Source organism: Battus philenor, unplaced genomic scaffold, assembly GCF_028537555.1.
Source record: "Battus philenor isolate CCGP_79_NKW_IND1 unplaced genomic scaffold, ilBatPhil1.0.hap1 SCAF_28, whole genome shotgun sequence".
Lineage (NCBI taxonomy): Eukaryota > Metazoa > Arthropoda > Insecta > Lepidoptera > Papilionidae > Battus > Battus philenor.
The window spans coordinates 5,113,455-5,257,633 of record NW_027181691.1 but is presented as its reverse complement, the minus strand read 5'-3'; the positions used below and the strand labels follow the sequence as shown (position 1 = coordinate 5,257,633).

Genomic DNA, 144,179 nt, shown 5'->3' with positions numbered 1-144,179 from the left:
ATTGATTGAACCGCTATATTCGACCTGAATTATCTTTGTTTCCAAAATAACTTAACAATCCTTATGCTTATAGTTTTAAAGGCTAAAATCTCGTAACTACTTGATCAATTATTTAAAGTAATATTGTTACAGTAAAAAATCGAAGTCGAAACATAATTGGACGTCGGTCACAGAACATTAAGTTATTTAGTTCAATATGGGTAGCTTTGTAATTACGTTTCACATCAAATATTGAAGTAATGCACTGGTCGTACGGGCGATTAAAGGTTCATATTGCTATTTATGTGTTTTATAAGACATGTGATATTTCTCCCACCAATACGTTAACAATAACGTAAATTATTTATTGTAAATGTGAATTAATATAGTAAAAATAAATGTTAATTTTATAAAATTCAATAAAGATTTAAATTTAAAATAATTAATATATTTTTAATTTGTATATTGTAGTAACTGGCTTCTAGGAAATCGAATTAGGAATGATATTTTTACACGAACAAAAGTAAACGTCATAGACCAGCCGATTTACAATTTGAAGTGGCAGGGGTAGGCCACATATGGCACAGAACTGATAGCTGCTAGGGCCTTAAGGTTTTGTAATTGAGACATCGGACCGCTAAATGCAGCGAAGGATGTCCACGCACAAGGTAAACAGACAACGTTGTTAAAATAATTGAAAGATGCCGGACGCAGGTCGCCTCCAATTGGTTCTATTTGGGATATATAGGGAAATACTATGTCCAGCATTGGGTATCCTACAACTGAAATGATGACGGAACTAACTGTGCCAGCATATTATGTACTGTCAGAAATTACAGGCCAGCCTCATTTCAATTTAAATAATAAATAAACGTAACGTATTTCACAAGTTTTTACTTTATTTATTAATTAAATGTGAAATAAATAAATAATTTTTTTAACGGATAAATACTGACCTATGCTTTTGATACTGATCGATGCATGTTAAACGACAATATATTGGTATTGTTTTTGATAGTGTTATAATTTGCAGAGCGAAATATCAAACGCGCGAAGTTCATAGCGAACTGTCAAATGCGCAAGATTCAATAGTAATTATATATAGAACATAAGAACCTTAACCGTGAATAAAATCGGTAGTCTCATGTTATACCTTGAGCAAGCGATAATAGCGATTAATTTTTACCATGTATACAGACTTCAATGTTACGGAAGAAATTTATACCTACTTAGATATAACAAACCTTTTTGTATGTTTTTAAAATAAATAGCTGAGCTGTCAGAGACCGCTAAAATTCCGGTGGGTTTTTGTAATTGTTATTTATTTATTTACTGTTAAATATATAATATGGATGTATGGCGCACAACTGTGGGGAAGTGCTGGCATTTCCGAACTTAACATTATCCAAAGGCTGTAAAATGGTATCATGGGAACCAAAACAAATGCGCATTAGTTTATTACGATCACAAAAATCCATTAAGCACTAAACACAACATTCACGCCTGAAGAAAAGAAAACAAGGTAATTAATTAATGTAATTCCAACGCACACTCTATTTCTTTCACAACCTTTGAAAATATATTATTAATTTCTTTTAATTGAATTACTTTCCTAAAGTATTTTAATTAAAAAATTTCGTTCGCGTTTTTTAGTAACCATTGTCCATCAGTTAAAAGATCATTTATTGATTTCTTTTTTAATAAAATTTCATTGCTGACATTTTATCATTACGTTTGACAAATTGCAAATATTTTTGAATTTTGTAGTTTAGTTGTATTTTATTATCGTATTTTGTTATCGTTACATGATATGCAATAATGGAGTGTACCATAACTTAATGGTAAGGTATTCTCAGTTGTATCTCGTATGCGCATTTGTTTGAATTCTAAATAAATAGTAATATGTAAACATTATGTGCAACCTACGTCGATGTATTCTGTTAAAAAAATACTTAAAAATTATTTTAACTATTTTATTGCGGGCAACACAAGACTGGTCGTTATGACAATTTTAAAGAGGACCATGCAATGGGCGTCTATCAGCTGCCATGATAATGATAATGATAAAATTTTTTCGTCACTTTTTAGTTTCTTATAATTAACGAATTATTTTTTGATTGAGTCTCTCCCATTGCATTCGAGTAATGAAAGTATAAATGTAATTACCCATTTAAACAACCGTAACTAATAATAATATACAAAAACATCTTAAATAATAACAAAAAACTTCCAAAATTGTAATTTTACCTATGACCGATTTTATTATATTGTTATAAAAAAATCGCCGCCCAAATACATTATTTTAAGTGTGTGTTCTTGCGAAAATTGTATGTGAAATGTAATATAATAATGTTCAAAAAGAAAGTTTCAAAATCGTACAAACTATTATTTAAGGCATGCGATAATTATTCAAAATGTTTAAAACTGTTATCATGTTTTTTATAAATTGTTTTTTTTTTTGTCGCCTAGATACATATCCCCTATAATTTCATATAAGTTATCATTCCGTATTCACGGTTTCTGTATTCGCAGCATGTTTATGGGACATATACTCCCTTGCTACTTTATAGCAATTTATGATATGTATGTTATAATATAAATTATGCGAATGAGTCAACAAACCAAGCTACATACTTTTCGGTCAAATAAAAAGTTTTGGATGCTATAATAAGATTTATTTACTTTTAATTTTAGATTTAAAACTATGAAAACAACACAAACTTTCACATGTAATTTAATGTATTATATTTATGAAATATAATGATAATTAGATGAACTAATACAATGTTTACAAGGAATGTCTGCCATGGTTGTAGAAACTTGGCGGGAATTGAGAATGCGGCCATAACGCGTGTGGTCGGTTCGTACAATTAGTGGGCGGGAAATTCATAGAGGCGCCATGATAGAGCTGTAGGAATCACGATTTTTTTATTCAAATTTCGAACGTGTGAACTGGACATTTACTAATTTGTAATCAATGTAATAAATAATTAAAATATTTTTATAAATCCATTTCTATATTTTATGATTTTTTATTGATACTTTTGATATCTAATCTATTAAAAATAACGACGTATCAATACATTATTTGTAATAACATTTGTATATGTAAAGCTCGTTGTATAAAAACCTAAGAGAGCGTCGGATGATTCAATCGAAAGCCCATTAACATAATCAAAGCGCACTCTTCGACGGCTTCGTGTACGTAGTAGGTACTCTGTAATACCTCTATGATATCACGATTTCGAAAGCAACCTTCGCGGTGGTCTGAACTGTGTATCACTTCATCTCGTATAACAGCGAAATGGCGTAGCATGGACCACAGGGAGTATTACTTTTATTTATTTATTATTATTATTCACTCTAGATCATTTATAGTTATCACGTACCTTAGTATCAATTTTGGGAAAAATTCTTGAAGAGCCTAAATTTAAAGAAAATAAAATTAAACAGTGATACCTTTATAAGACATCCTTCACATTAAAATACACGCCTTCCAGAGAGTTCCAATCCCTAATCTAAGAGCGACAACAAACTCGAGCGGTTTTTTTGTGCTTCCTTTATATGTATTCTTAATTTAACAGTAAGAGCAATATAAATATGAAACGTTTTTATTACTTAAAAGTCCTAAATACTGTAGTTAAATCTTTGTGCATGTTTTTGTTCAATTAATTTTTAAATTTTTTTAATGATTTATTAAGCCTAGGGTAAAGATATAACTAGCCTGGATTATTTATAGCTAATGTATAACCTGTATGTACATCGTCCTTTTTCTAAAATTTATACTATTCTTATATCTTATATATTTATTTTTTATGGAAAAATTACAGAAAATACATATTACCTATACAGTAAAAACAATTAAACATTATATTATCTAAAACAATCTCTACAGTTATATAATATCGGACAAACAAAAACAAAGTTGGCGATTTAATACGTACGACACTAGATACCTACAACCAAAAAATATTAAATAAAAATTCAATAAAACTATGTTTTCTTATAAAAGAAGTATAAACTGGGATAGAAAAAGTGAAACATTTCGATGATACTTTTAAATTGTTTAATTACAGTCAATGTAATAATTTAAACGAATTTAAACGAAAAAATTTAGAGCTCGAGATTTATTCGCGAATCCTAGGAGTTGAATGTATCATTTTAATCTTTTTACGCAATGGCCAGAAATCGAATTTTCGGATACATATTTACTTAAACAAGAAATGTTGGATTATAATAGAAAGATCTTTTATATACAAGACTTTCCAGAATTTTAATAATAATAGTTTTGTTCTAATTATGAAACCCGACTTGTATTTAATAGTAGTTTAATTTTCTTGGACGTTTATTTTACTTAAGGTTACGCCCTTCCTGGAAAGCCTTGGCCTAGGATTTGTCGAGCAGTCTCCACAGGACTCTGTGACATTTTCTCAGTGCTTCCGTTATTGTTAGTCACATCATCGCCCACACGGACTACGCCCAACGTGTTAGTGATCGCCTTCTTGGTCTTCATCCCTCTACTTTTCCTACGACAGCCAGCATATCGAGAGAGGTTTTTAGAATCCGCTGGTAGCCTAGAGCCTGGTATTTATTCCGTACAAAGGACGAGAACAGATCTATTATAGGTTCTCTTGGCAGTCTACAAGTAACATCCTTTGCATCACATTTCAATGCGGATTGCAAATGCGTATAAGAAAATTGAGAATATTAGAATTACTACTAGTCCCATTTTTGTGGTGTTGGAGGCACTTTTATTATTCCGTGTTCTGGTCAACTAACTTATGGAGTTTTTTGTCATTTGACTTCATTTTAATAGTAGTTTCTGTTGACTATTACAACATCATTTTTCTTTATATTATTGAGTTTTTTTTAAATTATTGAAGTACAAGTTTCTTGTGGATTGTTGAAAAACCTTTTGAACAAATGAGATGGATTCAAAAAGCCATTTCCATAATTCCTGAGATAATAAACAAAATAAACTTGAGTACGTATGCATTCAAATATTTAATCTCTGGTTATGATATTTATATGTTAGAAAGAAAAGCAAAATACACATATGCAGGGTGTCCAGTGGCAGGTTTATGTTTTAATGTATGTATTTTTGTTGCAGAGGTCGAATGAGCATCGCTCGTTAGCCGTCGTTGCGTTTTTAAGTGTAATTCTTACGACGACAATTTCGTTCACACTTCGGTATTCGACGGAAAAATTATAAACCCAACGTGAATTTAATTCATTTCTGGAATATATTTGCACCCACGGCCAGGTCTCAGTCGATCTTCAAGGACTCCCGAAAACTTTAAACTGGTTGCAAGCAGCTTACGTGAAAATTTACGACTCTCAATACGAAATGATAAAGCTTCAGTGGGACTTCGAAAAGCGATTGTTAATGAAATTTCAAGAATGTGTCTGAGTTTCCATCGTTTTAAAATTTGATTTATTCAGGAACTGAAAGAAAGTAAGTTTGTTTTTAAAAAAGTTTTAGTCAAACGATATTCGATGACATACACCTTTGTAAATGTTTACTGATCATATAATAACCTTAATGTAGGTTGAAGGTATTTAAAAAAAAGCAATGATAACCAAAAATCAAAAACAGAGTTATGGCTGTAAAATTAGTACAATGCCCTAAAACCCGATGATAAACCCTGGCCGCTAACAGAAAGGCTATTAAGACCACCTTTCAACCTGCATGGTGAGCAATAAATGAATAAAAACAATTAGAGCGCTGCAAACGCTACGTGCGGTCACACGCCGCCACCGTCAAAGGCACCGCGCCCTAAACACCTGCAATTAGAGTGGAAATTTGAATACAATTGAACGTCAAAAAATTTCTAAGCCGCATAACGAATACTGTTACAGTGTGGCTAGAGTAATGAAAGAACAGCGTTTTAGACTTAAGTTTATCTGTAAATGTTTTTCATTTGATTTTTTTTTTGGATCGAAATAAATAAAAGAATGAAACGAACGAAAAATTTCATAGTTGTTTTTTAATACATTGAAAACTATTTAATAACTATGAGTTATTATTATTACAGTAAGTATTTTTTGACAACTAAATATTATCCTAGGGTTGCTTTTTTTTATTTCTTCTATACTTTTAAACTGTCGTCATTGTTACAGCCCGTAGACGTCCATTGCGAAGCTTAGGCTTTTTCCAAAGATATCTATGGGAGAGATACAATAATAGACTCGCTTGGCTGCTCGGTTGAAGTTCGCATTGTGGTATTATGGTACGCAGAGGGCGCATGCAGCCCAACCTCAGGAAACTTTTGTGATCAGTGGCAAGTAATGCACAAAGTATGAACTGTATAAGATTTTGTTACGGGAATAGAACCCCCGATCTACGATTGCAGTCTTAGTCCTCTACCAATAGCCCATCACTACCCTTTGAAACCGTATTTATGATACACATTTTTTATGTAATATTTGCCTTTTACCGTTTTCTGTATAAGGTATTACCGAATAAGTTACCAAACAGTTTTGGGTTTCATAATATTGTGCTCTTTGTAACTATTTACTTCTCTCATTAATACTGTTTACTTAAAAAATATAATTTCTTCTCGATTTAAGGAACCGGCAGACTGATTTTCACTACTATAATTATCGTGTAACATGTATCGTAAATACTCTCTGTTAAATACACATAGAATGTATGCATAATCCTGCTTTTGCTTCCTGTCGAAAAATAAATAATTGCATAGGTAATTTCATGGACATTTTAAAAACGTATTATATAATTGTTACATACAACTATGTATCTTATGTAAACATAATTTGCAAAAGATATAAAAGTACTCATATACTTTTCTTTCTTTCTTTTCAGCCGATGGATGCTAGCGCACTGCAAGACGTAGGCATTTCTCAAAGATCGCCACGACCAGTCTTGTGCTGTTCGCATATAGCGTCTTCTCGCGACCTTAACTATGTCGACAGTCCACATATGGGGCTTAACTAAGCCGCATCTACCAGCTCCTGGCCACTCGAAAACCTTTCAACCCAGAGACCATTGGCTGCTCACTTCCACTTCAGTCGTATCCGCTTCGAGCTACGTCAGTGAATTAATTCTTTTGCGGGTCTGATTTGTGATCCGATCGCACAGCGAAACTGCGACTATACTTATTTTCAACAAATTTAACATTTAAACATTCTCTAAGATCGATTAATAATTATTCTTTAAGAAAACAGTTAGGTCATTTGTAATCTTGTCATACTGGCATAGTATCACAAAATTAAAAATTATGAAAATCAATTGCCTTTAATGACAAAAAAATATATACAAGTACAGATTTCTTGTAGCTATCTTTAAAACTCCTAAAGTTAGATTCCTCATCCCGTTTCCCGCTTCCGCCTTACAATGTGTCCTCTGCCCGCTGAGAGCGGCGAGATGAAAGCCGGGCGGTACGTTTGAGAAGCGTATTGCGGCGCAATTAGGGCCCGCCGTAATGAGAGAAGCGACACAGCCACCGCTAATCGCCCGTTAAAGCCGCTAAAACTGCGATTTGCCGCCATTACGTTTATTTATTTATTTATTTACTATAAATTATACAAAAATGTAACACATGAATTAATTATTACTGATACTAACATAAGCAAGCGGCCCGTCGGTCGGACTGGGACTTGCGATCGTAGGCTTTGGATTAGATTATCGGGATACAATTTTATATAATTGACGCTAAGGCTTACAATACCGAACTAAAATTTGAATACCCGTATTTGATATTTGAAATATTGGGACACCGGTATTATTAATAAAAATATTATTACTTATATTTTTATTTACCTCAGCTGTTATATTGACTTGGTAACAAATAATATATGAAATCCAATAAATATGGTTCTGAAATGAGTAGACATTATTTATTTTATTACATAAAGAGTATAGATACAAAAAAACGTGCAAGTAAAAAAAGTACATATTTAATTCTATGTTACATTTTACATATAATAAGCTCGAATAGCATTATATAATTAAAGATGCAAAAAATATAATAAAATTGAAGGTATTTATGAAATAATATTAATAACGCGTTTTGTTTATTAAAGTATGCTCTTAAAAACAAGCAATCAATCGTTTTATCATCAAGCGAGGACTGTATTTTCATACAAATATAACCTACCGTCGAAAAAGCTCTTTCTGATTCTACACTTGTCGGCACTATTGCCATTGCCACAAGACACAACGGAATGATAAATAAAATTGAAAATACGAAATATAATTTTTACTTGTAAACACTACATGATTTGCAAAATGAAACAAACTAATCTTATCTATTTAATAATTTTTGTGTTACATACAATATTAAAATGGTATTAATGAAGATATATTTTTTCTGCGAATATGGCGGCCAGTTCATTGTACCCATGCGCTGTTCTATCGGTTTATCGTTAGTTCTTATTTTAAATCTGATTTTGATAGCCGTGTTAAAATTATAGAAACGTGAACTCGTTTAAATGTTAGTTAAGTTAGTTTTTTAAAAAACTTTGATTGATGATTATGACTTTTTTGTGTTTACTTTTAAATAAATTTGTTACGATTTTCGTAGTCACATGCTTCTAAAGCCTGGCAACCGGATTTTATCACCAGTACTAAAAAATAATAATGCTGATGCTGATGGTCACTGGGGCCTGTAGTTTCGGATGTAGAAATCACCGGCCGGCCAGAGTTTCTCTCAAGTTGGACAGGAAATGGGGGAGGCCTGAGGCCCGTGTGTATCAATGGACGTTATACGGTACAAATGATGAAGATAATGATTTTTTATAATGATAGTTTGTATTATTAATACAATACAAAAGTATTGTACAGTAAGCCAATGATAAAAAATAAATAAACATTTATACATTAAATATATCGCTATGATCTGATAATGACATCAAAACGATAATAATAATAGACATTTTAAAATTAATAGTATTAATTGCGTGAAAAAAGACGAATGTACAAGGAAAATAATAGTTCTAGAATTTTTAATCATTTTAAAACTAATCATTCTTAACTATTTATTCTGAAATTTAGTTTTGTCTTTCATGGTCGTCTATAAGAAATTGCCGAGAATGAAAAGATGACCTATTGTTATTTTTATGTTATTTTTACAGATTAAATGAATTAAATTAAATAATTATTTTATAAAGTCAAATTTCATTTATTTGCCAAATTATAGCAGGTATATAACATTTGGTTATTTCCTCTTCAATAAATAACATTATTTATAATTTCAAGCGTCATTTTAGCGCCCTTAAGGCCCGATATTTAACCCTAAAATGACTTGAGCATTAGCGGAATGTATACGCACTCAATCGGGTTGTACTTAAACGGCTTACACACGTCTTAGGCGCCCTGTGATGTTGTAGAGTTACTATTAGGCTTTTTCTCGGCTCGCTATTAAATCCAACCTTCCTATGCGAGGTTCTTTGCAACTTCTTCTTACTCTTATGAGGTCAGCGAGCGACACACGACGGTTAGATAAAGCTAGCCTTATAGAAGCCACTATATACGAATGACGATGTTGCCTATATGAACAGTAGAAGCTCTTTCTCTCTTCTTTCACTACTTTATTATATATAGAGCGATTAGAAGTAGGGTTTAAAGCTGTATAGGGGTACAGTATCCAGCGATGAATATTGCACATCGACTTTTGCTAATTTCGGCTTCGTCGAGCACCATCTCTATCCCATACTACCTATGTGACATTTTGTCAGTCATTGTATTTCTTGCGACAGCCGATTGTCCATGCGGGAAACATTGCAAATTACACAACTACCACCTTTAAATCACTCAACACGTGTTTCACCCCTCCACGGGGCATCCTCAGGAGTACGGTGTAACATTACATTTATCAGCGGGCTGGCGGGCGGTGCACTTTATTGCACGATTGCTGCTACATAGCGGAAGTAGCTATATATTAGTCCTTTTCTTACTCAAAAATTAGGATTACTACATATCAAATTTGTACTGTCAGAAATTATTGGCCTGTTGCATTCGAATCGAAAAAAATGAAACATAATTTAGAATGAAATAGGAGTAGAAACTTTAAATATATAGCCCAGGGGTGGCCATGATCCTTGATAGTTCGAAATATGAAAATTTTCGCGAGCTGCAATTTACTACGCAATTAAAACACGCAAACGAATAGTTTTTTTTACTCAAATCATATTTATTAAAATTTATTTTGATAAAAGTACAAAATATATGTATTAAAGTTGTATAAAATGGCACACTTATATGACAGCACTCTCAATAAAACTTAAGCTGCCGGTTAGTTAATTATGATCGGTGTTTGGATTTCGTTAACTTTAGAGTGGAATAATAATAATGATTATTTACACCAGTAATTTGTTTCGATTTCTCAAGACAAAGGTTATATAAATTTAAATATTGAAATAATTTTGACAATCAATTGGAGTCAAAAATAATCGTTCAAAGAGCCCCGTGTGGCTCGGGTGCCGCAGTTTGGCCACCCGTGATGTAGCCTATTTCTCGGCAAATACCTTAAAATACATGCACCCCTTTAAAACTTTTACTACCTATTTCCCAACACTCTGTTAATAAAAAAATACTTTTAGTAAACTGTCTCAATCTATAACAGCTTGTCAATAGAAAAACAGTCTCATTTAAGAAGCATTCTTCGATTAGAATCCATTTTAATGTCAATTTACACCTCTAAAACGGTGTAACTATTATTGATTGACTCTTAAATTATCCCGCTGTCGTCTAACATCACGAATTATTATATTTTTTTAAAATCCATTGCGCGCTAAAAGCGTTTATAACATTTAACTATCTTTGTAAAATCATCAATGGACAGTGTGTGTTAAAATATGTGCATTTACAATGATCGCATAATACAGTATTTTTTTTACAAAGGAATCAAAAATCCTTTGTAAGCCTCAACACATAATGTGACAACCATCGATGACAGATGACCGTCTTTAAAAGTGAAATTGTTAATATTTTGCGCTAAAATGAACCTTATTCATTAACAATTCGCCCTTTAGTGAGTAAACGAAATATTTATTTAATTTGAAATGGGTTTGAAAGGCCGACCAAACACAGAGGTGCTAAAACTTGGCCCGTTAGTTATACATTTATTTGGAATCTTCGAGATGAGTGTTGACTTTACGATAAACACGAGGAGGCAGGTTTCTTTTCGTATTGTTTGCGTGTTTTCGGATAGCTGTCTAAAATATTGTGTTCAATACTTTAATGTGCTTTAATTTAAATATTGACATTTAAGAATTTTGTCATTTATTGTCTTCGCTGTTTCTTGGGAATAAAATGGCAAACCGCTATTACAATAACTTCCAAGTTATCACATTTTTAACTCCTGTTATGACTATTATGTATAATAAATTAATTTTAGTTATTTATGAAGTTACAAAAAATGCTTATATTTATGCCCTCTATTATGTAGGCTACCGACGTCATAGTCAAGGTGTCTTTCGGGAAACCTATCGGCTTACATTATTTTTTCATTACACATTTTTTCCTTTCAAAACATTACGAATTAAAAAATTCAATCTCCACGAGTATGTCTAAGTATATTACTTTTAAAATAATGCCAAAGAGGCAGACCTTGCTTATCTCTTTAATATTAAAATTGAGCTTTTGTCATTTTATTTTCCGGAAACTAACTCCACTTTTCTAACATTTAGGGCCTAAGACGCGACCACCGCGTGAACAGAGTCCTAAGCGACTATCAGTTCCTTGTTCTTGCTTGTTAAACTCGAAAAAAAATAGAAGTTTGTATACATAATCCTCACCTAAGAAGGACCTCCTAAAATAGAAACAAGGCTCGGCATTAACCATTAGCATTTTTTTTAATAATTATTAGTGTTTATTATGTATATTTTTTTTGGTAATTGTGATGTAATCGTGTGTTATTGTAGCGTTATTGTAGTTGAAATTAATGATTATTTTTGTTATTTTATCTCATTACACGTAGTTACCTAAAGCGTAATACACTAATTTATTATTGCTATTTTTAGTACGTTTAATATTTAATTTTTTTAAACTTAGAATTGTTTGTGATTTATTCTACTACACATGCCTATCCTGTGGTGTTATCCAACCTTACGTTCCTTTTCCATCTTCTGCCTAACGATAAGCTATGAACAAAAACTAAAAATATAATGTATGAAAATAAAGTAATCCTATTTTTTCAAATTTCTGTAGATATGTTTCAAGTACAAATAGAAACCAGCAGAAAGAATCGCTTCAGATTAAAAAAAATGATTGTGGAGACGCACGCGAGGTGACAGCGACATCACTCGGCAAGTTCATGTACTATCTATCACTCCCGGCTTTTGAATGCTGACACTAAATAATCCCCAGTACATCGGTCACACTTAATTATGGCGACCCATATTGTTACTTTAGGGTGACCATACGGTGTAGCGTACAAGTCCTTTGTTTTTTTTTATGCCACCAAATGACAGAGACCGTTTATATAGGATAAATATTTTTTTTTCAATTAAATTATTTATGTTTATCTGTGTGACCAACGTGAGCTTTTACATTTATATCTGCTTTATAATTATTTTTTCATAGATTAATTACAATCAATTACCATTTATAATTTGTTAATTAACTGCTTTTACTTTTCGTCATTTACATTTTGGGATATTCTATTCAATTTTTTACATGTAACTTACTAATTCTGTCTATAAACTTTATTACATTTTGTGTGCTTATTATCTAGTATTGAAATAGATGGCATTGAGACACACAGTTCCTCAAAATATTTTTTAATGTTTATTTTCTGTTTACAATATTTGCCAATTGTTTTTTAGCTTAATATAAATAGATTACATTTTGCACAGTTTTTAGATCGATATAATAATTAATTTACCTCTACTATTTACAATTCGTACCAAGGTAATTTCTTACTTCTTTTTAAACTTGACTGTTACCTTAATATTATTACTATCTGGTCCGATCGCTGTCGGCACTTGGTATCACCTGAATGTACCACCGTGCTACCTTGCCTGAATAGAACCTCTATACTGTTTCGTAAAAGTCCTAAAACACACCCTATTTGCAAAACTATTAAAGGGAATAAAACAAACTGAGCTATGGCCTTTATTGATCTAGATCCAGAGAAAAAGATGAAGATTATAAAATACTAATGTGACATAAAAGTCCAAATTTGCTTTATTTCATTTCACTTAACTTTGACATGCCAGGAAAACGACGTAAGGGTAGACAACTGTGTGCGGACAACCTCTCTCGCAGGCGTAGACGCTTAAAATAGAGAGAGAAGGAAGAAAATTAATAAGTAAACCTTGTCATTATTATATAGTATAATTTCCGTTAAAAATTAACATAAATAATATATTTACATAGCCAATTAAAGTCTCAGGGAGTAAATGAGTATTTATGAAACATAAATAAATATTACGAAATATTGATCGACCGGTTAGAGCATCAATGGAGGTACCACTAGGTGAATAGATGGCCTTAGGGTGATTTAAAACGCTACATGCAGACCGCATACAGTCTTGTTGGGAATCTATGGTGGAGGCCTATATCTAGCCCATATCTTACTATGACAGAAAAAAATGACGATGATGACGAAATATTTCTAAGAATTAATTTCGTTCACAGTCTCACGAAAGCTATGGTCACCCTACACTACAGAGCATCTGCGACAGTACAATACAAATGATTAGCCGCGTCCAACACGTCTATGGCGGTCGCCAGTCGCCTGTCACCACGGCTCTGTCACACTCGCCTGTCGACAGATTCGGACGTCGATACGAACTGATGACATTAGGTATGGTAACATCTTTATTTGGCTGTGAAAGACATGAAAAGAAATATTTTCTATGGGATGTTATACAATATTTAAATATAGAATCATCATACATTTTTATATTCGTTCTATAACTATTAGCTATAATAAAGAGAACAGACTGCATCGTTATAAATTTATACAACAAATTTTTGAGTTAAAGTTTACTTTATATTACTTTGGGGAAATTAGTATATTCACAATCATCATAATGCTTATCATGTCAGCCGATAAACACAGGACACAGTCACAGGACTCCCTCAAATATCGCCACGATCGCCAGTTCATGTGCCGCTCGCGCTCAGCGACTTCCTGCAATCTTGGCTATGTATGTATTATTCGATTCAACAATAATAACACTTTATTTTAAATCAAGAATATTTTTGCCTTTAAATTAAATACATTATGTGTCTTTCTTTTTGTAACCTCGCACTAGGTAAAAGCCTAATTTACTTTACTATTTCTATATCTTTCCTTCTATTATTCCTATTATCGCTTAAATTCTACTAATGTATTAGTAAGTATAGTATTTTTTTTTTCAGATCTCAAGAACCTAACATTAATCTTCCAATTTTGTGATATTTTTTCTTTGACTAAGGATGCTGCTGTAGGAAGAAATCAAAATAGTGAACAGCAATTGGTTGTCCATGTTATTATTGAGATAAATCTACTAGTTGTTTCGTGATAAAATTAAGGCATTTGTATAACACAATTTATGCCCCGTTCTTTTAATAATAATTTCGGACCTAAGACTGGTTTAAGATCGATAATAGTGGGTTCGATTATCAGGACACAATGTTATTTGTATGAATAATGCATTTCTTCTTTCTCAAATCGAAACACATTTCAGGCGCCTGCCGACACTAAGTTCCAACCGAGCGCCCGACATTACCCCGCTTCTCGCCGAGCCTACCTATCCGTGGTCACTCCTCCAGAACCTTGACGCTTGCCCACTGCCATTTCAATTTACAAATCCATTGGGCAGTTGCGATTGGCGAGAAATCAAGATCTTGGAGGATCTTGGAGGCTCCGGAAGAATGCCGAAATTGAAACTTTAGTAGCACAGCCAAATATCATTGGCGAATATAAAGCTCAACGAATACGCGGGCTTGGTCACTTGGAGCGAATGGGATCAGATCGGAGCGTGAAGGTAGCGTACCTGGAAAAACCGAGGGGTCGAAGACCAGTGGGTAGACCCAGGTATCGCTGGATCGATCGCGTTAAGGCAGACTTGCGCGAATTGAATGTCAACCAATGGCAGACGATGGCGCAAGATAGAGGAAAGTCTCTGGCTTCGGAGGCCAAGACCTACTTTGGGTCACTGAGTCAGCGGATTAAGTAAGTAAGTAAGTATTGGGCAGTTACTTTTGTTACTCTATAGATCCTCTCATCCCTGATTCGATCTCGTTAAGAAATCAATTGAGCACAACCAACTCCATCACACGAAGAGTGACTGTGAACTTGTTAATAAAGCCTTGAGTGAAAAATTATCTTTCATTGCCGTAAACAAATACTGGCAAGACATATTCGCCATAGACTTCCGTCTCAAGGCATTGAGAGATATTGAACGAGAAATTGTTGTTAAAAGTATATATATATATATATAACTATTTTTGTTTCTTTTTAGTAAAAAAATAAAATGGAAGATGTGCTGTAAATTTTTTTTTATTTAAACAAATAATTTATTTTGTTTCGAATTTTCCAGAAGAGTTTTATCAAAGCGCGTCCATGGGAAAACTTTATGATTTAAAGCAAATGCACATTAGGTTCACGCCAAGTTAGATTATCAACGCAATAGTACGCTAGAGGTTTACAGTAGTTTCAAAATGGCGGCACAAAAGTGATTCAACGCAGTGGTGGAAGTCGATTTACCTGGAATTGCATTACATTAAGTGGACGGGCTTGCATTCGGGACGCCTTTATAATGTGCGGCAGTGCCTACAAAATGAATGTTCTCTGCGATATTGGGCTGACTATTAATAATTAATAGAATTATTACGAATAAATGATGTTATTACACATATTTTCTTATATCTTGGTAACATTTGTATAGTTTTTTACTGCCATCTACTGTTCTAATTTTAAAACTATTGAAACTCAAGTCTTCTTTAAAGTTATGACTGATGACCACAAATTTTATATTTGGATGCATATTAACCCAAAGTTAAAGCGTTACCTTAATATGGAAAGTTGTTTCAAAATCGATCGAATTTAAATCGGATGCAAGGGCGAGTGAGACGGACAAATATATAGTAACCGGCATTTGATTATTATTCTTTTCTAAAGACAAATTTTTCTTATATGTACAAAGCTGTTGGAGTATTGTGCGATAATAACAATGCTTTTAAAAATCGAATTCAGTCGACCTATACTGTAGCGTTTACTCTTCTATTACGGCATTTTATTTGGCACTACTCACTAGTTGTGCCATATCAAATGCCGGGTACTATACTATTCTTGACATTCATGATTAAAAAAGTTATCATTGATGAAGTAATCTCTGCTTCTAGTAACATTTATGCCAAATTCATAGCAAGGTAAGGGCGAAAAAAAAATCAATTTGACAAATCGCATTGACACAAATTACTCAGGAGCCCGACCCTGCGGTTAGGCTGCGATCTATTTGGTGTAAACCATTAGCGGAAGTGAACCCCTCTACCGCATTATGATGCATGTGTGCTTCGCCCATTATATTTCTATAACACCCGAACACACGGAATATATGCAGTGCCGCTATTGACGTCGTATTCGATACTCTTGCTTATACGACGAAGTCAAATCGAGGTTTCTGAGAGAGTCCTCGAACCTTTCTACTATAAAATGCTGAATATCTACAAGCAAATAGCTCTAATCTATTTAAAAAAATATAATTTCACGAACTCGTACTCTGATAGCCGTCATCTCTTCTCAGTCCGCTGTCGAATAGGCTATCAATGTATATCCTTCAGAATGTACTACATAATACCCGATATTATGATGTAAACTATGTTTTTTACACGATATAAAAGTTTGATTAAGTCGACCGCAACGCGAATGCGTCTGCGGACCATAGTCGTAATTTCGGGTGCGGTCATTATAACACATCTCAATTTAGTTTTAACACATAAATTGTAATAAGGAGGAGCGGCGGATGCGGGTGGCCTTTGGGATCGCATCGCATTAACGGCACACGTGGCCCACCGGTGGACACTGACAAACTGTGCCCACCTTTTATCATATTTTTGGAGAGTAAACTCACCTGCATTTATTATACATATCTTAATATTGTTACACAATATACGTATACGTTGGCGGTTGTTTTCGTGTGATCTAGTAAAGAGATTTACATATTTTTTTTTGTAAATTACCTATGAATACAATATGAAAGAAAAATTATTTATTGGGTACATTAGGGTTCGTATACGCCGAAAATGACATTACACGAAAACAACTTTTATGGCTATTGTGGTAGTCTTCAGATTTATATTTATTAAACATTGGAATATTCAACCGGACTCGTATTTATCGTCAACTTTTTATAAAGCATTTTATTTTTGACTCTACTCTCCTTCGTTGGGTGTTGAACTAAAGCAGGAAGAAACGCCTCAAAAACACATCTTTTAATCTAAAATTTACCAATACGAATTTATGCACGTACTCTTTGACAAGTATAGCATAAATGAAAACAAAATAATCAATGTATTCATTAGCTTTGTTATTAAAGAAATTAATATATTTTTAGTATATTTTATGTCAATCTTCGTGTAACGCGATACAATATTTTGTAGTTAAAGAACAAAATAATGTGTAATTCCAAAATGACATTCTTAGCACAAAACAATTCAGGTTTATGCGGTGTTTATTACTGAATGTACGTATAAATTTAAACAATAAAGGAATAAAGAAAGACTTGTACTACTTTTGGATCAAAGATGAACGACAAAATGTGCATGATATCGTATCAACTATGTACAATAGGATGCAAAGAAAATATTAAAATCATATATTTTTACAAATGTATTGCAAGGAAACAATCGTGTAAATAATAAATGTTAAATGTCGTTTCTGTGGTTTTCATTTTTTTACCTTAGTAAGAAATTATCGTTTACTTTACAAGTAAAGAGAAGTTGTCTTACTATGTATTTTTAAATTTAAGTGCGCATTTTAAATTTTACTATATTAGTGAAATCTCAAATACACAGTTTCACCATAGTAAGTATTTTTTTCCCAAAAATTTCACAAATTTCTGTGTAATTTTAAATTGTTTTTTTTTTTGTCAACAAGAACCTTCATCGTAGAAGTGACTAATAAAATAAATGAAATTGCTAAGTTCGCTCTCAAGTTATGGCGTGACTAAGGTAAACAGGGATTGACTTTAATATACATAGAAGATATATGAATATAATAAGAGAGGTAAACCAGCAACATAGATTGAGACTTATAATCATCGGTCGCGGGATACAATTTATGCGTTATTATATACTGTCACAGCTCACAAACAAATTTCCAGATGGTTGGCAGCAGCATCCGCTGCGTACCAATATACCAAGCTGCGATCGCCAAACCGCCTGCCAAGCGTGGCGATTATAGTATATAGATTATATAAGCCAAAGCCTTGTAATCGGTGTACATGGGCTGTAACGATGACGACAATATTTGTATTTACGAGATTCTAATACACCTTGTCAATTTTTTTCCATAATTTTCTGGCTAAAAATGGCGGAGATAGGAAAAGTAATTTTTTTCTCTAAAAGATTACATGCAAAACGTTCTTTCAAATATAAATATTCAAAGATTGTTGAAATAAAATTAGCTTTCAAACTAAAGGAAGATTTTAATTTTTGTGATATAACTAATATTAAGTTAATTTCGTCTCTCCTGAAAAATTACATATTCTTATTTATCATTTTATTCAGTGGAGGCGGCGGTTTGTATTACATAATAATTATATGGAATGTAAAGGTTGAAAAACATAAATTTTCTTTTCTTAAATTGATATAAAGTTCGTTAAAAGAATTTTCAAAACGTCAAATATTATTATTAACACTTTTGTACATCATAGACAATAAATAAAGAAAAAAAAGAATTTATTTGGTGCAAGACGCGTGGATTATCGCTCGAGGTGATCTCTACCAGGCAACCTTTGAGACATGAAGGAGACGGCAGTTTAGGGTCAACTATACTAATATTGTTATAAAAAAAATTGTACTTAACATATCTATGCACTAATTTTTTCGCAGCAAGTTTTAAAATTGTTTTAGGGATTTTATTACAGAAGGGTAAGCAAATCTTGTTCCAAAAAAGATAATTCAAGTTTATTTAATGGAAAACATGGTGTTGTTTTTCCTTTTTCTATTAAAAGAATAGTGATCGCACATTTTTTAACCTTATCTAAATTATTGTAAATATAGAGAATATTATAAATACGAGTACACAGTGATGCGACTGTTAGTTTATCTATTTAATTAAATACGTCCCTGAAGGTATCTCGCGCACTCTGAGATTGTAAAACGTTCACACAGCTTATTATATGCCTTCATTGGTATTAAATAAGAAATTATGTTACGCAAAAAGAATCAGCAGATGTCAACACTGCGATTTAATAGTTTTTTTTATTTAATTTCCATCTAAGAGCGGATACAAACATCCCGTGGGCGTATTACGTCATTTGCAGGGCTGCGGGCTCGCTCCAATTTCCTACTCGGTCATTACTACACGTCTCTATTTGTGTTTGACACGTAACTTTATGTGTGGCCGGTAATCGGCTGTCATTATTTGACGTCGCTTTTTTTTTAATTTTGTTTGTGGCCAAGGTCATTAGTGCAGTTTTGCCTTTTGACCACCTTTAAAGTTTAATAATCCGACGTGGGTTGGCCTGATGGTATATAGCGAGCTAAGTTGTCGCTGCTTCGATTCTCTACGTGCTGGTGACGTTTCTGTGATCGTTTAGATGAAGTAAATCTTCGTAAAGATACCTACATACCATTGCTCTAAACAACACGTGTGATATGTTATTGAAAAGATCGATTAACTTTCAGATCAACCACTGGAACGTATTCCGCTCTGCGTGCCTAAAATGAATGTGTTATTTAAATGTAAATCATTCTTTAAAATGTATAACAATCGTATTAATGTCACATCCTCAGCCATGGCGAAGCTTTGCATAACGAATTCTTTTAAGCAATCTAATTTAGATCTCTGGAGCTAATCCTGGTTGTGATAATTGGAATAAAAGATTTAATAAATCATTTGGTTGAAGTGTTTATTTACGCAAATACAATCAGTTTACATTGTTGTCGTTATTACCAAATTGTTAAGCATAAACCATAGTAAAGTCTCTGGAAATAATTATTCAAATTTGTGTAGCTAATGCAAGTAAAATAGCTAGTTGGTCAAAAGCTTCAGTTTTTTCTATAATATTTGCAACTTTCCAGTTCCGTGATAATCTTCGAAATCTTCCGCTTATTAATACTGTTTTATTATAATATTACTTTTTACTTAATAATGAACATTTTTATAAATATAAGCAGTTTCGTTAAAATGTGGAGGATAAAGTTTTCAATAATTCATAACCTTACTTTTTTATATCGTCGTCGAATTGTTAATGTCTAAAAAGATGAACAAACATTTATATAAGTTGTTTCAGAAAGTAATTTAGATATAATAATAATATACGCTTTTATGGCCCATAACAATTATTTTTACATATATATAGAAACTAAATTGTCAATATTGGCGGGTAAGCGACGCCGGAAATAGAGGATGATTGGCCGATCAAGGCCCGGGAAAGCGCGCAATATGGCGTCAGTTCCGGTCGTAATGCTTAATGGGAAATAGCACCGGCGCTAATAACTGAGTATTCGATTGCTAACGGCCGATCGTAATTGATTTTTCGGTTGTGTTTACTTAAATTGTTTTATGAAACCTATGATAATAAATAATGACAATTATTGAAATGGTAGATGTACATTTGTACAGCTGACAATAATGTTTTTTTGTAATCAACATTATTATAAGTGTAATTTGTATAGTGTATTTGTAACATTGGAGTATGGCGCAAAGCTATGTGAAGTTTTTTTTTAAATATGTGTATTAGCTATGGCGCAAGTACGTAATACGGTTCTGTGGATATTGAGCTATTTAGCAGTTTTAACTTTCTTATAAGCTATTAAGATTAAGTAAGTTACTTCGAGCAAAATAGCTTTTAAGTTAACGAAGACAAATCAATAAATGATGATATTAAAATTATGTTCAATAATTTAAACTCATGATTCTAGCAGCAAACCATCCAACGCCAGATATAGATATCTCCTATAAATTTAAAATAGGGTCGATTTAATGCGACTTGCTTTCAGCGGCTTCCGACAATAACAAAGTCGCCTGTCCACTTTGTACACATCCTATGCTACACTTGATAGTCCGTGATATCGACTCCAGAACATTAAGGCCTCAGCAGCTATGTATTAGGCTCAGGCGGTCTTTGATATTATCGAAAACCGTATATTTCGCACGATATTATTTATTTATTTATATAAATGCTTACTGTATATCAATAAACATCAAAAGAAATCGCATGTTAAAAGCCAAATTTTAATAGAATGGGCAGTATAACCGATAATTTTTTCGTCTATTTTTTTCGGTATTAATTCAACCGTTATCTTAGTGCTCAAATATTATTATATCCCGGCTTCAAGATCTTCGCATCGTATCAAATTGCTATAGACATACTATGTACGCTTTTAAAGATCAAAATTGGAAATACGAGGTTTATCGTCCAAGATACACTGAATATGGTTCAGAGGTTAACAAATAATAATTCAGGTGACGTCCAGCCTGTCCGTGCAATGCCAGTCCGTGCAATGCACGGATTAGATGTGCGTCTTCACGTGTCTTTCATGGGTAATAGGTGCCTGAGAGAGAACTTGACTTTGAAGATTAAAACTCAACCATTTACTTTACAAAAATCAGTTTTTATTCAGACATAAACACACATAAATTATTAAGACAATAAAATAATATGATTATTATTATTTTCAATTTTAATAGATCTCAAAATTTAACATATCTTTTATGTATTAATTCTTTAATTAAAATATTTAATTGCAAAACATATATAACACAAATCATTCAAGCAAGAATTTAATTAAAATAAAGCATCGTTTGTAGCAGAAAAGCTATATAGCTATTAGCAATAAAAATTTGGTATGCTAATTAATAGGGGGGCATTAATATTTAAACGTAACGTTTAATATTACAAAAATAATTTAATACTGAAATATAACCCATTCTTGCTAATAAATTAGTATACCTAAGTAGCAGAGTTAATGTATTCGCTTCCGTGAACTGTTTTATGCACAATGTTATATAAAATTGATATTTATCACGTTTTCGTTTTAATATGCCTATTTTTTTAAAAAAGATCCTTTACTTGATTAGTCTGGTTTTTTATTTCGCTTTGCTGTGATTAATGGAATAGCGGTGTCAACGTTTTTTTGCGTGGTGAAAATCAGGGTATATAAAATACATAGGTGCTGCATATTTTCTCTGTACTGACAAATCTATTTCAAAATATTGGTTAGGCATTACTAATGCCATTGTGTTTTTTTCTTACTGTAAATCATTCGGCTTTTTTCGTATTGTCTAAAATATCTTTTACCCGATGTTAAGAATATGACTCTGAAAGAATTGTTAACTAATGCACTAAAAGAATCACAGTGATCTGTATAGATAAAATGACTAACGGAAAGTTTAGCACGGTATAAGTTTTAAGGCTGTGAATGTATAGCTCATTTGGCGTCAAATAATCTATGATACACCCTATCCAAAATTAATGGTTTCATGTATAATAAATAACGTAGAGATAATTTAGAATGAAAAAGCGTTTTCAAAATTCAATTACTAAATAATAAAATGAATTATTGTTTACTATCTGTCTTTGCAGATTTTGTATTATCAAAAGTTACTTGCGTATAGAATTCTAGTAAAAATAAAAAAAAATGTAACATATTTCGGACTGAATACTTTTTGCAGGAAATAGGCGTCAAAGCTTTTTAGCTTTTTGCTGAAAAATGAGCTATACATTCACCGCTATAAAGCTTTTGAAGCTATAACCAATCACGATGTATAAATTTGGACTGAAATTTTTTTATAACAATATGAAGATGACATGTAATTGCCATGCTTGTTTTTAGTATACCTATTATCTATTTTTTTTCTCGTACACCCCTTTTCAGTTTTGTAAAGGGCTTTACATTTATAATATGCCCATTATTTTTTTATTTTATAATCTATATCTCTATAGGTATAGTAGTAGTAGTTATAGTATATTTTGTATACTATTTCACTTTTATTTTTATTTCCTCTTGTTTTTACGTACTAGCCCAATCTATTTTATTTTTCGGTACTGTTTCTTTTGATCACGTCCTGAACTATGGCCCTGCAGAATTTTAGAAACGATGATCTGTTCTTGTAGTAAATTATAAGCGAGACGATACTGTCCTCACTAATCTTTTTTTCCTAGCAGGAGCACGGAATCTCATCGAAGTCCTTCGTACCTACTATCAATTGGAACGTCTATAGGCATTTTTTTATTACTCAGATATTATTGTTATTTACATTTATTACCGTATGTGTTTGGAATGCTGTTGATTTTAGCGCAGGTTAATTAAAAAATAACGATACACGAATGAATGATAGATTACAAGTATATGAGTTACTTTGGTTACTTTCATGTTTTTACCAAAACAGAACGATTCGAAATGAAAAGAGATAGCGGATAGACGTCAATTTCAAATTAGATTACTTTCCGCGTCTGTCACCCCAAAAGCCACGAAGCGTGAAGTTGCACCGAAAGTAAACAACCGTTTCAAAATGGCGGCCGAAACGGTAGGCATCCACTTTAATATTAGTAAATATACAAAATAATTCGAATTTTAAAATCTAATTCAATGGAAATTAAGACTCAAATTCCAGTTCGGGTGTCTGAAATGTTGTTAACGTTGAAGTGAGGGCGAGTTTAATTAAATGGGGAGTGTGGCGACTTGCAACTGCGGCTTTTCCACCACCTTGCGTACCTACAAATATTGTTAGACAAAATAACTACAGTACTACACCTGTTCTTTTGCTGAAATATTCATATCAATTCTAACCTGTCCTGTTGGAAATCTAAGGGGGAGAACTATAACCAGCAGTGGAGTCGGCCATTATTAGTATACCACTTATTATACATATATAATAGTACATTACCTATTACATTTCTTTATACAGGATGATTGGTTAGGTTAGTTAAATTTTTAAAGAAGTGAATATATATCTCACCAAGCAATATTTTTTTAAGTTTTTCATTTATTTCAAATCGCCTTATATACAGTGTTAACTTCGAACTTACTACACTATACAATGTTAACTTTCTATTGATTTTTATGATTGGGTCAGACTAACTAGGTTCGAGCCGTACAAAGTATACAGGCACAGATAATTAACAATAATTGCTTTAAATTTGAAATAATCCGAATTTTGAAAACGCTTTTACTTACTATATTATTATAACGCTGTTCATTATTTCTGAAATATTTGTTTACTGTACAGATCGTATCATATATTTATTGACGGCAAATTAGCGATACTTTCACCGATTTGAAGATTTTACAATTATAACTAATTACCATATATAACTAGCAGCCCCGACATATTTCATACTGTCTAAAGTTTAGTTAAAGTTAAATAAATAAAAATATTTTTAGAAAGAGTACTCTATTCATTAATTTCATGTCCTGATAATAAATAAACATAAATAAAAAAGGTTTTCTAATTCTTACGTTTACAACCATTGTACTTTGTATAAATATATTTTGATAAATGTGAAATTTTGCTTTGTTTTGTATTTAAAAAATTCTTATCACTGTTAAAGGATTTATTTAAGTTTTTGTTTAACAAACTTTTTAAATTTATTATATTGATAATTCAGTGACATTTTACGAGAGTTTATTGTAATACCGTAGACAGCCTCGCCACTGGACCAATGGGTAAAGTATTGTAAAATTGATCGGAGACGTCCGTACTTTCTGAAGAGCTTACTTCAAGTGGTGAATGTGAACACTGATTTCTACTTTATGCGTTTAATTTAATAAGATATAGCTCCCTCGTTCATCAGTTCAACCGAAGGACGTACACTGTTGGATATACAATTCTTCCGAATAGAACCGGCCTGCTTTCAAAGCCTTCCGATGATCTCAACAGGGTCGCCTGTAAACCTTGCGGGTGGATTTTCTTAGCTGCGCTTGCGCTTGTGTAGTATCCTCTCTAGAAGCTTAAAGTCTTTGCGGCTATCTCACAAACCTTTCCACACATGTCGCGAGAGAAATTTACCAAAAGAATAATATCATTTGAAAAGTATTAATAATTTATTCAAATTAAAAATTATGGAAAGTTGTGGAGAACATTAGTTGCGTAATTACCATATTTTAAAGGTATGCCATTGTTTCTATAATAATTCATAATTTCTATAATAACAGAACTATGTATTTAGCAAAAAATAAAAAAAAGACAAATTTGTGAATTATTGTTATTAAAATGTTATTTTATTATTGTTATTAAAATGTTATTTTATTATAGTTATTAACCTCAATACCATTTTATTTAGGATTTCTATTGGTAGTTCATACCACAAAATTTATATTTATAAATTATCTTATATTAACACAGCGAAAATCAAAATGTTGCATTTTTAGTAACGCTTACTCAAGAACGTGAAAACGCGAGTACAGTCTTATTGTTCCAACGAGCTGCAATCAAGTAAATTAGCGGCGAGAATTCGACGATAATTTACACGGACAGGCGTTTAACCTTAATAATCGCTTCGACGCCCCCCGCCCGACCCGCAACCTCCCCTCTGCCCCGGACATCGGCAATTTACCGATGAACTATAAATGAAGGAAAGTGGCAATTTCTTCAGTGACAAACATCGCTCTTGTCGTCGCTAAATAATGGAGCGCCGTACTTAGACTCGCGTCTTCATCTCGGTAATTAACCGACGTCTCCCCCTCCCCCCACACTAGTCCGCAGCCCCCCCTGGCGCTCGAGCTAAATTAATCACACCACGAATCTCGCCCCCCAATCGAGGGACGGATTAAAAAGTTTTATTGGACCGTCTGCCGTGACAAGCGGACTCGCCTCGTTGTTCCCCGCCGACCAATGTGCGCCTCGGTATGGGATAACGTCGCGTTCCCATTGGCCGATGTTTGAATTTGGAACGCCTCGGCTATCCGCCCGCGGCGGAACTGACACGCCACGTCAGTTGAGCGAGACGCGCCGAGCCGTCAGCTGTATCTCGCGATCGTCCCGCGAACAAACATTCGATAGCGTTGTGACTTTTGTGTGATGGATGTGAACTGAACGATGGAAGAAGAGTCGATGTCCGGGCACAGCTGTTCCGAGGACGATATCAGCGTGGGGCGGCCGTCGCCTGCTCCGTCGCGGTCGCCGTCCCCGCAAGACTACTTCAGACCTTTGAAGCGCTTGAAGATGGCGTCGGAGCCGGCGGAACAGCGTCGCGGTGAAGGCGTGAAGAGTTTCTCTATCCTGGACATTCTGTCGCATAGTCCGCGTACGCCGCCTCGCATAGTTCGACCATGGGACGCGTCTGGTTTTGAGCGGTTGCAGCGTTTACAGCGGTTAGCCGGGGCCGCACTGCTGGACGGTGAACGCTGGAGGCTTGCAGCGCTGGGACTGCTGAGGCCACGTGAGATGTCATCTACGGAGTGCTGCGACTCGGCATCAGAGAGGTCATCCTCAGCCTCTGACTGCTGCTCGGAGCCGAGACGTGCACCTCAGACGTCCAACGCCCCTCACACGCCCCTCGACGCGCTGTTCCACATGACTAGCAAAACCTTCGAGGCAAACAATACTGACAACGGAGGTGAGGCTTTTTTCTTCTTAGTCATTTGATCTTGATACTGCTGTCGTAAGAATTTAGGCATTTAGTCACAGAAATTCGTTCTTATAAGATTTTTGATGGTTCATGACGATATGGGAGACACAAGACTCGATACATAACATCAAATATATTTAAAAGGCTACACAGCATTTAAAATTTATGTAGATCATTAAATTTATTAAGGCTTAATGATTTATAGAAACGAAGCGAAATCAGTCTATTTAACGACGTAACGACGATGCGATATGTATTACTGTTAAACATATATATTTATATACCTTATCTTAAAATGCTCTATAAACCTACGATATATAACCTACTATACACACTGCGTCTAGTGGAGTGTATTTTATTAGGCAATACGTTTTATTGTCATTTTGTTGTTATAAATATAAGTAATTATAATTATTCGACATAATTCAACAAAATAAGAAATTTTAAGAAAGAGCTCCACATACCCGATTCTTATGTAAAAATATTAAATTAAACTCGGAGACCTAATTATGTTAATGATTGCTGAAGTTTTTTTTTTAAATAATATTATCATGTTATGGTTTAATTGTCGTTAGAATTATTTTCAAAATCCGTGAAAAATTCTGTTTTGCGTTAATTATAAATAAATAAAAGTGGCAATTAGGAATTGATTTGATAAATATTGTATTTTACACAAATAAAAGCCACAGATCAACGACGACTCTAAAACTAACGTCTTCAGTTGTTTAAAACGGTGTACAACGTACGTAAACTATTGCCAATTATCACTACCAAAACACACCTCTATTTGACAAATACAGATATGTAACTTCTCAGGAGAGACAAAAACTAAATATTGGCTATGTCTCAAAAAATTTTGTTATATAAAGCAGTCAAAATATTTATAACAACATAAATGTATCTGTTCTTAGCATAACGATAGGATTTTATTTATATCGTAAATAATTTTTTTATTCTTGTTTGTACTTTACCTTGTTTATTTAAAGGAAAAAAAAGATAACTTTGCCTATTTTCAGCCAAAAAATAATGGAAATAATCGTTAAAAATGACAACGGCAATAGTTATTTTATTCGGCAGGAGCGGCGACATGTTATTATTTAGTATTAAATATACATCGTATTAAAAATTTTATCATAAATTTTGAACCAATTTATAAAACCATAAGTATCGCTATTTTCATCGTTTCGCAATATTTAAGAGACCATAAACCTTAAATGATTGTGTTATTTTTATTAATTTGTTTTCCATTTTTTTTACTTACGTAATGGCGGACTTAATGCCTTATAGGCATTCTCTACCAGACTCACTTATAAGGCATAGTAACGCTCTAGAAACAGAATAAATCATAAATAGAACAGCAAATGTGCATTATATTGTGTATGTTAAGAATGAAATATATCTATTATCATTAATAATATTGTAACTATAACGTAAAATAATATTGTAATTTTGCGTGGCAATTTGTAAAAAGTATGACGATTTATTATCTATGTGTATATCCTTATTTATCATACTTAGCGTTTCCGTTTTTGTAAAAAACACTTTGTAACTTTACGTATGTTCGTATAAGACACGCCCACATAATACATTTGTCATATACCGTATTTATGATTATAATAAAACTGTAAAACAATTTCTCTTTATGATAAAAAAACTTTTGATTGTAAAGTTAAAGGAATCGTTCTGAAAGTCTTTAATTTGTTGTTTCATAAATGTTCATTTTCAATAAAAAAATTTGGTTGGATTAATTATAAACAGTAGCAGCGGTACGTGACAGACTTGCGATCTTAGGTCACATGTTCGCTTCTCGGGATACAATCTTATATCTCACGTTTAAAGGACTGCGATCGTCAACCTTCCTGGCAAAGCGTGGTGATTATGGCTTATCCCCCATAGATATGTTAGGGGGAGGCCTTGGCCTAGCAGTAGGCGTCTATGAGCTGCAACGACGAATTAAATAAAATATTCTAAACAATTCAAGCAATTCAAAATAAATTCAGAGGAATTTACAAGGTGAAAAATTTATAAAATTAACACTAGATCTTCTTAATGTCATCTACAACTTTGAATCCATCTTTTTGTCTTGCTTGACCTTAATATTTATGTATAATATTATAATGCAACGTGGTATTGTTTTGCCCATATTATGTTGTATATTTCACGCCTTCGTAGATTCATGTGTTTACTACAATACTTTTTATGCCCAATGGACAAAATTGTTATGCTGTTGGCCATAGGACTTAAACTCCTCTTAATTCAAAAAATCTTTGTATTATCTTTCGTTATCAAATTAAAAACAAAAAACGGTTGTAGATTATGGTTATTTGGGTGTATATATGGGATACTTGTGACATTTTCCATGTGGAGTAATATTTTTATTATATCTTAAACTGCTTGTTTCAAGTCGTCAATAATACGCGTATTGACTTTTGAGTGAGAATAAAAACCTTCGCTCCCGGTTAATGATCCTTGCTTACACGATGATCCAGAGATGTTTTTCTTGTTTTACGATCATTAGCGAACTCAAACTGAGATGGCGCCTGCCTTCAAAATAACCATATTTCATGTTTAATTTTTATATTACGTTTTATTAATATTTTGACACAAAATCTTGTTGAATTTCTTTTAACTATTGCCCAAATATTTATTTAAATATTTTATTATCATCGAATATATAACTATTAAAATATCTCCACAAGTTATTACTAAATCATTCTCGACGTGCCCAAATTGGTTTATAGTATATAATTTAATTTTGTAATGTTATTTAAAAATATTATATTTTGAGTTAATGCGCATCTTAAATAATTTAGTTAATAATCGTTTTGCTGGAAAATTTCATTAGGTTATACCAAAAAAAATTGCGCTATTTCTGCCTAAAATGCGTAACAAGATAATACAAAACACTAATAACTATCAAACATCGGAAAAAGGATATGAATTTCTAATGAAAAAGTGTAACGAAAACGTGTACATAGTTTATTCATAAAGTATGGAGATGTCAAAACGAAATACTAAATTAAAATTACTTTTTTCACTGTTTCATAATACTTTATAAACTAAAAACGCGAGTAATCGACAAAACTAATATAATACGGTAATGTCTCAATCAATGTAATAATGTTTAAAAATTTTATATTATTTTATTAAAGTAGTCGAGCCTACATGAATACATTTTATAAGTTTAGGTTGGTTTCATTTAATAAAGTACAAAATTCTTTTCCTGTTGTGGTCCAGAACGCTGAACATAATTATGCAAGTTTATATCTAAACGTCAAATTGAATAAATAAACTTAATAATAAAACCAAATAGGAACAATCTATTGTATGTATACCCAAGATTATAAGCTTTCGTTAAGTGATATTACAGGAAAAAAAGAATAGTAAAATAAATGATGTGTGTTTTGAAGGAAATGATTCTACCCCTAAATTAAAAATACCTCTAGTCCTCAAAAATGTTCAACTCGGATATATATGCATTAAGTCGATTGTAAATCTAAGTATTGTGGCATGATCATGTGATATTTAGAATTGTTGTTCCGATAATTGATTATAAAGACAATAAATATTATTGCATCACATTACACCGAAAATAACAACATGACAGGTGACAATATTTTCTTAAACATGGCCGCCGGACATATCGATGTTCAATCCTCGACGAAGATAATCGATATCCCGAAGACAAAGACATGCGTTAACGCAGGTAATACCGGCTCGTATGTCGGAATAGGTGATTAAGTTATGATTGCAGAGCGGCTTCGAGACGTAATTGAAAGATTTTTGAGAGGCGCATCTGCAGGCGGCAATCCGCGGGTCTGTCATTAAATTTGTGCACGCCATTTTTTTCGTGTCATCGGCGATTTTGATATTAATGATGAATATCGAAATCATTATATGTGCTTATAAGGGCTTTTAAACGTGTACTTACATTATTAAAATACATAATAAATATTCTTTATAAAAAGATGATTATCGTGAAATATTAAGTAAAAAATGTACAAAACGATGTTATTGGTAGCCTGTTACTTGACCCCTGGATAATAAATTCCCTGCGGTTTGCAAATGAACTGTACTTGTCGTTACTAAGTTTATTGTATATTTTTGTACTTATATGTTTATTATTTTACTTAATTATTAAATTTCTATAGTTCTAATAATAGCATTATAAAGTCTTTTCTGCTTATGTTCTAACCTGCTACTAACTTCGAATACAATAATCCAGTGTATTTTTATTCTTTTCACATGAATCTTTAAGAATAATAATAAATTAAACGTGAAAATGTAGCTACTTAAGATAACCACTTGAAAATATAAACATGATTTTAAACTAGTGTCAAATAATTATATAATCATTCAACATATTATCCTTTTTAAATACTTTAAGTATAATTTACACGGCCAGTGATGAAAAAAGCTATTGTTGTCAGCACAAAAGAAAAGGAAGACATCACAGCCGTAACAATGGCCATTCGAAATTTGAAGTTACGTCAAAGAAAGGCGGGAATTTTAGCTCCATATGCTACAGATTAAAATATTACACGGGCAAAATAGTCATCTGTCATTGGCAGCGCGGCACAAGACCGGTTGATTGAGGAAGTCATTTCTTGTAGTTATGAACGGAAATAACATTTTTTAACATCCCCCTGTATGCGCCGCGGGGCATTAGAGATTATTGTTAGGTTGAATATCTATATCATTATTACACGTACATTAGATAAATGAGTAGGGTTCGTATAAACATTTGTATCACGGATGTAATTATTGGATGAATGAGTACGTCATTTCCACACGTTGAGAAATCGAAGCCTTAGTTTATGCGTAGATTGTTTTCACGTGTAATTTTTTTTTATTTTTTTTTTAGTACTATTTTTTTTTCACGTATAATTACGTTAAAGACAGACCTGGTTCGATTCCCTGAATACAATTTTAAATATTTCACACTTTGTGCGTTAAATATATAGGATTGCCACTGCTAACAGGCAGCAGCGTTGTCTGCGTAGCATAATACCACAATGCGATTGTCTGCCAAGCGTGGCAATTAGGTTATATACTCCCATACATAACTTTGAGTGAAGCTTATGTCTTCCAGTGGACGTCTGTAGACTGAAACAGCATTATATATACGCATCAATTAAAATAGAGTAACTTAAATACAGATGAATATTATAGTAGCGAGAAAATAAATTAAATAATAAAATAAAATGTCTCAAAAGTCTAGACAATTTATTAAGAAAATGGTCTCAAGACTAAATGTCATCACAGACTTGTCATATACACAAGTAATACAGTTGTAAGGACACTATTACTAATTCACAATTTTTTTTTGTTTTTCTCATCATAATTATTCTTCGTTATACCTATAGGCGTGCGTTAATAATTTAAAAGATTTGTTATTGAAATCTTATGAAAATATGTAGATAGTTAAAAATACATATCAATATTTTGTTTTTATAGAATAGCACGTTTACATATTTTATTAATAACAACAAAAATTTAATTACTTAAATTACTTATAATGTTTAGCGCAGTATAAAGTAATAACATTACAGATAAATTATAATCATAGATCTGATTATTCGAATGCATATTTACACGAATTGAAAATATTAGCTTACTATAGAAAGCACTTGTAAAAAGCATTGTATGTTTGGGCTAGTAAGGCTGATAACTATGTCATTTTCTTAACTTTTTGTCTACTAAAATAGTTCATACGTTAATTCATGTTAATAACTCATTGAATGTATCTACATAACTTGTGGGCAAAAGTGTTTTTTGGGTGAATATGCAGTGGCATTAGGCACATAGCATAAAGCGCGCGCAGACCGATGCAGACTTAAGTTTCTTGAATGGAAACCACAGGAAGATTATAAGTGCAGCGTAGGAGGAAGTCCGCCTCTCAGCTGGACAGACGGCTTTATAAGGTCATCGGCAGACACTGGATGCAAGCCAGTTTCACCTGTTTCTGTTTGAAATCTATAGTAAAGACAGTCCAGCTGTGGACGATCAATGGCTGAAACGACTATATAGTAATAAATATATATTATAACCTACATATAATATACATCCAACAATCCGACCAAAGTTAGTAAAAAAAAATAGGAAAAAATCTTCACGCATCCCTGTTTTAGTAAGCTACACGTGTTTAACAATGTCATACAAACTAAATATACCTACCAAGGTTACTATAGCATTAAATTAATCTGTCACAATCATTTCCACTTGAATATGACATTAACTTCAGTTATATTAGATGTTATCTGTGTAATGTTAGTTTGTAATACCGCAATTTAACTTATCTGTGCCTACCTGATACAATGTAAACGATTATAAATATTGTGTAAAGAGATATATCATGAATTCTATTTACATGTAAAAGTTGTCCATAATAAATATTTTTATGTGTCTTATAAATTGATACTGTTCTACGGTTGTTTCAAAATTTCTTCTATATTATTTGTTTCTTATTTTTATCTGCATTGAATTTTTATACTTTATATCTGTTTATACACACTTCTAAATTAAAAATAAAATATGGTTTAGCGTGCAGTTTTCATGTCTATGACGATGATAAAGATATTAAAAATAATACCAATAGGATTCAAAAATTTACGATATAATATAAATATTAATTACGTCTTTACGTTTGTAATGTTTATTTTTAACATTTTGGCCACAAAGATTATTCAAACATCACTACTCAATATACTATCAACATGTGGGATAAGTGACTATAATAGCATACAGATAATATTAAAACAAATGTATTACCATTTTTATTTTTTTTTAAATTCAATTCGAGTTGGAAATAAATATATGTCGTTTATTTATAAAACGATTTTTATGCTTTACCTGGCCTCTTTTATATAATTTTTTAATAAAAATTAGATTCGAATACAGAAAACCAGTAGAAGTTTTTCTCTGAGAAAGTCAAATCATCATTAGGTTACACGAGAATAGTTCAATTCACGCTGAGAATTATTACATTTTATTACCCCCACAAATTATTCCTATACAACCTCCTGTGGGGTCCGCAAAGGTGTCAGTCCCGACGCGTTTATATTACCCCCTATTATGAAAAAAAAACGAATAAAAAACGGCGGCAAAAAGCCCGCGCCGCCATTATGAAGACCATGAACAGTGAGCTTTTACACGTATAAAGTGAGTTTTAGAGCGAATTCGCTGACTAATTGATTGTGAATAGGGTTCTTTATTTAATTGGATATCTATGGGGCGTTGGTCCCTTCATTGGTTAATAAGTTTTAATTTGGTATATTATTACACTAATTTTATTTAATCTCGATTTTATATTTTAGCAAATTGTTGAAGTACTTTTTAAAATATTTATATTTTATGTATCATAAATTACATCTGAACAAATCGAATTACAAAGAGCAAATGATAGGTTTAAAACAAAAATTAAAATAAAACATGTCTATATTTAAAGTACAATTACGGCATTGCAAATAATTGCAGTACACGAAATAATTTTAATCCCTCTATTATTACAAAGCAATTAACACAGCAAGGTGTCAAACTTAAGTTTTTTTCTGGCGCGAAGTAAGAGGTTTCGAATTAATTTAATTATAATATTATTCAGACACAATCAGGAGATCGTATCTTGTCCATCTGTGGTACGATCCTGTAGATGGCTTTATTATATAAACGACTTACAATGGTGCGAGCTTTAGCACGAATATTATGGTCTCTATAAATAAATAGTAACACGTTAAAAGATTTGTTTGTTTAATGACAAAAGATAAACATTTATTTCACACCACTATGACACTCACAATAACACGTACAAAAAAATTAAATAGATAGGACTAGACAGAAACGGAAAAAAAAAAAACATTTATTATAAAGTAAAAATATTTTAGCCGGTACGTCGTATGTCGCAGAAGTGTGAAATGAAATATATTTTTAAAATCTTGTTATATTTTGTTTTATGTACCCGAAATAAAATGTTATATTTAATTTATTTTATATCGTTAGAAGAACTTATAACTAACTAACTAACTAACACTATAATGTACAATATATCTTTACATCATCCTTTCCCTTAGAAGTTATAGAGGCGGCTTAATTATGTTAGTAATACATATATGAATCAAATGAATTGCTTTCGTAGTGTACCTACAGGAAAGTAGATGATTGTCGCTTACAATAAAAATCTAACAACCTTATATATTCTTAAAACTACAATGTTGGCTTCCATATATCCGATCGATGATTATCATTAGGTAATATTATAAAAGAAAAAATAGATGCGAGAAATTTATGGTTTACTTCTAGTGAAAGTCGGAATATTTTATAGTACAATGACTAAATACGGCAAAGATGAAATGAGTTTAAAACAAAAATTAAAAGACGCACACATAACAAGCGTGTGCACTGTAAAGCATTGTAGACGGCAGCGATCCATTATTTAATAACCCTGAATGTGCTCGGACACCCCGGGGCCAAATTATTGGCCTGTTTTTGTAAATAAACCGCGGCTTCTTTGTAAAAAAATATGTTATTTTAAGGGTTAAATGATGTTGCTAGAAGCACCCTTCGTGAGACAAAACTTTTATTAACTTCAGTCATCTTTGTCGTCAGGAATCTTTGTTATTTTTTTAATTTATGACATAACCATCGAAAAAAATGTGCAAAAATTGATTTTGAAAATGTACAGTATACAGGTGTAAAAGCTATAAAGGGATGAATGTGTAGGTAATTTACTGCGAATTAATGTAGGGCAATGTTTTAAAATAATGGTTCCAGAAATAATAAACAATGTAATGAAAATACATGTACGAATTTCGATTTGATCGTTTGCTATTACCTGCTATTTAACATTACTTAGTGGTACGTTCCGAGAAGGTTTAAAGACTGCTTCGTACGCCAACGTAGCGATCTCTTGTATATATTTGCAGCCGTTGTATCTGGTTGGTGTTTGTATTCATTGTGTTTTCAAAACTGCGAATTTGCGTCGCATCTGTGCAGCATTTGTATGTTTATACCCTTGTAGGTGGCTGTAGTCAACATACTAGCAAGATGCTAGTTTTAAAATTGGCTAATATAGGTATCTCCAGGTTTACAAGTAGATATTCATTGGATATATACCACGATGCATAAATAATCCGTGGCACGATCGCTTCTAGATGATCCGTTTATAAAAGTTGATATTGCAGAGAAAAGCACACACTTTTGTCGTATACAGTAAGAAAAAAAAACATACAGAAGATGTTTAACTTTTCTAAGACATTTTTTTCATTTCATTGACATTTTCATCCTATTCGTAAGACAAAAGATTGCACCGTTCACAGACAGACACGCTTGTCTAGGCATCAATCAAAAATATGTCATCATCATATTAGTCATAAGACGTCCACTGTTGGACATAGGCCTCCCCGTTTGATTTCCAAAAGAACCGTCTAGAAGCGATTTGCATCCCGTATCTTCCGACGACCTTAACAAAGTCGCCTTTTCACCTTGTGGTTGGACGTTCTACGCTGCGATTGTCGGTTCTTGATCTCCAGAATTGGTGTACTGTCATTTTTTAACTAATCCATTCAACATTTACAAATTTTATTTCACAGATTCAAATTTTTGTTGAACATGTTACATACCAGCTCGAGCTAAGGCTCCCGAGACTTAAGCTTGTTTACTGCAAAAAAGTCTGGGATCTGTCTTCAGCGGTCTGCCACGTTGAATCTCATCTACTCTGATGTTAAAAATTGACATTAACTTTATTTTTAAGTCTGTATTTTACGATTTTTGAATATTCTAGCAATATATAAAAAGAAATTCATCATCATTAGTGAATTTGTTGAAAGCGGTCTGCATCCATCTTCTTTGGTCTACGAGTGAACACTCGATGCTCGCTTACCGGGTCGTGGTCTTCAGCTCAGCATCTTAAGCAACAGCGGTTGGTTTAGCACGCTGAGTGGCTTGACAATGCGATTTTAACTTACGAAACAGTAAGGCCATGTCGGTTATTTTGATTTGACAATGGATCTTCTCACAATGGCAATATATGTTTATTGCAGTTTATACATTAGAAATATATACACGCATAACCAAATATATTATTTAATTCATTTATTTACTCTTAGATCAATGTAAGATAATAACGCTTTTATCTATATAAATAATTAAAGTTCTTTAAAACACATAACTATAAAATAAAAAAAATCTATTAGATATAACGCACCTTTCAAGGGTGGTTCTTTAATAGATATCGATTTAGATAACACATCCCTAACCAATTGATTAATTCTATTCTTTAAAGAATCAACTTTTGGTATAATAGCGTGGTTCTTTCAGGGGTTTGTCGGTTTTTGAGGTCAGGTGTGTTCTTTTATAATTGGTAGGATGCAATCGGAATGGGGCGGTTTCCTTTGCCTTTATATATCGGCCGGGGTTTGATAATGTTTGGAGATGGTACATTGTTTTATAGATAGCAAATTAAATAAAGTTTTTGAGAACAGAGAACTGCGTGGAGTAAAAGTATGTTTTTAAAAATCTGTACACCTTTTAATCCTTCTTATATTATAAAACTATTAACTCCATTTAAGCCAATTGTTATTGTAATTCTCGTATAATTTCTCTCAATTATTGTGTAATAAATTTAAAAGTTTATTTAATAAAATTGTGTAAATATGCAATGCAAAAGTATTTATTTGATAATAAATAAAGCTTGATATTATAGCTTTAATTATTATTTCAGATATATTCATGAAAGTGATAACAAAAAGTCGTGCTTGAGACTGAATTTTAAGAAAGCTCAATTTGAATCTAGGTTTTTTCAAACTGGTTTCTGCCACTTCATACATAAATGATCAACCTGAATTATACAAATATTATAAAAATTATATACGGATAATATTATGAAGAAATAAGTAAATATTTTAAATATAACGAAAAGTAATCACACAATTTTGCGCGTCAAAGATAATTTTTGTTTGTTTTAAAATTTGCTTTGCAAACATTTTACGTACGAAATTTTGGAACATTGACAGATAGCAATTTCATATATAGTCGTAACCAAGTATTTAAGTTTCATACAATAAATGTAATGATGTGATGAGAATTATATTAGCAGCGTGACTCGCGAAAAATTAAATCAATAAACCTAAATTAAGTGACATTTTAATAAATTTTACACAAATTTATTGACGAGATAAATACTGTTAAAATTTATGTTTATTGTTTTAAATTTAATATGAATTAACATAAAGCGAGCAAATTGAAATTTTTACCGGATGTACATTTTAATTAATATATTTTTTAATTAAGACATTTAAATTTAAATATTCAAATATTACCTAAATGAACGTCAGCTGCCAAGCTATTTATAAAATGTGGAAACAAATTCTTTTTTATGTAAAAGAATCCAAGGAATTGTTATTGTAACATTTTCGTATATGTTGCGTAAAATTATGATATACACAAATTACAAACATATCACGAAGAGCCCTGAGGCTTGAAAGGGGTTAAAATGTAAGTTCGAAAAAAAATAACGACCGGCATATTCAACGCAGTCACGACTACCTCGTCTCTTTTATTAAAACACGCAATACATTTATTATTTTAAAATAAAAGTTCAAATTTATGAATATGGCAACAAATTATTTTCTTATTGACACGACGTGGAAAAATGGCGCCGCAATAAAAGACGTTCCGACGACAAAAGATGTCTCAATTGAATCGAATATCGACAATTAGTGTGGCAACATCGCATTGTGATACCGAATTGTCGATTGTTGCGACTTTGAATGATATCTCGGTCACGAATTCACTGTAATAATTTAATTACACATTTATATATCATAAGTGTTATGTTAAATGAATGTAGGGCTATTATTCTTTAAAATAATGAAACAAAAGATGTTTTAAACTAACATATGTGCAAAAATTATACAGAGAATTCTTATAGGAGATAATTGGATATAGGTATACAAGTTTTAAAGAGATGAAAGTACAGCACATTTCTCAGCAAACACCTTTAAAGCTTTTACACCAATTTCTTGTCACTTTGTGTAAAGGGCTGACTATAAAAAATATTTACTCATACAGACTAATAATTTTTCGTAGCCCAAAGTCTGTATTAAGGGATGGTAAACAATATTAATTATAATATGTAGTAATTTGAATTTCAATTACGTTTTCAATATTATCATTAAGTTAATTATCATTTTTGAAATCATTGTCTTTGGATAGAGTGTTCTAAACATTTTTAACACGTTCTTAAAGCGTTATAAATAATATTTACTCGTATTTTAAAACTTATTTTATGCAACATTTCGTTTTAATATCGTGGCGATTCCAGTGTGGTATTGTAGTACACAAAGGCTGTCCATCCTCTGAAAACTTGTTTGTGAGCAGTGGCAATCCTACATACAAAAATTTACATGTACATATTTATATAAAAATAAGTATTTTCACTCCCCCTTTTCTGCAGTTATGATTCCGTATATATAAGGAACACACACACACAAATGTATACACTTGCCTGGAAGAGATTGCTTTTAGTAAAATGATCGCCTATTTTAACATTAGTTTATTAATATATAAGCACTTAAGAATAAACTCCTTTGTATGTAAGTTGTGTACAAATAAAGTTTTATTGATTTTGTTAGCGAATTAAGTTGTCTATTTGTGTAAAAATGTTGAATTGCAAAACCAATGCATTGTAATTAACGGAGGTGGAATATTGAACAAATATTTTTTTAAAGCTTACTATGGATAATACTCTTGAATCAATTCAATCCCGGGATGCGGTAGTCTTTCCAGTACTACTTTAGGAAAGATTTATTGTTTTGACTTGAATGTTTATTGGGTAATTCAAACGATTGTGACTGTTTCTTACGGTTGCTATTAATTCGTAACGTCATAAAATAATATAGGTTGTTTTATCCACTTTGTTTGAACGTGATAAAGTAATCTATTAACAGCAATTTCTCATACACGATAACGAAAGATAAGCAATGCGAAACACGGTGAAAACTACTTAATTGAATTATGTTTACAATACTCCGTGCACGTTTAACCATGTCGGCGGTTTGCTTCGCCACCGCACGGTCCCTGATTGGTCGGTTTGAATTAAGAACAATGGCGGACAGATGACATGCGACAGTGATTGAAGGGCAATGAAAAATTTAAAAGGAAAGTATTTTACCGCGCTATATTTAAATTGACAATATAATTGAACGATTTCTTAAACTTTTTTTTACGAAAAAATATTCAAATTTTTTATCACTTCTTTTTTCATTATTTTTCTTTAAATCAGTTGCAAAAACAGACGAACCGAATTTTTTTTTGAATTTATGGATGCGAACATAGAAAATTCGGTACTTATATATTAAAATGCTATATACCAAATTCATTTATATTATTCTTATTAAAGTAACGATGACTTTAATTAAAGGACAAGGAATAATTATTACAATCAAAAAATATATTAATGTAAATATTACCACACAAAGTGGTTATATGTATAAACATGAATTTACACGTATATAACAAACATTGCGGGAATATAACGTTCGTTCAGAACGCCATATTCCCGCCGCCATGGAGAAGTAAAATTTTATTCTTAATTAAAGTTTTAGTCTTAGCAAAATATCTGTTATATAAATTTCACTAATAATAAATTTCACTAGTAATATCCTTTAAAATAAAAATTGCTTTCTTGAAAAAATATTTTTTTTTTTTTTGGAGTAAGACCGACTGACTAATTTCAAAACATGCACAAACAGAATGCTTATGTTTCAAATTCCAGTGTTTGTTTAAGAACCGTTATTTTTGAATTACAAACGTAAATAACTTATTTTTTAAGGAAATTACACGTGTAAAAAATAATATTTACTTTATGAAATGCAACAAAGTTTACCCACTTTACTCCATTTAAGGTAAATGTACAAAGACGGTTTCATAATCGCTTTTGACAATATTGCATCTCTGCAGACAATATAAGTTTTTTTTTTGTGTACATTAACTGAATAATACCGTTCTGCCATTATACTACCCTATATCCTACAGTCATCTTTGGTTAAAAAAGTACATGTACTATGTATTATTCATCATTTATGTAGTGCATATTACTATTTTTTTTTGTATGATCCTTAAAACCGCCATCATCTAATTCACTATCAGGTTCTTTACTTCTCAGTTTTCAATAAGCAGTTAATAAAAAGTTTTTTTTTTTAATAAAAAGTTTGTTGCTTCATTTACATCAATGATATAACAATGTTTACATCGAATCTTATAAAAATTCTTTAAAAAAAAGCAACTGTATAGTTTCTGGCCAGTTCATCTCAGCAGATTAGAATTCCGAGTCGGTGGTAGTTAAAATAAAAATAATTGACGATTCATAAGTGCATGCCATCTTGAAAAAAAAAATTTTGAATTTTAATTTTAATCGAAACTTACTATAAAAAAAACCCTATTTCTTCGAAATATGTCGTTTAATAATCGCAGAAATTTTTTTTTGTTATATATTTATTTGTTTTGTCTTGTAAGCAATTTTTATTAATATCCTCTTTAAATAGGATAAATATATAAATTATAGTAGCAAACCATCGAGCCACTAACTCACATATTGCATGTAAACATCAGCCTTCTTTGAAGAGCCATGAATCAAATCAATGAGCTATTTGTGTCAATAATAAATCGCTAAGACTTGTCCAGAAATAACCGGCGTATGTTGCCTATCTATTATTCGATGTTGATTTGTACATTAGCTTACTGAAGTGTTCCGTACATGTAGCAACACTGTGCGTAAATACAGACCTACTTTATAAAAAAGTTTTTATTTAGTTTTAGGAAGAAATAAATAAATATGAATTTATATCTGACGTTTCGTAAATTAACGGACAAAGGCTTCACGTTGTTGCCTTCGTCATGATATAATCTGGAAAAACAAATTGGTTCGAAGACACATCAATTGACATTTTGGTAGCGGACAAGAAATCAATTAGCCTTTGACCGAAAATAGATGCATAGATTAGTTAAGAACAACTTCCTCTCTTATCACTTGTACTCCACAAGTATTATTGAGCATAGAATTCCTAAGGTTAACAATACACTGAAGCAGTCGTTTTGCGTGCTTTATTGCAACAGGAGTCATAGACAACAATGACTGATGTCAACTATTTACAGCTCTCAAAATACTACGACGGATACATGTCATAATTTATTTTATTTAACAGTCGGGTTCCGTTAGTATTTACTATCTTCTTCTCGGTCGCATCTTAATTTCTAATAGTTGTATCCGTCTTAAAAGATCTTGACGGATGCAATGACTATCTCTTTTTACATCATTCTATCACCTGCTTTTATCAACACAGTAGAAATAAAGTTATTAATTTACCAAGATCAAACTAACATGTATGTGATCGACTAAGTGTTTTCTTACCGCACATTTCCTAAATCTGTTAGTTTGTTGCAATATGGCCATAATTTAAGACTCTTTGGTAACATATTGTGGAGAGCCTGGTCAAGATGAACTTGAGCTGGTAGGATGGTCACTTTTTGCTTGAACTATTTTAATTTACCATAACTCAGAGCCGTAGAATATTCTTGAGCGTGATATTTTTCTGTCGAGTTTCACTAACTATAATACTAGTAATTAAATCTTGTAATAAACATATATTAAACTTCTTGTGCTCTATTAATATTTGTGAAAGTAAATCATTATTTATAAAAGACATCTTACTATGTTGTCGTTTCTGTGTTTGTCAGCCGAATTTGACTTCGCTCTCGTTTCTGTCGGCTAACCCTTCGTTTCTGCAGCCCTGCAAATAACATCGTCAATACGGTGGCACAATAAATAGTCGATTTGCCCCACACAAAAGGAAAGGAGCTGGGCATAAATATAGCCCATTGTTGTTCTAATACCAGTTGACTAATCGCCTGGGCCCGCACTTAAGCTGCGCTCGGAGGTAATGAGCAGTAATGGCCCGCTTTAATTAAACACGGCGGCCATTCTGTGATTGAATTTGACGTATTGCGCGCGCCATTTTGTTTCTCTGCTTATACTGCGGCATCTTGAGGAATGGCGTCTACCTTTATTACTTTTAATAAAAATTTGTCCAATTTCACCTTTTATTAATGGTAATGCGTTTAAATAAGATTTAATAATTCAATATTTTTATAAAAATAATAAATATCCTGATGACTGACGTTCTTTCAATATCAGTTCCTGTCAAATTAAAATTGAAGAAATAAATAAATAAAACGCATTTCATAGCTATAACTCTATTTATTGATCTATTTTTGTACAATAAACAATAATTAATAACAAAAGAAAGTTTTGTAATACGTTTACTATCTATCTGTAGCTATAGCATATATCAAATAATTATGTGTTTAAACAATAGATAATTTAAAAAATTTTACTTTCTTTAATTGTCGTCAGACGATTACTGCTTTAAATTTTGTTATAATGTACTCTTTTGACTATTAATAATTACATTTTTGTAATAACCTTATTGCTTATAAATACAATTTATAGTTTTAAACATAGTGTACGATTTTTGTTATTTTTTGCGGTATACATAAAATAAACTCTAACTTCTGTGCCGGTTTATACTATTTTAATTTTTTTAATAATTGATTATTAACCTAGCTTACAGACCAATAAAAAATGACATTAAGAAAAACAAAAGTTAGAGATAATAAGCTTCCATAGTTATAATATTTACCCACTAACTTCACAGGTGTGTATAAATGTCTACGGGAAACATAACAAATAAGATAAATATTTATAAAACAACCTAAACAAAAAGTAAAAATTTCACCGATTGAGCGCCACCTACCGAATTTGACTTATTCAAAAAATTGTTTTGTATGAGCCGTTTCGTAAAAATTTTAGCACGCTTTGCAAAAATTGACGGCAGAAAATAAGGGAGATAATTACAATAAATACAATGCTTTCAATTTACTATTTAATTAAAATCAAATTGCCATAATATTTGCAATATAAAAATTGTACGAGTCAATAGATATTAGATTAAATTATAATTCTCTTCATCCCATACGTAATGGAATTCATAAAAAGAACGCCTCACAGAGATACGGTAATTCCCTATAATCAAGATCGCCTATTAAGTGATAAGTTAAAAAGCGATTTTTATTAAAGACACTCCAGCAGCCGTGAGCAAGGCGAGCAATAATCAGGTTAATGCCTCACAATTAGTTCCAACACCGACCACCGGCGGCGAATAACATATGCTCTTTGTGAGGGAAACATCCGAACCGGTTCCAATTGAAGTGAATCTGGTGAATATAAAGAGCTCGTGAAAAGGCCGCGTCGGGTAAAGGCTTTTGTACCTTTTCAAGAAAAGAATACGCGTCATAATTTCTAAATTAATCATTTTCGAATCGTGCATTCAGTGTAACCTGCCAGTGACATTGCTTCCGAAATATATTAGCCGGTTTTTTATATATAAAAACAATAACAATTTTTTATCATTGACTGCATAGTTTGTCTGTGGTCATTGAAAACTTATCTGAGCTTAATGACAGAGCACAGAAGAGGATTTAATTAGCCCAGCTAGATTAAATAAAAATAAGAGAACATAAACTATAGGAAATCCATTTAAAATTTTACAAATTTGTTTAAAAAACCATGCATACTTATGTTGTCAGTACCATAAATAAATGCAATTTTGCTATTTGGAAACCTTTAAAATTTCCATCAACTCAAACTTGCCAATAATCGATGATAAAAAAATTAATCCCGAGTTTAAAATTACAAGAGTAAAAGTAAAAGTATTTAGGACTTAAAAGAGTAATTAACTTATTTATACAACATATTAAGTTTTATCTCATAGCTCTCAAATCTTCTCCTTTTTATTTTCAGCCGATAAACAACCACTGCAATGTATAGGCTTCCCCCAAAGATCATCGCATCGCTACACTTCATAAATCAGCGCTTTAAAATTTACGATTTTTTTTGTTATCAATTTTGTAGGTGAAAATCAATAGTATCATGAATCACGAATCGAGTTCATTAATTCCTGACTTAAGTCTGACCGAAGTCTCCATCAGGTCCTGGATTCGTAAGTCCAAGTCAAGTAAGTTAGGTCACTTTGATAGTGGCTTGAGTAATTAGTGGCTAGGTATGGCTTACTGAGGAGTCGACCTTGCGGAATAAAAAGCTTCTCGACCTCTCAATTTTTTTTAAGGTTTGGATCTACACTGTTGCCATATTGCCATTTACATATTCCGCTGGCTTGAGACGAAAGGCGCTTATTCGTAACGTAGTTTACGTAACCTAGCTCGATGTCTCTCACGGGAATTTAACTGTTACCGGATTGAAACACCGCCAAGCTTTATTAATCGTTCAAACTAGCGCTTAATGTAGTGGTCTAGCCTTGAGAAAGGCAGCTCCTTTCACAGGCTTAGGCTCAATACGTGTTAATCATCATCTTAAATTGAACATGGAAGAAAGCGTTAGGGCTAGGAAAAAATAAGTAAAGGACAACGCTTCTATCCTAGATAAAATAAATTAAATAGGTATAAAATGGTTTTACTTTCTTGTTAAGTTTAGTTATTCATGTTTGTGTTACTTTTAACTCAAATATTTTCAAACATAAAACATTTAACTTTATCCTTTTTAATTAATCATTTTTATACAACAGCATGATGCAAAAGATAAATAAGAAAAAAATCCAAACAAAAACTTAACGAATAAAGGATTGATCTTGAGAAAAAAGAAACCTGACTTATATTGGTGTCTAAAATAACGAATATATTGCGCATTAGCCAATTCGGCAAGGTCCTTAGGATTAATTGCATAATGATCGTAATTTGGAAAAGGAACGTGAGCGGATTGGTGCAAAATATAAAACAGACAATTAATCCTTTTCTTGTTATTGCCTCTATTAAATTCAAAGATCGTACATTAGCTATCGATCTTTGATTATTTTGACATAAATGGCAAAGGTTAATTATCTTATACACTAATGCTACAAAATGAATAAGGCATATATTTCCCGGTAAATACGCTGTACCAGTTTAACGCGGTCTAAATTTTAAATATTAAAATTATGTAGATTCATACATTCACTCGCGCTTCTCATAAAAGAAATCTATGTATTGTCATTAAACATCTGCTACAAATCTTGAGTTAATAAATACATCACCATCGTTATGTTAGCCGACAGACGCCCCCTGTAATGTTTAGGCTCCCTCTAAAGATCCTTGCAACGGCAAGTCATTTGCTGGTCGCATCCAGCGAGCTTCCGCAACCTTGACTATGTTAGTTTCAACCTAGTGAGCAAAATTATAATATTAATTAAATCTAATACATCTTATTGTTACAACTATATAACAAGACATTACTAAAAAAGAGATTTAATGATTTATTCAAAGAAAATCAAGCCTTTTCTGTACTTTGGCAACATTTCCGGGTGCTCGCGAATAAGCCGCAGGTTCTCTGTATAAAATTGACGTAAATTTCACCTTCATCCTCAAGCAACTAACAAGGTAATGTCCAGTAGCCGATACTAATAGCACGCTAGCGGTGATTACTTGGTTCAACGGTAAGTGGGCCCGCGTACAAAGTCCCCGGTTTGTATCCCGACCGGAGAAAACGTGCAATCATATTCCTTAAGTGGTTGATTGGAAGTTGTTTGTAGAATTATATGAAGGAAATCTAACTGGCGTGTATATTTAGCTACACTTTACGATGTACGGATTTTGAAGTCTACGATCCTTCTTTATAAAATTACCTGTGAAATAGATCTATTCGTACATTCCGACCAGGTTGCTAAACGCGTGATGAATGTCAGCTAAGCCAAATTACTCCGTGGACGACCTAAGAGAGCAAGACCATTCGAACCGAACCTTCTGAAATAGTTCCAGCATATATTCACGAAAAAGGAGACTTAGGTATTTTGAGGACTCCATCAATTTTTAATTCGCTAAAATTTTGATTTGTAATATAACAAGGAGTGAGCGGAAGGTGTGAAGCTAAAAAAATCTTTATTGTTATGTAAAACACATAAACCGTATGTCCATCGTACTCCTTTGTACAAATGCGATATAAAAATAAGTGTTTATTTAATTTATTTTGTGTAAAACAGTCTATCTTGACGTACATATACAGCTGGAACATTATTTTTTTTTAAATCAGGCTTTTGCTGCCCAAGTACAATTTGCAGATTCCGCAGTTGCGAACATTACTGGATTCCGTTTGAAACGCACACATACCTAAGGCGTAGTAAAGCGGTTACGATAGCAATATTATAACACCTTCATATGTTTTAAATTAAGAAAATCATTTTTCAACACCAACCGTTGATTAGTAACCTTATTTCGGCTATAGACAATGTCAAAAACATAGATGTAAGAAAAAGTTTTTGTTTCACAGCATAAAACTTGTAAATAATTTTTTAATAATTGTGTTCAATAGAAATAATAATGACAATCTACTCGGATAGAATATGTACTGCCAAAAGTTACTGGCCTGTGGCCATACATTAGAATAAAACAATAAATGAAAATTTTTTTAGAGCGATCACTACATTTGTTGATTTAATGACTTAATAATAAACAACTAATTAAGAAAAACGTGCTTTTTCTTTCGTACTCTGCAAGTCTTGAGTAATTAATTATTACATTTTTATGTATTGCTATAGTACATGATTTTTTTATCTTAATTAGCTTTTTTGGTTTAATTGATACAAATTTTTTAAATTTATGGATAGATTTTTTGCATTCAAGTTTTTTTCGTAAACCTGTTTTTCTTCCTATTAGAACTTTGTGTAATAGCCGCGAATTATATGAAAAAATTTAGCCTGACCTAATAATATAATTGAAAGAATTTTATTTATTTTGTTTTCAGTAAATTGCTATTAGCATCAAATAAAAGCAAGACTACTGTTAAATGCATAAAACCGTTTGCAACAAACGATGCGCTAAACGGTTGATGATTCTTTATGCAAAATCAATTATCATTTTTTCACGCAAATTGACCATAATTATAATCTCAAATTATTATCATAGGTTGCTAATTTGATGATGGCCATGCTTTTTAAAATTCAAGGATATTTTAATTGAATTACGGCGTAGAATATATATCATAATTTTACAATTTGCCAATTATAAAAATGATAACCAATTAAATAATTAAAATCGGCATTGCAAGGTGTCAATTCGGACAGAAAAAGTATTAATTAGAAATCTTTTCTATTTTGTAAGCAATATTGCTGATTGACGGAATTGAGTTGACATGTGTATTTTATTGCAAATAAATGTAAAGTATTAATTAAAAAAGTATTTTTTTAATTAATATGAATATCCGTTTTTAATATCGCCTAATATTTTTAACAATTCTATTTAAAGATGTTTTGTTTTTAATTAATGATTAATTATTCAATTTATATTTAAAATAATAATATTAATTTTCAATGAAATATTACATTTTAATACAACTCTTGTTTAAAATGTGTTTTACAATTGTGAATGAAAACGCAAATATTATCTATTGATGAATTCATATCTTAGGCCCCTCGTCCACGACGACTTTACGCGATGCTGTAGTGGAACCGTCGTCTTTCTGCATTGAAACACAATCATACTCACGATGCAAACGCGATACTATCGCACTACTGTCGCGACGCAAATTTGGTTCGGTAACCTCCGTTCTTCTCTCGTCGCGTTGGCATTGCTACTGTAGCGTGTTTAAATAACAGGCTTTAATAGCTATGCTTTACTAGTAAACGCGCGACAGCATTGCTACATTAAGTCGCCGTGGGCGAGAGGCTTTAGCTGCTAAAACAAACATCTTATTTGCATTAGTTAAAAAGTAAAACGCCTGTAAAAATTTGACGTCAAATATTTAATGGAATCAGGCGTTACCTCGCGGAAGTCCATCCTAAGTAAGAAAAGGGCTGGCGGGCGGTGCACTTTATTGCACGACTATCACTGCATGTGCGGAAGTGGCTAAATATTGGTCCTCTTCTTAAATTTGATGTCGTAACTATTGCCTTCTCACTATTCGCAAGCAACTTGTTATGTTTTAATTAATAAGTAAATACCGTATAAGTTATTTAATTTTAATATTATCTCTGACAAGACAGCTTTTAAACACGTTCCTGTCTATTAATAAGTTAATAACACCAGTGTTTTCTTTAGCAATATTAAAAAAATGGTTCGTTTCATATTTCGTAGGTTAATTTGACACATCGGCACAATATGGCGGTCTCTCACTTCTGGCCCCATTGGCAGAGACACACTTACTCGGTCATAGAGAGGGCTTTGCTCGGGATCTCTCAAGGTTATCAAATCAGGTACAAGGAGTTCAGTAGATGAATGAAATTAACAAACTTACTCTAGCGGATTGAAAAGTTAAAGTAGCAGTGAACAGACCACATAGCGCGCAGACTGAATAGATGCAGTAGCTTCGTGGTTCTAGAATGGAGACCATAGATTGACAAATAGCCCAGGAGGACCAAAATGCGCAGGGACCTTGTTAAGATTCTATTGGAAATCTTTCGGCTTTCTACGGCTGAAATAATGAATGTTGATAATTTACATAATTGAACCGCTACCATTATTAGGTTTCAAATTATGTTTATATACATATGTTTTATTGTTATTTTAAGAGATATAACTATATATTCATTGAATTTCTAGACCACTATTCATGTTTACATAGAACATACATACATAATTTTTACCTACGTCAAACTCAATAGCATGTTTGTGCTGTAGTTAGTTCGTGAATCTAAATTAAAAAAATATATATAAAAGAGTTGGAAAAAGTTATAAATAAAGAATGCATTATCCATGGCCACCCTACACCTCGGATTAAGCCATTTCATCAACGCCCCGGGATCGATGCTATCTAGATCGATCCGCTTGTTCGTTTTGTGGGGCCACTCTTATTTTGATGCAGCAACCTCTCATTACGAATTAGAAGCGCCTTGCCCCGTCTAAACGGCACTTAATGCCTTTAATGTACATTTTATTGGGAGTTCTCGTCTTATTCACACGATGAAATAATAGTATAATTACAAAAGGTTTATTAGAAATTTATATTAAAACATATTTTAATAATTTCAATTTCTTCAACTTTTTGATCAAATTCATTATAACCATTTTCTCTTAACCTTATCTAGGTCGATAGAGCAGTAGAGCGGTAGAGAACTGAGACTTGCACTTATAAATCGCAGGTTTAACGTCTGTGGGCTGAAACAATGAGGCCGGAAGATGATGAATGGTTCTAATCGGTGCTTTTGGAAAACTAAAGGAAACTTGTGACACGTCCAATGCTGGGTATAAACCCCTTCCATAGATTTCCAATAAAACCGGCTATTAACGGCCATTCAGCGTTTTCTGACAAGCTTTGCGAGCGTTTGCGTTTGCCTGCCCTGGTCTCCAACTTAGAACTTTAAGGCCCCAGCATCTGTTCTGTGTCGTACTCTTTTTGTAATAGAAATATTTTTGAAAATAGATAACATCGACTTTTTAAATTAAATTGCTGTTGTAATTCATTACCTGCTCTTTCAACGAATTTGTAGGTGACGTTGATTTATGGAAACTTTTATAGAGAACAATTAATGTATGTGTTACTATTCGTTCATAAATAAGTTTTTATACACTAACTTACACTATTTGTAATTATCTGGAATCGAGGTATATTATTTTTAAAAGATTTAGATGAAAACTTGAATAAAACTTTAAATGCTTGTAACTATTTATGACAAAAAATAGATATAGACGCATCGAACTCTAATTCAAACGCTTCATAAGAACTTATGATGATAATACATATACATATATATATAAAAATCACAACGCTAATCCAATTGTTCTAAGAAATCCCCTTCTTAAGGCCTTGGTACAAACGATGGAATCGTCCTGCAAACTTAAAACTTATATATGTTTACGCTATTTTATACCTTATGACATCGGCTTAGAGATATACAGAGATGCATTGTGATATGTAATCAAGTCAGAGGGAACGACTTGGGCGTACGAAATCGGACTTAGTGTCAACACTTCACGGATGATGGCGGTAAATGAGTGTATGGCATACGGCGGACCCTTTGTAGCTTAAATCTAAGTTATACGCTCTTTGAAACACCTTTGGTTACGGCGGGAGTTTAAAATGAATCAGTTAACCCTGTTTTACTATTTTCTGGAATTGATTTCGCTCTGTGCAGTCATATATAAATAACAAATTTTCAATATTACGTTAGCACTAAATAACTTAATTTTTTTTTGAATTTTTACCTTTTTTTATTTCGCGATAATGAAATTGAGGTAGTTACGTATTAAAGCCACCACAACTCAGGTTAGATTAAATTTGTTTAGTTTTACTATAAATAATAGAAAGCTCCCTCACACTGCGTATTGGGCGACCACCGGGAGCGTTTAGACAGAGGCCAGAGGCAGGGTATATTGGACATCCGAAAGATTTCCCCCCGAAAACAAAAAAAGGTATGTTTACTTTAGCGACTCTGTAAAGGACGATTGATCGAGGTGTTCTCAAAACATAGTAGCACCACGATGGTTTCAGGGGTAGCATGAACAATGCTAACACTGTTACGGGCTATCTATAATGGCATACCGCGGGAGGCTGCTGATGATCCTGTTACTTGGAGATACTGATGTCCCTCACACAGCATGAAGGGCGACCACCGAGGAGGTTTTAGTGAACAGGAATCCTACATAACCTATATATACCAACTCCAGAGGCAAGGTATCTTAAACACCCGAAAGATTTCTTCTACGAACCAAAAAAAATGATTGTTTTGTTTTTAAATAGTATTTTATTAAGTACCGAAAATACTTTAAGAATTAATGCGTTTCTTATTGTGAGGTCTAAAAGTGTGTTATACTGCTCTTATAGCTCGGCGTGTACAACGCCGGTGCAGACTCACGTGGAGTTCAAGACTAAGTGATCGCGCAACAAAAGCCATACTAATTGCCAAGCGCGGATCTCGCGGTGAAATTAATCAATCCGCTCGCGAGTACCTGCCTAATATAAACGTTGTGTTGTCGGCGTCTTTGAAGTCGCCGCGGTCTCCAATTAGCGCGCAAGCCGCCGCCTTTGGCGTTCACCGCCCGCTTTGTATCGTCCGCCGCTGTCTCACTCCCGCACGCTTGCCGTCTCCATCACTTGTGTCTAAGCCTTTTTTAATAGGTTTTTTCACGGAACACCTCTGTATCACTTTTAATTCATTTGACATTTCCTACATATGAAAAATTGTTTTAAGTGTACAAAATGATTGGTTATAGGTGTAAAAGACATTTATTTCCAATCACCCCGTCTATAGTGATCACACCTTAAATTGTTAAATAAACTATTATTATTCATTCTATCAATGTGCAACAGGCCAATAAATTCTGCAGATACCGGTCATCCTCATTCGTCTTATTAGGCTGTAGACGCCTCTGCAAGGCATAGGTGTCTCTTAAAAAGATCTATTGCAGGATATACCATAATGGCCACACTGCCGGGTTAGAAATCGCGGTGTGTTATTTTAGAGTTTTTTGTGAAAAATTGCTTATGGGCAGTGGCAATCCTATCTAATCAATGTACAAACTGTACGGTGTACTCCAGCCTTATATAGTTCATACTTTCCCCTTGCCCCAGGAATTAAACTCGCGACCTGCAATCGCAAGTCCCAGTCCTCTATCGCTAGGCTTCCTCTACTCATGCTGCAAATACGGATTGCGAACAATAATTTATTTTTTATATCCAGTAGTCCGAATATTGAAAAAATATTTTTCTTACTATACCTTTATTATCATTACGTTGTTTAATATTTCTGAAACCACTGATTGTTTGATAGAGTGTATCATACATAGATTGTGAACCTCTTTATATCCTTTACATTTATAAATAAGCGCCCGGCAAAAACCCAAATTAAAAATATTAGTAACACCTCGCAAAAATAATAACTATACTGTTTTTGATGTTCATACAAAAATATTTTTTGTAAATTTAAGAGTATGGAATAAAATTTTGCAAGAAAATGTAGATGTTCATGCAACCTGGCGGTGGTCAAAGGCTCGTTTTTCTTTCCTTTTATTTGCCACCGCAAAGAATTAGTGACGTGTGCGGGAATCGCTTCGAATCTTTATTTTTGGTTGCGTTCGAAAACTTTTATGTTTTATAAATATTTTCATAAATGTACGAATGTAAATGAATGTTATAAAATAACTGATTTTTCCATCTAAATAGCTAAATTTAGTCCTTTAACTTTTACTTTTGTTATTAAGAAGAAAAAATACTGTTTCAATTCGAGCTAAAATTATTTTATTTAAGAATATACAATCGAAAATCCATTGCCGTCGATAACAACTTCAGAGTATTGAAAAAGTTTCGACATTGCTTTACGCTTTTCCTGTAACTGTAATAAAATCATTCCCAAAAATTATTGTCAAAATACTACGTGACATCCGAGTTAGACACGTCGAAAACGAGATAGTTAACCGGCGTTTGCTTCCATTACAGGTTTTGCAAAAAAGGTTTGTATTTATGGCTCTAAAAAACGTATCGAATTTATAAAAAATTATAATGCAAATTGTATATTTTTTATTTAACATGTATTTAAAATTTTATATTAAACGCAAAATGGAAATTACATAAATGTACATATGATTGGTTACAAATGAAAAAACTGTAAAGAGGTGAATGTATAGCTCATTTGACGGCAAAAAGCTCTGAAGCTTTTACACCGATTTTCAATTATTCTATCTAAAGTGATCATAAGTGATATAAAAAAAAATTTTTGTGCTGCAATATGACAGGCGTAAAACCACTAGCAGTACAAAATCTAAAGGGACATATAGTAAACTATTAATTTCAATCCAAATTTTGAAAACGCTTATTCTTATTATATCATCATTATTTTACTTGTTATTTTTAAAACCATAAATTTTAAAGAACGGATAGGGTGTACTGTACCAAAGGAGCTATAAGTTCACTCCTTTTAAACTTATATATCTATAAAAAATTACTCCGTGTAGAGAAAGGTAACTCTATTGAATTAACTAATTAATTTTTTTAAATAAGCGCAGAAAAAATTAAAAACAATAAGTAATTTTGCAAAAGGTTTGTAAAAAAGGTTAGTCATGCTTCTAAAATGACTAACTACATTTTCACATCTTATTTTAAAAAATGGTGCTGGATATTCAAATTTGGAACAGTTAAAGTGATGCTTTGAACATCACTACAGAGGCCCACCCTCATACCAATAAATCTTTACAACGCGATTACTTTTATTTTGCATTAAATAAAACTAAATTATAACAGTCCTTTGGGTCGCCCGGTAGCCGCCGGATAATATTGTAACCGGTAACGAAAATAAATTAAAAAAAAAACTTATAAATGGTAAGAGAAAAAAGGTCGGATATCAAAGCGCTGCCGCGGTCACGTAGTGTTATGACGAACAGCGGGTGCTTCACTCACTTCCCGGGGAAATTAAAAATTATACTAGATGAGATTTCAAATCTCTGAACATGCTCCACGGATTTCCTCGGTCAAATAGCGTTCGCTAATTGTTTGTTTGAAAGACAAATAATTTTGTTCTATTATATTACATAAGTAAATGTGGATACACTAAACATATTTAATTGAACAAAATTAGCAGTGGCATGACAGAGAACTGAGACATTCGATCGTAGGTTGCGAGTTCGGTTCCGGAGATACAATCTTATACACTCTATGCTTTGCTTTACACTCTATGCATTTATTAAAAAGGATTGCAACTGCTCACAAATTAATTTCCAGAGAATGGGCAGCAGTCCTCTGCGTACTATAATACCACACTGTGAATGCCAAACCCACCTGCCAAGCGTGGCGATTAGGGATTATCCCCGTATAGATTAGATACCTTTGGGGGAGGCCTAAGCCTTGCAGTGGGCGTCTATGGGTTGAAACGACGACCACGACGAAGATCGCATATAAAATTTTGTTAAATCGTTATAAATGGTAATATTTTTACTAATTTAAATAGTTTTATCAATAATTAAATGTAAATGCATATTTATGTTAACGTATGTTGTCTTTTGGTCGTCTTGTCTTACCAAAACGTCTTTAATTCTCTTCAATAACATCTCAAACTTCTGAATGAAACACAAGTCATTGAGAGACATTCCGTTGGATGATTAAGGCACGGGTGGGTATTCACCGCGCTTCAAACCATCACAACGCTATGGTGACCACGTTAACGTAAATATTCAGGACTATTTTAATTTATTTAATTTACTTGACTAGAGATTTTCGTTTAAAAAGATTACTTTTTTACTCTTCATTGTCTGCTTTAATGTAATTATTATAATAATGTATGGGCATCAGAATGTTTTCACGTAAAGAGTGATTAATTATAGGTGTAAAAGGCTTTAAGGGGTGAATGTATAGCTAATTTTCTATCAATGAATGTATGGTCTATCATATCCAATAACTAATGGTTTCAGAAATAACGTAATGATAATACAGTAAAAGCGTTTTCACAATTCGGCTAGCTACATATCAATATTAATTGATATGCTATATGCTATATAGCATATCAATTAAAGCATATAGCTACAGCTAAAAGTTATTGGCCAGTCACCTTGTACTAAAACCCTTAAATAATAATATGCATTAATGAATTTAATTAGAATAAATATTATTCGAATAAACGAAACAATAAACTTAATTAATCTTTTACTGTTCATATTTTTAATTTGCAAGAGTAAAATTTTTTATTATATAATCAAAAGTATACCAAAATGTTTTTGTACATTTACATTACAATGGTTAGTAAGCCGTATTGACCGCCGTATTGTTATATAGTTGTATAATTGAGATTATACTTAGACAGTTTTTTAAATTATTAATATAAACGATTTGTTTGTTTTTCTGATTAAATATGATTATGTTATGTATTGACGAATATTATACGAATCACAAAATAACAACAGCGTAATACAAGCAAATATCTAGATGACACAAGAAAGAGTTATTTAGTTTAGAGGGTCCTATTGTCTCAGGTAAGTTCGGCAAAAGTCATCTAAATTGACCTTTATTAACACCCAAGAGTAATAAGTCTGCTTCTAAGTTAAGTTGAAGTTAAGTTTCTCTATTTAGTTTAATTCATCGGGAGCTAGCTAGGGCAATAGAGAGAGACTACAAAACTGAATAAAATTGGATTTATATTTGCGTATGAATGTGCGCAGTCGTTTAAGTAATATCCCATTGTCGCACAAATTCCCGACACATGTAGCAACACTAGCTTCCGACATTCCGACACAGAGCAATGGAGAGGCGCATCGCCTTTGTGAAACACCGCCGCTATTAAAGCGCGATTAAGCGGCCCCCGAGACGACTTGGCTCCCACTTTCGATTTTACAACTGTCTAAAATTGAACCCGCCCTATTCCGTATCTTAACCGTACAGTATTCTACATCTGTCTCATTTTCACATAGGTGTGACGGCCGAAACGGAAGAACTCTTAAGTTTTAAATTAGAATTAGGCGCTTCTAACACACTTTTACTGCCTTTTGTGAACAACATTGTTATAATTTCCTAAAAGGAAATAAGCCATTTTGATTATAAACATAACATAGATATTTTTGTAGCAATGATTAAAAATTTTCGTTGTTTCTACATTACTATAATAATCAGATACAATATTTAAATAGAATCTAAAATACACAATAATAATAATGTTTATTTTTACAACAAATCTGACTGGGCAGTCTTGTCTCATAGTTTGAATTGGGTTAAAACAATATTTTACTCGTGTGCAATGTTAGACAATACTGAAACACGATAAAAAAATTTACACGGCTACCATTGCACGGGCATTATAGTTACTTTGTGCTTTTAATAAAATTTTCGGTGTATAATAAGGATAAATTGGTTATGCAATTCCTTCTTTTGTGATAATGTTTTAGCTCCTCAATAGTTCAAGACATAATTTTTATGAAATTTAATGAATTTGTGAAATAAATAAGGCTTCATATAAAAGCTGAAGCGTCGGGCATATACTGTATAAATGTATTTTGATTTGTGTTTGTTGATATCTGTGGATGTAATTTTTTAGTTATAAGTTATTTACGACAAAGACCGTCTTCTTGAACATTTTCTAAAATTTTCGATCGATTCAGCGACTTAATCCAAATTATTGTTATTATGACAATCAATGTATAATATTAAATAAATTAAAATAGAAAATTATTTACTTTCTAATTCTACATTTTTAAGTACCTTCTATCCAAAATAAAATTTGAATATAACAGTAACATTTTGATCTGTCTCCATATTATTAGATTTATTAATTAGTCCGATAAACATTATTAAAGAAACAGTCCATCCTATTAAAATATCATATAACTTATAATAAACATGTCATTAAGTCAAAAGTCCAAATTTGCTTAAATAATGCTTTCGTTTAAGATTAGTATTAATACTGTTGAAACCTAATAATAGAAATTGTTTCTAAACGACCAAATGGGAAAGCTACAGATATCGAAAATGTTTGATTTATTATATCTATTCAAATTAGGGGAAAATCGTATAGTGTAAAACTGATTTTAAATTAATCCGTATTTATGCAAATAAATGAAATCAATCTTATGTGTAAATTACAATATTAAATCTCACAGATACTGAAGTAATAAATGCTAATAGAGAAAATTTTATACTGAAAATTTATTTTTATCACTGTGTAACATGTCAAAGTTAAAAGTTTTAAGGTTAGGCGTGACTTTTACTAAATGATTAACATTTTTGTTATAATTTATCACTTGTTTTTTTTTTACTTTTATAATTAATCCTTATTTTAGATACGATTGGTTTTATTATCAAGTTTCAAGACGCACAACGAGCCATGGAAAGTGCTCGAGTTTCTCAACGAAAATAGCCGGCGTAGCCTAGCAGGTTGGCAATTAGAAGTGGGCAGGCCACACAGCGTGCAGAATAGATGAGGCAGGGAAGCCTATGTCCAACTGTTGACTTCGTACGGTTGAAATAATGATGACGATGATGATTTTAGCTATCGAGATTATAATTTAATAATATCTATAATATAATTTAATAACAGTTACTGGTCTAGTTAGTTCTAGGGAGCCCCCAAATCAAGACAACCCAAATAGATGTCTCTTCTCGATGAGCTAAAGTGACGTTAAAGTTAGTCGGCCTACTAGTCCGTCGGAATATCTTAGGTAATGACCCGAGCTCAGTCTACTAAGGTAGCCCACAAGCTGAAGACGGGAAAGGGAGAGTATTGGCCGTTCCGTCTGTCCGCCGTCTCTTCACACATCTTTTTTCTCGGCCCCCACCTCCCTGCGCTTTTCTAAGGCGGAATACAGCGGTTTAAGTAATAATAATGAACATATAATAATTACTATAATAAATTACAATTTGTTCGTCAAAGAAATATGTAAAATTGTTATAGAACTTTTAGTGTATCAAAATTAAAATTATTAAAAACATCTTATTTAGTCGACTATGCGTTAGTATACTATCGTAAACGTTTATTCATGGTCTGATGTAAACAAACTGTGCAATGTTTGATTTATGAAAATAATTTATAAAAATTAATATGTAATACGAGGGGAGTTAAAAACATAATGACTTTCGTGACAGTATATATTATCTAAAGTTTTTTGTTTAGTATATGTAAGGGAACTTAAACATTTTTTTAAGAACATACATACATGTTTGAAAATATACGTTAAAGAGTTCACCACACCTAATTTTTCTTCATTGCTCCAAATATAACAGCTTCCAAGCGAAAATCATTTCACTGTCCATTGTGTTTGGGTTTAAATTACTGTAGCAATGTGCTTATTCGATCGTCGGCCTTGCGAGTAATTGAAATGGCGAATGCAAGGGTTACCAGCGGCATGCAAATATCAAACAATACGGATGGTAGTGAACTTCGAGCGGTCATTGACCACTTAATCGGTATTTGAGTGTTGATACATTTTTAAATGATTTCAATCACATATTCTATTTTTAAACTCTTTTAAATTGTTTAAAAGGAATACGTACAACAGAGATATTTTTTGTTGCCTGAATAAGTGTTCTATTTAATTTTAGGTCCACGAGCTATAGTACTTAAAAAGACGTAGTGTTGAGTTTGCCTGCTCGATGTGAACAAAACTTCTAAGAAATTACTTTCATTAATATTCCTCAGGGTCTAAAGACGACAATCTATCTACAATCAATATCTGTTACCAGTGATGACTTTTGGCGTTGAGACGTATTCTCTCTTCATCAGCATCATCAGCACGGTCGCTCGACGGACCATATGCTCGAGATTTCTCTAAGACGTCGAATCACAAATGTGAAGACCTGTAGAGGAATGAAACCAGCATAGCACAGCGGATTGGCAAGTTGATGTAGAAGTGGGCGCATTAATAGCGCATAGAATAGTTGACCGAATGACCATAACGTTCAGGAGTGTAGATCATAGACCAGACATCTCAGCATAGAACGTTTTCCCACTAGTTAAACAAACGACCTTGATGGTAAAAGTTGGCATGCCGCTTTCAATTAGACCGGAAATCCTTGGGGAAGCCCTAGGTCCAACTGTGGACATCCTACGGCTGAAATAGTAAAATAATATATGTTTATAAGCAACCCAACATACGATCAGCGATTGTAAGTTACATTACTTTACCTCTAAGTGGCCGATACACGTGAATATTGTATTCTAAATCATTACGTTACATATAATTACGTTCAAGATCATTGTAAATTATTCATCTGGATAATATATGTGCGATTTAAACAATTATCATATTAAACTACACGTAAGTTAACAAATGCAATTGCTGTATCTATGAATGGAATTATCAACATTGTAAGATAACTATTAAACATAATTTGTTCAGAGCTAATAACTTAAAATCAATTAGGTGTTATTGCCGATGTGTATAATGATATATATATATATATATATATATATATATATATATATATATGTTTACTGCTGTATGACGTACATAACTTAAACGTCTATCAAAATCATTATGTAGTGACACTGATATATATAGTGACAATGAAATATCAGTAGTGCATAAGAATAAATACAGATTTATCATTGGATTTTAAATACGCTTTAGTTGCGAACGCATATTATTTTTCGGTTCAATGCGATATCATAATTGGGAAACCCGCATGAATAACTAAGCTAGCAATGTATAGCTCTTGATCTTCTGCGTAAGGGATAAGGAAAAATTTGAATTTAAAATATATATATAGAATTACATATAGAATTTAGCCACGGGACATCCTTTATACTTTTATTTTTGGTACTTCTTGTTTAAGCTTAAACAAGTGTATGACATTTGACGATATATATTTATATACTCGTAGTCGTAACAATATCTTACAGACTAGTTCTATTTCAACAAAATACAATAGAATTTAATTAAAATTTAAAATAAAATAACATTACCATAAATTATAATATTATAATGTACAAATCCGACATTTTATAATATCAATATTAAATATATAAATATGAATCCCAAAGCAAAAAATATTCAAGTGATCAGGGATACATTACTAAAATTAAGATAGATAAAAATAAATGAACTTTTAATATATTGATTGATTTATTTAAAAACTTTTATTTTAAAAGTTTTACAAAGAGCAGACTTAATGCTGGGCATATTCTATCAAACAATAATATATGTAGCTTGCCAGGTGCGAAATAATTTTTTATTAAAATTACTAGTCTATAAACGTATTACATGTATAAATTATCAGAGTATGTGACAATACGAATGCAGTCAATACGTCTGAAATTATCATTATACCCTATAAATAATTCGATGCAGTTTTGGATTAAAATATTAGAATGATTATTTTCCTCTACATTGCTGCCTGGAATTACTTTATAGGTTAAAATAAATAGTGTAACAGCATCTTTCGCATTGCAGCCTACAGCCTCCTAAGAGGGTGAGAAATAAATAATATTTATATATATATATATATAGCAGCTCCGGTCGAGGAAGCCCACAAAGTTACAGATGCTGTAGAGAAATGTAGGCTAAGCGGAAAACAACACTATGTTTACGTACAGGATGCTCTTTATATATAAGAATGGTGACCTAACTTCTGTCCCTTATGTTTTTTATATATCTACAAGATTCTCGAGGACCTAGAGAAATATCCGTCAGCTCAATAAAATTAAACGTAACTATTATATCTACTATATATATAACAAACGAATTACCCGTTGAAACAACGAAACTAGTTTTAGTAATGCGATTGTATTAAGTTCTGTACAAGTCACTTATGTAATTACACGTCAATGCCATCCGGCAAACAATTCAAAACTTATTAGCATTCGCCAAGAGCGACGTGCCGCACGCATTATTCGTGTCAGCTAACCGTACAACTATTTAACAGGTCGATACTGCAACTGATTATATTGTTATTGCTGCAGGTAAACTTTAAACTTACGTTATTATTAAATAAGACCATTTTAAAGGGCGAGTTATAATAAGCTATGTAACTATTAAACTAATTAATAAAAGTAAAATGAAATGCGAGTAAATGTTCGTTAATAATTTGTCCATAAACACAATAAATATAATAAGTTATTTATATATTATACCTCAAATTTACTTGTAACGAAAGTTATGACAAAATAATTAAATGAAGTTGTAATACTACCATAATATACAAAAATATATCCTTACCGTATAATCCGTACCTAAGTAACAAAAACGAACCTAAGAAATAAGATTATCAAACTTTCAACAAAGAAAGAAGTTTAACAAACTTCTTAAATCAAAGACAATGACAAAAGACATGTACGTATTATTAATAAATAAATAGGTCAATTTTTACATCATAATAATAAGTGATTTATTATACAGAGTCTTAAAAGATAACAAAATATCATTTAAACAGCTACTACCGATTTATATATAGCTATGACCAAATTATTGTAAATCTTTGTGAATAATTTTTACATTAGTTTACATAGTGTTGTTTTCATTTCTTCATTACTGAAGTTCGTGTCCGTCTGGAAAGGCTTTGGCGGAATCTATAACGAGCTTTTGCCATGCTATCCTCAATTATTGACATATCTCAGATCAGGGGGTAGGTGATCTTCCACTGAGTCTTTTACCCTTCAATTTCCCTACAACCAGTGCTTTATAGCATCTAACTGTCTGCGGGCGATACGACCAAAGAAATTTAATACACTTTGGTAACATATTATGGGGAGTATAGTGTTGATCATGACTTGGCTGTCATTTTACTCATTTCACCAGGTTACGTGTTCTACGATGGACAGACAGCCTTTTTAAGAGCGTCGGGTGGATCTGGGCGCAAGCTGCTTTCGATCAATAATGTTGTAAATTTATGGGAAAGGCCTGTGTCCACTAGCGGTGGACGTTTTTTGACTACTTTAACTATTGATGGTAGATGTTTTTCTTATAGTAATCGTTGTATAAATAACATTTGTATCATCTAGTAAAATTTATTTTTTAAAATAATCTGTGTTTTTAAATAAATTTTGATCCTAATGCCCCACGACGACGGAAATTTTCTCGCTTGATTGAATTTGTATATTAACGGCCACCTTTATTAGTGTCCTACCAATTACATCGTTAGCTCTGTAATGCGCGGCTTCGGGTCTCGGGTCTTGATTTTCAATTACAAGATCATTTCTGTGTTAATTTAGCCTTCGCAATATTATTCTCAATGCTCTTATGTCAATGACGGTAGGAACTATATTAAATTATAGTCAAGGCGATAGATTAGCTCTTATTACATAGACAGTAGAGTTCACTTTGTTAGTTACGTTACAGAAAATTGTTATATTAATTGTTGGTTCTCTTATACGTGTCACCGATAATAACTAATAATACAAGAAATGTCTTCAATTGCGGACCACCTATAGAGATCCGGTTTTATAAAAATAACATGTTGATGCTCATGTACTCGAAGCAGCGATTGTATATTCAGATTCATATTGTATAGGCAAGTTAACCTACAGTTAAAGTGTTTGTTTATTATGGCATGCACTTTTGCAAAAGTAACTTATTGAAGCCGTCTCTATAATTACATACCCTTAAAAGGACTTAAGGTATATGTACATACGATTATGCGATCTCTGCTTATAACTCGCACTCGTGTAATCCGTAAATGCTATTTGGGCAGAAGTGTAAACTAGGTCCAAATAAAAGAAAATTACCATAAATCTCTAAATTTAACTAAGCAAAAATTTTGGAAACTTAGATAATGTTCCACATAGCAAAAAACAAACTTCAAATTAGGCTGAGATACACTAAATTGATAATCATTAGATACTAGGTGTACTTGCTCATGCATTGCTTTGTTATGCGTCTTCGTAAAAATCTTAATAAAAAGGTTATTTTTATATCTTAAACATGGTCACCAAAAATATTTTTTTCGAAACCTTCCTGGAGATGTATGGTTTTTTAAATCTATCGAGTACATACAAACAGATAGAATACAAAAATTTTTACCTCTTTTTCTATTTACATTTAATAATAATGTTGAAAGTATAAAAATGTTTAACAGTAGAAATACTACTTTTATTACTAAAATATGACAAAACAACATACAGTAACCTTTATAACATAAGCAAACCAGACTTAATGATAATTTATTTGAACGAAAGTTTATCAATTTGAAATCAAGAACCATTTGCGTTCGGTCTAAACTTAGCGTGCACTTGGCTATTTGTGGAGAAAATGTCCACTTCTTGGAAATGACTTTCGTTGGTTCGTGAACGTTATGTAACATATATAGACTAGAGCTAGTATACAGTTCATACTAACTCTGAGCATTTGTAATTAGCAGATGTTAATAATTACATTTTACTTGAATTAACTTTTTTATACCTAGTTTGCATTGGTATTTAAATAAATATTCTAATATATTTGATACGAACTTACATCACAACTGGAAAATAATATAAGTCGTAATAATATATATGTCGAAGAAGATGCTCTTGGAACGTTATTTTCATTTATGATGTCAACAACGCCCATTTCATTTTGGTGGTCAATTTTAATTCAACGAAACATATCAGTGATACGCAAAGCAAATGTCATTTTGATAATGACAGTTCTAAAGTTTATCGAATAAAAAAGTTTTAGACATATATTAGAATAACAGCTGAACAATGTTTTGAGATACGATTTATTCTGACGGTTCGAGCCACAACCTTATTGGTATTAATAAACCTCATTTTAAGAAAATAAACGCATCGGGAGCATCATCTCGGGCAATAAAGAGATCTACTACGGAATAATTGTGACGATTGATTGTACTTTCTAGAATATTTCGGTTTCTACTCGATATTCTTGTTTAATAGTATTGACTGATAGATATGCTATAATTTACACAAAACAATCCTAACAAATTATACTAATAGAAGATACTAACATCAACTTAAAGTTTGGTAATTTATTCCAGATGATCCTTCCAACAAAATGTTTGTACTTGAATTTATATTTGAAAGATTGTCTAAAACCACTTAGCGATTGTACCGTCGCGCCGTGTAAAGTTACAGCCTGCCATAAAATTATGTAAAACACACGGACAGACGGTAACGAGCAGCGGACAATTCGTTTAGACGCAACTAATTACCGCGAGCGTTAATATTTCTGCGTTATTTGAAAAAAAAAAGTGAAACCGGCGGCTTTAAAATTTAATTAAGGTAAGTGTTGGCCGGTCGTTACGTGCCGAGATGTCGTAAATTATCGTCTAATAAAAACCTTAATTATGTAAATTAATAAGTCCGAAGAATTAATGGCGCTGCAGAGTAGTGTACGATTAGAATGATGTTAATGTAACGACGTTTATCGCTTCACACAAAACAGCGGAAAACGATTAGCAATTGTCTTTGGATATCATCGACAATTACCGATATTCAGTCAATTACATTTTCTGATTATTTGTGAATTAAATAATAAAGTCTTTAAAAGTAACGTTATATAAATATGTATAATTTACAAGATTTGTATAACATTAAAAAGTATTTTTTTTAGCAACGCTTCACTTCTTGTTCCTCTAGTATTATGTATGCAGGTTATTACTGGACATACCACGTGTATATAATGTATTTTCGCAGTTATTTTTAATACATATATATTTACAGATAATATAAACTGTAATCTACAATATCTTTCATTTGAAAACCGCCCCTTCTGTTTTTCCTTATAAAACAAGTCCATCCAATGTTTCTCGCGAATAAATCGCTATTTGTGATAAGACATAATTCTGATCTAGATTCAGCGTCTTAATCTTCGTATTCCATACTATAATAGTCAATTATTGTTTACGTATATATACTTCCAAATAACCGATCTTTGCTAATAAAAAATTAAAAAATCAAAAATTTTAATTAAAACAAATTTATAAAATTACTCTAACATTCCTATATTTTATCATCAATATCTATTAAGTTTGACCTCCCATGTCGATATAAACTATGATTGTAAAGAAATATAACATTCTTGTTAACCCAATTAACATTGTACAACGCAATCTAAGTTCAATTTATAAAAAAGAGAAACACGAAGCGATATCTAAGAATTATCCAATTATTCAAGCCCGGACCACATCAAATACAATTAAAAGTGAATTATCGTTATGTTTTTACGCCAAGATTCAGTAATTGGTCGATTTATGCCTTTCTCTGGGCTTAATAAAATTAGTATCTCTTTTGTGAGCAACTGTGTTCGGTATTACAATACACATATAATGTTTCTAAATTATCATGTTATAAATTTAAGTTTATTTCAGAATTTAAAAAAAGTCTTATCATAGCTTGAAGGATGTTTTTTTTTTAAATGACAATAAGGCGTGAATGAATTTCTCTACTACGACAACTATATTGTAAATAACCGCAAAAGAAAAAAATCTGTTTTAGTGTGTTTTGGACCCATTTTGGATCAGGTGATATTTGTAACCCTCGTAGCTAAATCTAATTCTAATTTTTATCAAATTTGGTTCTCCTAGCATTTAATGACTGACAATTGTGGTCATTTTAAATTACTATATTTGGATAAAAACAGGGCCAATGGTAGCTCAGTGGTAGATTAAGACTTGCGGTCGTAGGTCACGGGATGGATTCCCAGAGTACAATACTACATATTTCAGACTTTTTGCATTAGTTGTGTGGGATTGCCACTGCTCATTAACAAATTTTTAGAGTATTGGTAGCAGCGTCTTCTGCTTATCATAATACTAAACTGCGATCACCAACTTGTCTAACTAGCGTGACGTTTATAATATATTCCTCCATAGATATCTTAGAGGAAGATATAGGCTTTGTATTGGCCGTCTATGGGCTAAAACGACGACGGCGACTACAGATAATAATTTAAATGAATATCTCTGTTCATAAACTACTCTGTGGACGATAACAGTTAAGTAGAGTGGCTAGGTATCGTAGCCTGGTTATAATTTTATAAAACCAAAGTGACGTGTTGTCATTAAATTTATTATTGCTTTGTTTTGTGTAATTTGTATGATAATTTATGGAATCAAGTGTGGAATGAGAAGATACGTACGATATTAACCAACATCGCACTGATAGGCAAGTTGAGTCAGTGGCACGCAACAGAGCACGCAGAGGAAATGGAAGCTCGGGCCTTTAGATTTTTGTTTGGAGATCAAGCGTAGCATAGAATGTCCACCTCAGGGTCGTAAGAAGACACTGGATGGAAGCAACTTTCAACCGTTATTATAGAAAATCTGTGAGGATAGCCTTTATCCAGCTGTGAACATTCTTTGAATAAAATGATGATGATTTATTCACATAGAACCTTGAAAATTTCCTCAAATCTGTTACGATTTGTAACATGAATACTTTCAATGCTTTTATAACTAGTAAGTTAATTATCATTCGACTAAAGAAATTTTTGACATGAACAATTTTATTACAAAAACAGCATGATGAATGTGAAGCAATAAAAGTTTTTAAACGCTGCTATTATTTTTATTGTCGTTTGCCTTCATCAAATATTTGTAGCAATATAACAGTATGTCAATATGCAAACTGACGATGTATATTTAACAAGTTAAATATAAACATAAATTTTTGTAAGAAATAATGTAGGTAATAAATATTAATATACAGTGTGTGTTAATACAACAATTTTATAGAAAAAAACGTACCTTGGCAATAATATGTTCGCCTCCGGGCCATTTTAATGTTTAAATATGTAATTTTAAATCCTATAAAAAAATATTTCTGTGAGCTTTTGTGTGGTAGCCAGGCGACAGAGGATTGAGACTTACGATCGTAGGTTGCGGGTTCGATTCTAAGGGTCATACAAAATTCACATTTTGTGCATTAGTTATAGGATTGCCACTGTTAATTAACAAGTTTCCAGAGATTTAGCAGAAGCTTCGTGTCATACCAAACCGTAATCGCAGATATCTGGCAGCCCCGTAGATATCTTTGCTAGAAGCCTGCATTGGCCTCGCATTAGGTGTCTCTGGGCCGTATAGTCTTGTTGAGTTCCTTTCGTTTATTCTTTTAAGGCCTGAAGCATTTATCATCCGAACAGGTGAATGTGTCATCTTGACTATATTACGAGATGTAATTCATCCAATGTCGGATAAAGAGTTGGAAAGTTATATCTTACTTCTTATTATTACTGGTATTTCAGTTTCATCCCTGCTACCGAAAGAAGTATGTAAATAATAAACAATTTCATTATTTTGTTTTTTATATTTATAAGATACTGTTAAGCTTGTACAGTTCTAACTATTGTGCGGAAGTGTTTTTTTTTTTAATTGTTAAAGCTTGGTCGTAGCAGGCCAGTGATCGGAACCGTTGTGCTTTTCGAACCATCTCTGAATGACATTTTTTTATAGCATTACGAAGACCGGTAGTTTAATGAGTATTCATTATTGCTTATTATTTTAAGTACACGATTTGAATAATGATTTGTCTACCCTTCATTTAATTTTGACAATCTCACTTTTCATGGTATCAAAAAGGAAAACATTGCGAAACGTACGACTTTTTACGAGAAAATCAATTTAAATTCAACTACTACATCGTTTAAAGCTACGAAGTTTTGTAAAGGCGCCTTCATCTGAGAAGAGCCCACAACGATCTCTGTCATATTGTTTTTGTGGTTACTGTTGAATTTTATTTACAAAACATTAAAAATCAAAAATGTAGTATCCTTTTACAAATAATGTCGTAATAGCACTAAGATAAAGCAATTTTTTAATTGTGCTCCCGTTTCGGAGAGTCTCTCGTACTTCCCCTGTCTTGGGTACACACGGCCTATTTTAACAACCTCACTGTCAATATTTTTTGTCATCATAACATTTGCGTTCTCATCTTTTTTCATCTCAATGTCATTTATTCATTCATCTTTTATTTTTCACAAATCCTTTCATTCCTATAATTTTTTCCAAATTTTTTTATTCATCACCTCACTTTAGTCGCTTTCCCACAAGAATACTACAGGTTTACAGTTTGTTCTGTTTTGCTTTATTCTTACATTCTTTAATTATTTAATTGTAATTTTCTCGAAAAGCCTTTATTGTTGACACATATTACTATACTCGTATATAGTATACTAAATATACATCAGGCATATACACTACAGTAGTAAGGCTTCTCGAGGAGCTCTTGGTTCGAGTAATTACATTATTTATTTCATCGATAGGCCTCATTGAACTTGTAGGTTAATTACTTGGTCCTACTATACACACAATCCCATCACTACTTAATGGAACAATACTATTTCTCTGAATGAACGCATCCCAGCAAGGGGGTCGGTAACCTTTTGTGTCGAAAGTGTAAAAAATTACAATTTACAATACTTCAAAACCAATACTCAAAAGCCACGATTTTTTTTTCTTCTCAAGAATACAGTGCGTGTTTAAATTATTTTAGCAAATAAAACGAATCTCTTTACTCATAAGAAAAATATCTACTTATTCACATGTAAGTAAAGGTTTTTCAAAAAATATTGAATATTAGTCGATCCTATCTAGCATAAACTAAGTGGAATATGAAGAATTGATATTGAAGTAAAAAATTAAAACAAAAATTTTCATACATACACCAACTTGAACTTCAAAAATGATTGATATATAGAAATAGCGTGTAATAAATTAATTGATTCATAACAATTCTTAAATGTGTTTTTTATACAAAATAAATAATATTTACGTATGGCACTAAAGAGCCGCATATTGCTCGCGGGCTGCTAGTTGCCGATCCCTGTTGTAGCACTCTAGTCGACATAAGATTTTGAATAATACTCGCAGAAAATTTATAACAATCGTCATTTTTTGCGTAAAAATTTTACACTTTACATTTTTTCACATTTTTAAGGAGAAATATTAATGCAAGGAGTTTACTTAATTTAAACTAAAATCGTGTGAACGTTAATATATTCAAATGATATAAATGTAAGTTTGAATGTGCAATAACAAAACTACTATCACTATTGTATTTGCCTATTCGGTTCACATACGCTAATTTTCCTCAATCTCTTAAGATCATATGAGTATTGTATATTTCATTAGTACCAAAACAATTTCCACGCATTATCTCAGTTGGCATCATTTACAATTTACGTAATTATCCGACTAAATGCCTGGTTTTTACTAATTAAGTCGTATGCAGAACAAACGACAAGATTTCTTTTCTTTTTCACATAATTATTGTCTGCTATAATCATGTGCTTACCGTATTCGCAATTTGTACAGAAATTTCGAGAATAATTAGTTGTGGTTTAGGTAACCAAGACGGGATATCTGCGGTATAATGAGATATAACGTGATCCTTTCTGATCCTTCCTTGAAAAGGGGTCAATTCTGCTCAGATTTGTTTATTTAACTTACACATTATGCTTATCTTTTATGGTAAAACGTATCTTGTTTGAGCTGTTCCTACATTCATCATTTTTATCATCATATCCACCAATAGACGCCCACTGCAAAGCATATGCCTTCCCCAAGATGATGATCAGTCTTGCGCTGCGTGATCTTAACTATCGTCGATCCGCATAATGTGGCTCCTACCCACTCTACGTTTACCGCATCGTGGTTGACACTCGACCACATTTTTTTCTAAGAAGGTATGCGAAGGACGTCCATCTACAATCTGGACAGACGACCTTGTTAAGGCCGCCAGAAAACGCTAGAAGCAGTCCGTTTCGTATAGATCCTAAAAAATCTATGGTACAAGCTTGTCCAGCACTTGGTAATCTTTAGCTGAAATAAAGATCATGTATAACAAAACTCTATATAAAATATTATAATTAACTAGGTAGCTTTCGTTAAACAATGGCGCTTTCACGGAGTTGTATAAATCGAACAATTAAAAAGAAAATTTGGAATTAAGGCGTTTTACGTAACAATCCCATTTTTAACAAATGCAAAACATATCCATTTTTCTATACTTCTAATGTTATAGTAACGATCTAATCAAAATTATATTTGAATAAAAAGTACTAAACCATAACTTAATCAGTTCCTGTAAAAATAATACAAGGTAATACATTAAAATTATTTTTGTTAGTTGTTAACTAATTTTCCTTTCAATTTTTATCTGTTGTAATATTTACTTATAGTCTGTACAATTGAGATGACGTTCCGATACAAGTAAAGTTTCTCCGCAACCCCAAACAAGTGCTCGGGTTACCAATTACATGTGTAACGAGGAAGAGCATCTCGATTCTAAAATCATTAACCTGAGTTTACGAACTCAATCCACACAAGGGTTCCACGTGATTGAATTACCTGAGTAAATTGTTGGAGGATTCATCGTTATAAACCGAAAAGTATTTTTAACATACATGTAAGTAATATTTTCTAAAATCGATCTTTATATTGTACAAAATCCTATAAGATTTCTTTAATCCTCTTTTATTTTGCGAACAGCTTGAGATACTCCATCTCCCTGAAGCGAAAACAATAGTGTAAATCTAAAGTAAAGCTTTGCAGTCATATCACATGACCATTTCTTCCTTGATACCGCTGCGTATCCGACAGATCTTTATGCTGAGTTTGTAAATGATAAAAGCACTGTTGGAATTTCTTCGGTCACCTCCTCTTCATACCGGTGAAATAAAGCCCCGGCCAAACCGAGGCTCCTTGTGGCAATGGCAACGACCATACAGCATTTGCAATGAACAGACGTCTTTATCTTACTAACTTTTAACTTACTCTTACATAATAATTCTAAATTATTGCTTTAACTTTAATGATGATCGCAGGAACTTTAACTTTTAAAACTAGACATTTTCAAGGCGCGGTTAAAAATAAATAAGACACTGTAGATATAATTGAAATAGTAAGAAATATTATAACGGAAATATTAAACGTAAACATAAAAACAAAGGAACGGTCGCTAATGACTGTAAAACATAGATCATAATAAAATAAAAAGCCGATGGATACCAACGGCAAGGCCTCTCCAAAATTCTCTACAATGACCAGTCTCGCGTCCACGCCGACTCTATCAGCTTGTGGTCGCCACTGTCTCAATTCCAAGTGTTATTTCCTCTTGTAATTTGTAAGACCAGGCTCTCCATAATATTTTGGGAACATTACCAATAAATAACCAAATAACTTATTAACGAATTCGTATACTACAAGATAAACAGGAAAATAACGGAAATGATTAAGAAATATCAATATAACGGGAACTTTCTTGTTGGATTGTTACAGATTTAATATATTGAATGAGCAAAAAAAATTGTAGATGACACTTCTTGTTAATTTACTTATTAAATAGTGATCACGGTTGAACTACGATATTAAGTACTAACAAATGTTCAAAAATCCCCATCTGTTAGTAACTCACGTGACATAAAATTAAAAAAAATCTAAACAAAAAGCTGTTTATTTAGGCTTCATAACTTACGCAATCTTGTGTGGTCTATGGAGATCGCTTTCATTGTCTGTTTTTTTTTTTTTAAATAAACAGAAAACATTTAAATTCTACGTCTATAGTTCTTAAAAAAAATTGTGACTCATTTTTCTATTTCTATTTAGCATGTCTTTAACAATTAACTTGAAAAGGTGTTCGATCTTTAATATTTATATATGTTTACTACTATAACGAAATGTCAAAAAGGATCATTTTTTGCGATAACCGGTCATTACGTATCGAATCCAATCAACTCTATGGCATATTTGCATCTTAATTGACTGATTGATTAAACCAGATGTTAATAAATAAAATATTATTAATATTAGATACGGACAAGGGAAATCCGTCATCAATTAACGAATCGTACAGATTGAAAATATCATTCTTTGTTTTCAATTATTAGCATATTTATGAATATAACGCTATAAAATGTAGCGTTTAAATTAAACACTACTTCATTTTTTGAATTTTTATTGACATAATTAGAGGAAAAAACATAAACAAACTATATTTTTGGTCAATTTTAAGTTTTTGCTCAGTCACTAAATACATGATACTATTAAATCACAGAGAAATGCACTTCCCCTGAGGGCATTTATATGATTATTGTGATCGAGCGAGAGGCTTTTTTATTATTGCCCTATTATATATATTATTGCCCATCCCCTTCCCCGTACCGCTGTACGCATACCTAAGACGCGGTAGAATGATTTTGGTAGCGCTATATCAAAACAAAACGGTGTAAAGACAAAACGAAATCTGTCCGGTATATGGCGATAACGCGAGTATTTAATAGATCATTCTCGCCTGTGATACTTTTGCCGTATAATGTACAAAGTTATTTTTCCATAAGATACGAATTCTATAGGGATTTTTTTCACTATTTAATATACCAAACAATTAATGACGTATAACATGAAATGTGATAAGATTTTTATATATACGAGGAATAATGCGTTAATACGAGTATCTCTTTTATTAGACATAAACCAGACATTTTTTCTGCAGTTACCAGCCATTTCTCGAGGCAATGAGATAACTAAACGTAAAATAGAGAACCCTTAACATCATAAAACATTTCATAAGTACATTTATAAGAATAAGTCACAAAGTGATCAGAGTAACAATGTCAATAAATTATAAACTTTATATCAACCTATTAAGAATAAATCACATGAACATTGATTTCGTGGCTAAATATAACGTAATTAGATACAACGCATATATATGTGATTTAAATATAATCGCAGCATTAGTGAATACATACCGTTTAATTTTATGTATTCCCCGCGTTTGATTTGAGCTTCGAATTAAATTACTGCTATAAGCTTAAATGCGAAATAGCAATTTATTAAGCAATAAATCAATAACGATACATTAAACTGCTATCTGGAAGCGAGGAGGCACACTTACCGCAAAAGGTTCTTATCTAAACGCCACTTAGTAACATGTCATAATATTGAAACATGCAGCGAGCCTGCTCAGTGTTCCCGGACTCGGCGTCTTGTCAAAATATTGGCGCCAACTCGGGATTCTAAATACAAAAAAAACATGGCTGCGACTTTTACTTTTTATTTACGCAAACATGTTATATTCGGCCTGGGTTTGGACTAATTAACTTAATTTTTGAATAATGGATTAAATAAATAAAATTATATTCAATAATCTTGCGATTAGAAGATATCTTGGGTTGATTTATTATATTAGTAAAATGAATATGTTCTTCAATTAGAGAAGCTAAATTTATTTGTTTCTTCACTTGGTTTCTCTAGATTTATTACCCCTCTAATTAGCACCGGAAAGGGTTACTGCAATGTAATTTAATTTTAACGCTCGCGATTCAATAACAGCCGTTCCCTATTCATTACGGGCTACCTGATTTTGCCCCGTCATCCTTTTGTTTTCCGAAAGATCATCTTCGTGAATAAATTAGAAACGGATTTCTTCTAAATCACCTTCATTTGAGCGTAGGTAAAACAAACGTTGCTCTTTTCGTATTAACGTCGACTCATCGTCGGTTGCATTGTTTTTTTTCGAATTGAGAACATTCGCCGGCGCCTCGTACTCTGTCGCTAATGAAGATTTCGTATGCAGCCGTCCTTTTTTGTCAGCCATATCTGTTTGTTTTTGACTCACCATCAATTATTAGCCAGTTTTAAATTAGCTGCGGGCAACACCGGGCTGTTTCTGTCTCGTGCGACACGTGGCAGCGTCGTATGTGCGTCCCTGTTGCTTTCGTGTCGCTGGAGTTTGTTTTGTGCGTGACGTGCCACGCCCACTGTTCTTTATCGCACGGGCGGCTGCTTTGACCAGTAGCTTGTGTCGACTCGTTATCTTTTTTTACCTGTGTGTGTCCAGCTTAATATTTGATCAGGTCCGAGAAAAAATTCTTCCTATTTGTACACCGAGAAGCACTTGCGCTGTTTATTACTATACTAATAATGTTAATCACTATACATTTATTTGCTTTGTCGGTTATTCCTACACTGGATATGAATTAATTTTTAATAAAATATCCGTAAAAAAGTCTACTGTTGTTGTCATACATGCACATAGTTCGATGTCACATTATATCGCTATTCAAGTGCATTTTATTTTAATTTAAGTAATAAAAAAACTAATGAAAGAACTTCAGATGCCGAGTCTTCCATCGTCACATTAAGAACATATGACGACATATTATTCAATAAAGGAATCACAAGAATCTTTGCAATGATGTCGTTTGATTATGTTTTTATTTTCATCTATATCTAACAAACAGATCTAAAAAAAGTTGATAATTAATAAGAGTCCTGTAAAAGGTTCCAATATTGCAGATTTTTTTTCGTTTACCTTCTATGTTTATGTTTAAAAATGTTTTACTTCGACGAACTAAAACCCCGAAAATTTTATATCGCAATTGTAGCAGCAGAGATAGGTTTTGCTTTATCCATCTAGTCAACAATCTTTTTCAAAATCTAGGAATGATCGATTTCAAAGCCATATGATGTTAATACACTAATAAGGCCAAATATTTCAATTTATGCTTGAAAATAAAGGTTGAAATTTTCGTAATTTAAACGTTGCAAAACCTGAGTTCTTAAAGCGTCTTGCGGCCATTTTGCTTTTGCACATCCCTGGGTTTACAACTTAAATGGCCGCTTCCGACATTATTTACTACGGGCAATAATATATATTAAGTTTTAAACAGGAAAGTATCTAATTTAACCAGTTTATTGTTATTACATATTTTCCCATTGTGATAGTACCAATCATAGTTTAAAATACGAACTGTAAGATATCGTATAGGTTTTCGTACGATGTTTCTTCTCACATTTATGAGTGAGTATAAGTGATGACATTATATTCGTAAATTGTGGGCCTACGGCTATCGAACCTTTGACCTATGTATCTGTACCATAGGTTCTATTGAAACTTTGTAAATTTCATATTAATTCAGGTAAGTATTTAAAACGATTTATTAACACGACATGGGTGAAGCATACTGGTATAAAATCGAATAATGTCATTTTTATTACTTAAGCCATCCACTGCTGGAAATAGACCTTTCCTACTGATTTCTAATAGGAAATCAGAGTCCACCTAAAGAGTTGTCTTTCGCTTGGCTTGCCGGTTCACGGTCTCGTCATTAAAATCTTAAAGCTGCGGCCATCTGTTCTGCGTATTATGTGGATCGCCCACTGCAATTCAACGTGCCAATTCGCTATGAATATATTACCTATCTCGCTAATTTTCGTTTCTCGATGGATCTTCTCAGACTTTATTCTGTCTTGTAGAGAATTCGCTCTAAAATTTCAAACTATGAGACCACTAATATTTTTATTTTAAAAAGGCTCTTTACTTTAGTTGAGCTTGCCGGCTTCTTCGGGGATCTGGGCAAGGGAGCCTCGGTTTGGACTGTCTGTTGTATCCGCGAGAGTTGAGGTAACGCGGGCAACCCACTAAATGGATCGATGGCACAGTCAACGTCGCAACAAGTCTGGATGTAGATAACGCGAGACTGGGGTAGGTATAGGCCTTGCGGTGTCCGTCTATCGGCTAACAATGATGAGGGTTATGCTTAATACATAGTTATGAAGTCCACATAAAGTCCGCCGAGCCACGTCGGACATGATTGTTTTAATTTATGTGATTTTCAAGTAAATTATCGTCACTAATGAGACGTAGTTCGTAATCCCGGTGATTTGTCGGCGCGTGGCGTGCGCCAGATCTCGGCGTCGATACCTCCCGCCAATGAGCCACACGCGATCTGCTGCCGACCGATATTTCTATGCTAATCGAATCGCCGCCGCATGGAAAAAAATATTAAAAAACTTATACTTTTTTTCTGTTAGTCGTTATGGCCAGTACCACGGAAATGTTTATTTGCTAATAAAAATAAATTATTACATTCCATTCTATGTTCAAAAATATTCAAAGGTAACTTGCTTTTTTTAAACGCCGCTATGATTTCTTTTGCGCATACAATTTTGGCAGGAAATATTTCTACATTTATACAAAATATTTTTAAATTTATAGACTCTTTAAAATTCCGGCCACATTGCTTATAATTGTAACAAAAGACCTATTTAAAAACGAAAATAAAAAATACGTAGAAACATAACAAACCGTCCTCTTTGGAACTTTTAAGTGTGCAAATTTTTAGAAATTTCTTCATGCTATTTATTGTTATTAGTGAAACTCCTTACATCACGGGATAATGGAAGATTATGGGGCCAAATAAAACACTTTAATATTTATTAGAAATGCGAACAAAGCCACTCCAAAAAAGGCTTGCCGTCTTTCATTTATTGTCTTTGTTATTATTAAGGTTCTTTACTGCCTTCTGTTTAACTGCATTTTAAGTCATTTTATTTCACATTTTTATACAATGTTAACTCGGTAGTATAGTGCTCTGATAACAGTTCACAAATGAAAAAAAAATTATCAGATAATGTTATAGAAATATTATAAATAGAATTATTTATAACTTCATACTTAATTGTTGAAGTGAAATTAATGACGTAAAGATTTAGTAATAAGTAAATCTCGTTTACTCGGGGCAATAACTTCAAAAGAGGGAACATGGGGGCAAATGGCAATAAAATATTAATTTTTAGCGAAATAATTTTTATTTAAAAAATAATAATCACAAATTACAAGAACTTTACACTTGCGAAATTCTAGTATTATCAAGTACGAGGTCTAGTTAACGCCAAAATAACCTTCATAAATGCATAAATCTTTCGAGCTTTATTTGCTATTTTATTAGCTATACCGAATCACTAATAGCAATTATGACGGCTAGCGCCTGTGGCTTTGATATAAGATTATGCAAGTCATCGTAGTAAATATTATTGCACTTATTTATTTCCTAGTTAAATAAAATACGGAAATATCATATACATCGGTAATTAATGCTGATTTTGTCTATCGCGGTAATAAGTGATTTATTTATTTAGATATATTTTATTGTGCATCAGTACAGAATGTAATAATTAATGACATGATTTTTTTATTGGTTATTGGCAAAGCATTTGACCTCTGTCCCGCCTGACGTTAAGCGATGACGACGTGTAAGATGTTACATGCTTGTCTAAAAGATTCATTCTTGACTTGAAGACTCCCAAGTTAAAGCTAACTGGAAACCACGACACTGGCAAGTTGTTCCATTCCTGGGCTGTTTGGACTATAAAAGTAATATCAAAACGCTAATTGCGGATTGAAGGGTTTTCTTCGTGTATAGATATCGTGAAGAGTAGGAGGCAGACCTAATGTCAGACGGGCAGACGAGATCGTGGCTACGGTTGAGTACGGGTGGTTCCAAGTTGCCAAAGATAGAGTAAAATGTAAAGCTTTGGAGGAGGCTTTTACCCTGGGGGAATCCATACAAAAATTAACACAAAATTATCAAACTATTATTTTAAATTACTATTTTGAAGTTATTTGTATGGAATGTAATAAAGCTTTTTTAATAATTATTATTTATTTATAAATGTCGTGAAATAGATAAAAAATTAAGTACATAAGGCGGTCTTATCACAAATGGCGATTGTTTTTAAACAACGGATGAACTTTGTTAATAAAGACCAATAGATTAAGCGGTTATTAAATAATACAAGGGGCTGAAAATTCATGTACGTATTTATTACGTATTACTTATAACATAAAGAGGTTTACCTTATAACGATTGATATTTATCAGAAATGAGATTAAATAATAAAAATATAGTCAGTGTTAGTGATTGCCTAAATGAATTATGTGCCGATGCCAAAGACCACATTTGAATAGAGATTTTTTTAATTAAAATACTTTAAGTACAATTTTGAAGAGAGTGTTAAATATAATATTTTCGTCGCCTTAGATTGAGTTATAAAATAAACACCTGCCGACAACACATCTACATAATTCAATTAACATATAAATATTCTAAACGGCTGTCCGATAGATTGTTCATTTGAATAAGTCATTTTCTTTGAAACGTAATAGCTCCGCTATTTAATCTATAACCAATCGATATAGCAGCCGCTATTTCTATTCAATTGTAAATAATTGTTTATTCGACATATGTATTCAAAGATATCTTCCGTTCGCGTTGCTAAATTATTTTTTAAATAAAAATATTATTGCAAGTTTTTAATCATCAAGACTTTAGGATGGTCTTATGTTAGGTTTTGCATATATATTAAAATTTTGCTAATTATGTTACTGCTATTGACAACAAAGAAATAGCAGTTTTTGTGCTAATAATGCATTTTAAATCTCTGCATCTGTATTATATCGGTTTTTTGGTTATACGTGTAAAGGGATCAAAGATATTGTTTAAGTCATTTGCTATCTAAATGTCTTATAATTAATCTAAGATACACTATATCCAAAAACTAATGGTTTCGCAGATAATAAACATCGAAATCATAATATAGCAAGAAAAGGCCTCACCTATAACCAACCACCATGTATACTGAGGTTAGAAATTAAAAAAAAATGTTACAAAATTAAAAAACAATAAGATTTATTAAAAGTTATTCGGCGAATGTTAACATATTGGTTTATACAATTAATGGAGTTAAACAAAGTACCTAATCTGTAGCTAATGTTTTATTGTTCACTTAAAAAGGGGTGATTCGACACACCGCCGCGGATTACGCACTTTGCTGAATTTAATTCGATTCCTGCCGGCAGCTGTGCTAATGGGATTTCGGAATAAACAGAAATTAAAACGTGAACTCTAATTGTTGCGCACTGATTTGTTGTACGGTCGTTCGAAAACCGACCAGGTCTGTCAGAATCGAGGCCAGCTTATGATATAGCTATATATGTATCATAGGTAAGGCAGATTCCGATTTTTCTAAATAGAGCAGTTCTTGGAGTTTCTTCCGTTGCTTCCCCAGCGCTAACGCTTTCCAAAATAATGTTTAGATTAGCTAGCTAATAGCGACCGACCAAGTAGAGGTTCGGCCCTCTCAGGTGCCCTTGAGTCTGAATGGTAAATAGATATTATCGATCACAGAGCGAATCGAGGCCCCTTCCATAGCTCTCTTGAGCCTAGCCACTCGGCTGCCTCGCAATTCGGTGAATTCGCTACCTTAAAAGATGTTTCAGTCTAAGCGCTCTCTGTACCCTGTTCGCTTGTATATGCGCAATATTTTCCACTCTAAATAATATATTGAAATATTTTTTCAATTTTACCTAAGCATTTATTTAAAAATATGTCGATATGTATATATATACAAAATAAAAACAGAAATGAAGTTTTGAAAATTTTATGAAAAGTACTAATAATAATATTAGAAAAGTTTTTGTGATGTCTTGGTATAGTCCATCATTTCCAATCAAAAGTTATTGAACTATTACACTCCACTATACAGGCTGTGTAGAGTGCACACTATACACTACACTAATTTAGACACAACACACTACAAAAGCGTTTCATTAGGCAGTAAATTTTATTGTAATTCTGATATATAGTATATAAAACATTTTTATTCTCATCATGAATAAAATTATTAATTATTCTAATCCCCTGTAGAATTATGAGAACTAGACGATACTGTCCGGTATTGTATGTTATAAAAAAATGGAACGTTAAATGTGGGAAAACACTGCAGCTTTATATTATAACGATTCAATTAAAACATGCGGTGACACATAGTAAAACCTCAAAAAATGAACATAAAATCCGTAATAAAAACATGAACGGGCAATAAAAGAGTTAATAAAATATTTGTAAGCAACAAAGAGATTTTGTATCGCTAAAGATTTATCTCCTTTATTAAGCCCAACCAAAGAAATGTGTAAACAGCAATAAAAGGAGCAATGTGTCCGTGTAGTGGCTTGGAAAATGACAGAATAACAAAGTGTTGCCAGCACAAAGCCATGATTGTCCGCGCGCGTTCACGCGGCTGAATGTGACGTAGGGTGACATAAAATTATTTTTGCCAAAAAATGCTCTTTTACTAAAGTGTTTACAGTCTCTGGAAAGTAAAATATAGTTGTACATAAATGTTTATTCGGGAAATAAAATTTTGTATAAAAAGTTTATTTCCCAATATGTCACACAATACAGACATTGATTATACCTCTAGAAATACAGTCTTCGGAAAGTTTTCTTATAAACATTTAAAGGACAATAGCTAACAAAAGTATGAAGTACACTTATTTGTGTTAACAAATAATACTAAAAATAAACCGTAATGTTAAGATGCATTTTTACCGATAACCTTCGTCGAGTCGTTTAGAATAAAAATCATCATCAGTATTATTTCATCCGCAAGATGTTCTCTGATGGACATAGAGCTCCCCATAAGTTTATTATAAGACAGGTTGGAAGCGATCTATAAACAGCGTTTTTCGATGACCTTAACAATGTCATTGGTCCACGTTTTGGGTAAACGTTCTGCATTGCGCTAGTCTCCGCGATCTTCATTTCAGAACTTTAGGACCTTGGCAGCCATCTGTTTTATGCTTATTTATCTTTAACATTATTTATCTGCATTAACTTATAAAAGTTAATTAAAATTAACATACACTCTTTTGATGTTATATGGATCACAACAAACGACTATTGAAGTTGAGGATGGCTTTTGTCAGTTCGATGCAAACAAATTTCCATTGTATATATATTTAACACTTTAGTGTTTTATTGCCTGACGGAGACCACAAGTGCACATTAAGGCAAGCAAGTGCATTTATAACGTACGCATTCCGTTCAAAGATTTAACGGGCATATCAAACGAACTGGTCGACAATCGCACGTCGCATCTAAACGACCAGATTTAACTGCATCGCGGCCCGGATCTCTGGCATATTTCCACCATCCCGCGCCGCTGTTTAATTAGACTCATTTTGCGCTTTTTCCGCCGCGATTCATCTCCTCTTTGACTTCACGCTGTTCGCTCTTTAGTAACTACGAGAATAAACGTTTATAAAGACAATGCTTATTTTGTATTTATGGTCGTATCGTTTCGATCTTTCTTTTAGATACCCTCTTGCCGGGATCCTATTTGAAAGATTTGTTGCGTGTTATGTTAACCATCTATGTCGGTCTTCGTCAATGGACTTTGCTTCAGCTACTGTGGTGTGGAACATGTTTCGGACTTGCTCGGATCAGCACAGGGTCTGCGGCCTCGGGGTTACCGTCACCATTATAGTAATCATAAGTTTCAAGTTGTCACTGCTTTTCCTCCTTCCGTGACCAGAAAACGCGAAAATTCGGGCATATAATGAAAGGCGAGACGACACCCAAAGTTCCTTCAATATCGATGCGGTGATTTTACGATAAGATCATAGTTTTTTCTTTTAAATATACTTATGTAACGTCGGAAAACTGGATTATGGCCGTTTTAACTGAACTTATTAGAAATCTATGGGGGACACCCAGTTCAAGAAATGTACGTACTATGATTAAAATGATGATGATGATGATAAAATCGACCACTCTAACAATCAAAAATTAATAACTTTTTTCGAAAACATTAACATAAATCCAAATAAAAACAGATGAATACGGCAATTTCAAATTTGTTTTTTATTCGTAAGGTCGTCTGTTCGATTGAGAAATTAAGATACTTAAGAATTATCTCAGTTATCAAAGAATCAGATCAAAAGATCATTTTTTCACGGAAATTTTCGTCGATAAATTTAAGCTAAATATTTCTAAATAAAATGGGGTGATAGGACAGGTAGTGCCTTACCCAGAGATTATAATATATCACGTACAAAACAAATATATCACGTATTATAATATGATGCTAATTTTATGCACCGCTTTTACTATAAACGACAGACAAAATTCATACAGGAATGAACTGAAAGAAACTAAACGAAAACTGCCCTTTCTTTTTAAACTACGTACAAAAAAAATTTACAAACAACTTACGCTTTACCGCCCCTGTCACCCAATTTCGCATTGACGTTAATTTGTGAGAAAAGATTTAAATGTTGAATAAAAAGATTTTCGATGTGTAACATCTTCAAGTTCTTTATATTTCACACAGTGAATCAGCAGGGACGCAACGGAGCATGGATGTAGGCGGTGCCTCCATGACTAAAGTTGCTTATATGCATATGTACAAAAATTACATATTTTTAATGCTGCAATTACACGGTTGTTAAATAGTCGGATTTATGAAAATAAGCCGGCGCATGGTTTACGCACGCGAGTAAGGGAGCGTTTAACATGCCGTCTTAATTTACGCTGGAATTTAATGTTTAAGTTCTTACGGTTCTTCTTATTAACGGACTCGCAACAAGTTTTAATAATCTCATTATATAATTTATCATGTCTATAGTAGGTTAATAATAAAGTCTTTATTTCTTTATGGCTCGAAGATTCTGCGTTCGGGAAACTAACAACAATAAACAGAAAGATCTATGACCAATATGTTTCTGGTGATGACTTACGATATTGAACGAAAATCTGTCACTTCGGGCATCATTGAAAAGCTCGAGTTGCATAAAGAGCCATGGATTGGGCTATGCCCAGGATTTCTTTACAAGATCGATATAGGAAGGAGGAGATACGTAGACAAACGAAAGTAACCAAATAAGGTCAGCGGATTGGAAACAGTATTTTTAATTTATATCTAAGGGCCGCGTATACCCTTCAGAAAACAGTATCAAAAATAGTCTTACTGCGGCCTCACAGTATATTTATGTTCTGTACGTTTATAATAACTTAAATAAATTCAAACAAATATGGGTTGTCCATAATGTATTTACAAGGCACCATTTTAAACTGGCTGTAATTATTTTCAAATAAACGAAATCAGAGTTTTTAATAAAACTCCGCAAAATATTTTTGGATTACCATTTAAATAATACAAAACGCATTTTAAAAGTAAATTGACGGAAAAGGACATTATTTAATTAGCGATGTCACTTGATTATTTTGTTTTCATTTAATCTATTTCTGTAAGTGTATTTGCATAAGTCTGTATTGTTAAAAGTTTTTAAAATATTTATTGTTGTGGAGTTTTTTAATGCTTTTTCTACACAATTATAATATTAAGTGAAGCAGAGTAGAGTCCAAAAAACGAAAACAAAATGTTGACGATTAATAAGAATCTTGTTAAAAGTTCCAATGTTAAAACATGAATTATATCTGTAGCATTTTATACCTTTCTTATGTTTGGGCAGAACATAGCGAGCAGAACAGATGGACGCTCGATGGGGTCATAGGGTTTCGGAGTGGAGACTACAGACTGGCAAGCGTACCGTAGGACATCCAGTTCACAAGGTTGATCGATGACCTTGTTAAGATCTGAACATGCTTGATGGTAGCCGCTACCAACCAAATTTACTGAAAAGTGACAGCCGAGGCTTAAGTCCAGTTTTGGTTATTTTATGACTTTAATGTTGATTATGGTGATGATGCCAAATACGTTGTTAAGCGTAAGATTTGGGAACGCGATCAACCTATTCCGCCAATATTATTTCTCTTTAGGTGCGAATAAACGGAGAAAACATTTCCGAAAAAAAAATCACAAAATAAATTAAATTTAAACATCTGTATCTACCCGGTAAACAGTTCTCGTCTCGTTTTGAATGTTATCAAAGAAAATTATCGTGTGCCTCTTAAAGCGTTACAACTAAAATGTAATCAAATTATTGTGAGTCAAATGGTGATGTATGCCAAATAAAAAACCTATTTGTACAAAAAAATTGTACATTATTAAAACATCAAATCAATAAATACCCTCAAAAAAATTCTGTTTATTTATTTCTTCTTCCGAATTACGATAGGCTAATTACTTCTGACAGCTAGTAATTATAATACATAGATTAAGAATATACATTGTTTAAAAATTTTCCTCTTATTGCTAGGAACCTTAAAAAAACTATTCAGTGAATGAACCGAGAAGAACACGGGGAAATCTGAGCATTACGAATCCAACGAAATGACAAATGATATTGTCGCGTTCCATTCAAGATGTCACAGCCACTGGGCGACGGTCGCATCCGTCACGAGTTCTGCCTGTGGATGCACCCCGTCGAGATTTAAATCGATTCCGTATCAACTAACAAATATTTCAGATTTCAAAAATTATCTGTAGAGATATTGCACTTCTATATTTTACGAAAATTGTGACTAATGCTAGCAGACAAAGAGAATTCAATTCAAAGTCATTTCGTAAAAAAGTGTCTTTAAGTTAAGAGAAAAATTAAAGTATTGACTGTATGAAAATGCACTGTATGTTCACAAAACATTACTGATTTTTCCACAAAATTGTGACGTAAACAATAGAAATATCAGGAGCATAAACAAATTATTTGTACATAAGACTTGACTCCATAAAGTTGGCAAATCTTTCTTTGGGTATTTTGTAATAGGATCTCCGAAAATTCACAGAAACCTTCCGTTCACAGATGTAAAAAATACTTCAAAGAACTGTTGAGTTAAGGGTTAATACACTGTATATGTCTTCATTGAAGAAAGCACACCTTGGGAATGATGTTTGCCTCCGAGCTATTTCAATGTTAATTAAATTATGTAATTTTGAGATAAATATATTTAAAAAAGTCCATAGTCCAGCTAAGTTTCTTTCGCCTGTTCTCAAGTTTGAAGCATTTCAACCTAACAGGTGGTTGACTCGACTTGACAATAACATGAGATATAATCCACCGTGTGTTGGATAAAGAATTTTTTAAATTTGAATGACCATAACAGTTAATATTTTCTTAGGATCGAAATATACTTTATGAAAAAACTAAAGTATTTTAATCTGTTCTGTAAATGTAACGAGATGGCTGCCGCTGGATAAAATATGCGAAGCAAATGTTCGATATGTAGTTATCACAGTTACGACCAATCAGATGAACGAGTTCGTAGAATTGTATAAACAGAGGCACGCGTTATGCGAGCTTAATAGCGTGCTCGAGTGGACAATAAGTAGGTTTTTTATTGCGTCCGGTCTACGCAAGGTGTCGGGCATTTTCCACGTTGCACCATAACAGTCGCTTTACCCGCCGTCGCTTCTGAAAAAGAAACCATTTAATGTTACACGCACTGTCTGTGCATTGCTCTATTTAAAACATTTTAATTATAATCTATGTAATACATAACAACAAAAAAATTGCACTGCGATTCGCAATATACTAAACTTATTTTCTAATTTAGCTATATACCGCAGTTATAGTAACATTCTCGTCCTTGATGACGAAATAAACTTTAGTAATTACATCGCTTACGCGCCAAAAACGACGCCTTCTATTCTCGGCCGTCTCTGTCCGTTACTAAACAGCCAAAATAAAATGTTTCAGCCAAATAAAGTGACACCATATACCTGTTCTCTCATACACTAGCTCGTGCTCAGCGATCGACCCCCGATCATTCTAGATTTACGTTACTGGAGTTTCCTTCGCTACTTCTTCCAGTGCTAACGCTTTCCGAAGTGGTAGCAGATAAAAGCAACCGACCAAGTCGAGGTTCAGCCCTCACACCCTGGAATCGGATTCACACCCTGGAATCGGAATGCTAAGAGGGTATTATCGACGAATGACAGCTTAAGCTGGGGGACCCTCGTGGGGGCCTTTAAAATTAGTTGCTCCAGCGGCGGCCCAATCTAGTGAAATTGTTGCATATAATGGTCTGAGCGGAAGCTCTCCAAGGAGCCGTCGAGCTTTGTTATCTTAAATAACATTTAAAACTAAGCACCCTCTGTCAAAAAAAATTAGGTACATGGTTAAATTTATTTTTCTTAAAAAATATATTATAAACTTACGAAAATATATGTTCCAAATTATAATTATACAGATAAAATAATAAACTAAACTTTTAATTTATTGATTAAAACGTATTGGTAATATAATGCTACTAAAACATCTGTACGGATAAGGCTACTACTACTGATAGAACGGTGTGGCCAGTGTTTCCTCCCGTCTCGCCGCGCGTACCTAAGCCTTGGTACTGCGGTTTCAGCAGCACTATAACAAAATCTCGTACATTTTTTTGTTCAAACTTTCTGTATTCTTATAGTCTGTGCCGAGGCCCCGAGGCAATCTACCTTAGTTACAATAAACAGGTCTATGCTAAACGCATCACTATTACCCATCAGCGTTTCACAAATTAAAATCCTGAGAAGCAGTTAATTCCGAAGGGCAAACAGCGTCAATATATAAAAAAATAAAGGCAGAGAACTATTAAAAATAACAGTAGTCATTGTATATTCTGATGACAATGCAATGTTTGAGTAAAAAGCGACTCCGGCAAATACGCAGCGCAGTAATTAACTTTACATTGTTGGTAATTTCGAGCTTACACCGACAAGCAACGGTGTTGCTAACACAGTGCTATAATTAATAAAAATGAGGTTATTTACCTCTACTTATGTATAGGAACTTAATGACTTACGGGCATAGTGAATTAATACTTTAGACATTTTTTTACTTAAAACCTGTTACAAGTTTCTACTTATATGTATAAATCATTATATCTGTAGGGCGACATCTATTAACATAGGTCTTCCCCATAAACTTTCAACAGGACCGGTACCTTAACTAATCATCAATCCAGAAACTTTAGACCCCAGCAGTCATCTGTCCTGTCCACTATTTTTATTTTAACGATTTTTTTTTCGTTCGTCCACGGAGCACTTCTCTTTTAATAGATAACTAAAGAAGTGTACATTATGTTCATATATACAGACTTGAATAACATAACTATATACTACCATTTAACTTAAACATAAATTACCGATGACATACGTTATAATCGAGAAAAAAATTACGCTAATTTTAATTAATTTACTAGCATTGTTGATGTGAAACAAGTTTAAATACATGCTCTAAGAAATGCTGAATATAACGAAGGTGTGACACTCAAGGATTCTTGGACTATTTGTAACAGTATAAGTCTATTAGTATTTCTAGTCTATTTGTCTGTTCAATAGCAGTTAAATGTTGTTATTAATTTTTCAATAATCGAACGAAAGAAGAACGGCCTGACCATCACAGCTATCTTATGAAATATTAAATCGAAAATATAATCGACGAATACATAAAAATAACTAATATTTTTACAATAACATAGTGTGGTTCTTTTATTATTGTAAGTAATGATTTTCAAAGAATATATGTAGGCTGTCTTTATATATAACTTTTTGGAGTCTATGTCCAAAAAAGTAAAGTAGAGTAAGGTTCTAATTGTTTTCCGCTCATGCGACCACTAATAAGCTGTAATGAAAATCGATTACAGCAGACGGGAAGACATCGGCGTTAAATCGAATCAATTTGTCAGCTCAAAGATTCTCTCGCGCTTGAGGTCGCCCCAATCCAAATGACAGTTATGACGTACCGGGCGTGTCTGGGATTGCCCCCGCTTCATTTGTCGAACCATTTGCTCCGCGGAATGCGGTGTCATCAGTGGGGAACGGAGCGTGAAATGGAATACGCCCCTCTGGTGACAACCCTCGAGTCCCAACACAAACCCCCCGGACCCCAACCCCTTAGCGTGCTAACGAAAATTTCTCGAATTCGTCCGATTAAATCTACGGTTCATGTATTCAAACAGGCATCGCAAATTATATAAGCGCCGACATGGGTGTTGTACCGAAACAGTTTGCGAAAATGTAATTCTCAAAATACTTTTTTTTTATTCACACAGACAGACAGACTTTAAATTTCATTGATATTGCTAGAAAAACTTTAATGAGAAACATAATGTTTCAAAATGTGAATATTTAAAAAAGACTGTCATATTAATATAAAGCTTTTTTAATTGTAATCGACAGTAATCTCGTTTTTTGGTTTTCTTTCTTGTAAATGATTGTATGTTCTTCCATTTTCTAAATTATAACATCTTTTTCCCTACCTTTTTTAAATATTTACTTTATCTGAGTTTGTAACTTAATATGTCATTATCAATTAATAGTTAATAATACACGGAAATTCTTAATTTCGCATAATAGTCATTATTTATCTCCAAAATAAAAATCGTGATAAAAAAATTTTATTTTATTAAATTCTTCTTTACCAAAAAATAAGCTTAAGTTATCGTTTCTGATATGTATTTTATATAGTAAAGGACTATGTTTTACTGAATTAAATATTTGAAAATATCTTTAAGAGAGGCAATCGTAAAAAATATCACGACAGTGCTGTTATCTGGCTCCGAAATAAAATACGTAATATTTAAGTCAATTGACATTATCTGCCGGACTAGCCGGTCGAAAGTATGCCTCCAATTGGTCATTTTAAATTTAGAATCTATTTGATTGGTTACAGATCTTGGCTAAGTCCATGGACAATAAATGATTCATTAATGATGACTGTAAATATAAAACGCAAATATTTTTAAATTTGATTTAAGAAGGGCAACGGTTGAGTTGCCAATATGGCCGGCTCTTCTCTTCAGATCGTATTGACTTCACTGACCTTTTTATAATGTTAAAAATAATCGACTATTCAAAAGTGCCTATAAATGCCTACTTAGATAAAGATATTTTTTAATCAATGGATTCTTAACGTAAATGGATACAATTGTCATAGATGTAATAGGCGTAAACAAATGTTGTTACTACACCGTGTCTAGCATTCTTATGGACGGGTATCACTAACCATTAGATGATCCATCATTTTATTACCATCATATCAGCCGATAGACGCCCACTACAAATCCACCATTAATATATTGTCGGTAAATCGCAAATATTCTGAAGTATTGACGCCTAAAGAGTGCCAAAATATCATTAAGTTGGAATTAGTCAACAAATACTGAATTGGATTTACGCCAATAAATTTCAATGTCCCGTTTCAATTCATCCAAAGTAGCGACGGTGTGATTGTAACAAATTGAAAACGCCGCCGACTCGAGTAGGCCGGTATCCTTTCAAATTGGCACCCTAATCCGGGATCCGGCTATTTGTTTGCTAAAGGGATCTTGCGACTTTAGCGACATCTGTACGTGATCTAAATGTTGCAACGTTTTCTAGTAGAATCGAGACGAATTATAAAATTCGTACGTAAAACTTGATGATTTGAAACAACAATTTGTGCTGTGTTGGCTTATTATAGATAGAACTTGTATAAATACCGCAAGTATTCTAGAAGTATTTCTTTTGTTGATTAACATAATTAATAAACATATTTAAGGTAAATACAGGCTAATTGGCTATAGATAAAAAACTTTAAAAGGACAGTAAGTGAACTATAAATTCACCACTTTAAAGCTTTTACATGTATATCTACGTACTGACCTATCACGAGATCTTTGTACCCATAAGACTTAGAGACTTGAAGTTTGGTAGGAATAAAGGTTAACTAACAAATTATATTACCAGTGGGCCGCAAGAGTAAGTGAAGTTGTCGTGGCGTACATTAAAAATGTGTATTTTAAAAATACAGCTCTCATAAGTATAAAGTAGTCCAGAATATTATTGTTACCATGTTAAAAATTATCAACAAAAGTTAAATTTATTTCAAGAAAAAAAATCGCGTACAGAATTTATAAGTCTAACGAGGAAAAGCTGGTGTATAACAAGCACTTTAATATCAGAATTGCACTTAAGCCCTGCCTTTCATGTGTGTTCATCATCATTACCACGCGGCGGCCGCGATAAAAAGTATTCTCGGGATCATTGTCGTCTAGCAGCGCCTATCATGGCGCACTAATGTGGCGGGAAAAGCATATGTCTCAATTAGCGACGCGGTAATAAATGGGTGGAGTGGCACCGGAATTAACTAACGGCGTAGGTGCAGCTCAAACTATAGACAGAGCCGAATTATTTATATTATTGATGTGTATATGTACAAAACACAAAAAATGGGAAAACAGTCTTTTGTTTGACAGAGAAATTTGATGACGAAAGCTGTTACCTCTTAAAGTTTTTTTTTAATATCAGCTCTGTATATGACAAAATGTCAATTCAGTCAGCGTTGTCATTCTGTATAGCTGTATTCCTGTGAACTTTTTAAGTAGTTTTTTTTTTATTTTTATGAGACTCTTCAGTTATTTACTATACTTTATTTGTCAAAAGCATGTTATTAAAGTTTACAATGTTAAAATAACTATTTGGTGATCGATAAATCAAAACTATCGATTTTTTTATTAAGTTATTAGAGAGATATAAGATTAGTCTAAATTTTAAAAGTTAAACATGTATTAAATAGGAGTACATGTAATTATTTTGTTTATATTTGAACAAAAATGATGTCTTCGTGCTAATTTTGAATTTATAATTGCTTTATTAGTAAAAACTATTTATTCGTCCCGAATAAACAGATCAGTATACGCCAGTGTTATATAAATAAAAATTACAAAAATCAACTGGTCAACCAATACCTTTGGTTATTACACTAGAAAATCATTTTCAAATTATTCAGCTGTTTGATAAGTGATTGACGCACCTAATTTTAAGTTAGGAAACAATCGAATAATCTTTATAAAAGGATATTATATCAAAATCCTAAATCTTTCTAATAAATGTATATGTTTTCTTCTTCTTGTTTTCAGCCGTTAGACGCCTACAGCAAGGTTTAGGCCTCCTCCAAAGATCTCTATAATGAATGGTCTCGCGTTGCCCGATTTCAGCGACTTCCCGGTACCTTAACTATGTCGTCAGTCAACCTTGTGAGGAACCCACGCTGCGACTACCGGCGCGACACTCGCATACCTTCCGACCCCAAAGGCCATTGGTTTCACGAGCGATATGCTCCGCGTTCTGCCTTAGTTTTTCTGTGATTCACCTCTCCATTTCTCTATAGGTAATCTTAAGTCTTTTTATAAGGCACATCGTAAACGACCACGTCACAATTATACGTATTAATTTATATAAGTTTTATGTATGTGATATATTTAAATTCTTCCTAACACCATATTTAAAAATTGCCTTCATTTTTTTTGTAAGCATAAGACCACACATCTAGTTTAAATGCCACCCTAGTTAAAAACTATACTTCTTTCATCATGACATCTGTGATGGACAAATTTATTGCACAGTTTAACAAATATTCACTCTGTTTTAGCAAAATTTCAAGTTTTTCAATTTAAAGTGTGCGTAAAAAATTCTAAACACGACACTGGTCGAAAATTATTACAAATTCGCATTGACGTTTGACATTTGTTACCCTGGTGACCTCTTGTCGTAGAAACAAAATCTTACATCATTACCAAAATTACATATGAATCTTGTCACTTACGTAATAAGGTTTTTTTTCGATTAACGTTTTTTTATTGAAGGTTAAGATTCTGGATTTGTTTTGGCGGGAAAGTGATGCTACTAATATATCTGTCAGTGGGGCGTTTTGTTGCGGGCCCCAACGACAACATGTGCAGTGATTTGTATCGACCGCACACAACTGCGCCGCTTCTAATATTGTTATGAGGCGACGATATATTTGTGGCACTTTTAAATATTTCACTACTTTCTTACATCGTAAAACTATTAGAGAAAAATAACTATGTATTTTTGTAGTAATTTGTTGTCACCACAGAATAAATAAGACATTTGATTACAGATAAAGACATTGATTTTATTTACCTGTATTTTTAAAATATTTGAATGCTTTCTTTCAAGTAAAACTTGCGGTATTAATAACAATGCTATAAAGACCAATTTTTATACAATTTTAATACAAATATTATTAAACTTTAAATGAATATTTGCATAGTAATTGCTTATAAGTAAAAAAATAAAAGGTGTGAATGTATAGACATTTGTCACCAAAAAGTTTTAAAGCTTTTACACAATACAATCATCACGTATAAAGTAAATACTTTGAAATTTGTTACATTTTTTAATTTTTTCTATTGTATCTGCTAGTACACAATAATAGATTTTAATATGTAATAATCCGAACGCTTTTCCTTACTGTATTAGCATTACGTTATTTATTACTAATGAAGCCATTGATTTTTGAAAATGGGCATACATTAATTTACAGAAAATAAACTCACTTTCACTCCTTTATAGCTTTTACATCTATAACCAATCATCCCGTATATTAAACGATCAATTTAATATACAAAATCTAGCCATACGATGTTAAGAAAAAAAATTATATATGTATGACACATATTTACGATACATTTTATCTCGCTTTATATTACTTGTTGTTGTTAATTTAAAAGAATATAATACTTCCGCATAAAACGGCGGCAAATGAACAATTTGACAATAAATCTAAACGAATGATTCACAGCCCTAACAGTTAAAACAAATGGCACTATTAAAAGATCGTCTCTCATTCTCTATAAATATCCGTCACACGGAACTCCCTCCGCATCCCACAGTCATATGTCTTTATTCCGTCTAATAGCAATTTGGGCAATTATGTGACAAAAGGGAAGTGTTTTCGTCGGGTAGATTTCTCCGCCAGGGCGGTCCGGTCCCCCGGGAAGACTACCCACATTATTGCTTCGGAGTGATTTATAAGTTATCGCTTTGCCAACTTTCACTCGGTTTAGCACTCGTTCGCGGATAGAATTACATCGAGATTTGATAGTAGGAGATATAACAACGACAGAACAAAAGGAAACTGTGAACACGTTGACGTATATTATACTCATAACACAATTTTATTTACATGAGCTTTTGTATCATCGATCATCGGCACGGCATTCATCGGCAGTGAATCTGCTAAGAAGAGACGACCAGAAATTCAACAGTTGCTCTTTTATAAGAAATATAACAATGTATTATGTGCACATTATAATATCAATCATGTAAACGTGCAACTAACCAAGTTCCGTACATATTGATCAACTATAAACTCGAATGCTTTAATACGATTTATTTATTATTTATTTTTAACGTTAGATTGTCATTTCAAAGTTAATACATTAATTTGAGTGAATAAAAATGTTTTGGTTCAAGAAAATATAGTTGCTTTAAGTTAAATATTAAGTTTAAGGAATATTTTGGTTAAGAGTTACATTTTCAAAAAAGTAATAATAATATTAATATGTTATATTTATTAATAACTATTAATGTATAGGTTACATTTATATGTGTAAATGTAATCATGTGTTTTTTTATTTTATATGAATTTTTTTTATATAAATTCTTTTTGAATATGACTGTATGGTTTATGTCAATCTAATTAAAAGACTTAAGTAATACATACACTTCGACTCTCAAGTCATATTTACTGTCACATGTGCATAAATAGAGAATTAAATTAATTAAAATAATAACTATATTAAGATCAAGCCTGGCGAGCTTAGGTCACATGCTAGGCGTAATCGTAAATTTCTTTGGTAGCGGTCGACAATATCAGTCAGACATTAATTATTGTAAAATATAATATTAAATAAAACTAATATTAACTTTTCCATTTCAGAAACTAGATCACATAATACAAAGCTAAAATGCTGGAATTTTTAATAACTTATAATAGTCCACTGCTAGATGTAGACTTCTCCCATAGACTTGACAATAAAATTTACCAAGATTTTCTTTTTTTTTTAATTTAATGTTACAAAAAGGACGTCAAAGGTAAGAATATTATTTACCACTGTTTAAAAAAGTTCAAATACGCACATTATTAAATGAAATTATCAATCTTGGTTAATGATAAGGGTTGGTAATAGTGCGTAGTTTAAAGAACAGAAAAGGAACGTTTAAATTTGTTTCCCGATTTCGCGTCGACCACGGTGTGACTGGCAAACAAACTGCTGCGCAGAGCGACGATGCAAGGTCGACTAACGCGCGCAAATTGATTTTAAACACGATTTATGTCCTGCTGTTTATAAAATAGAGTAAACTGATATTAGGGTTGTTTAGTTTCCTTTATTGCTTTCAAAGTCTTTTATAGTCTCTAAAAATAATATCTTTTAATGAAAAAGTGACATTTCATTTAACTCCTTAAATATGTTCCAAGTTCTCGGAACACTTTGTGATTAAGACAACGCTCTACAAAACGAAAATCTAATATACAAAAGTTTTAATCTTTTCGATGTGCCAAATCAAATGCTGGGAATTTTTTTGGTATAACATTTTAAAATCAATACTTACAATCACCGCTAAATATGTTAATATAAATTATTAGAATTCAATTTTTAATTAATACTGGCTCCACTATTTTATAGATAATCAACTCTAGTCCGACCGGAATCGCGGTACAGCGGTTATATACAGCAGTCGTTTATTTTGTTCAATTAATGGTATGTTTTTTCTTCGTAAATTATCGCTTAGTGTCGCACTGGTTTATTTAATCGCTGTTATCATATACGTAAATAATCCGTGTATAATGTTGAGTTACAAATTTGTATTTTAATAATTACTACAAAAAGTGGTAAAACATCGTTGTTAAGGTTATAGAAAAACGTTCTATGCAGAGCGTTTTTAAACGGCCTTATTGTAAATTTATGGCAGGGTGGGTCTATGTCTAGCAAGAGGTATGTATTGCAATTAAAATGATGATGATTAGAATGATGGTGATATTTTTTTATAATATCATAATATCCTTTACTTGTATGTTCGTATTCTTAATGTGTAATCGTTTGTTTGTTCCCTGAATAAATTAATTAATAAAAATAATGAAATGAGCTACTAAAACCAATTAGATGCGCTAAATCGCTGTCAGCATTTAAAAAAGCTTCCTTGGCCTCTAAAATAGGATATTGTGTAGCATCTCTTAATTATACTTATTTGTGTAGTACCTTTCCTACGAAAATAGTTATATTTACATACATATACACTCACACACACACATATATATAGTGTATAGTAGTGTATGTATTTGTATACATGTTAATAAATTAATTAATATTCTGTCTGTGTACCCGTTATATAGGTCTCCTTATAATAGCAAATCAAAACTGAATTATTAACTCTCTATTCTCATTGCACTTATATTAGAATAATAATTGGTTACACTAAAAACGTGAGGTGAACATAAAAGACAAAGGTAATTAATTATTTTAATACAAGCGAACACATAAATAATAACCGTTAATTACGGTGTATATGTACAAAACGTGCGATGTTTTAAACATAATAATTAACGATGTACAAACACTGATAAATTTATATCAATTTTATGATAATATTTTTCACTACATTTTTTATTTGCATCGACTACATGACAATGCAAATGAATATTTCACATTTAACCTGTATTTAATTATTTACAAATGAATTCCTGTGTTTTGTATTTTATTTTAATCAATTGTTCAATTAGTAATTTCTGTTTCATGTAATCCTCTTCCTTGCGTCGTAATCTTTATTGCTGAGGATCATAACCTTCCATTAAAAAGGTTTTTTTGACAAATTGTTACGTGTTGGGTTACTTACTTCCACTCTCTGACTTCTAGAGCCACTTGGCTCCTTTGGGATCCCTCGATGACTGGAGTTGACTATTTTACGACTGAGTTTAGTCTCTCCCTGACCACCCATCATCCTTTTGCCCGGAAGAACATAGATCGGTGTAGCATATTGTTTTATTAGTAGCCTTTTATGAAATCCAAAGAAAAACGGGACTGATACTATTTTCTAAGGTGAATCCGAGCACCATAAAGGTATAATAAGTTAAACTCAAGACATTTTTTATTACATCATCAACTTATTAAGTTAAATAAACCGATAGGTTAACTAAAGTAACTAAAACAAAAGTCAAGGAATTACCTGGAGACGAACTACAAGAGGAGCTGTATTTTTGGTTTAAACCTTTTACACCTTTTATAAGACCAACCATATCTGATTCTATGAACTTTTCGACACACAAAATACTTTTGCTTCCGTTTTTTTCTTATTACTTTATTTAAATACGTGGCAGTGAAATAAATAATAATGTTATTTGTTATATACGGTTTGCTATGGTCTAAAATATGTATTAAATTCCTAAAATTACATTAAATTGTATTCTGAGTAGAAGTAAATTTAGGAAAATGTAATTATCATAAATAAGTTAGTTCATTATATTACAATTATAATGTAACTTAATAGATATTTTTAGAAATTGAATATCTTAAGAAAGGCGTTGTTAAACGCAGTCAAAATAATCTCGGGAATAATAAATAAAGCATAAAACATAGCGGGGTACAGTCAAGTGGCATCTTAAAAGGGATTCAAATGGTTTGTTTTGACTACTTGGAACTGAAGAGGTATAAAAAAATTATCATTCGGCTGAAAAGTTCAAAGCCGGCGTCACCGACGCGCGCACGCCTTTCTAAACGGCACATTTCTTACACCTTCTTTTATTATCTTCTCTTAAGATATCTAACGAGACAGAAATATACCATATAACTAGTAGCATGTTTTACAAAAATTGTAACCTTTAAGTTGTATCATCGCTACATGTTTTAGTGCAGTTGCGCGTAATAAACTAAAGAACGAACTTCATTGTCGATAACCATCGGTTGTTAGTCTGTTACGGGCGTTGCACTAACTGCTGCGGTCCGTCACGCGTGCAGCGTTTTTGTCTAAAACCGTGCGTTTTTGTTACGCCAACATCTACCGCTCTTATGCAATGCCATAAGAAACTCTAAGAAAAAAACGAACATTATGTTTTGGCGCCAAAAGATTTAAGCGCCGCTATTAATATATATTTTTTTAAATTTTTAAGTGACTTAACGACATTTTAAGATAGTTTATGGAATAACTGTAAAAACTGGGTATTTAAAAAAACGAGCTATACTTGTTAAAAAAGTATATGTTAACTATAACTAGACGCCGCATGCGTAATCTTCCAACTAGATGCACTGACGACATAGTTTAGTTCGCAATAAGTCGCTAGATGCGAGCAGCGCAAGATCTGCTATCGTGGCGATCTCTGGGGGACGCCTTGCAAACGTCTGTCGGCTAATGTGACGATGAAAACTCTGTTTACTAAATAGAGGCTTACAATTTTACTAATATCATATTTTCTTCAAAGAAGTCACAAAGTATTTCACGTTATGTGATTATAAAATTATTATTTATTTAATTATAGTAGAACAGATGGCCACTGGCGCCTTATGGTTCTAGAGTAGAATCCACAGAGCAAGCGCAGTGGGGAACGTCCACCCCCAAGGTGGACAGATGATCTTATTAAAGCCTGCGGAAGACGCTGGAGGGCTTTCTACCGGTTTTAATGGAAATATATTATTTAACGCAGGTATATTTTCAACAGCGGACAACGGATAAATGTGTTTAGACATGGTCTTATTTATTTTGAAAATAGACGTTCAACACAAAGCCGTTACTTATCTTATTAAATTGCACGTTTTAGCTTATTATATTGCATTATATTTTTTCAACGAAACATCGGCTGATATCATATGTAGTATCGTAAAAAGACACGTATCATCTATGTAAAATCTCATTCATACCAAATACAAACCAATTAAGTTTTATCGTATCTCCTTTCAAATGTAATAGCTACAGAGGCGTTATCGTAACTAATTATGACAACGTTACATTGTATAAATCGCCTACGCGATGGTACGACACAATGTCGGATATTGAGTACACATAATTATTTGTAAAGAGATATCGTACTATATTGATCAAATCACGAACGAAATCAATCCGTGACATGTTCACAAATTTTTTCAACACGTTTTAATAAAATAACTGTTAATATTAAATGACAATTCGACATTTGAAATCTAATTCTCGAATCAGCCACAGATAACAATAACACAAAAACCTCAAATAGTGAACGCGCTGTGCAATTTTACCAAAAAAAAAAATTACTCAAGTCATCGGTTAACGGGGCGTAAAACCAGTAGCTACGTGCCGATAGCAAGTGACCGAATATTTCAGGCGTGTGAATTACTAGAGGCGCCCGTGAGAATGTGGTCTTGGGTTTATAGATTTATTTTTATATTTAATATCTCACTCACCTTTTCCCATAGGCTACCGGTTATATTTTCGTTTCGGACCTGATATCATTACTTATTGATTTTTTTAACTTGTCGATTGCTTTTGTGGTCACCTTGTCGATAAGTTATTACTTACAAAATACATTGTAAAGATCTCAGCTCAGATTTGTTCAAATCGTTTGGAACTAGCTTTTTTTTAATTTGAATGATGATATTATAAAAGGAAATAAAGTAATCATACTGGACATAGGCATGTTCTATAGATTTCCAGCAGTACAGGAAGGTAACGGCCTGCAATAAGTGTTTTTTGACGCCCTAAAAAAGGTTGTAGTTTCGACTCCAGAACCTGTAGGCTTCAGTGGTCATCTGTTCTGCACTATTTGGCTTGTCCGCTGCCACTTTAACTTGTTCGTCCTGTAAACTACTTCGGTTACTTTCTTCCATCTATGTATCTTTTCATTCCTTATTCGATCTGGTAGAGAAATATCGCGCGTAGCCCTGTTCAAGGCTCGTGGTGCGGCAATGAATTTGCTAATGAGGTCCAGGTCAGAGAACACATTTGGTAATAGTTTAAATCAAATTGGGCGCTATAATTAATTTCATCTAACATCTTTTTTGGATTGATCATATCACTAAATTACACTCTTATTTTTAGATTATTTTCCAATGGGGTCCTTTTTGTACCTTTATGTAAATCTTAGAGGAGCGGCCTCTATAGAATGTAAGAAATACAGGCGAGTTTGGTTTGTTCCAGTATGCGACGTAAATAATTTTTCGTTAGAGGTATAGTTGCGTTAATTTTCTTAACTTTGTTCTTTTTCGTATCGTTGAAGTAGTTTGAATCGCCATATTCGTTTGAAGGCACTATGCCTATGATAAAGAGCGTTATCACTCTACCGCTACAAACTTGACGGCTCTACAATCCGATTTATTAATATCGACCGATCCAAGGGACCTCATCTTTGGGATAAGTCCTCGGACTTAATTACAGTGAAGAGGTCAAGGCTAAGCGCCTTTACCGCTTTGTCACCTCTAACCAAGTGAAGTTGTAACCCGACAAACGCCCTCTGCAGTCTCTCCCAAAGATGATCACAATGACTGGTCTTGCACTGCCCGTTCCCCGCTTCGTCGATCTACCATTTGTTTATTACAACAGAAATGTCTTCCTTATTACCATTGAATAGTATTACAATTCTAGACTAAACACGTTGAAGCTTTATTTTTTAAATTGTTCCAAAAAAAAAAAACAAGTCCAACCGGATACTTATCCCTAATTAAAGAGCAGAAACAGAAACATTGTCACGGACCATTATGCGGCGGCTTTACAAAGTGTTGCCAGTTCGTCAATACGTACGAGTCACCCGTCGTAAATAGGCCGTGGTGGCAACCGAGCCGTTCAGCCGAGACCGCCTGCGACCGTCTGTTTTGATAACACCGCTCATTTTTAAAACGCATTCTAGTTTATAGTATCACATGTTAGTCTAGGGTTGCCTGATCGCTAAAAATATCTAGCTCTCTATTGACTTTAATAGTAAAACTTTTAAAATAAACTCCAATCCATTCACATTTTTTTTATTTTTTTACCTGCATTATCGTCTACATTTTTCTACAATTTTTTTTATAATTTTCTTTTTTTTTAATAATTTTGTAATTAACCTTTTTTGCCTTTAAACTCTAGGTACTAATTATCTCCCACGCGGTACATAAGTAACGGAAGGAATATAAACTATTTTTATTTGTATTATACTGCATTATACTGTATTTTTTATTGCATCTGTTGTATAAAATATTAGATACGACCTACGAAATTATGATATAAAAAAAATAAAAAAACTACATTGTAATATCCACCAATATACATTATTAATAATTTCTAACATAGTAATCATAACAAATAAAAATCAGTCTGAAATTGGATACATTAAAAAATACAATTAACAAAATAATAACCCTTATTTCCAATCTAAAACGATACGAAAAGCAAGAAATTCTCTAATGAAGGCAGTTTTATCAAATAACAACTAAAGAATTACTATCATTAATATATACGAATCCATTCTAATGCACGTAATCAAATTGAAATCGCTCTGTTTTCCTATTATTTCAATTTTGGTTGTCGACCCTGTTATTACGGCTAGTTCTTGTAATGATTACAAATTGAAGAAGTTTTGCATATGTAATCACATCAACCGAAATTTATCAGGTTTTCTTATCTATTACAAATGTGAATGCATTATTTTCTCGAAGTATATACAATTATAGCATTTGTACATGATAATTAATTTTAACTAACATATGGTAGACCCTACTCAAAAATCAATAGTTTTAGAAATAATAGATATCGTAATAATAGTACAAGCGTTTTTCAAAATTGCATTACTACACATCAAAATCATTGTACAGACTGTACTAACAGGAGCTAATCGCGTGTTGCTTTCCAATAGAAAAATACAATAATGTAACATATTTCTCAATGATCATTATACATGTGATTGGAAAGAGATTTAACAGACAAAGCTTTTTTCTGACCCCTGAGCTATACAATCCCTTTAAAGATTTTACACGTATAATAATCACACAATGCTATATTGATGCCCAACCCGCTGTACTGCGCCTTAGGTATGCTCGCGGCAGGATAGAGCGAGAGTACCGGCCTCTCTTTTATATAAAAATAGGTTGGAGGGAAAATTAATAAAATAAAAATTAATAAAGTTTACATTCAATAATGTAAACGTAAAAGATATAAAATGATATAGTGCTATCGAAACCGCGGTAAACGCTACGATAATGGTATGCGGTGCGTGCCGAGGAAGATAGAACATGACCGCGACAGAACGGAGAAGTCGATACTCCCTCCCCCCTCGTGTTCTGCCGCACGTATACCTAAGGTGCGGTACAGCAGTTTAGGTATCGCTATAGTACGAGACTACGCATGTCGCGAAAGATAAAATAAAACATGAATAACATTTCTTATATACCTAACGGTAGACTAACGACATATAGCACGAACACAAAGTGGTCATGGTGGTGATCTATGTATGTACGTCATCATCTATGTACGTTATGATGAAGTTGATGATGATGTATCTAAAACAAATCGTCCAAAAATTGGTTTGCTGAAATACATTGGCAACAAAGTGGTTTCGTTATTTTTATTTTATCTGAATTAAGTCTTTGTTGCTGACTTGATTTAATTTAACAAAAGCCTTTAAGTGCTAATTGGGACACAGCGCGTCATCACGAACGACTAAAAAAACTTATGGACTACTTTTAAAAATCGCCCATATCTTTGGCGTACGTGATTCCAAAACGCGTGATTATCGAACCCGTGAATAAAAAAATCAATAGTTAACACGTAAGCCAGCTTTCGCTACGCTTTTTTCGCTAGAAATTCAATAGACCCGTACGAACTGAGAAAAGAGTTTTTTCTACAAAATTCCAAGCATTTGAGATCCGTAACGAGGCGACTGTCGAGACGTGGCAGGATATTCAATTTGTACTAGCAACAGACCTGTCCACGTTCATTGTGCGGATAACGCACCCACTAAATTATCTTTGGACGCGCTCTTTCCGCGCACGCGGACTTTATATTAGAAAAGGAGGTTTTACTTAATAATTTTTCATTTCGTTCCAATTGCCATTAGCATATTACATTCCTAAACAAATACAAGTATCCAGTAAGCTTCGATTGGCTGATATGATGATAATAATGATGACAAGTACAAGACATAACCAAAATTACACATCAAGACGTTCACTGCTGAACTGATGATATATAGGGGCCTCCCATAAGCTTTTTATATTATACCTTAGTATCTTCTTAAACCTCAACAACTTCGTCTGGTCCATGTTATAGATAGACACCCTACCTTGTACCTGCCAGTTGTTGGTTTCCGTTCAGAGCGCTGTGACATGGCCACTTCTAGTACAACTTGCCAATCTTTTCGGTTATTTTTGTTAGTCTACGGATCTCTACTGCATACTTATCTTCGTGGCTTAAAAGAGTGATAATTTAGTTTATATGATATTATTGTTTATAAATAAAAATTCATCGTCAAAATTGTATTTCAAATGCTCGACAAGGGCCTGACCGATTTGACTACATTTTTTTTTAAATTTTAGGTACAGGGTTACACTATATTTTCCTATACGATAGCATAAATTAAGACAACTGTTCATAACTGCCAAACAGTAAAAGACAATCAAAAGTGAAAGATCGTGTTAGGGTTTATTCAAATACCATACACGACACATTCGTGTATGATAAAGAATTACAATAAATATATTCTCACATAGCTATTGAAGTCTTGCGGAGTACGAAATAAAAAATAAAGTATTTTTCAAAATAAATAATAATAATAAGTGAAAATAAAATAAAAGTTTTATTCAAATTGAAATTTAAAATGTCTTTATTTACGTATTAGTTTAATAAAATGCGACCGGCTAATAACTTTTGACAGTAGGAAGTACGTTGCAGCAGTTTCTATTAAATAATTTTTATTAAAAAAATAGCCGTACGAGATAGATCAACAACAAAATTATAAACAGTGCACACTTTTTTTGTTTCAATGTTGCTCTAACTACAAACAAAATTTCTTTGACTCATTGAAGTCTATTTTAAAACTCTCGTGTTGAGCTCAGCTTTATTCGATCCGAAAGAAAATAAATAAGGTCGTACAAAAGCGTTTATACGTGCGTATCGATCGGACTTCGGGTCCCGCAACTCCGATAACATTGACTAAACAGAGTCCGCGATGCCGGGTAACGCGAGATTCTAGAACCTCATCGAATGTATTCACTTTAAGCCAATCATGTTTGTCACTCCCATCTGTCAAATCGCATATAATAACGATGGGAATTTTGACAGATGTCAAAATTATAACAGACTAAATATCACTAAACTAATTGAATAGATTCCACAAATCATACAAATTAAATTAAATACGTCATAATTGAACTAAGTAACCGACAGACAGGATAATATATGATTAAGTTGTTAGAATATAATTAACTTTATGCTCGTTATGAGGAAAACATTACGCTCAGACGTGAGTTTTTTTATATTAATAATGACTAAGATAATAAAAAATACACTACATCTCATTTGACCTTTCAAATAATAATTATATTATTGTAAGTAATTTATTAGCAATATCGAGGTGCTAATTATACGTGATTGGATTTCTATTCATATGTGTAAAGTTAATTTGTTGGATTTTGGAAACCAAATTGCGGGATTTGTGAACATGTACACTCCGATAATTGTTCGTCTAGCTTATTGATCTATTTATAAAACAGATAAATATCTATTCTTCGATAAAGAATTCACTGTCATAAAACTTTTACTCAGCTTGCTGGCAATTAGGTTAATTATATTCATCATCATCATCCAGAACCGTAAGGGCCCAGCGTCTATCTATTTAGTCTTTATATTTTTATTACATCACAGAAACAAGTGTAAATGACAATAACAAAAAATAATTTTTGTAATAATGACGAGATATAAATTCATCATTCATTCATTCCTCCCTTCATAAACAATTATTTTATCGTTCATTTGTCCTTAAATATTATTGGATATCTATAAATAGCATTTAAGTATCCTTAAAGGTGATCGTCACCTTTTCTTATTGCTCCAGTCCACCTGTTTCTCTTCTGGTCACGTTAAATAACACTCTTCCCCCCCTTTCAGATCAAACGTATTTCATGAACGGCCCCTTATATTGATCCATTTTATTGATATTTTATAAGTAACTTATTAAAGTCACCTCCATAATTTATTATTTCAAAACACGTTATAGATTAACACATATGTATCTGCATATTCGATCTCAGCTAATCATAAGTCATTTATTTCGAATAAAGTTACCAGCATTGAAAATTTCAACTCAATGGCGGGCGACGACTAAAATTGTCTTCCTTATTAATATGTCATTAGAATCATAAAATCTAATGCGATTTAGGCAGCATTGTCACATCCCGAGTCAGGTGCTTTCCGTTCCACCGTGTCTAATACGTTTTTTGCGAAGTCTTAACGATGTCTTTTGACTTTTTCAGCGCTCGCATGTTTTATACAGTCCTAATTGAGGTCCAAATTCGCTAAGGATACGATTAGGTCATGATTGATACAGCTGTTTTGCCGTTTTGATGCCTTAGGTATTTAAATCGTGTATTATAAATTGTTTCCCCTTTGTTAATTTTGACTTCTTCGAAAACAACCATGACGGCGGACGAATGGAATTTAAATTATAATTAATGAAATACTTTAATTTATTTTTATGACTCGCCCACACGTATTCGCAAAAATCCCCGCCAATAAATAATAACACGAGTCATTTTTTTCATTATTTTAAGTAATACAAGACCACTTGAAAAATCACAATTACGTCGAACGTCAATTTTATTAGTTGACTGTTTTAAACGTCAGTAAAACATATGTACGATATTTACTTCGGGCCTCGTTTGCAAGCTTGAAGTCGAAAGAGTCATGAAGCAGCAAATTGGCAAGTTCAAGTGGTAGTGAGCAGGCCACAGCGCAGAACAGGTCATCGCTGGAGTCTTATAGTTCAGATGTTGTGACCACGGACCAGCAGTAGAACGTCCACCTACAATAACAGAACGAAACAGCAGACTATTGGTAGTAACAAGCATAATGCAGGCCCCACTCAAACGGTATTATTGGTAACCTGTGAATGGATGTCCTGCGGCCGAAATTATAATAATGATCAGTGTTTTGGAGTGTGTAGAATCACAAATCTTCCTTTTTATTAATTTAATAATAATTTAATCACTTCATAAAATATTTTCTGTCATATTAAAACAAACTATACTAAAGTTTGCGAAAAATAAAGAAAGTATTTTGCTTAAAAATAGAGATGAAATCCGCTAGGCTTCCATCTTTGCGCAAGTGTTATGATCTGCAATAACAATATAACAATGACAATTAACAAAAATAATCATTATAATTAATAATTTTATTTCGGACAACAGAGATCCTTGTACGAGAAATAATTATACACTATGAATAGAGTAACAAAGTAGTCATATATATGCAATAAAAATTTATCATCCAAGAGCTTTATGTGCCCTTATGTCAAAATAATAAAATATATAGTTACGAAGCCCGTTGAGGTAACACAAGAAAAAAGATATGTCTTCACTAATTATAATATAATATTTTTAAAACAAGAATACAATGATATCTACTCTTTCTTCTCAAAACCATACACTTTGATAGCTTCTAGGAAAATACATCTAAAATACAATTAAGTCTGTATTTTAATGAAAAACTGGTTAATTTATACTTGCAAGAGTTTTTTGTACTGCATCAATTGTTTTGCAGTTTGAATCATAAACAAATAAAAGTATATTTGAACTGAGTCATCGTCATAACATTTGGCAATGGGTTACCGTACCAAAAGTATTTATTATCTCGAAAACCAATTGCGCGTTAACAAATTCGAATGCGAAATCCCTCTGACAAAGCGTTACATAGGCAGTTTAAGTTAACGCCGCGGATTTAACGGCGATGGGTCATATTTATTAATGTTTGCGGTTCACCGCGCACGCTAAGCACCGAGAGGCCCAGTTATCGTCTACAGGAGATGCGCCGACGCAGGAGGCTCTCATTTATCATATAAATCATATAACCATTCTTTTATCCCTTTCTTAAGTTTCGAAGACGCTTAATTTAGGGGTAGGCAGGCAAGTCTTCCACTAAGAGGACCGTCGTCGTAGTCAAGGTCGCTGAATACGGGCAGCACAAGACGTGTCATCGTAACGATCTTTCGAGAAGTAACATGCTTAGTAGTGGACGTCTATTAGCAGATATGAAGATGATAATTAATAACATAAAGACTAAAATGAACAAAATTCATTAGAGCAAAGCTTAAATCTAGTGCGCACTTTAATGATAGATGTGCATAACATTTTATAATATAAATGTCTACGTATTTATAGGTAATTTTCGTAAATTCATCGTTTTTCTAAAATATAAAACAAGAATAGCACACAGATTTATGAACTGTCCAGACTATTCTAGCATAACTGTGGATGGAAAGTACACAGTAATTCCCGATATAATATCGTAAAAATATTGGTCATTGGACTGTATTACGAGAAATATAATTTGAGTCAAGAATACGCATAAGTGCAGTAAATTAAATTATCACAATTATATTTCTTTTAAATAAGCTAAAATTTTGCTACAAAGTATTCGTAATGAATAGTCTCACATTGTGTACACCCCTCAAATGCTAAGCAAATTGAGTCGCATCTTATTTTTCGGTTGGTTTTTGATCCTCCTGACAATACATTAAAAAAGTAGCTAGTTCGTTCATGTTCTTAATATATATAGTATCATTGCCTATACCTTTGCAAAAGTATTGTTGAAAGGAAACTTATTACTTTAAAGATTTTCTTATCGCAAAGCAAAAACAATAAACGCGAAGCAGTTACGCAAGCGATTCGTAAACGTTAGGGCGAACCATAAAATGAAACATTAACAAGTTAATTTCAAAAAACAATTACCTTTTACACGATTTCGTTTGAAAATATTATTTACGTGTTGGAAAATATAGGGCAACAATCAGATACAAAGCTACTGTCATTGTTAATAACAGTAACTAACACTTCTGTCAACATTATTATCATGTCTCTTAAAATCCCTTTGTGGTCTTTGTAGGAAAATTTGATCCGAAGTAAAACCCTTATTGTTTTACCGTTCTTCATAGTCTTCATTTCCACGTCCACTGCTTAATACGAACGTTCTCCATAGATTTCCATTATGACCAGTTGGAAGCGAGTTTCGTCCTGCTTCTTCCGACGTAAATAGGATCGTTTGTTCAAACTGTGCTTGTTTTACAATGACAGATGTTAAAGTACTAAGGCGAAGAATTTTGGAAAACTTATTCTTATAAATGATTTCAGCAATGAATTCTTAAAAATCAAATGAAAAATAAAATTATTCGTTTCTAACAAGTTTTGCTAAGTACCTTCGAAACGTCAAAACATTGATATATGCTACGCTATATGCATAAATATATAACTACACTATATTAACGTAAGCCTTTTGTCAAGTTCATAATTTTATCTGTATCGAGAACTACCCAGCGAGAAGTTCGGTAGTTACTCTTTTAAATGCCACGTGTTAACAATAGGTTCAATTATAGACCTTTATACACTGCAAAAACCTTTTTTCTGGCGGTCCAAAGGTTGTTTGTCACACTAACGGTATAAAAAGACACCATGATAACATCTAGCGACATGATAACAGACAGACTAATTTCCTACAATGTTCAAAACAATTATTTTCTTTCAAAGCTTTCAAGAACGGCCCGTATATTATTGAATGCTCGTTAAAATGTTACGATTCTTGGGTGTGTTTTTATTGTATATTTTATGACGGGAGAGTTACATTTTAGCGCTGCGGGCCCTTTATTACGGTGTCATAGACTCGAATAATGTTTTAGTACCTGATAACGAGTCGAAAGTCGGTTCTTCTTTTTATAATGCGTATGCAGATACATTTCTAAAGATTGGATGCTCTCTAATAAGGTGGAATAAACAATCCATTTATTACAAAACATTTTTCCTGTATTCATATATTACGTAATTTTTTATATCAACGATTAAGTCTTTCGACTGGTGGCAAGTAAAGTATGCACGTAAAGAGATTTAGACTAAGACACCTTCCACGCGATAATGTTAATAACTACAAGCTAACAGCTTTTGCGATTGATAAAAAAGCTGTCAACCGTAAGCAAGCTATTTACTATTGTGCTACCGAAACTGCTGGGCCAGTATCGGCTCCGTTCTCTCTGTCCACCGGCAACGCTCCCGGCAGCGCTCGTGCTATTTTTTCTTCAATCTCGTTGCACTTTTCTGAGGCGCGATGCACCGTTTTCGGTAGCTACGCTAGTTCTTTGCTACCAGTTTAACCGATCTATCATTCTAGACTAGTTCCTTTCTTCGTCTATAGATCTCCGCATTTCTAGTGCGAGTTACGATATAACAAATGTAGGCGTCATGTCAGTACTCACCCTCGTAGCGTTTTTTGCTGTAAAACCTACCGTAACACTTGGTTAATTTTTTTATATTTGTTTTATATTGTCAGAGATTGGTGTATTACTTCGTGTTGCAAAAAAATAACAATGTTTTTTTAAGTTTAATTTAAATATTCTCTAACTTCATCAATACCATTACAAGTTAATTTTTCAACTGTGATTTTGTTTTAGAACAACATTATATTAAGTGTTATTTCTTTTTTGTTTCAGATGGTCAGTCAAATCACCTCAACCTATTCAACTCGAGACCGCAACCGAAAAAGAAAAGAAAATCAAGAACAGCGTTCACGAACCATCAGATCTTCGAACTGGAAAAACGATTTCTCTACCAGAAATATTTGTCCCCGGCGGATAGAGATGAGATAGCCAGTTCACTCGGCCTTTCTAACGCACAAGTCATAACATGGTTCCAGAATAGACGTGCGAAGTTGAAACGAGACATGGAGGAGTTAAAAAAGGATGTCGAGAGCGCTAAAGTGCTGTCGGCGCACAAAACGTTTCTAGAGAACGTTACAGATTTGGGGATTCTGAAGAAGAAGGCGATGAGTATAGGCGCGAGTGAGGAGGCAGCGACAAACCTGGTCGTGAACGCCTCCAAATGAAACGAGGCGGCGCGTTCGACCGCGCCAGACCTTGCCTATGATCGCAGCGTGCTCGATTTTTAAATCGATACTCGCGGACTGAACTAATGATTATAGAGTGAAATTTAATTTACGAACTGAGAAGCATACTTTGTGACGTGGCTTGAAAAGTTTATGGTTTTTAAAAACGTGACATAAAATTATCATCGAACGATTAACTTAACCAATATAGATGAAATAAGTACGCACGTACGTTTAATTATATAAGGGTATATAGGTATCTACGTACACATTATATCGACGAACATTTGGCGAACAGACGCAAGACCCAAATGATATTTTGACGACCGTGTATAAATAATGATATCTTATGTATTATGGAATTTAATGAAATATTAAATTCGATTTAATGATTATAGCTAAAACATTATCGTCATCATCGTTTCAGTCATAAGACTTCCACTGCTAGACATGGCTTTGGTGGACGTTCTCATAATTTTTAAATCGCGTTCAAATAATTTTTAAATTTGGTGTCCGTCGTTGCCGCCAAAATGACACTTCGACTAAATGTATTTTTGTCAAATGTTTTCCGATATTATGTCCGTACACAATAAATATACCTAAAATATCTACAATATAATTAGTTATTTAAAATTTACATACTCGTTAGTGACGTTAGATGTTTTTTATCTTCACTAATCTAGTATCGCGCTGTACTTCACTAATTAATCTATTAAAATTAGCATCAATATAGCGCGCTATGGAAAATAATTTTAGCAGCGCTAAACGTGTATCTCGTGACTTGTAAATACGATAGACTGTACAAAAAACATGAAGATGCTTCTTTCGAAATATAAATGTGATAGTTGATTTTATTATTTAAGTACTTAATATTTTATAGAAATGTTCTAAATTATTTATTGCGATGGCATTATCTCCGACATTCGAAGCCACACGTCAGTTAGAAATAGAAACTTGTAACGAATACTTGCCGGGCTGTTAAAAGCTATTAGCGTACCATATAGTGCAATATAAATGTGTTTCACTGTCCGGGGTAATGCTAGTTCGAACATTGTAAATAATATAATTGTATAGTAAGATTGCTTAGTAATTAAATATTATGAATATAGATTTAAGCGTAACATTTTACTCCTATAAATGTTGTCGTTAAAGGACTTCTGATATTGAGAATTGACTTAACTAATTTATCTTAGATTTGTATTGTCTACTTTTTCTCAAACGCAATAGAAAATTAACATTGATTGTAATAGGTATATGTACTATCAATAAAAGAAACGTGTTTAATTATTTAACATTTTTAAATATCATTTGAAATAAATAAATACAAAATTATATATTTTAATCACTATCAATAAGCACCGACTGTTATAAAATTTGATTTACAAAATGAAGCCATTAGACACGAGATTAGGTTCTTTGATAAATAAAGAGTTTAACTGTTAGTATATCGATCGTTCTTAAAATATATTATTGACAATATATGCTGTAATTTTAACAATAATATTTATTTATTAGAAGATGGTCTGAAACAATAACGACGAAACAAATATAACGTACTCATTTTAATTTAATTTGTGTATTTTCATTTTACAGTATTCAATTTAAGTACAAAACATGAAAAGTCTTTTTTATTGTATCAATTTGATATCAGTTAAAGTTTCAGGCCAACTTTGTGTATGTATATAAAATCAATTTTTACACATTCAAGTCTTAATAAATTAAATAATTTTGATCAACATTCCGGATGTTAAAATTATTTTTCAAATAAAACTACTCAGGCACGTTCGATAACTCGAATATTTATTTTTTTAAAAATTGAGCAATTTAAATGCAATGGATTAATTTTCCGACAAAGCTTGAATGTGTCAACACTGGTTGAATGTCAAACGTTCCTACTGTCAACGGTTACTTAATAGTATAATGTCTGCAATCAGCACACGCCCCGTGCTTCTGCAAATCATGTGAATATTTAGTGTAAATAAATAGTTACGTGTTCTTCTACGCTCGTTTATATTTTCCCGAAAATCTCCCTCGATAATGAATCTACAGATTTATCTGAATTAATGACATGACACGTTAAACTCCGTCAATTATAATAAAATTATAAAATGTATCCATATTACTCTTGACTCCACCATAACATGAATACAACATTACCTGTTTCCTTTATCTTTTCTAAAAAGTTTTATTGTACCTTTTAAAAAATAATGGACAAAAACAATTTAAAAATCGCACAAAACTAGAAAAAATTCTGAAAATGGTTATATTTCTTAAAATCTTTAATATACTATTCGGAACTGCGCATTTGACAGTTCGCTTTGAATTTCGTGCGTTTAACAGTTAAAGCGCTACAAATTCATATTGGTTTCGCTACAATTTCATATTTAACACCTGTAATGGTCAATGTTTTCGATTATAAATTTTATTTATTTTGTTCTTATTTAATGAATAAATAAAGTGGACACTGAAAAAAGTTACATTACTTTTCGAAATGCAACAAGCTGTTGTTTTAATGATTTTTAACAAGATAAATGTCTTTTAAAAGATTTGAAGAGGACCGTTTGCAAATACTTGATGAAGAATAAATTACGAAAAGCGAGACCTAAGCCCAACCTCACCTTTGCTCAAAAATGTAATGGCCTAATTCTAGTGCGATTCGTAGATAGTAAATAATAAAAAATATAGCGTCAAATACTAATAAATAGCGTCAGTAGTATTCTTACAACTGTCCGGTGTCAGTTTAACCAAAATTACAAATATAATTTTGGTGATTAAAACAAACTTTTAATACAACATAGTTTTGGAGACTATTATATTTCGGCGACAATGTAACTACGTGGTAAAAGGTGCGTTGTTTAAGTGACAACTCCCTTTTCGTTGTTCCATTAAATCGTCGTTATTTATATTCAAAATCTCACATTGCGATGCGTTTCCCTTCTTCATCTGAATGGAGATAAAATATGTTATATTATGTTCACTATTTTAGTACCTATTGATTTTAAAATGTGAACATTAATTAGATGTTTACCCGTAAGTGGTAGAAATTAACGAGGTAAGCATGGCAAGACCGAATCTAACTATTTAAAACAAGTTCAGTACAAATCTGCTTCTGCTGAGAGGTAAAATGAAAAATATATATAAATATGATAATTCTGTATACTTTAATTTAATAAACAGGGAAATACATATCTTTAACTTAATACACCACCTTTGCAAGTTGCCGTGAGTATTAGGGTGAAATTTATAGACTACATCTTAAAGTAATTAATTGTATGAATTATATCATGCACATACTTTTTATAATTACTATTCTTAAAACTAACGTGATGATGACCGTGTACATGAAAAAGCAAGTTAGTTTCATGCTATTCATAGCTTTTATACCCATAAGTAATCTGTTACAACTCCACTATACAGGTACACTTGTACATGTAATGTGTAATAGAGTTTCGCTTCGAGGTCGAATCAGAATGATGAGATTCGCATAAAAACCAAGTCCACCGACATTGCTTGAAGAATTGCTGGTCGGAAGTGGCAGTAGGCGGGACAAATTGCTCGTGCAACTGATGGCTGTTGGGGCCGAAATCCGAGTTTTCGAGTGGCGACTAAGAGCCGGTAGAGTGGACCGTCGACATAATAAAGGTCTAATGGATTCAGGCGTTACTTTGTGAAAGTCCATCCTAAGTATGAAAAGGACTAATATATAACTACTTCCACTATATAGCAGCAGTCGTGCAATAAATGCGCATGTGACTCACTCGGTGTTTGGCACTAATCGGTGTAACATTACTCCTGAGGATGGCCCGTGGAGGGGTGAAATACGCGTTGAGTGATTTAACGGTGGTAGTTGTGTAGTTCGCATTGTTTGCCGCATGCGCATTTATCAGCGGGCTGGCGAGCGGTGCAGTTTATTGCACGACTGCTGCTACATAGCGGAAGTAGCTATATATTAGTCCTTCTCTTACATAGTCAAGGTCATCGTGGCGATCTTTGGGGGAGGCGTATGCCTTGCAGTGGGGGTCTCTTGGCTGAAAAGAAGAAGAATTTAGTTTTCTAAGTTCTTCATTTTTTCAGCTCGGGGATGTCGAATTTCATATTACTACAAATTAATATTGCATATTGTTTACAATTTATGTCTGCAGATTAAAATGTATATGTATAATAAATACGTATAAATACTGCTAGAAATCATTAGCCTATTGCTTTGCAATAGAAAACCTCATAACAACCAAGTGGCTGACAAGAACGGGGAGAATTAGTAGCGCTGTGATCGACGAAACTATAACAGCCCTACAAGGCTCACAGGTTCAACATCTAACAGAAACTAGAGAGTAAATTAATGAAAAATATTTAAGAGTGATCACTTCATTCAAAGTGATTAAAAATAGTTGTAAAAACTTTTTGCTGGCAAATAATTATTTGCAAAAGGTGAGAATGCAGTTGCATTCTCATCGTTTTGTACCTATTGCCAATTATCTGTCATATTATTTTTTTTTCCGAAATCTGAATAATTTGCTCAAAAAGAGGACTTAATGCGTACAACTTTAACGATACTAACTTGTTATCAAATTAACATTTTTTATTTTATTTTACGCAGAGAACAAGTAAACTAAATGGGAACATAACATATGCATGTATTCCAAGTACTTCGCTGTGAAATTATTATCAATGATAGGTAATTATCTGTACGAATAAAATTTACTGACTGACAATGAAAAGTTTCTTTTATTTCGTTGAACACTCCAGTTTCTAATTCCAAGGTTATAATAATTGTAATCACAATATTCATTATTTCAAAATTATCTTTCAATAACTGTTTTTGTTACATAAATTATTGGATATTACCATTGAAAGACATTCGTAAATTTCAGACTTCATATTTATTTAAATAAAAATTCTGGACAATTGGCACCGGTTTCTATCGCGTATTGTGTGTACGTTTGTGCGACAGGCCAATTCAAACGATTACTTATTGCAAACATTAGAACATTATCAGTACAAACATTATGCTTTAATAAAAATCTCAAGTTTTTCTATAGCCTGCCCTGGAAGCCTGTTTATTGACTACGAAATGGTTTTTTGAAATTACACTAAGTATAATTATTCATTAAAATAAAACAATATAAAAAATATGTATTTACGTTTCCAATTATTTTCCAGTACATTTACATTATTTAAATTGCCCATTTCGAAAAAGTATAGCTAAAATATTTGAGAATACAGTGCTGCCATCTAGTATGATTCACATAATATTATTTTAGCGTGATATTTTACTGCTTCACAAAATATTTATTTTAATAGTACGTATTCGTAACAAATTTAATCTATTTCCCTTTATAAAATTTGCCAGGATTTTCGACCATAAAATGTATTAAACGTTAAATAAGTCACTTGTAACAACTTGTTTCTAATATTTTTCTTGGTGAATCAAAGTTGCTGAACAGTGGATAAAGCGCGCATGATAAATGCAGACTTTATCAATAATTATAACATAAAAATCAACTTTAGGTTACCACAAATATACAATAAAGATATTTGAATAAAATGCATACAAATCATGCATGTAGCTTCCATTTGAGATTGAAATTGAACATTTTATTAACAGTCAAGCATCAATACAGTATAAAATAATTTTAACAATAATAACTATTCAAAAGGCTTACCATTCCTTTATTTACAGAAATTTATACACTGTATGGTATATAATACTATGAATAAATAAATATCTGTTAGTTTGCCATTGGAAAATAGATGACGAATTAAAATAATGAAAAAAAGAAGAAAAGCTTTCATATTGGCCTGGCAGTATAACTATTTGAACAGGTCTAGTGATATAGATTTCTTTGCAAAACCCTGAAGTTTTAAAAATAAATTTTAGAAATTTCTCGTTTTATGCAAACGGTAGGTGTGTGGTATGACATTCGATTCGTTACTATGTGAACTGTAACATATTCTTACACTCTTCTCTTTATTATTTCTCATTCTTGTTATTTCTTTTTGGAAATAGGTCAATAGTTAAAAAGGATGAATGTATAGCTCATTTGTCAACAAATGGCATTAAAGCTTCTACACCTATTGCCTCCTTTTTTATTACCACACTATAAAAAGTGATATCTTCACTTTATTTTTTTCGTGTTCATAAGCGGAAGGCCAAGAACTCCTGACAGTATAAAGTCCACAAGGACAGATAGAGAACAGTAATTGTTTTTAACAAGTGGTGTTCCGGATTTTTAAAATTTAAACGATTTATGAACAAGTACTACTTTACATTGACGGCAAATAAGCTATACATTTACCCCTTTAAAGCTTTTACACTTATTTTCAATCACCCTGTATGTGGCGAACCTAAATTAAAAATTAGAAACTATTATTTTCATGAGAGAAAGCTGAGGATTAATATTAAGTTTATGTTGTGCAATAATATATTTTTTTATATATTCAAGCTTTTATAAGATTTTTATTAATATTAGTAAACATCGGAGACCACACAGAACATGAAATGGAAAGAAAATTAATTAATTTACATCGAAACACATTCTGAGCGGGCGTAAGTTCTAAATAGCGGTATAGTCGTGTTCTGTGAAATCGATTCGCTACGACTAAACAGGCTCTATGAAAGAATTGCCTTTGTTTGAATTAGGAACAAGCCTTGATGACGACGTCGCGTGCCCGGTGAGGCGCGGTAAGGGTTGTTGTACATTCAATAATATATATTATAACATATTTATGTTAATAAATATTAAAGTCTTCGTCAATGTGTGCAATCTTGCAAATTAATAATCGTTTTTATCATAACACAAAATGTATATCGACCACGATTAAAACGTTATTAGTGACGTTACATAACAAATTATTGTAAAGTAAATTATGAAAATTAAATGATTTGTAATAATGTGTCGATAAGCAACAATGTTTTCCCACCTACTGATTGTTACATACAGCAAAAGCAGCATTTATGTAAAAACATTAACACTTATTTTATTTGTCATGTTGTAATATTAACAATAGTTATATAAATAATTATATTTTCATTGCACAGTATAAATCGTGTTTAATTAAACAGTGTGACTTTATAACATAAAAATATTTGTGTTGTAAATGAATTTCTATATGTTTGGTTGAACTGGTAACCCACCGGTAAAGGATTGAGACTTACGATCGATCCCAGGATACAAACTTATAAAAGTCATAATTTGTACATTAATTATAAAGGATTGGCACAGCTCACAAACAAATTTCAAGAGGATGGGCAGCAACATCCCCTGCTTGCCATAACAACATATAACATTTGCCAACCTGTCTACCAAGGGTGGCGATTAGGGCTTCTGGGGAATATCCCCCCCAATAGATATATTTGGGTCAGGTCCATTGCCTTGCAATACTTAAAATACTTAAAATTTTCTGTACTTATCTTCTACAATCATAATTACCTGAGCTATAGTTAGCATCAGGCAAATATTTAAAATAAAAACATCAGTTAAAAATCTACAAAAACATAAATAAGACCAAAAATTAAAATTCATATTTCAAGTACAACTAAGGAAAACACGGTATGATTAATCTAATAATTTTATCAATAAATCATTTCTTTAAAATTTGTTGCTGGTTTGAAACCCTCGCAGCTTTAAGTTGAAGGAATCCATTCCAAGGGCGCACTATCTGATTGTACTGTCTATCGGAATAGGCTCTTGGCATTCGTATCCACCTCCATGATCTGTGTGGTTCCTTTTATAACATACACAAGTGATCACTGTTAATAATCTCATGTAAATAATAATATCAATAAATAATCAAAATACGTAAGAAAAAACTAAATCTTACAAGTTTTTGACGTAACGATATTTCCTTAAATTTTTAAAAATTACGTTGATAAATGTCTTCATACACAAAATATTATATTTATTATAATGTTAAAATTATTTTCATTGTTCCAATCTTTATTATAAAACGAAATAGATGCATAAACTACAAACTCTTCATGCAATTACATATAGTCTATTTCCCTCACGCAGACTTTTTGGCATTTAATAATACATTATTAATTAGTAAATTACCATGTTATTTAACATTACGACGCTGCATTGTCTGTCTGTCACTATATTCCTAACATTCTTAACTACAGATTATGTCAAAAGCTAAAGCATAATTATTAACATATTCTTTTTCTCATGTTGAATAAATATAAAATTAATAATAATAATAAATAGCTTACTAATATAAGAAATGACTAATAGTTTACTATTATTTAACAAGCGACAATGCTAGTAATGTATAGCGAACCTAAAATGCCCGATGTCAAATTACGTAAACAATCCGTGAGTGTAATTGTTAAAACTATAGGAGGATTTGTTACGGACACGAGTTTGTTATTCCCTAATTGGTTGATCGCACAACCACTATAACATGATCTACTACCGAACTGTTACCATGTGCAGCTGTAGTTCAAAATATGTTGGTTTTGAAAACTAGACACGCAGTGTTTCGGCCACTTTTAAATATTCATTGAAAGCCGTTAAAAAGTTAACTACGGCCAGTGTCTTTACCGAGTGTGATGATCCGTAAACAATTTGTAATTGCCTTTAATAAAATCCAAACATAAATTATTTCTTTGATTAATAGCGTTTGCTTCGTAAACATTTATAGTAAAAGTTTTTTTTTTTTCAATTCGATTCTGATCTATATATATTATATTATATCTATATATTTTACTGGCATAAAGTGATGTTTTTATTTTAAATTTCATTTTAATATACTTTATAAAACTTGAAAACTTTATAAAACGAGAAACTTAATAAAAAGATGAACAGCATGCTCACTTCTTTTTTACAAAATACATGTTGCAAATATTTTCGATCTATTTCATTACTTCTTTCCTCCATTTCTTTCCAAAACACTTTAGGAACACTTAACAACTTCTCAATAATATTTGATGCGTGCTTAGTAGTTTGGTAGTTGCTTAGTTACACGACGAAGTCTATCTTTTACGATAGTTTTATTTAAAATCGTTATTAGAGGCTGCTACGGCCATCTGTTCTGTGAGCTGTGTAGCCTACCCACTGGCACTTCAACTTGCAAATCGGCTGAGCTATGTCAGTTGCTTTCGTTCGTTTGTGGGCCTCCTTATTCCTAATTAAAAAAAAAACTATCAATGGCCTGCCAAAGAGGCCCTAAGTGCGAGGTAGCATTTTATTGCAGTAAATTACCTCTGGTAACACATTTGGACAGACGACCATTAAGGTCATCAGGTCGACGCTGGTCGCAGGCCACTTCCAGCCCCAAACTTTGGTAAAACCTTATAAGGCCTGAAATCATGATAAAAAAGATAAAATATGACAAAGGTTCATTTAAAATGTACATGCGTTGATGTAAAAGTTATTTTGGTTTATCTTCATCTAAATGTAAATAGAAAACAAATATCTACGCACACAGCCCACGAAATAAAGACCGAAAAATCATCAAGGGAATGTCTGAAACGACCATAATAATATTAATAGTACGTACTTCATAATTATATAAACATTAATTGGAATACCTCATATTTGACGTCAAGTAAAATACTCGTATATAGATCAAACTATGTTTAATCATTTTATTCTTCGGTTTTATGGCTTATTTGCGACATTCATAGAAATATCAAAACTGTTCTAAGCTTTTGGTTAGTTATAAGGTTTTTGATTATTTTGGGTACTATGATATTTTCGGTGTTATTTGATGTTTAAATAAGCAGATACGATTGCCGCTTTAGAATTTATTTTCTTTTAATTAGCAATATTAACGTTGTGCAAAAGGACGTGAATGAAAAACACCCTTGGTGATTTAATTATACACGCAAAGAACCGTTTGAGAGACCAGTAGCACGTTAAAAGACAAACCACACAGAAAGAAACTACTATTAAATATACAAAAGAAAAACATATATTGGTTAAAGAAAACCTTTAATAACACAGCCGAGAGCTGCTAATTAGTGTTGCCCTATTCTAAAAATAAATTAAAAGGTGACTTAGTATTGATTTGAATATGCAGAAAGTTTTAAATAGTATTTATTGAGAATAAATACAGTAATTTTGAGTTCAGCACGCATATGTAATACGACCAATTTGAATGTACCCCGAAGCGATGGCATCTATTCTTATTTCAACAGTTGTACTTTAGAATTCGGATGCGTATAAGTGGCAGCATTATACAATGGCGGAATAAAAAGCAGTTGTCGAACTCGAATGTACCGAAGTAATAACCGAGTAGAGTCGTGTAGTGTAATTATTAAACATTTGTTTACGAAACCGTAGGCGCTTGTGTGGTATTGCCAGCTATAATTATTTTACAAAAATATTTAATGCAATTAATAGGTACATACTGAAATTATAAAAAAAGATTGCAATAATGTCAATGGAAATATTTGTAAGCAAGTTATTGAAATAATACATCATTTAATACTGATTTATTTTTTAATTTTGAATCTGTTAAATAACATTGAAAATAACTTTAGGTACTTAACTAAATGCAAACAAGATTTCAAATAATTCAAATTTGATATATTATCATTTCAACCACAGGGCTTCCACTTTTGGACATAGGCTTCCTTTGGAGGAATCGATGTTTTTGTCATATCTATGAGATCGATATCTCCATAGATATCGATCTCATAGATACGACTAAAACTAGGTCATCTGTCGCGCTCTTAAAAGCCCCTGCTACCATTTGTTCTGCGCGCTGTGTGGCCTTATTGCCATATGACTATTAAGCTTACATATTAAGTTATAAAATCTGTATCTGTATCTTTATTGACATTTTTATGTAAACCTAATTAATTTTGATATTTAAATATTATAATATATTTACGCCCTAATGATAAAACACTCTCATATTTATAACACCGGCGAAAGCGTGAGCCTCACACGCGTTCTAGAGAGAGTAGTCTGGAGAAGACGGTGTCGCTCCCGACCACCGAGTACTCCTCGCTTATAAAACCTACAACACTTCATTCATTACACTACACACGTCATCGATGTAACTATAATACGATAGTTCAGAGTAAATTGTTAACTCTCGGACCTCTGTTTCCGTGAGGTCAATTTAAATGAAGCTGCACAAAACCTAAATCGGCTTAATCACATCAAATGCAATAATGGTGAAGCATAGATCGTTGTAATATGTTATTGAGATGCATATACACTAATGTTTATCAAAAAAATAATAATTAAAACATCAGAATCATATTTACAAATACGTAATATATGAAAAATAAAAAAAAAACTGCAGCCGTAATTGCGTCATTACATGTTAAACTTTCTAGTTCGTATATCTTAATGGATATACTTTACATACTATAACAAAAGAATCCTTGATATTATTATGAAGCACATATTGCATTAAATATGTAATTTTACATTTTAGTAGAGAAATAAATTGTTTCTTTGACTTTTTTCTCCTGTTCTTTTCAGGTCCGAGGCATTCATTCATCGGAAGAGGTGGTAGACTTAACGGCTACAGATGTAATCCTGAATGAAATGTAAAATTAAGAATTTTTGAATTTAAATTTAATGATCCAGGTCACCCCGGTTTCATTTTTGGTTCAGTTATTTTCAGAACCTTCGTGGTCAAATGATTATTTCTTCGCAAATCTAGTCCATGCATTTGTTAGTGATTCGGAATAAACTGATTATTTTATTATTTCATTTTTCAATAATATTAGTCAGCCGTCACCCGAATAGCCGTTACATAATTAAGAAAGAGAGTCTATCATTAGCGACGACATTTTGTTTATAATTAAAGTGTCGTTATTATTAATTTGGAACTGCGCACGAGCCGCCTTGGGCGCTGACAGTTGCGGGATTTTTTTTTTTCGGTGTCGGCATTTAAAATTAACCAAAAGCGTCCCTGCTTGGTTATTGCCGCTTCCTGGTCGTAAGTTCGAACTGTGTTTTTAACATTCGATTGTACTACTGTTCAATTGTCTGTTTGTATTAATTTAAATTGTAACTCTCTTACTCTGTTAGAGAAAAGTTCCGTAAAGAATAAAACTGCACATATCATATAAATGTATATTATATATTTAATTTGGTTTATGTGAATTTAAATTATTAAAAATTTTTAAAAATTAGCGACGAACATAAACTTAGTTTATAAATAAAAGTAAGTTTGTTATACCTTCAAAAAATTAGTAACAGTTTTGTGTATACCTGTGTCCGATCTTTCAACATATTCACATGTACCTAATGTCTCTGAATTATGGTATAAATTAAAGAATTTTATTAAACAAAAACTTGTAAAAAAGAACAATTAAGTTTTAAAGGAGTTTTGCAGTTATAATAAGGCTTAGGAATGTATGTCTATCGATAATAGACAGTTTTAAGAATACTGTGAAAGTGACCATAAAACATTCATCTGCGTTTGTTGTGGGCTCTTTTCAGATCAGGGTGCGTTTGGAACCAACGTAACATTAAATCTGATTCTAGTTTATATCATTTCGGGCTCTCCTGACTTAATTTTCGTGACGTACACAATCGGTCATTGTTAATCTTTCCAACTTAATTTCATAAATAAGTAATAATAACATTGAATTAATTGAGCATTACTTATTGCATAAGGAGTGAGAATTAGAATCATTGATCGCGCTTTGGCTTACACATACTCTGCGAACACTAAATCTACTTGTTAATAGTTAAAAAGTGCCGTACAGAAAACGGTATATCTTACGGCCCAAAATCCAAAAGATTTTATATTCGACATACAGCCTGAACACTATAGCGGTGGAAGGCCTAAGTTCCAACCCTAGAAATATATTAAGACTAACCACAAGGCATAAAGGAGATCAAATTGAAATGCATTCATAGTGTTCGCCGATAGATGCTCACTGCAAAGCATAGACCTCCTCCTAAGACCGCCTTGAGCAGTCTTGCGCTGCCCGTATTTAACGAAGTCCCACGATCTAAACTATGGCGACAGTCCACCGACCATATTGAACGTAAAATATATTTGCTAATGCGGTTATTTAGTTTAATTTAGATTGAATGCTTATTAATTATACACGTAATGACAATAAAATGATACATTAACTATTAAACACACTCTGTGGGGAAACGGCCAGGATTAATGTACTATTCAACCTCCCACAGATAAATAAACGTTTGGCAGAACGCTGGCTTACCGGCTATTAGCGTTACATTGAACGCTAATATAATATCGCTCGCAATTCATACTCAAATCCCAAATGGCGTTTACTGTTAAGTTTTTTCCCATATTAACCTACCCCTGCGGCAAAGAATTGACCCAAAAATCCAGCCTCCATACTGTAACGAATTAACAAGAGAATTTGGCCGAATGATGAATCGTTATTTCACATTCTTTTTTAAAATATAAATATGAAAATGGAACTTTATCTCTGCTACTATAAGTACATTTATCGTTTGTGCTATCCGATTTTGCAAATGTATCGTCTTTTGAAAACAGCGAAGAAAATAAACAGGGTTGTCTATGGTACGTAATTCGGCACAATGACAATTGGACGTGGAGTGAACACGTAACAATGGCCGATAATGAAGTGGTTTTGTCGTGTTTTGGAGCTTTCGAGGCGAGTGTGGGTATATTAAGGCACAATTATGTTATAAATGGAAGTTTATTGGACGATTAGCGGCAACGGATCGAAGTGGCGTACGCTGTTGTGAAACTCGCTTTACGAAATCTGTACGTGTACAGTCGCTCACACATTTTTTTAAAAATATATTTTTATTATAATTTTTATGTTTGTTTTTAAATTAACGTTTAAATATATTAAAAGATGCACCTAAAAAGTCAATAAAAACTATAGAGTACATGAATATTCACTGCGAAAATATGGAAAACTATATCGAAGCCCCATGGCAAAACAGACGGTCGCTGGGGCCGTGAAGTTCTGGAATAAACACCGCTGATCAGCAAGCGCAGCGTAGGACATCTAAGCCGCTTCTAATCGGGAAGAAAATCTATGAAGGAGGCAGACATTCAACAGTAAACGGTCTACTCCTTTAATAATAATGATGATATTGATGATAAAATATGGTTATTCAATTGCCATTTCACTATTTCTTGCCTTTAAATTTAAGTTGCTTATTTTTACAATGGCTTATTTTATCATATTCCTTCTATTAACGTATAAAATTATTTTGTGATGTCATTTTGTCGTTAAGCTTTTATTATTCCCACATTTACCACATAGTTCCTGTCTAGCCGTCTTCCACCACGCGGAGAAAGTGTCAAAGGTAGTCACAAATTTAGAAATAAAATTCTTGTACAAACGTTCCCTAATCCCAATGTGTTGACGTGATGTTATTATTCGTTGGACAAGTCTGTGATGTTGGAAAAGTAGCTACTTTCGCATCAGCTATTAGCTGATATTTACATAGCGTATACGGTGTTAAATCATTGATTCACCCTGCTTCTTTCGTCACTTTTTTTATAATAAAAGACGCTAAATTGAAGTTATATTTAACGCCATGTATTAGTTTTGATAGCGGTCTCTTGAAAATAATATTAAAAATATGACAGCTCACTAGATACAAAAAAAGCAATAAAAATTCAACAGGCCGAAGTTTTTGAAAACACTTTTCTCTGTGTAAGTACCATAAATGATTGTAATAAGTTTAACGTCGTAATAAATTTATGAAAGGAAACGTTTGACACGAAGAGATAAAGTAATGTCCTCATTGTGATCACATTATTACTTTGGGAGTTTATAAATTTTAGGCTAATTACTTTCACAAATTATCGGAAATTATTATTGTCTAGAAATTTTAGTTTTAGCGTTTTAAACTAATTTGTTCAATAGTATACTAATAAAATAATTAGTTTTAAAGAAGATGGTATTGTAACGGTGTTACTTCGCAATAAATTTTTAATAACATGTAATTACCTTATAATATTTTTTTTATGAAAAATAGACAAAGAACCAATATAAGAAATTACAATAAGCCCAGAACACCTAAATTTCTTCTTGTCAAATCCAGTTATCAGTTAACAAATGCTTTCTTTTCTTAGTTTTAAATCTAAAATTGAAAGTAAGTTATTAAAAATAAATCTAATTTTACTTGTTTTTTTTTGATTGATCGAAATGAGAGAAACTCGGTTCCTTAAGTCATTTATAAGATTGATATTGTTATGTACAAATTAAAAAATGTTAAATATTTTTTACAAGGGCAACTTTTCAACATTTTCCAGCGTTTTAAATTTTAGGTTATTACTTACAAGGCTAAAATAATCGACAATTTAAAAGCGTATGTATATGTCTACGAATTAGGATATTTAAACTTGAATTTGGGAAACTCCTCCTGTCCAATTTAAGTAACAATAACAACGAAGGTAACAGTTTACAGCCATCATCATCGTCATCATTTGTCTCGCTATATTTTCAAAAGGAAGCCGCCAGCTTCCAATTTCTTCCGACAATCTTAATAAAGTCGTTTGTTCACCTTGTTTCCACAGCCTTTCCTGCACTTGCTGATTCGTGAACTCTACTCTAGAACGTTAAGTTTCTAGTGGACATTTGTACACTGCTTTACACGGCTCACTGCCATTTCGACTTGACGAAACAACGAAACGAAAGTTCACAATACGTAACAAAATTTGAATGGAAGATATACACGTTTTTTGTAAATGTGAAAGTATTGCCTGGCATTTTGAAAATTAATATCACGGAAGCTGTGAAGACTTTTTTGCATAGATAATTGGTGACAATATGCATATTGCAAATAATAATGATGTTTTTATGTAGATAACTAGAAATAATGCGATTTTTGTTGTGCAGCCGTGGCTCTATGTGGAACTAAATGCCGAAACTTAGAGAATAACTCTTTTGCTAATTAATCAGTGGTATTATGAACTACATCATTTCCTCTGGATGATTTTTATAACAGAGCTGTCGATGATGCTTTTTACAAAATAAAATGATAATAATTTAAGGCTGGGAAGTAGTAGAACAACAATCGATTTACTTCGCGATACAAAGTTTTGCTAATACTTTATGATGAAACCTATTCAATGAAAATGCTATTTGCCAAGAATTGTAACTTATTTGATATAACGGCTAATGATTATTCTTCTAATGGTTGCAATAGGAACTATTATCTATGATGTCTTTGGTCAGACAGTCGTGTTTTTAAAAAGTTTCGTTTCTATTTATAGCTATCAATTTAACGTCATTCCAGGGCCAACGAGCGGTCAACGGACACGTCTAATGCCGTGATCCCGTGCCGCTTAACAAGCCTCGAATTATACAACAAATCAAAGACACCGCTGTATTATTGCCACGGCTCGTTTGCGCCTCTCAATCATGCGCGTTGTCTTACCGCGCCCGATCCGAGGGATCTTGTCGCATTAAATAATCGGCTCAAATGGGTGCATATCAATTGATTCGTGAGATAAGCACTAATGAGCCAGGGTTCCTTTTCATAGCACGTCTGTCAAGCGACAGATTTGTCCGGCAAACTTTTATTTCTAACACATTCTTCGAATTTCAATCTTAACGTAAGTCAATAAGAATTATAGTTAATATTCTATATACCATTAATAAATTTGTACGAAAATAAGCCGATAATAAAATTACTCGTATCTTTTTAACGTCTTGCCTGACACACGGCTTAGATGTAACTTTCGGCCGTGTCTAAGACTCATAAGCCTTAACCAAAAGAAAATCGGAATTAACTATCAGGCCTTCAAAATTATGCCGCAGTACATTTAAGATTTGCAATTTTAAGAAATTTTGTTATAAATTTATCATTTAGTGACTTTATTTATACAGAAAATATATATTAATCTAATACATTAATTCACCGCAAGAAGAGGATGTTTAGAGAAATTAAAACATTTGTACTTTAATAAACCGATACGTCTAGCAGTCGTAAAACTTTTTAGAGCAGGGCTGCCCAATAGCTGGACCGCTGTATCGTCTTACGATGATCTTAGCTAAATAGCCTATCCTCAAAATGGGTGGTTTATCTTAACTACTCTTGGCGGTCTACAAAACTTATTCCCGAACCTCAAAACCCCAGCGGCTATCAGTTCGCTACATGGCCTGGCAACTTGCCAACCCGCTGGAATTTATCTTTTACTTTCGCTCGTCTAAGGATCGCCGCATTCCTAAATCAATCTCCATGGCCCACAGCCTACTGGTAAACTACAGTAACAGATTCTTCTGCAAGGTTAGTCATCATTCTAGTTATGTTCTTAAAAGAGGGACACACGTTTCACCTCATTCAGAGGGTGTATGATAACCATACCAGTCTAGTGGGTTTTGATTCATTTCATCATATATCTTGCTTTTTTCCGCAAGAAATTCCGATGTCGAAAATCTACAAAGTATTAGGTACGAAATAAGCCAAATGACATTTCGTCATAATCATCATGTCAGCCGATAGATGCCCGCTGCAAGGCAGAGGCCTCCCCCAAAAGATTGCCACGAGGACCAGTCTCGTGCAGAAGAACCAAAGTCACCGACGTAGCCGAAACTGCTCGTCTACAGTGGCAGTGAGCGAGGCAAATTACTAGCGCAACAGACGGCCTTTTGAATCGCAAGATTCTTGAGTGGTGACACGTTCCCGTAGACGCAGGACGCCTTCAAAGTGGGGTGCCTATATTCCACTCTGACAGCATAGCCAAGGTCGCAGAAAGTCACTGAGCATAGGCAGCACAAGGTCGATCAATATCATTTAATATAATATACATATATATTATATGCATTCGTACTTGTAGCTTAAACTTTAACTTGTAGCTCCCCTGGCTTGGGGACTGTGTTATATCAATTTGGGCAGAAACAGCAGTCGTTAGTGCACCGGACTTCATTCGAACCGGGTATTACAAACAAAAGTTCACATCAAAGGATAGACATAAAATTACGATTATGATATTCGTTTGAAATTAATTACAAGAGAGCGCGGCGAGCGAACGGCGGACTTTGATACGCGTAAATCATTCCAAGGTTTACACGATCCCAAAGCTATTTACTACGTTATGGAACATTAATAGCTATCTGATGTTATGCTATTTATATTTTTAGGTGTTATTTTTACTACTGAAACTGTATCGCAATATTTAAATCGTTTTAAATGTATAACACATTTGACACATCGAACCGTTAAAAGGACTGACATTTGCCTCTATTTCCAAAAATTACTCCCAAGTTTTTTTTATAGCTGTCCTCGATATCAATAAGATGTCTGTGCTAAGGGCCTAAGACCAGCTGTGACTGCGGCTGAAACGATGCATCCCAATTATTATATATCACTTTCACTAATATAATATATTGATAGGATTTTTCTTTTGAAGGTAATTAATTTTTTTCAAAACAAAGTAGCGCTGTTTGCTATGCATGGCTGGCCACCAACACAGTCATACGTAAATGCTATTCTTACGTTGGCATTAGCAGCTTCACTAAGTATAAGGTAAGAGACAGTGATAGTTTCTCAGGCTGTCACTCGAAAAATATTTAACCTTCCGATATGAGGATGCCCGTTTGGTGAAACCACGCTTTGATCGATATCTTTAGCGGGACGCAACTGCTGTTCAACAGACGTGATTCCCACATAATCCTAGATATTACAAAATTGTATTAAATTAAAGTGACCACGAAAAACGCCTCCGAGTTTGTTGTGAGCTTTTCTCATTTCTATAGATTTGAGTTCTTTTAGCTTTTTGTCATGACGTGCACAAATGATCGCTATAATTAATCCAGAGTGGACAATAAAATTAATAAATCCGAGCATCGAGTGTTTTTTTATGTAATCCAGAGTCCTACTCCAAGAACAATATTTTATAGCTTCTTAATATTGTTTAAGTAAAAAAAGACTTAAAAATATTTGTATTAGCACTCGTATAATATTAACGTTTTTGGAAGGTCCTTGAAACTTATTTTAAAGTAATCATTTTACAAAATTCCAATGAAATTATAGTAAAAATTTCTTCTCAGAATATGCTTCTTTTTGAGTGGTGTTATCTTTTTTTTATTGCAAAAAACCGTCAAGACCACCTATGTAATATTTGTTGTCACGGTTTGATGCACGACGTAGTTAGTGTAATTATGACACTAATGAGATATTCATTTCAATATTTCAAAGTAACGAAGGTAATGCGGTTTTGCGTTGGATTTTTTATATCAAATGTTGGAATAGCACTGTGTTATTATAAATGGATATAATTATTTATTTTCACATAAACACTGAAATAACTATGTATTTTAGTAAATATTACATAAATATTTAACAGCGATGAACTTATCTTTAAACACACTTACTGATCTCCTGTACCAAAAAACAACAATAGCGATGTTTTCATCATTGCACCATCCATTGCTCGTTGAGTAACAAAATATAATACATCGATGGTACAGATCGAAGGAACCCTTTGTATAGACACCTAATTGAATCCACTGGTACGTAAGGAAACTTACTGTGACAAAGTACCAGTGGATTCAATTAGGTATATATATTATGTAAAGTTAAATTTTAAAACGAATAAATAGATAAGGTGGCTACAAAAAACTGTAACTGAGGCTGTGACATAATGTATTTTGATTTTCAAACATAAAAATCGTGATACCTTAGGAATGATGGTGAGAAATGAGAGGTCCTTAAACGAGGGCCATCAAAAAAATGTAGACGAGATGAAAATATTTCTACAATGCTAATTGGTGTTTGCTCGTTGACATTTACTGCTTCAGCGAGTTTTTGTTGACAAGGCGCTGTGGGCGCTGTAAAGATATCTTTACAGTTGCCAAGCCCAAGGTCTCCTTCAGAAGCTTCAGTTTGGGCTGTTAGATTATTAATTTCATAGGATTGGTTCACGTAATTTCCCATAGTATTTAGATATAATGGTAATTGATAGGAACTCATAACAATACGGTAACATTGAATAGTTCATGAAACAAAGTTCTAATGTCTAGTGTATAAATAAAAACCTTCCTAAATGTATTTTATAAATTGGTGAAAACAATATTATAACTATTTAAGCCAGAAAACAATATTGTAACCACTTTAGATTTAGATTCAATTTAGATATTGTAGAGAGATCTAGGCGATTAGGTGATTTCAGCGCGTTGCCGAAAAAAATCAGTGTAGCCATAAATTCCAATAGGATGACAAAATTAGTGAATAATTATAATTCATGAATATGAACAAGATTATTTATTGTTAATTTATACAAATAATATAATACTAGAGTTTCGTCCGCAACTTCTCCCAGCGCCAACGCTTTCCGAAGTTGTTATAATGTTAGCCAGGTAATATAAACCTTAAGTCAGATTCTACAAGTGTACGAAGTAACAGTTCAAGTGAAGCCTAGAGGGGTCTAGGGAGCCTTATCGTCAGGTTACTTCATGCAGCGCCCGCCTGAGCGATCTAAATGCTCAGCAGCCTCCCAATCACGTAATATTGCATGTGATGTAACAACCCGAGCTGATGTTCCCGAAGAAGCTAGGTTATGTAAGTGTAGAACAAAAAACTTAAATTGAGTCTCGCACAATCCAATAATCATATATTTAATAAAGCACATTCGATAATACCTTTATATATTATATATTATATAAAATACAACATTATCTAACTTCAACGATTTTAAATTTCATATAAAATAAAATGGTTGAAAAAGTTCGCTCAGCCACAGCATCTCATTTATTTGAATAATTAATAGCGCCAGCTTGCCACCGGAATAGCCCCCTAAACTTTAATACGTATTGAACATTATGCACACATAAAACACAAACAATTATACGACTAGGCTCTGTCGGTGAATTGATCCTAATTATGTCGAAATAGGCGTTAATAGGACACCTAATGGCCAGTTTTACGACCCCCGAGGTGCCGCCAAAGAGCCTTCCGTTGTTTTTATTGACCGCTTTTTTCCTCTCTCAATCTAAGTTTTTGAACAAACACCTCGATTCCGATATCTCGATGCGTTCATTTGAACCTCTCTGTTTTACCCCGGCGTCGGATAATGCAAGTTCTGTTTTCTTTATTTGTACATTGCACCTCCTGCATCTTTATACCGGATGCCATCTTATGGGAGTTTTAATACAACATAACTAAATAAATTACATAGCTAACAGAATCATGCAACAAATTTTATTTTGATTTACAAAAGAATTCACAAATGACGTTTTTACTAATGATGATTTTAATATAGCAGCATCATTGGAACAACGAATACAATATACTTAGCCTGGCCATAAGTAGTGTTATTAAAAATTGTTGTAACTTTCAGAAAGAAAGGATTGCTCTAAACGCCATAATAATTTGGAGTCACTAAAACAATCCGCGATTAGCAGCAAATAATTTTCCCATAGAGTGCATGCTATTGATAATTGTCTTCAACGTTTATTGAACTGTATTGCAACCAATAGAAACAACTTCCAACAAGCCTTATATATTTTAACGGTTTTGTATTAATTTATTTAACTGAATCACTATAATAGTAATAAATGTTACGTACAATAAAAAATGTTGTTTTTCTTTGTAACAATATTTATAGCAAGACTAAGTATAAGTAAATACGTCACGTATTTGGTAGGAATCACTTTCACGAGCATTTGTGGTTTATCATATTTTATATTACGTATGCAAGTTATGTATACAAGATAGAGACGAAGGCTGTATGCTTTGAATTGGAAACCCTAATTATAATTAAATTCGTTACCAAACACAATACTGCAAGATTTCAAGGTACCGTAAACTCATTATCCTGAAATTAGACTTAAAATTATAATTTGTTATTACCTAGGTATAACTATATAACTACTATAAATATATACTATATAACACATGGACATCCAACATATCAAATCTATTCCAAAACATTGTGAACATAAAAATAAAAATAAACTGCGAAAGACTGTTTTATTTTATCATTTTATATATATTTTTTATTCATAATTAAGAATTATTTGATTATAAACGGCATATGAAAAGCTACAATATACTAAAATATTCTCTTAAATTTAGAAAAGAAGATTTACGAGGTAGATCTATCTAGCTTAAGGCAATCCACGTAGAAGCTACTAAACGAGTAGCTATCGCAAAATACTTGTATATTTTTACATTTTAATGTCATTACTTCATATTTCTTAAAGCGCAGTATTTTTTTTACTTAGTTTGCAATCGTCATGACAGCTGAAGGACGTCCATAACTGGACACAGAGAATTCCAAGAGGATCAGTTGACCGGCGACCTTGACAAGGTCCTCCACGCACTTTGTGGGTGGCGTATTTGTAAATACCAGATCGTAAAATCTAATGTAAACAATGGCACAATATTTTTTTTAATTAAATGGAATATATAATCTAGCATTTCAAGGTTTTTGGCTCAGTTTTTCGAAAAAAAAAAAGCCTTCATAGTAATACACTACTGGAATAAGTGACCCCATTACTTAATATCGGTCCTTATTTTGTAATAAACTCAAAATAAGGACCTAGTCTTGTTTATATACTTACTGCGTAGTACATAAAATAATACCAAATAACATATCAGTTATTATATTCTCCTTGCATTAGTACAAGTGCACATAGCTGAGCTGAAATAATTGAATAGCTCCGTATCCAGTTAGGCCCACCGACGAGCTATATGCTAAGAAAATGAATCTGTCAGATCGCTTTTAACCAAACCGAAGCGTCCGAAAGAATAGGTACAATTCCACTGTAATTTATAGCGAAGTCGGAGCGAGCTATAACGCTATAATAGCCTTTCAGACACCTCCGCTTGTTGGAGAGGGACGGAGTCATTAGCGCGAGCAAGACGGGCGACCAGAAGCGCCGCTTCACGTCAAAATACGTGCTCCATTCGTTTTATTGCTTCATAGTGAGGGGACAGATAGATTCGATATCGACATTACATGTTTCGCTGCCGATTTTTTTTTACCGGACTTTCACTGCTACTGGTTCGAATTGGCTTGGACCGCTATATAGTTTCACTAAATTGGGAGTCCAAGGAGCTCTTAGATCTTAGACACTCCATGAAGTGACGCGCGAGATGTCCTGGGCTTCGACTGTCACTCGTGGATAATACCCGCTTATCATTCCGGTACAAGGGCGCCTGAGAGGGCCGGAACTCGACTTGGTCTATTGCTATTGCCTGGCCAATAACACTACCGCCGTACTACTTCGGATAGCGTTACCTCCGACATCTTTTATTGAACTTATAATCTCTTTATGAAATAATTTCTAAATCAGGTTTTAGATTTTTTAAATATTTTTAAAATAAAAAAAACACAGTATTTTAAACTAATGAACTATATTAATTAATCGTTTGTGTTGATGCTCACAATCACTTTAATTTAAACTAAATAAACTGAACATAATATAATTTCACTATTAGCTATAAATACATCTTAAAATACATAAAATATATCGGTAACAATCCGGAAACTAACTACATCTTAATACAGTAGATATTTAACTTAATAATTTTGTATAGCGTTGATGTAGTGATTTTGTAGTATATTAGATAGGGGTTTTCGATTGAGTAATTTATTTTAATAATAAAAAGGAAAACCTACATATCTCTGAATGAATCTTTGTGTTTTACTTTGGAATTATTTATTTTTAAATTAAAATTATGAGGTAAAATTATGTTTAGCCAACAAAGTCGCCAGCCAATCGCAAATCGAGAAATATTGTTCTCTTTTGTGTTTTTGCGCGTTCTCTTTTACCCGATGTAAATAAAAAAATATGTTTCTGTGGGATTTCCCTTTTTTTGCGCCGCTGACGATGACGTAATATAGCTCCTACAGGGTATATAATTTAATAGTTAGTTATTTTATTGAAAATTAGTTTATTGAAAGTACTACACGATAATTTCACTTGAAAATTGAATTATTACAATAGTTTAATCGATAAAATAAAATCGATATTAAAATGAGAGAACACAGCGCAGCCCAATAGCGAGGGCGGCACCGCGGCAACATCAAAGGAGGCCACCTCTTTGATGTGGCCGCCGGCGCGCGCCTCCAAACGCCGTAAGCGACAAATCCATACGTCATCCTCCTGTCATTATAACGCCTCACAATCGCGCCGGGAATGTGGAATTATTAATGAGACAATATAAATTGACAAGCCGCTTTAGTGGCCGATTACTTGATATTGAATGGGACCTGTGTCACACGGGCTGGACCCTGCAAAAGTCACATCAACAAAACAACTGTTGAAGGCAATTAGTAACTAACGACAACAATCTCAAAACATGAATCACATAGTTATTACATTGTTCTACTTTTTTGTATTTAATCGAATTTACCGTTTAAAAGTGAATTATAAATTACTTAATCTTAATAAATATCTTATCATTTTCGTAAGACAAATAACCTTTAACAGAGCATTTGGTAGGAAAGTTATAGGCCTTACTTATTGTTTTGTCACTCAGGCTTTTGAAACACAATAACCTCTTTAGTTTCATGTTAGATATTTAGCTTAACCCATATTTTACAAAGGTTCATCTGGTTTATACTATCACAAACTAAACAATCTATCCAACTATATATTGATTAGTTAGAACCAAAGATTACATAGCATTGATGAGATGACAAAATTGACTGGTCCTTGATTCAAGTCTGGTCATAGAAGTGGAGGTCATAGAGTGCGAAAGCCTTCTCGTAGTTTCTTCAACATTTTCAACATTTCGTTAACATTTTCGCGAAAAGGTATCGCATGTGTAATTCCCACTACAGGAATGAATGAATGAATGAATTAACGCTCTTAGAAGAGGCACCGAAAGGGCTGAATAAGCAACCAGACTGCATTATGAGGAAGTACGTGGACGGGCTACGGTTCTCTCGACGCCGTTATAGTGCTTCGTCGTAGACTGACATTTCTCAGAATTTGTAGTGTAATGGAAAAGTCTCATTACAATATACCACTCTCGACTCTGCGAAATAATGGCGATACTGCAAATGGTATAGATTAGTTTTACACCTGATTATTACAGCCGTTCTAATTATTTTGTAAGAAAATTCTTTCTTTTAGCTGATACAGAAGTCTTGTATTTACACTTTCAACGCTCTGTCACGTTAAACGTGTTGAAGATTTAAACAAGAACGTAGAAACAATGTTGTCTATTATATTGAAAAGAAAATTCCAATGTTATAACAAACAAAACTATACACAGTATTATTGGTAATTGGTGTAAAAGTTTGGAGTGATTGTACATTTACTGTCAATGAATGTTTGTAATAACCAAATATATCCAAGAATCAATGGTTTTTGAAATAATAAACAACGTAGTGATAATATAATACGAAAAAGCAAAATTTGTATCACTACATATATAATTACAATCTGTCTCTGGAGACTTTGAACTGTTAAAAATTATTACCAGTCGTATTCAAATAGAAAAACAGTAATGAAACTTCTTTCAACGCGCTCACTTTACCAAGGGTAACTGGAAATAGGTGTAAAAAGCTTTAAAACTATTTACTGACTAATGAGCTATACATTCACATCTTTAAACCTTTTACACCTATATCCAATCATCCTGTAGATATTACTTATATTTTCAACTTACCATAGAATTCAATCAGGTTTCTAGACGAAGATAAATTAAACACTGGCGCCTTCAACCTGGACCATCAATGTATCATATTTTGTTACTCAACGAGCAATGGATGTTGTAATGATGAAAACATCGCTACTTGTCGTTATTAGTCATAGAGAACTAGTAATTATGAGCAGTTATGATTAGAGATTGGCTTATATTAGCGATATATTTAAGTAATTTGTACCACAGTATGTTGTATGTTGAGGCAGTGAGAGATTTCATTTGATAACAAGCGTTAATTTGCACAAATATAATAAATTGCTTTTCAAATATTTTACATAAAAATTCCGAAGCAAAACTTCTTAATTTTGAAATATTATAAAAAATCACATTAGTGTTATAATTACACTAACTACGTCGTTCAACAAATCGTAATAACAAATATTACTTAAGATGCATCAAAGCAGGACAAACATATACACTATATACTATTATGAAACATAACACTATATACTATTATGAAAACTACACTAAAACACTGACTTGAAAATTTCTTCATTTACAAAAATAGAGATACTTACCAAAATACTCACTCATCAAGATATCATGGAACAATCACTGAAGTATAAGGTCCTAAAATGAAAATGTTAGGAATAATTCTTTCTCCAAATGTGGTTAACTAATAATGAATTTTACGAAATAACACGAGCAGCGGGGGGAGAGGGTTGTTGAGGAGTAAGACATTAAAAAATGCTTATTTTCAAACAATAAAATATATAAAATAAACCATAACATATAGCCCTTTTGTACACCCTTGAGACGGAATGCTAAGCTGGTATAGTGACAGCTCGTGCCGACGTCCCCTCTTAAAGGCTCTTACGCGAGATACAGCGCCCGCCTAATCCGCCCGCCTGAGCTGAGATTCCCAAGGGAGCTCTTGTACTTGGCTATATAAAACAGGTAAATGCTAAGGGCTATTTGTGCCCTGCCCTCTCGACCCTGTAGAATCTACAAACGTCATATGGGCTGCAATTTAAAAACTTAAGAGAGGTTATAAAGTTATTTTTAATTAACAAAGTTATTTAAATAAGAGCTTTTTTCCTTTCTGAGATCTGGAAGGACTAAATAGAACCTCCCTCAAACGTTGTATATTGTAAAGGAATTTAATCAAAAAGAATCGCCCAAAACACATAGGTTATGCTAAAAGATTATTTTTCGTGATACCATTTGCCAAACCAATGTTTATGGGAATATAAAACAATGTAGATACGACATAAGAACACATTTGTAACACAATTTAAGCGAGTAGCCACTCATTAGGTCACCGCGAAGTGTTATCTTGCTAACAATAGTTGGAACCAATTGTGAAAGGAACAAAAAGGAAATTACAGGTTGCATCGTATGCGCATTGTTGCTCGGGATAATTCGGATAACCCCTTTACATATTCACCGTTGTAATATTATGTTACCTTTAATGCAACCAAGGTGGGTCATTCGTAAAATTTGAGGTTAACATTTATTTTATTATCAGAACTATAGTATATTCGCGATGGAAAAATAGCTTCTCAGCTTACCCTTGTCGCTTACTAATAGAATATGTATTTATAATTAAAATTAACAAAATAACGCTTTTGTACTTCCAAGTTTGTTTCAACTGCTTAGTGTGAACGCGGCCTTTTAATTTACTATGATATAAAATCTAAAAGGTCAGAGCTAGCCTATCAAAGCGGACACTGCATAGAATTGTTTCTTAAACTGTCCGTTTTAATACATTGTTAATCGAAAAATCTTTTTCTTCGTTTTACTTGTTTTTAAACCTGGTCGTGCTTGCTCTTGAAAATTTTGATGACGGAGCTCATGTACATCTTTCACTCGATCCTGTCTTCTACCTGAACGGAAACCACATCAAACTCAGTCTTGAAAAGCATATCAGACCACCTACATGATAGAAGTTATGGTTTTTGATCAACTTTGCTTCTCACAATTAATTCGTCTGGTTTTCTAGTAGTGTAAGAAAGTTTTTTAAACTGGTAAAAAATCCTGTTTTTTAAACTGGTCAATCAAAAATACGCTCACGATAATAGTTCAGAGTCGAATCCAGAATTGGGGAAATTATGAACCTTCCATTCGTCCAGGTCGTTAGGTCTTCTGTGATGTTATGACGTGACATACGTATATAATGAAAGGTGATGAACATTTAATTCCGTTATTAAAGTCTCATATACGTTTTCATAGCCAAAAAGTAACTTACCTTTAAAATCACCTTTTAGCATAACCTTTGTGTTTTACGCGATATTTGTATTTAAACCTTTTTTAATATACAACGTTTTTGACCGTATTTAGATGAAAAGAGGTCCTATTTAGCCCTTCCATGCCTCATAAATGAAATAAGCTCTCGTATAAATAACTATTTAAATTGACACGTAACTCTATTACTCTATTAAATAATCTCAATTAAGTAGCTTAATGTAAGTGTTTAACACGAAGCGTTTTAATTTTGTTGTCCGTAACTTGGACTATTACTAAGCTTTAGTTTTTGCCACCGCAATTGATGTCACCTCTTTGTATCAGCAAAAATCTTCGTGATAGTTCACGACGTGTAAGTAACATTCCAATCTAGTGAAATGTAATCGAGGATCCAATAGGTATCCTCTTGTTAAGTAACTGTAAAGAAGACTGGGGATTAGGTCCATCTTTAGAACTGTTAACTCGGTCCTGGTGGAATTGTAAATGGCAACCGGCAAACTGCATTATTTAATGACAAAAATGAAATAAAAAACATAAGTAATTATCAACAATAGAACAATGAAACATAAGTTTAAATTTTAATGTTAATATACCTAGCTAAACACATTCGAAAAGTCTAAACCTTGATATGACATATATTTAAATATGTCTTCATTCACAGACCACTGTCAGGGTCTTAATGTTGATTCTATCGAGAAGAAACTAGCAAGAAGCTTGATAGTTATTACTATTTACTGTTGAAAGGCGAATTTTGAAATTTCTTCTATTATAAATCAACCAATTGCCTACCTATATAGGTATATACCTAATGATTAACCTACGTTTAATTATATTATTATTCTTCAGAGTGTTAAACTATTTGTATTTTTCGATTATGGATTCTAAAGGGAGAAATAATATTGATAATTCTATTCTTCATTGATATTTAAGTACAAAGTCAAAAAATACCATTCCTGCATTCCTGATCCAAATAATTAAATTAAATTCTTTTGTAAATTATAAAAAGTTCATATTTTAATTAGTCGTATTATTTATTACATACCCCATTAATGTTAAGGACAAGATAAGACGCTATAAAAAGTATAGAGAGATTTATGAGATAATGTAAGTACTTAGCAATTAAATTATTCAGTTAAAAAGTAATTGAATGTAAATTGTAATTAATTATATAGTAATAGTATAGGTACGTACTTCTTAAGTACCGTAGACATCGTTCATCCAATCCGCCAATCCTATTTCTGACACCAGTGAAGAAAGTAAGTTCGGCAGGATTAATCTTGAAAAGCCTGCCTATTGTTTCTCGTAGCCTGTCTATTAAGGCATCTTCTATAAACGAATAGACTTCGTGGACAGCGATACCCACCACTGATGACCAATCCTTACGCAGATACTTCGTGGGGCGGTATTTGATTGAATTTTTCTATTAACTTATACCCTATCGCATTGTTTATAGCAGTCAATCTATGTACCTATACGGAACAAGTAAATACTTTTAAATAAAAGTTTATGAATGCAGCGATGTCCCTAAAAACCAAAGAACAACTCAAGAGAAGAAAAATATTAAGTACAGGTAAATGTGTAAAGACGCCTTATTTATTCAAAGTTTACATGGTCTAAGTTATAATATAATTTTATAGTTATCTTTAATGTGATGTGCCTACAGCTGCAGTAAAATGGGCGAGGTACAACTTGCCCCTGCTCCGGGCAATGATTAATTACCGTAAACAATTACGTGATTACATTAAGTTTTCGCTGGCGTATTTAAAAAGGGAAGTTCTTACATTTATTTACATAGTAATATACGTGTTCGTATTTCATAATCATATAAGTGTGCTGAACGGTAGACCCGAGAGTGAGTCCGTGACTTAAGATCGTTCGTAGTGAGTTTGATTCCTAGATGGAACAGTCCGAGTCGACGCTGAACGCCCTCAGCGCCCTGCCCTATCAAATTTGTAGAATCTGCTAATGGAACTCGCGCAGCAGTATTAGCCAGATAAAAAAATACAGATACAGACCGAAAAAGTACAAAACAGAAAGTAGAGCGAAAACATCAAGTTATTATTTCCGTCATTGACTAATGCTGTTTGCTTGTCGGCATTTACAGCTTCACTGGATTTTAAGTGGCTGACTAAAGGCGCTTAGTCTAGACAACTCAACCTCTAGAACATCAAGAGTCAAATCGGACGATAACAGTGTTTTTAACCAGATTTAGAAGCGAGTAATACAAATAAAAGCAACCAAATAAGATCATCGCAAGAAGATATACGTCGCTTCTAACTGATCCTTTTGTGAATCTATAAAGGAGGCCTATGTATAAAAGTGGATATCTTATGTTTGGCACGTCGAAGTTGATGATAAAGCTTCTGAGCGCATAGTCTATAACTCCAAGGAGTGACTGGATACAGGACTTGTAATATGAGCAACAGAAGTCGAAACAAGTCTGTGCTTTTAACCTAAATTTTTCATTGCTCTCACAGCTAGTTGTTTTTATTTTAGAACTGAACATTTACTGCTTTTCATGTGAAATCTACGGCTTCCACGGGTACCTGCTAATAGGGGGCAAGGGCGCTTAGTTTTAGACCTTTTTTTAAGGCAGCAAAGCTCGAGGGCTCCCGTGGCAGCCTTGCCTCTAGCCGTTACATAGTACTGTTTCACCAGATTGATAAGTGACGAACGAAAAATAAAAACATGTTGGAACGATTAAGATGCGCGTAACTGTTTTTACAGTATACTAAGGCTAGACCACAGTTGGGCTCGCATCTGGCACATCGGATTTGACCCCGCCCGGCACCGTGGGCAATTAGCGATCATTTATCTTCGCGCCTCTGTCAAAACTGTGTCGTCCAGTTCCAAAACATTTTACTGCCCGCCATAATTACGGGTCTCTTGATTAATTCGAGCGGCCGGCAACGGTCTTTGTGTGTCAAATTCGGACTCCTTAAGGTGTGAATTAGACGATTTTTCTCGATGATAAAGGTTGACGGATGGACGGAAAACGTACCTTTGTTGTTTAATTATGCACGGTTATCTGTTAAATTCGTTTAATTAGACCGTCGACTCGCACAGGCCGCAGTTGGATGTTGCCTTTTCGTTGATTGATGAGCCACGCGGCCCCTCGCTTGCCTGTTCGCTTGTGTCTAGTAAATCTATCATTATTACACCGTATCGCACATATCATTAAGTACGTCGCAAAAAACTATAGCTCTGCGTGCACTATAACCAAAATCTTATATTCGAAACTATATTTATCCAATGTTGATTCGGTGACTTTTTTCTTCTGCGGTTCACCGTATTTCTGATTCGATCTGGCATCGAAGCTCGAAGCATCTGGGTGACCTTGATCCTTCTAATTATTTATTGAAAGTTATTTATATGGATTATTTAGATTGAGATATGTTATCAGGGGCAGCATGCACTGGTCAAAGATATTCATCTTCAAACATTGCGGTATTTTAAAATTAATACGGATAATATGTTATAAAAGTATTAACATTGGGAGCACTTCCTCAGCTACATACTAAAGTACAGCTTTACACGTACCACAGGGTTCATCATTAGTAAAAAAATGTTTTTGATATTTTTATGGTCGACTGTTACTGCTCGTAAATCGCATTAGATGATGATGATGATATTTGGAGATAAAATACACAAAAACATCACTTTAAACCTTTTACACCCATTAGCAACCACCCTGTATTATGTAATTTTATTGTTGTATATAACTCTCATTGACATCATGTAACATTATCTATAAATACAGACTGATGTCGTTAATATCTTTAATCTTAAACTATTAAGAATTTCTACCATCTCTTAAACAGTACGGGTGATAAATCACCAAGCGGATTCAAAGTGGATGAGAGTATATAGTTCTTTAGGAGTTTGTCCTGGGATGCCATACGCCATTTACCAATGTATCGACTTTATTAGTGGTTTTCTTTCAATGTTTGTAACTTGAGACTATATGTTTTGTTAACCTGCGACCCTCGATCAACACTCCCGTGATAAATCATTCATTCGATCCGTATCAAAAGACAATAATAGGATGTTCTTATGTCATTTCATCTTTGCAAACATTTTGTAATTTTATTATACGTGTATTGAAAACTTGTAAAATAAGAAGTGATTAGGATATATTTTGTTATAATAATAATAATCATTTTAATTTAATCCTAGTATATCCTACAGGTAAATGCCAATTTTTAATAATTTACGTAATTAACGTTGTGAGTGAAGGCCATGTATTTTTTTACACCTGCAACCCTCGAACCAAAGTCACAGCCGTTAACCACTGAGCCACCACTGCTCAGAAGGATAAACTAATTGAAATCTCACTTAGTCACACGTCAGAAATACGACAAAGAAGTGAACATCGGTCGCAACAATTCATTTTAAAATCCTTCCAAAACATTCGGACAGCGGTTATCATTTTAAATGGTAACAGATTTATCATATTCGCGATCGTGGGAACGTTGTCTTCGCTTTGGCATCGTAAAGTCCGAGCGCCTTTCGTGAGTCAGCACTATTGCTATTAACCAAACACCAAATTACGTAGACCCGCCACTCTGCCTCACGCCTCACTGATAATCACAAGGACTACCTTGGAGTGGAGGCCATTGTTAGTCGGTCGTATTACGTCTAATGAGTAGTTAGGTTTTCTCCTCTGAGTGAACGTGTCATAGATAATTCGATTTAATGGCCAGTGCCCGTTAATTATCGAATTAGGGACGTCCCTCGGTCTATTGTATGCGACTCAAGATTTTCTTTTCTTTATTTAAACACATTCAAAGTTATTAACATTTTTCAGCATGCTGACGGTAGAATTTTGGTTACATATTAAAAATTCGTGAATGCGAATGTATTTTACCGCACTGTGACCGAATGATTGATTTCTTAATTTACCGTCTATCGAGCTTGTAATTTATTACCTATATATATTATGTGATAAATAGATAAAAACTATATCGTATACGTTATATGCTTTATAGTTAGTTACAATATCGATAAATTATTAAATACAGGATACGGCAGATGTTCTAAGATAAATGTGAACATATTCGAATAATTACAGTATCTTTGAAAATCTTTGTATTTTACTCATTCCATATTATTTCCCATTTTTAATTTATTATACATCAAGAAAACAGGTCGTAATAAAACGCATACAATAGGGGCAAAACAAAAAGAAGGATACAAGACCAGTGGCGGCAAAAATTCAATCAAGTTGTATTAAAAGTTATTTAACTTTTGAGCCGTTTAATTGCATATTTCAACTTTGTGTGATTTACAAATGCGACCTGAAAATGCAATCGATTTAAGAACATCATGTTGTCGGACGAGGCGGTCACTCATTTATAAACAATATGTCAGTGACGTAAGCTTCTTTAGAGGCACAGATTTATTGCTAGTGATGTACCTATCCGCGAGTTTTGGAATATCGACATAATATTTTACATCCCATTACAATTCAACAAGAATATATTTCTAACTCCAGGTAGCAGAGGACAAGTTCATGCGTAGGTCCGCAGGACGCCGTGGCATGTAAACTTTAAACTGACAACAATCGCCCAGCTTGTAAAACGGGTATTGATTCATTAATTTGAACTCTGCCGCTGAACATACAATTTCACTGATTGTAGATGTAGAGGTGGCGGCGCCTACAATACTGTCACACTTAATATATTCCAACGCCACGTTCAATGGACACCGCCATCGTCGCTATTCGATAACCAACAGGTCTCGTCGGAAACAAGGCTGGATCGTATGTCCCAGAGGACGTCAATCCCCGATCATACTGGAAAATTGTTGCTGAAGTTTATTCTGCCATTTCTTTCATCACTAACACTTTCTGTAGGTGTAGAAGCCAGTATTAACCAGACAATATCAGCCGACTAAGTCCATGATGAGCTCTTTCGGGCACCCTTGTGTGGGTATACTAAGCAGATATAATTGAGCAACGAATAACAGTAGAGTATATAAAAAAATCAACTCAACTATATATATATATATATATATATATATATATATATATATACATATAGCTCATTAGCTACAGTCAAATCTAGTAGTCAAATATTAAGAAGCTTTTTTTGATATTTATATATAATGATCGGGTGTAAGACTGGAGATAAAATCCGCCTAATTTTAATTTTATTTAAACCATAAATAAAAAAGTACGCATTAAAATGGAAAGTATGTGTTTCGCTGTGGTTGAAAACTAAATATTAAATATCGTAATCGTACCGAGTCTTTTAATTTACAAATAATCTCAATCATATTACTTTGTTACATAGTTTGTAAAGAGTTACATGGTTTTTGGAATCAAGTTTTATTTAGAGAAAGTTCATTTTTTTATTTATCATTAAATTATTTTCTGAGAATTTATTACAAATTTTAAAGTTGCTTACAATTCACGGACGTTGTTTAAAAAATATTGTAAACTCGATATCGATATTGCTGCAGTTTGAAGCCCTATGGTCCGTTTCCGACACGACTTGATTCAACCCGTTCAACTTACTACTACAAACATCTTACATCCGTCCCTCTCTCGAGCTAGTGGCGCATCGGACCTTGCACTCGCACGCCGGCAAAGTGCCTTTGTGATGTTGGCGGCTTCTTTGATGTTGCCAGGAAACGCCCACCGCCCCACCAAGCGCCCGCCCGTTGTTAATTCGTCACACGATAATGACAATGCTTTTAATTACCAGCGGAAACTGCGGATTGCGAATATCTCTGCTCGTAAGCCGTTTGGCTAAACCGACTATTACGTTAATTACGTTGGTTTTTATTTAACGTGCCATTACGTACCGATTTCGACTTCATATTATGGTTTTCTTTAATGAATCAGATTATCGTCAGGGTTATGCAATCTCGACAGTTTATACCATTTACATAAATAATATAAAATGCAGCCGAGGGCCGTTGGGCAGCAATGTTCTCGAGTAGCGACCGCAAGCCGGTAGATGCGGTGGGGGTAGGCCCCCATTAGATGCACCGACGACATAATCAGGGTCACGGGATGTCGTTGCATGGGGGGCAGCGTATTATCGCTTACTGTGGCGATCTTTTGCGAAGACGTATGCTTTGCTCTGGCTGTCTATGAGTGTGTTGAATAAAGGAATGAATAAAATAAATTATCTTGTTAAGGTCGTTGCAAAACACCGGAAGCAGGCCGCTTTCTTCCGGTCCTAATGGAAATCTATGAAGATGCCAAAGTCGTGAAGTAAGTGATGAAATAAATTATCACAATTTTTTTAGACCGAAATCAAATGTTATTCAAAATAAGTATATCATATTTAAAACACTATCGCATAAATCATTAATTCAATCCGTATCTAACGACAATCCCCGAAACGTTATATCATTTATTCTTAACCAACGCTAATATTTTTTTGTACGTCGTACGTAAAAAAACTTTTATAATGAATAGCGGCTATATTATATCTAGTTTTAATATACGATCCGATTGATTATAGGTGTAAAAGCTTTCATATCTATATCTAATCATCCCGTATAAAGTGATTACTCTGAAATATGTTACATTATTTTTTTTTGTGTTGGAGAACGACAAACCAATAATTTCTGGCAATAAAATGTCTTCAGATACAGATAGTAAAATTATCATTACGTATCTTTTAATTTTTGAAACTAATCATTGACAGAAAATTCGTTAATCATTCAATCTTTTAAAGTTTTTATGCTTTATCACCGTAACGGTAAAAATCTATGGAAATAAAATTCCCTAATTTTATGTCTACGCGGGAGGCATATGTGTAGTTGTGGATCTCTATCGGCTGAAAAGACATGTTTGTGAATACTGTTAATGTGTGTACATGCTGAGAAAATGATAGAAAATATGAAGGTTGAAAGAAGGATAAAAAATTGAGAAATTGTGCAGGATGGGAGAGAAAGGGTGAAAAAAAGAAAGTTTGTGAAAAAAAATTGTAAAATATATCCATTTCCTAAAAATAAGATGGGGTAACGAGAGGCACCCTCTAACGGGGGCCATATAAAATATGGGATACACGTGAAAAGTA

At 32.9% G+C, this 144,179-nt stretch overlaps 1 protein-coding gene across 1 annotated transcript; it reads left to right on the top strand.

The window, feature by feature from the left end:
* The first annotated feature begins 26,067 nt into the window (after window positions 1-26,067).
* On the top strand, window positions 26,068-108,740 carry LOC137925953 (transcription factor LBX1-like). The gene is made up of 2 exons (XM_068769451.1): window positions 26,068-26,661; window positions 108,024-108,740. The coding sequence occupies exons 1-2, from the start codon at window positions 26,142-26,144 to the stop codon at window positions 108,413-108,415; spliced, it is 912 nt and encodes a 303-aa protein (XP_068625552.1). The 5' UTR covers window positions 26,068-26,141; the 3' UTR covers window positions 108,416-108,740.
* The last annotated feature ends 35,439 nt before the right edge of the window (window positions 108,741-144,179 follow it).

Bases quoted from the DNA above. Each gene is read 5' to 3' on its own strand.
- LOC137925953 (XM_068769451.1), top strand. From the start codon at position 26,142: ATGGAAGAAGAGTCGATGTCCGGGCACAGCTGTTCCGAGGACGATATC. The intron at 26,662-108,023 runs GTGAGGCTTTTT...TTTTTGTTTCAG, and splicing joins AAACAATACTGACAACGGAG to ATGGTCAGTCAAATCACCTC.